Source organism: Carlito syrichta, unplaced genomic scaffold (assembly GCF_000164805.1).
Source record: "Carlito syrichta isolate Samal-C Ts95f unplaced genomic scaffold, Tarsius_syrichta-2.0.1 Scaffold316272, whole genome shotgun sequence".
NCBI lineage: Eukaryota > Metazoa > Chordata > Mammalia > Primates > Tarsiidae > Carlito > Carlito syrichta.
In genome coordinates, this window is record NW_007260368.1 from 214,211 (window position 1) to 358,389 (window position 144,179).

Below are 144,179 nucleotides of genomic sequence, written 5' to 3' on the forward strand. Positions count from 1 at the left end.
ATTTATTAATCTACCTGAAAACAAAAACATAAAAACGCAACCAAACAAAAACTGGAATTAAAACAGAACTTAAAAAAAAAAACAAAAACTTTTGATACATTTTTCAAATGAGTTTTTAATGCAATATTTTAAACCTCTCTGTATTGGAAATATACTTAATGTTGGCCAATTACGTATTTAGTTCAGTGAGTCACTACCTTAAACAGCAAAATATATAGTTTGTTCTTAAATATTAAGTAATTAATAGCCGGGCGTGGTAGTGAGCTCCTGTAGTTCCAGCTACTTGGAAGGCTGAGGGGGAAGGATCGCTGGAGCCCAGGAGGTCGAGACTGCGGTGGCTGGGAGCGTGCCACTGCACTCCAGTCTGGGCGGCAAAGTGAGACTCCAACTCAAAAAAAAAAAAAAAATTAATTAATACCATTTTTGTCTTTTATATTTTAAAATAACTAATGGCCCAATTCTTCCTCACTGACTGACTGAAACAGGAATATTTGAAAAAAGAAAAAAAAGGAACAAAAATGAATCCTCAATACAAATTTCATTTAGAACATATTTTAAAGACCCACTTAAAATTTCTCCTTTAATGTTACCTAATATCCCAATCATATATCTCATCTCAATTCTCTTACCAATCAAACTTTCACTAAATATTTTAACATCTGCTTTTATCCTAAGTGCTGTAAATGGCCACATGCATATAGTGGGGGAAAAGTTTTGATTTTTAAGGCATACTTTATTTTATGCCCAAAAAGATATATGATGTGTATGCAGAACAATCATTGAAATCACAGGTTATGTAATATTTTAAAATTAGAATATGATTTTTTTTGTAGGATTAAATGTGAATAGTATCAATTTTAGTACATGAACTTCTCAGTAACTGATCAGTTTATATAAATGAGCTGTGATCTGTAGAGTCTTGGAAAATAGGTAACTAGGAGAGCATCTTTAAGCAATCTTTCCTGTGCTTACCACAAAATGCCTTTATAGGCTTATTTTGGTTTTACATTTAGAATTTATTGTTTTACAATTTTCCTGAAGACCTTAAAAAAATTGTTCCTCTAGGGATATTGATAGACTGAATAAAATTCATGTTCTTTGCTTGAGTGTTTAAGCAAGCTGGGATATTAGAACACCATTTACTCATTTTTTTCCCCCAGATGAATGGAACAACATATCCTGCTTTCAATATTTTCTTCAAATGCAAAACAAAGACAAAACAAAATACTTTGAAAGTTTAAATCTTTAAATCTTTCAAACAACCCAATCACATTTACAGGAGTTTCCAAAATGAGATGATGGATAATGTCAGTGCCAGCACTATGTCATACAGCAACTTCCACATATTCTTTACTAGTTTGTAAATAATTTTTCCATTTCCCCCAAAGTTACAAAAGTTTCCACATTTTTCCTTAGCAAGCTGAAGCTTACTCTTCATTTGTCAATGTGCATAAAAGCTGTGTATAGCATAGCATGGCGTAAGCTAATTTTTAAGCAATAAATGGTTCGAGTCATCTATTTTGTCCTGAAATGCTATCTGTAGTTAACTGCATTGCTTATAAATGGTCATAGTAAATTCAGCATGAAAGAGAATATTACAGAAAAGACAGCAGCAGAAGCATTAGCATTATCTAATATTTATATGTTATCAACATAACACAGCAGTAAAAGGTTTAAATGCATATCAATGGGTACCATGTCTAAAAATTACTATAGTACCTATTTAGTGTATTGGATATTTTTCTTAAAGAGTGCTCGCTGTAACTAGAACAGCATAATACGTGATTTAGTACAGTTAATTCTTATTGATTAAATAATGTATTTATGTACTGAAGGAAGTGAAAGGAGACAGATATTTTTTGCTTCATCGTGATTCCAGATTTAACATTTAAGTGAAGATTCCAAAGGACCATGACATGTCATTGTTTAACTGAAATGGGCTTCAATATATTTGAAAGACAGTATGATTTGTATCTAAACAGCAAGGTGGCACCAGATACGTGTAATGCTACTGGCCTGTGACTCAGTTTGGAGCCAGAGTCCAAAATTGTGCCCCTCATTTCCAGTCATGGTGACTCTTCAGCTTCAGAGAGAATTGTCCATTTTATGGTTATCCTCTGCGAGTCATATATAAAGCAAAACAAAACAAAAAAAAAAACCGGCAATGCAATCGCTAAATACCTTTTTACAAGAGGTGCAAAAACAGTCATTTCTAACAATTAAACTGTCATTTACAGTAGATTGGGAATTTTTTTTGTACACCTGCAGAGACTCAGAAATGATGGGGGAAAATGCCCCAGGCAAATAGTCTCCAAGTGAATATTTACACAAGGTGAAATTAACTGTACCATAAACACCCAGAGAAAATAAACATTATCTTATGTTGTTATGAAATCAAATAGACATGATATAGCTTCATCATACTTAAAACCTGTAGGACCCCATCCCAAGCCTAAGTAAAAAGTAATCCCCAAATCCCTCTGCCCATTCACCCACTATCTTCCTGTTACACAGAATAAATGTTTAGCTCACTCCCACCCACCCTCAAATAAAGTGCGCAGTCCATGGCAGACCATAGAATAATGCAACAGGAAAACCCCCTTTTTGTGTATTATTATTTTAAAAATAAAATACGAACAACAAAAATAAAACAAGGATTGGAGAGAATTCAGCAATTCTCTGTATCTTGCAGGAAAAGGAAAAAGCATGAGTACGCCCTGCTCGACTGTCACTTTGTGTTAGTACACATAGCCTTCGTTGTAGGCATGGGGGTTGCAGCAGCCCCCTTCTGGCATGTAGGCCATGCTCTCATCAAAGTGAGACAGAGGCACTGTGTCCTCTTCGTTGATGTGACGTTCCATGTCTGTCTTCAGCAGCGGGCGCTGATTATCTGGAAAGGCCATGGAGAAAAGGGCTTCTGGATCACACACAAATTTGTAGACGTATCTCTCTCCAGCCACCTGATGATAACATGGAAGAGAAAAAAACCCATCCTCACCATCCCCAGATGGGGAAGGATAGGAAAGGAGAAAAGAAAAATTATGGCTTAATAGACCAGAAAGGATAGATAACAACACCCAAGAAAGCAAACAAGTAATGGCAGATATGCAGATAAAAAAAGAAAAAGAAAAGAAAAAAAAAAGTCCTCACTTTGTGGAATAAACCACAGTTCAATCAAGGGAAATGCAAAATGTTGACCCTGAGTAATAATTAATTCACTGGAGATAGCTAGAAAGCTCAGCAGCTTGTTTGAATACAAAGATAAACTTACATTGTTATTTTGAAAAGAAAAATCAATGGTTTAAAGCAGGTGCTTCATACTGAAATTTTTTTAAGGTAACATTTACATTTGTAAAACCCTGTATCTTTAAGGGTAGTGTTTCCTTAATATTACATTTCTGAAATGTCAGAAAAACTAAACTTTCAAACCTTTAAAGAAAGATGTTCTTTATTCCTAATAAGACTAGACTAGTGATTCACTGATTCACAGGGTAAACTGGTTCTTTTACTTTTTTGTGGCACTGTGTATTCTCACCTAAGGGGGAAAAAAAGATACATAGCCTTATTTAAATGAAATATGGATCAAGAGGACGGCGTCCTGGGCACATCACTTATAAAAATGAAGGCAAGATGCATTAGACAGAAGTTAAGGATGTATGCAAAGTGTCAAATTGAAGTAAGAGGTGTAAAAAAGTGAAAGGAATTTAGAACACAAAATGCATAGGGAGGAAATGAGAAAAAGAATTGTGACAACTGCTAGAAATAAAGGAGAAGCAGCATAATTTATAGGGAATGGAATACCACAAACTAAAATTCTGAAGAGTAATGCTCCCCTAGAAAATTATAAAGAGTTGAGTGAGACAAATATGCCTCCGGTTAATAGACAATACTGAAATACTCCCAACCCAGGGCTGTGGATAGACGAACTCAGCTCTTTGTATTCACTGTGATAGTAGCTTGATAGTAACTCTGTATGTGTGTGTAGAGTTCGGGGATTTTAGAAAGTTGAAAAACACTCAATACCTCCATGTTCCTGTGTATCTAAAAGGTGCTTGCCAGTTGACTTGTGATGTGGGGGAAGAGTGTGTTCATGGTTTCTAAAGTACCTTGAAGGACCTGGAAGAAAGGACCTACTGCTAAAGAGCACTGCTACTCTGCACTCAAATTCTGAACATTTTTTTTGGCTCTAAATTTAAGAGGAACCACTTTAGAGAATTCAAAATAATCTGAATACTCCCAGGTTTGAAAGAGTCAATACTTCACAGTTTTTGTGAAGTTGGATGAGTTTCTCAAACTGCCTCTTAATTCACTTTTTTTGGTATGAAACAGACAAGAGTGGTCCTTGGAAAGCCTATTGTGAGGTAGAGATGGAAGTTTCTAGCACAAGGCAAGTCAAACAGAGGAGTCTGGCATAAACTTTGTTACTTTAGTCCTTTGTACAATGGAAATAAAGTCCTTAAAGGTGAAATGATGACATAATAATACAAATTAAAATAGGCAATATCAGAGACAAAACTCAGATAATACAACCTAGTTTGCCTTTATCTTTTCCCAAAGTATTTTGAAAAATAAAATAAATGTCTTGGGCACCTGTGAGCACTTTATAACCTGCTGGGTGAGGCTGTGGAGGAAAAGATGTTTGTTTTAGGTACTGGACTTTTAAAAAAAATTTTTTGCCTGACTTGTTGCTATTGGCTATAATTAAAAATGATGTGATAAATGAATTTAAATGTAAAACACGGAATCAAGATTGCAAAATCTCTTAAGGATTCTGCCCATGCTCACGGTTTCCTTCTATTTTTCTTTTGAATAATCAATCATCTTTAGGACTCCTGCTACATTAAATAGACAATGTTAAAAGCTGCTGAGTTTAAAACAAGGGCTGATAACCAACCAAGGGAAACGATGTGTTCCATTAATAGTAATACAATTACAGTGTGAAAAAGGTTGCACATTAAGTATATCCAAATTAAAACATTAGATAGAAAAAAACCTGGAAATTTGCAGGGGAGAAGAATCAGAAGTAAACAAAGCTTTTGAGATATGCTTTCAATGACTGTATATTTAAATTATGTTTTATGTCTTAAAATTTTAGAAAATTTTGGAGACTAAATTATAATTTATAGAATAAGCAAAAAATGGTCTAAAATTATATCCTCCAGAAAGTAACCACTGTTAAAATATTGGTACATGTTTTTCTAGATATTTCTAAACTTTGAAATAGAAGTACACACGTGCATTGCCTCTAAGGTATAACATGCATTCCTCACCATTTTTCATTTCTTTCATATGCCCTAAAGTCAATGACCAGTTTTAAAATATTTTTTTCATGTTTAGAACCCCTTGGTTATTTTTATTTTATTCTCCAATCTTTTAACTAATTAATATTTTTAAACACATCACCTATGCCCACACAAATTTTAAGTCAATGAACATAAACATTTTCCCTGACATGTTGAAATATATAATTCTACATCATAGTTTCTTTAATAAAAAGAATGCCACAGTTTTTCTCTGAATGACTATGTTAAAATTTACTCAGCCATGAGAATGATACACATGTGGGAGGGGAAAGGCATTCTACAAAGAATATGAGTAGCTGGATGTGGTGTTACAAGCCTGCAGTCCCAGCTACACAGGAGGATGAAGCATGATCTCTTGAGCTCGGGAGTTCAAGGCCAGCCTGGGCAACATAGTTAAGATCCTCTTCTCTAAATACGTAAAAGTGAAAAAGAATGTGAGTGAAGCACTGGAGGAGTCACAGGTATGTCATAGAACAGCAAGCAGAACGTGAAGATGAGTAAATATGGCCGCACAAATTGTAAGGTGTCCTGATTGTAGTGCTAGTGTCAAGTACCAGTGTCAAGTATCACCGACTATAACTTTTGTGTGTTTGACCATTAAACGACCTGCTCTTTCTTATATCATAGCGACACCTCAAAAGGTCCATCATACATAGCATTTTATTTTCCTACATTAGCTGACAAATGAGTTGTAAACAGTTTCCTCTGGCACCTACAGCCCAATAGGGAAATGTGAGAAGCAATGTGTTTATCTATAGTCCAGCATTTATGTCTTCATTAGATAGCATTTTGCCATATTAATTTATTAAAATAAGGGGATACATAAATGGAACATATGATAAAAGGATACATAAACAAATGTGGAGGTGGTGATACTAGTAATAAGTTCAAACACATTTGAGAATACATTAGAGAGGGCATGCCATTCTGTGGATACCCTGTCAACCACTATGTCTAAAAGCTGAAATGCAATGAGGGGTCCTTTAAATAATGTTTAGCTCTATGTGAATGTTCCCTTTAATAAGTATAACAGTCAAGACACACGAGACAACTATGCTTTGGCTTACTCTAACTTCGGGATGAGGGACACATTAAGAACTACCTTGAACTGAGACTGTTATTATGCCAGGTACAATGCAAAGGATATCAAGTATGTAATTTCATTTACTAATCACAGCAACATTGATGAGGTAAGAGTATCATCATTTAGTAGGCCACGAATCTGTTCAAGGAGGTGATCCAGTGAGAAGCTGGTATGCAAACCTGAGTCATGACTGCATTATCTTTAACTACTGGGCAACACTGCCCAGGGAAGCTGCTAAGCACCTTCTCTGACAGCCGGACTGATGGACCCCCTGTATAATTAGGAAGATGACTGTGAAAATGAAGGAGTGGGATGTATGTAAAAAAACGTGGCTACGAATGGATATGGTGAGTGAGAGAAATGGAGGAATTAAAAATGACAGTAGGGTTAAGATGGAACAACAGGAGGAACAAGTAAGGAATTAGTAATTTTGAAGATGAAATTCCAAAAACAGGAAGCAACTGAAAATCTAACTTAGTCTTATCTTTTAAGGATCTCAGAAATTCTAACTTCTAAGCTGGCAAATTCTAGAGGACTGATTCCCTCTGTTTTAGGAAACTCAACATTGCTAGTTGCCTCTGTGTTATTGTTTCACCTAGTAACTCGTCCAGTTTTTCTCCATATAACTATGATGACATAAAAATATGCCATAATCTATAACATGTGGCTATGTTCACAAGCCTAAAATAAACAAAGGATACATAATACAACTATAATGTTCCCAATGGATAAGTCATAAATTTGGTTCACAGTCAAGGTAATTAGATTTGAATATACAAGCTAAGCTGAAGGGTGAGACAACAACGAATATCAAAATATTTTATATTTATTCATTACTTTCTTTAAAAATTGCATATTTTATTATAAATGAAATTCACTTTTAATCTCTACTCTTTTTTACAAAGTTACTTTCAATTATTATGGGAAGTTAATTTGAAATAAAATATATTGAACTTCATTTTACTAACCAAATAAGATCAAATATTCATTTTTAGTAAATGATTTGGGAGGTTAAACTGTCAGATGATAAAACCAGGCAATATTTCAGGCTAGAAAAAAAGGGCTTTTTTTTTTTTTTTTTTTTTTTTACAAATGAGAAAAAGAAATGCATACATATTTTAAGAATCAGAACAAGAAAAAAAAAAGAAGTTGGTCTAAGATCTGTTATTTTCATGGACTTTATAAACAAAATCATTTCAAATTTATATAATTATAGAAACTGTAGCAGAATAACAACTTCTGGAGACATAAAGATACAATATTAATATTGAAACAGGTTTTCTTTTCCCCTTTTACCATGTATAGCAAAGTAAGAACTTCCAGAAAGCATATTATTCTATATATAATATTATCACACATTTGTCTACAATGTCCATGAATCTATAAATAGAACTTCTAATACCAAAGCTTCTAATACCAAAACTGAGAGCTAAGCATTTGTTAAAATGAGTGAAAACCTTGCTTCAGCAATGCATGATATGAGGCTCTTAAAGGATGACGTGCTGATTAATGTGCAACATTTCAATGAATTTTAATGCTGTATTAGCTGCTCACCTTTTGCATAATTCCCTTCTCATAGTAATAGCGGAGTGAACGGCTAAGTTTATCATAGTTCATAGCTGGCCTGTTTTTCTGAATGCCCCAACGCCGGGCCACCTGCCACCGAAACAGAATTATATTGTTGTGTTAAACATTTACTTCTCAGAATATTTCATAAAAATTAGTTAAGTAATTAATTACTTCCCAACCCACCAAAATGTGTCCAAATCAAAGAAATAAGTAAAGTAGCCAAAGCTATGGTAATCTGAATTTCCTGTGTCCTGGTTTGCTTTTGAAACCGGGCGTGCAGTGATCATTCTGAAACATTACAATAGAATTCTTTGTCACTACTGTTTTGAATACAAAATTAAATGGAAATAAGGGAATGTGTTTACAACAGGAACAAACAGGCTGCAATTCACCAAAATGAGGCAAGTTTTCCACTCTGAGATATGCTGTCTGTTTTTCCTTCTTAGTTTTTCAGACAAAAAGTATAGATTAAAAGCAGCTTAGTAATCACATTGTAAAGGTGTTTTATTTTATAACAACCACAAAGAAAGAAAAAGGATACCCTACTCACTACTATATCAAAGCAGACAAGTGGCAATGTGTGTAGCAGAGGCAACAGAACACAAATGAATAAACTAAACTGCAAATAATTTTTATTGCCTGAAGCAGCATTAGTATAAAATTGTAGTCGATACTAAACTGGAGAATTAAGCATTCATTTAGAGAAAGAGTAATTGGATGCTAAAATTAGAAGTGGAAAAGGTCACCATGTATGTGTGCCCACAAACAAAAATTTCCAAAGCAGAATGTCTACTTTGTTGTTTAGTGAAAAAAAATGCAGTTGTTAATTGTGTGGCTTTGAAGAAGCAATGTATCTAAGTCAGAGTTCTTCAGCAGAGCTCTAAAAAAGCCTCCTTCCTCGATGTATACACATCCCTACCTCATTACCACCCCAGGCTCAACAGAACATTCTACAGACTGGAGTAGCCTGCTTTTGCTACTCCAGTTAATGTCACTCTCTCATTAATTTCCACTTTCTATGAGTCTGAGCAGAAACTGCAGCTACCACGCAAACTTAGGCAACCCTGGGAGAGCATTATCTAATAGGGTTAGTGTGTTCCTTCATTTCTATGAAACGCCAAGTTGTTGCTATGTCACATACTAAAATAGAATGCTTTTCCAAGAGCTCATTCTGTCTCTCTTCACTTTATTAGCAATAACCTTTCTCCAGGGTTGTTTTTTTCTTTTAAAAATATCAATCCTAGCTATTTTCTCTCTCACTAATTTGTACTCTCTGAATGAAGATACAATGTGCTTTAGTCACATGCATCAGTATGCTTTTTTAAGAGTAAAGAGATGTGGTGTAACACAAACAAGATTATATATCCAAGCAGGCAATCCTAGTGGCAGGTACATCTTAATTTTCCAAAGATAACTTAATTTTACTGTAAATGCTCTGAGCAACAGTGAAATGGGGGATGAGGGTGGCATAAGAAATGAAAGCATTTTCTAAAGTAAGTCTCTCAAAAAATCTAACAATGGTCATTAGTGAATCTTTAATAAACATAGCAGCTGAACAGCATGCAAACCTGGAGGGGATGTGAAAATAAATTATTAATATCTCCCTAAATGAAGTAGCAGTTTCTGAATATTTATTCATTTATAAATGATTCTTTTCTAGAAACTCACCAGGATGCACCTAGAAAATAAAATACAACAAACTTTAAGATGATGCTGTGGATGTCTCTGGGGAGAGAAATATGATTTTTTAAATGTCACAAATGTTGTTTTAACGCTTATGATGCCAGTTAATTATCAGGGCTATTTGCAGATATTTTAAAACAAGCAAACGTATTCTGAAAGTTGTTTTAGTGTCATATTCTTCATAACGTTGAGGGTAACGAAAGATAGCAATTTACCTATGAGAAGCAGACACAGTCAAAGCTTAAAGATGACAGATAACATAGTTTCCAGGTCAGTGAGACCATCCGCCAACTAAGAACGTCCCTTCGGTCTTCACATATGAACCACCCATTGCCATTATATCTAGCACCTCTCAGAGTCAAGGCATAATTTAACATGGAAAAGGGGAGAGATGGTGGGAATACTTCCAGTGACTTCCTCATAATACTTTTTTTTTTTTTTTTTTTTGAGTTGTAGTCTCACTCTGTCGCCCAGACTGGAGTGCAGTGGCCGCTCCCGGCCACCGCAGCCTCGACCTGCTGGGCTCCAGCGATCCTTCCACCTCAGCCTTCCAAGTAGCCAGAACTACAGGCATGCGCTACCACACCCGGCTGATTTTTTGATTTATTGTAGAGATGAGGTCTCGCTGCCCAGGCGGGTCTCGAACCCTCGGGCTCAGGCAATCCACTCACTTCAGCCTCCCAAAGGCGCGGGATTACAGGCTGAGCCACCGAGCCCGGCTTATAATACTTTTTCAAGTGAAAATTTAGGTTGTAAGTGAGGAGGTAAAAAGATGCCGGCACTATGACGTTCACTCTCACGGTCAAATAAATTAAAGAAGATAATGTTAGAGTTCAAGCATTATTCAACTTATCAACTTATTTTATTTCATTTTATTTTGGAGTCAAGGTCTCACTCTGTCACCCAGGCTGGAGCGCACTGGCACCATCATGGCTCACTGCCGCCTCAACCTCCGAGGCTCAGGTGATCCTTCTGCCTCAGCCTCCCAAGTAGCTGGGACTACAGGCATGAGTCACCACTCCCAGCTAATTTATTTTATTTTATTTTTTTGTAGAGTGGAAGTTTCCATGTTGCCTAGGCTAGTCTCTAATTACTGGGCTCACACAATCCTCCTACCTCAGCAGCCTCCCTAAGTGTTGGTCTTTCAACTTATTTTTAAAAATCGTGCTTGAATATGTAATCTAGACTCAGAAACTACAATCAGGGCCTGACTGTCAGACTTCCTGGTCACTCTGCCAGCTCAACAAGTTTGAATATCATCAAAAGATTTTGTTCTTTGGATGATTTACTATGTTAATAATTGTTTTCTGGAACAATTCCCTGGGATTCTTGGTTAATTATAAAGTAATATCTCATTATCTAAAAAAGAGAGATGTGAAGGATTATGTGTTTGCTAAAGTCATCCAAACACAATGAGCAGATAATCAGTACAGGTCTGAAATCTCACTCAATATTGTTTTAAATGGCAAGACAGAATATAAAGAAATAGAACTCATGAGTAAGTCCAACAAGATGGCTTCAGAGGCATCTTTCATGAGTTGTGATGACACCCGGGGACCTGCAAGACAGAAGTGTAACCACCCAGTCTAAGGAAATTTCATAAACCCTTTTCAAATTTAAACAAGACACCATAGTCATTGCCTGATGGAAGTAATTGCAACAGTGCACAATGCAGCGATCAGAAATGGGATGTTTCTCTTTGAACAAAAGACTTAGGAGACATTCAGTGCTTATTGCACAATTCCCATTGAGTTAGTTATTATTTGGAAATGGTCTACTGATTCTGAATTATCCAGCCCTTTTTTACTTTATGAGTCTGTTACAGAAAAGTTGTCTGTCAGTTTGTTGTATGGAACAGATGTAATTGTATTTCTTCCTTTCATTAAAAAAAAAAAAATCACAGAGACTCAGAATTTGATGGAACTTAATGGTTGTCTGGTCAAATCTCTTATTCTACTTATTCAAACTTGATCATCATAACCGTCAACAGTTGCTATGTAAAGAACTTAATAGCTTGCAAAATAATTTTTACTCTTCTGAGCAGCTCAAGAATTACTGACCTAATTCAGGAATGTTTCTCTCTTAACAAATATATGGCAAAAGTAAAAACAGAAAAGGGTGACCAAATTCTGTTTCTGCTCAGTTTATTTTAATCACAGGTGGAGGGAAATAACTGTTTAACTGATACAAATCCTTGTCGAAAATGCTCAGTTCCAACATGAACCAAAACTTGCAGTGATTATTAACATCTTCCATGAGGTGAAGAGCACATATTCCCATCATGTTAAAGGGGTTTTAAGTTACTTTGTAGTGTTTCTAGTTGCAATTTGTTAGCATCACATTTTTATGTTTCTTTCACTTTCATAATTTAAGTATATCCATGGAAAGATTCATCTTATTTGACAGCCAAATTAGGCTTTAGACACATCACAAAATTCAAACACCTAAACATTATCCCAGATAATGGGCACTTTCAAATTCTGATATTGAGCCGTGTGTGTGTGTGTGTGTGTGTGTGTATTCACTGTGGACCACAGAAAATACTGCAAAACTAACCTTTTAGTGCTATAAGAGTAGTGATATCAACTGAAGAAGACTTAATTGTGCTAGCCATATTCCTTTATTTCATGTTTTTAATACATGCTTGAGCCAGACAATGTCTTAAAGCTAATAAATTATGTAACTTTATCTCTGGACACCAAATTAAGACATCTTATCTGACTACAATGGAACATATGATTTAAGAAAAACAGAAAATTTAAGATGGAAGGCCCAGTAGACTAAGTGTGTATAAAACTACTCCCTTCTGGATTAAAAAAATTTCAACCTAACTGAATTATTCACTATTACAGAAGAATTTAGATTCTATACATAATATAATCAGTTGCAGATATGTTTGCTATAAACCTGCCATTACTTTCTTGGGTGGTATAAACTAAATCCAATTTTAATAGAAGCAGAGAAAGCATATCACATTTTGAAATAATAGTCACTTTTCCATGAAGGTTCAAAGTGCTATTGAAGAATTATACTATAGGAATAATAGCAATCTTAAGCCTAAAGCTAGTCCTGGGAAGAATAAAAATTGAACTAAGAGATTCTTCAGGGAAATACTCTACCATTTGTAGATGGGAGCGTGGGATGAAGAGGGTGGGTGTACAGTTAGTTGAAAATGTATTTCATTTATCCGTAGAGTATCATCTCCAACCAGAATCACCTCATTTTGGCAATTTCTTATGTACTATGGCAACATTTTAAATTTTGCCCCAGACATCCAATGGGGTATATACTGGTCAGCTTACTTGAAGCCTATGCCACTAACAATGAAAAGGAAACAATGTTTCTGCCAGGCCTTAGTCTCCTAAGAGACAATTAAAGACTGAGAATTTTCCACTGTGGCCCTTGCATGCCTTCAGCTCCCACAGCTACCCCTCCCCTATCTTCTCTTGAATATTACTTTGGTCCCTAAATGCTCCACTCCAACCCTCTTGACAAAATTCAGATTGTCCAAATAATGACTGCTAATTTGAAAGACTAATTCCTTCATCCTCCAAATTATCTGAACTTTAGCAGACATCCTTCCTCTCCTCTAAGGACCATAAAACCTCCTGCCTCCTTCCCCAATTTAGATGCTCCTTTAGAAACTTCTCAAGGTGGTCATTCTTGAATAAAGGTTTATGCTAATGATGATCTGGGTGATTTTTTTCAACATCAATTCTATAGGATGGTATTCAGTTGGGAGGGCCATGTAATATGTTAGTGATTTTAAATGTAAACATGTTTTTTCTTTGCATATTTCTAATTCAGAAAGTTTCCCTAAAGTTTCAATTTTTTAAAAAAAAGTCAATTGACTGGATAAAGAAAATGTGGTATGTATACACTATGGAATACTGTGCAACCCAGAAAAAGAATGAAATCATGTCTTTGGCAGCAACATGGATGGAGCTGGACTGACTCAGAAACAGAAAACCAAGCACTGCATGTTATTATTCACATATAGGAGTTAAATAGTCACAAAGATGGAAATAATAGACACTGAGGACACCAATAAGGGGAGAGGTGGGGAGGAGGATTAAGAATCAGCAATTACCTATGGGGTACAATGTTCACTATTTAAAGAATGGGTCATCTGAGACCCAATCTCACCACTACACAATACGTCCATGTAATGAACATGGCATGTGTACCCCCTGAATCTAAAAGAAAAATAAAAGTTTAGAATATTATATATCCTGAAGTAGGAGGTGCTTATATAAGTGTATTCAATATAAAGTTATTAAACTGTATAAGTTGATTTGTTTACTTTACTGTATGCCAGTTAGACCTAAATTTTTAAAAAGACAATAGAATTCTCAGCTCTTGACATAATGATACACCCCTGAATCTAAAATCAAAATGAAAAAAAAAAAAAAAAAAGAATTTAGTAGTACTGTTAGTTACAGGAAAAAAAAAAATCAATTTTAACACATTGCTCAAAGATATCAGTTTATTTTATAACATATCTGAATTTCCTAATTAAAGTCTACTAAACTAACCTCTTCAGGCTCAATCAGTTTAAATTCCATTCCTCGACCAGTCCAGGCAATGAAATGAGAATTTGAAGGATCATCAAGAAGAGCCACCAAAAACTGCCAGAGCTGAAGCGATCCCCGCCGCTGATATGTTGGTCCTTCCCGATACATCCCGGGCTCTTGTTTGATGTCCCCTAAAGCAAAAAAAAAAATTAAAGTCTCTATCATTAGCAATATTATGCTATTCATATGAAATTTACATTAAGCCAATCACTAGACCAAAACCACTTTACAGTTTTCTATGACATGTAATGTTACAATAAAATAGGGATTTAAAATTAGTTAAATGGACAAACAATTCTGTATATTAAAATAAAATACATCCTGTGTCAATATAAATGACACACCGATATCACTCACCAAAGGTTTGTATAATTATCTTTTTCAACTTATTTCTTTTAAAACCATAATAACTAGTCACACTTCTTTGTTTTATTGCTAATGCCACTATTCACTGCTCAAAGCAACACTGCAGAGGGGTCATCAGTTTTTAGCTCTGGACTTTTATTTGTACAAATTAAATTCTGCAAACAACCATTTGCAAAAAATACCTTATGGACCTGCACATGACAAACTATTGAAAATTTCAATGCAAATATTTCAAAGCAAATTTAATAGTATCTTAAGCTACAAGTTAAGTCATCTGCACATCAAATAAATTAGGAAAACCCTGTGGGTAATTCAGGGCTTACAGGATGACCCTTGTACCATCTTTCCTCCATACCATTATCTACAACAAATAAAAATTATGTGCAATTTTTCTTTATCTCTTATTTGCATTTTACTTACTTGAATTTCACTTGCCATTCTTTTCCTAAAAGTCCAATTTTACAGTGCATACAGCAGAACTTTCTGAAATGTATATTCTTTTTTTTTTTTGAGTTGGAGTCTAAACTCAGTCGCCCAGACTGGAGTGCAGTGGCCACTCCCAGCCACCGCAGCCTTGCCTACTGGGCTCCAGCGATCCTTCCGCCTCAGCCTTCCAAGTAGCCAGAATTACAGGCACGTGCTACCACGCCTGGCTGATTTTTTGATTTATTGTAGAGATGAGGTCTTGCTGCCCAGGTGGGTCTCGAACCCGCAGGCTCAGGCAATTTACTCACCTCAGTCTCCCAAAGGCGCAAGATTACAGGCTGAGCCACCGAGCCCGGCTGAAATGTATATTCTTAAACATAAAAGGTTTGTTTGTGTTACATGTATTTGCTTTTTATACACAGTGTAAAATCTGTTAAATAAATTACAGCAATAAAGGTGAAAGCGTTGCAATGTTTCACATATAAATTTGGTCAGCTATTTTGATTTTACAAAAAGAAAAAAAAATACTCAGTTTTAGGACTACTGATAATTTACCTCTATCTCTAGTCGACTATGTCAAAAATATGTGGAATTAGTCATATTGGGGGGTTGAATATTTATAACCAAATATATCATTGTTAATGCATAAATTACTCTTTGTCACTAAAGGAACAATTCAGACAATATATTCAAGCCAATTTAGTCACACTAAGTGTGTGTTATAAAACAGACCAAACCACAAGTTTTCTAAAACTTTTATACCTCTTAATTACAAAAACAGCAACACTTTTAAAACCTAAATCAAAATATTTAATTTTTGAGTCAATAGCTGTCAAAAATCATTATGTTGTTTTGGTCTTACCCTGATAATATAGAAGTGTATTTTCATATTGATTTCAATGACAGTTTTATTTATCTCAGTTTTCCCTTCTAAGGTTTACAATTTTTATTGGCATAACCGAGCAATTATGCAGATAGAGTGAAACACTGTTAAATTTTATAGTCTCTATATTGCTTCTGCCTATAAATGTGACTGATCACACTGACCATGTAAAATGAAAAACCAAACCCTCATTTTTCTTGTTCTCTATTGCTTATAAAATACATGACAAATACTATCTTCCAAATTTTTTTTCAGTATAAAATTGAAGAGTATTTAAAAGTTGAAGGGAATAAACAATCAAGTTGGCTACTTCCCTAAATATCAGTGTGTCTTTGGCCTGTCAGATTATATTGTAATTCTGTCCATAATTTTGAGATATTTTTCTTTCTTACAAATCCTTGTTAATTTTCAAGATTTCTGAATATAGGAAGCTCACCAAAAATCTATGAAACTGATGTAGGTCATTCCAAAAAGTAAAGGCTTCATACTTAGTCTCAAGAGAAAAAGTTGTATTTTAAAAATTGTGATGCTCTGCTAATGGTGTTAAATAGTACAGTTGATACCCCTGACAAACAAACAAAGCTTCAAACTAACATGCATTGTAGAATAGGACCAAGAAAGTGATCCCTAAAGGGATTTTATCTCTGTAACCTTGAGAGAATTTAGAAACTTAAAGGGAGGACAAGGAAGCAGATCTTCCCAACACTCACCATTCCTTCTGAGAAGTCTAACAATAGTGAAAAGCTTAAGAACACAAGGTAGTCTTCAAGCGACTAATTAGAGATTGAAAAGCAATCTGCACATGTACTTTGCTGTTTAAATAATGACAATTAAAAACTTCTGAGAGCTCCCAAGTCATTATAGTCATGATCCCCAAAGTTTGTGCAATCAGCTAATCAGAGAGTCCCTGCTCGTTTCCTGTTAAACAATCAAAGCAGGAAACAAGAAGACCACTCTGAAGAACCACTACATCAATGAACTGTTCACTTTTTTATCCAAGCTTCCTCAAGACGCCAACTTTTGCCACCTTTGTCCAAAAAAAAAAAAAAATCTAACTTGATACCCTTTCCTAACATCTGGGATGTTTTCATTGCAACAATGAGTGATATTAAAAAGGAAATGCTTTCCTAACTCCCTTTAAAGCAATTACAAAGTAATGCTACATTAGTAATGGACAGCTCTCCAGAAAAAAAAAAAAGAGGAACTAACAACTATCACTAACTAAATGGGCAGTTATGTCGTTTCTGTGTTCCATAATGCATCTTTTCATGAACAATAAAAGGAAGGAGGCTGCATTAGTCATCAGTGCATCCACAGTGGCATGCTTTCTGCTCTGCTTTGTTAATTACAGGATCAGCTTTCAATAAATCTCAAATAACAAGCTGCATGTACTCAGCAGGGCAATGGAAAGCCTTCTCTTACTCTACACAAAGCTCAGCAACAACAATGCTCTTCGGCTGTATCTCCAAAAATGGACTCTTTCATAAGAAAAAAAAAAGTTTCTTAATGGGAGACAGAAAGACAGCATTTGTAACGGGTCAAATTTTGCTGGAATTGCGTGTGAAGTAAATGATGGGCATAGAAATCTTCAAGTAGAGCTGTCCACCGTTTTCAGAAGGCAAAGGTAATCACTCTCTCTTAGGAAGATCAAAATTTGAAGCAAAGCGAAAAACTTACCATCGAATTTTTCTGGGACAACACAGGTGTCATCATAAAACTGCCTGGGGCCTTTTTCAAACATACAGCCTGTGGGGGCAAATGGAATACAATTATTCATGATCTATTAGAAGCTCACAAACACTCTAAATTATAACCATTAGCACAAACATTGTGGTAGGAAATGATTCTGTTACTTTTCAGCTCTCTGACCATGGACACACTATTTAACCTCTGTGCCTCAGTTTACTTATCTATAAAATGGGAATGACAGTAAAACTACCTACCATCTTAAATGGTAATAGAGATTAAATCCCTTGCAGAGATAAAATGATTTAATACATGCTAGTTTAGAGTGGTGCTTATCATACCAGTGACATATAAAATTATTTATATTATGACTAACCCAAACCGGAACTTATATAAATATTGGCAAGGACTTATAATGTATCATCTCCTTTTTCGTTTTCATCGAAGTTTCATTATTTAATGAAAAGAGAGTGAATTACTATTATTTACCTTGCATTACTACCTTGATGCTCTGAAACAGATTTATTTTACGTCTTTCATCAATAAATATTATGATAAGTTAACCTTTTCATCTTCAATAAACAAGACAGGAAAAAAAGAAGTTTCTCCCTTTTTTGTTGTAACATAAATGAGCCCACAGAAAATAATTCAAAATAAATCAACGGCTTTTCACAATCATTTCTCTTCCAAATAGCCTTACCTATGGACCTTATTCTAACTGTTGTTATATATGTTGTTAGAGATATTAGATAACATCTCATGGTTTCCTTTAAACTCCTTCTAATATCAATTACACAAAACAACCAATAGTCAGTCATTGCATCTTTTTTTACTAAAAAGTGTTTAAAGCAAGAACTAAGCACATATTTCCAGAAATTCTTTTATGAAGGTTATATCCAGATGAAATCATTTTAATCTGTTACTTTGCAAATATCAAAGTCCCTTAGAGTGAAGCTTTCCACCATGTTTACCACAAACACATCCGTGATTAAAAGAAACAAAACAAACAAAAAAAATCCCTCCTTCTCTACTCTTATGTGAAATCTCAATCTTAATAATTACTTGTTCAAAAATATAAAATCTAGGATGTTCAAAGGTGAAAAACCTTTAAATCCACTATGTTTTACTTCCAAATTATGACTAAGGTCTGTAAAAGCAAAACCAAATATTCCTTGAATATAGATTTCAGTTGAGTGCGGTAAGGTGGGCTGATCTATAAAGCATATGCTCTAGTTGAAAAGAATGTGGTTGTTGGCAAAAAAAAAAAAAAAGAACACAGAAAGCCACTTTTCAGTCATTTCTATGCATATGACTCATGTTAACAACCAAATACAAGATATCATGACCGGAAAAGCCTTCCTTTTACTTTAAAGAGATAGTTTTAAAACAATGGGTTAGGAAACATTTGGGAAAAGATCTTCTCCAAAGTATATAATGCTTAATTAAGTGACTTCCTATTTTGAATGTTGGATTATCCCAAAAGGTATTTACAAGGAATTTCAATGATAAAAACTTAACTTCTGTTCTGCTGGGATGAGCCAGGAAGCCTTCTTGCCTCATATAAATGGAGTGGCAGCTAGGCACTTCTGAAAGAGAAAACAGCATTGGTCAAAGAAGAGTCTGGAACTGAAACAGTGCTATTAATCAACGGACAGGGTGCAGACAGAAAAGTTTCAGAAACTGACAGGAGTTCCCATGAGGAGAACATATCAACATGTAATTAGCATTTCAGGCAGGGCCCACACAAGAAATGAAGATGAGAGTGTATCAGGGTGAATGCCGAATCACTTGAATGAGCATGCGAATGCAGTGTTGCCAAATAAACCTCATGAAATGTCAGCTCCAACGGCAACCCTGCATGAATGTGACAGTGTCCTTGAAACAGCAACACAAGTTAAAAATATGCGTCAGGATATTTTACAGAATAAATGTGTATATTCCATAGTATTTTATATATATAGCAAAAGCATTTAATAGCGATTGCATTTAAAATGTTAACATTTGGAGGCCAGGCACGATGACGCAAGCCTGTAATCCCAGCACCTTGGGAGATCAAGGTGAGAGGACTGCTTGAGCTCAAGGGATCGAGACCAGCCTGGGCAACTTGGTAAGACCTCGTCTTCACAGTAAAACAAAAAAATAAGTAGGGCGTGGTAACATGTGCCTGTAGTTCTAGTTACTTGGAAGGCTAAGATGGAAGGATCGCCTGAGCCTAGCATGTCAAGGCTGCGGTGGCCATGAGCAAAGCACTACACTCCAGCCTGGGTGACAGAGTGAGACTCCAACTCAGAAAATAAAAAAATAAGATAAAATGTTAACATTTGGTATATGTAAAAGCTTACAAGTTGAAAAAAGTGTAAAGCTTATTATTAAACATTTTATTATACCATGTCTTCTTTACATAAAGTATTCTGTAGTTTATAATTCTGGATCTGTAAGAGGCAGTGGTAGCCTTGCTTCCTCATATCAGCATTTATAATAGGGGTGCAATGTAGTCGATCTTTGGGGTTACCAAATAGTTAGCAATTCATTTTAGCCCAACTTTTTAACCACTGGTACTTCAAATTAATTTTTAATGTTGTTTTGATTTATTTTCAGGCATATGGTCCTTCAAAACAGCTGCGCCTGGAAAGGACAGTGTTAATAACTCTGCCATCAGCTAAGCAGCTGCTTGGAGGCAAGTATTTTGTTATGCCAATGTTGACACCCTGCCACAAAACACTTTTATTGACTGCTGCACACCTGGATTGCGGCTGTAAAAACAGCTGGCTGGCTCTGGAGGAGGTTAGAGAAAAACATATAGGCTAAATTCTATTACATATAAGTGTGACTAAATGCAGACCTTACTTCCCAGAGGGGAAGAAAATGAGGAAGAAAGGAAATACAAATATATCTGAGAAAGCCACTGTTCGAAGTAGAATGAACTCCTTATTAAAGTATTATGACAAATTACAAAATTAGCATAATCCTGGAAAACTAGACATTTGACATCAAATATAAGATTTGATGAAAATTTCACTAATGCATGCTGATTGAAATGGATGATTTCTTGTTATGATGAACTTTGTGATATTCTTCACAAATTCTATTAATCTATGATATATTTTTAAATATATTGGCTTAAAATTCATAATAAATTAATGACTTATATGGTAAGGTTAATGCCAGAATCTCTTATTAGATTTCTAAAGGCCCAACTTGCAATGTAAATTCTTTAAGAAAGAAAAAAAAAAAGACAATAAATGGCAATTTAGAAAAAGAAATACACAGGAATATAATTATTTTTGCCAATAATTGTTTTCCTGATCCTATTTGTTATATTAAATTTTAGAGTAAATAAAATTTACACCTAGCTGTTAAAATTGAGACATTTGGTTAGCAATGTTTAAATCCATTCTAGTCTTAAAATTGGTGTCCTTTATATGATCCAGAGATGACTGGATATGCCTAAGAGGAGTTTATTCCCATAAAGTAACTAAAGTCATGTTATACTAAAGTGATATCAGTTAATTTATGACTATCAGAGTGGGTCAGACTCTAATCAAATTGTAGAAACATTTCCAAAGTGATTATTCAATCAAATGACTAACATGGTTAATTAGGAGCCATAAACATTGCTCTGAAGTTCATCAAAGTAATGACTTGCCCAGAAAAAATTACTGCTAATTAAATTGCCTGCTGCTTTCATTTCTACCTTATCTAATAAAAAATCCAACCAATAAAGTTTGGCATTACATTTTAACTTTTGCTAAATGCCCAAAGAAGATCCAAACTAGCTCGGCCTCGGCGGCGACTTCAAAGGCAAATGTTTTGTGGCAGGGAATGAAGACATTGCATATACATTTACTTCTGTTTTTTTCATGAGTAAAATGAGTACAACATTCAACAACAATAACAAGCAGTAGTTGAACTTTTGCAAAAATGTTAAAATGACAGTATATTTACACTGTCATCCTATTATACACCCATGGGTTGCAATTTTAGGATAAGTAGGTCAGCACAATAGTTATAAACATGAGCCTTTTCATCTGTTAGCCCTGAGTTTGAATTTCTGTTCTGACATTTCATGGGAGTATGGCATTTTGTTAGTTATCTGACATCTCTGGTTCTCAACTTCCTCATTTGTAAAATGGGAATAATAATGACATCTGCCAGGCTTGGTGGCTCAGGCTGTAATCTCAGCATTTGGGGAGGCCGAGGCGAGTGGATTGCCTGAACCTGCAGGTTCGAAACCAGCCCGGGCAACTTGGGAGACCTCGTTTCTACAGTAAATCAAAAATTAGCCAGGCGTGGTAAGGCGTGCCTGCAGTTTCGGCTACTTGGAAGGCTGAGGTGGAAGGATCGCTGGGGCCCAGCCGGTCGACACTGGGGTGGCTGTGAGTGTGCCACTGCACTCCAATCTGGGTGATGGAGTGCAACTCCAACTCAAAAAATATTAATCATATCCTTAAAAGGGTTGTTAGGACCATATGGAGTAAGACACACGCAACATTTTGCACAGTGTCTGAACACAGTAAGAACTCAATATATGGCACTTATTATGAATAATGGAATCTATTTTTAAGTGATCTTCACAAGTAGTTAAGCTGAGTGAACTACAGTACATAAAACTAGATATCATTGTGTATCTAAATAAATTACATTTTAATCTTTATTTGCTATTCTTAAATCACATGAGATGGCTGATTTGTTACTTATTCATGTATTTATTCTGAAACATTTTTCAGAAATCTATCTGCTAATCTATGATATTTAACATACACTGATTTAAAATTCATTATAAATTTATAATTTAGATGATTTAAGCCAGAATCACCAGTAGATTTTTTTTTTTTTTGAGTTGGAGTCTCACTCTGTCGCCCAGACTGGAGTGCAGTGGCTGCTTCCGACCACCGCAGCCTCGACCTGCTGGGCTCCAGCGATCCTTCCGCCTCAGCCTTCCAAGTAGCTGGAATTACAGGCATGCGCTACCACGCCCGGCTGATTTTTTGATTTATTGCAGAGATGAGGTCTCGCTGCCTAGGCAGGTCTCGAACCCGTGGGCTCAGGCAATCCACTCACCTCAGCCTCCCAAAGGCGCAGGATTACAGGCTGAGACACCGAGCCTGGCTTCCAGTAGATTTTTTAACTACTTAGGGGTAACTTTTTTGAGCTTCTTTTTCCAATATTATCCCCTGATGTTAGGTCCTAGGTAATTCTGGCTTTAAAAGTTTTAAATTCAATCTAAAAATTGAATTATGTAAGTTTAATTTAGGACAAATAATTTTTATTTATTTCAAAACTTGTGGATCAAAGAACTCTATAACATGATGTTTGCACTGGCTAAATCAGCTCACAGAAATTAGACTGCCTATAATTTGTTACAGATGAGTTCATAGTGATGAAAGCTGATCTAATATACTGCAAAAATTCAAAGCAGCAAAGCACTGTTGTCATGTTAATGCATTGGCCAATGCAGTGGAAGTTAAGAAGAATAATAAACTAACACCCGTAGAACACGATTTGATTAGTCTTCACCTTTAGTAACATTACTAAAGTTCTCTTCAAATTAAGATATGCAGGCAAGGAACTTTTAAAAAAAATTTTAGAAAGGTTATCTTCTCTGTCTCTTGATTTGCATTTTCAAGCTGTGCTGGGAAACATAATACTGATTTGGGAAGCTTCACCAAGGGTTTGACCACAAAGTGCAGTTTTGAATTTGCACATTTAAATCTGCAGGGTGCTCTCTAATTTGCATATTTGCTGCTCATAGTATAGAATGGAGGTGTTCTTTGAGGGTATGGTTTGCCTAAACTTTCTAGGAGCTACACCAGGCCAGAGGAGAGAGAAAAGATTTGCCAGGATTGTCTGGGGTATCTCTACAGAGAATTGAAATTGCTTTGTTATCAAATAGTATGTAAGCTTGGAATTATTTCATATTATAAACTCTAAATGATTTAAATTCCTATAGCAATCATCAACATATAACTTAATTAAGCATTCAAATATCTCTTAGAATAAATGAGAGATTCCAATAAAATAGGAGTAAGTTTGATGTATTTTAATGTGGTTTTGTTTCACATAAGTGTACAGTACAACGATAGATTGACTATACACTTGACTACTTCCTTTGAAGGTGATGTGACAAGCACAAGCTTACGTGAAGTTGTGTGTTCTATAATGATGATTTCTAAAACTTTGCATATTAAATATCCAGAGCCAAAATGTGTATGTAAACATAGATCTGAAATTAGCATACTCAATAAAAAAATGTTTATGGTACTCAATGCACCCTTCAGAGCTTCAACTAGTTTTCTGAAAACATTAATCTGCTATCCAAAAAACATTGAGTTGTATTAAGAACTAATAACACCAATCTCTTTTAAGAAAGAGGAGTTTGTCAGAGTTTGCCAATGTTTTAGTAACTTAGTATTTCACTAATTTTTAAAAAAATAGTGTTTCTTCTCACTTCCTGTTAAGCTCACATTTATGTTTAAAGCCCAAAGGTTTTCTAAAGTACATAAATAACCTGAGCTTTACAAAGATGTATTTAAATGTAAATGCATCACATACATGCTACACTTTTAAGTTCCTTTTCCACTTGTCACATGAATACATTTACTGTAGTCAGTTGAGAAAACTATACTTTATAAAGTGCCCTAAAATGGATGTAACTGGGAATAAACTTTTTATACCCCTATGATCACTCTACTGAGTGTTTTGTTTGATCAACACTACTGAGTAGATTTGTAGAACAAATCTAAAAGTAATTCAATCCAATAATAAAACCCAGGATTAGTATATCTGAATTGATGTGAGAGAGAAAACAAGTGTGACGGCAAAAAAAGTCAAGTCAACCCATTTGTTGTCAGTCATGGACCTCCAAGTGACTATAGCGTCTTAGTTACTGAGCCTCATGTGCAGAAGGCAGGAAAGTGGGAGAACAGCTTAAATCTTGAGAAGGGAGTGATGAATTTAGTATTACCTCATTTACACTTAGATGGGATCTTTCTCCCTCAAGTTTTCAGTAAACTGTGAATATAAATAATTTAAAATCTACAGAGAGACTTATTTCACCATAGCTCAGATATTAATAGACTTTGAGTATGGAGCAATAATTATGTTAGTTTTTAGTTGGTTTCTATATGCTTGTAATAGAGTTTGCAAAATGTACAAAAAAAGTGTGGGGGGTAAATAAGTAAATAATGCAGTTATCCGAATCCAGATGCTTTTGAGACTTTAAGGCCACATGTATCAAAGACAGTATAGAATTTTACCCACACAATTAGAAAACTTCTTTTGTACACATTTGGGGTTTTTTTGGGACAGTATCCCACACAAATAATGACCCGCTCCAAACAGGATTAGCTTATATGATCTCGTGGGCTCACAGTTTTTCAAGTTTTACAAGCCCATGATGGTTTTATTAGGCTGATGTTAAAAATAAAGCTTAAGTGATAGGAAACATAAGCACAACTGTAACTTTGACTATTTATTAGATATGACTCTACTCTGACAATTAACAGAGGTTTTAAAAAAATATGAGACAGGATGCCATGAGCTGCCAAAATAGGCCACAAACATAATTCTGAAGAGGTAGTGGTTTGAATGTGGAACTTTCATTCTGAATTGTTCCCCTGCTGGGATCTAAACGATTGGGGAAAAAAGCAAAAAACAAAACAAAGCAAAGCAAAGCAAAAGAAAACAAAAAATGAACAGCTTTGTCCTCTCGCTTTCATGTCTCCTTGGATGACCACAATACTCAGATGATGTGTCCTATGTGCTTGAAATGTGAATAATACTAGTCAGAAGTCCAGCGTAACTGTTTCCCTGCGTCAGAGGAAGCATAACAGTAGAGCGTCTTGCTGGACTTGCACAAAGTGATTGCTGTAAGAGCAATCCTCTCATTTCATCTTATCCTCTACCCCCCTAAAATGTATTTTTAATTATTAGAAATAATAATGGCACCTTATTAAAGAACTAGCAATCTTTGAAGAAATATCTAGTCAAAATAAAGCCAATGGAAGTCCTTTATTATTGCCTGTACCCTTAACATGTGGCAGACACTCTATCAGGCATGTCATGTTTAATCCTTACAAAAACACTAAGTGATGAGAGTTAGGAGCCCTTTTAATAAATGAGGAATCTGAGGGCAAAAAAAGGTTACAAAATGTGCCCAGTGTGACACAAATATACATGGATATCAGGCCCAGGATTTAGTATGTTTCTAGTGTCAGACAAAGTGGTTGGTTTTACTTTTTTAATGCTAAGAATTAATAAAAAACAGATGAAGCAGTAGACGGTAGGGATCCACACACTAAAAAATAAGTTACAAGAGTGGAGAGTTCAAAAACACTTTTTGGAGTTAAAGAGCACATTTAAATAAATCATAATAACACATGCTAGTGGTTCTTTTGGTTTTGTTTTGCTTTTTGATTCTTTTTATATTTATCTTTGAAACATCTATATTTGTAAAGTTTTCCAGACTGCGTTAGAAACAACTAAATAGGCTGGGCTTGGTGGCTCAGCCTGTAATCCTAGCATTTTGGGAGGCCAAGGCGAGAAGATTGCCTGAGCCCAGGGGTTTGAGATCAGTCTGGACAACTTTGTGAGACCTTGTCTCTACAGTTAATCACACACACACACAAATAACTGGGCGTGGTGGCATGCGTCTGTAGTTCCAGCTACTTGGAAGGCTGAGGCAGAAGGATCGCCTAAGTCCAGTAGGTTGAGGATGCGGTGGCTGTGAGTGTGCCACCAGCCTGGGCAACAAGAGTGACACTCGAACTCAAACAAACAAACAAAAAAAGGAAACAACTAAATAGAAGCTATATACAAACACACACACACACACACCTACATACATACATGATAAAAATAATTATCTGTTTAATTTGATACAAATTCCTAGAAAATTATTTCAAGTTAATGATATCCTATATGAAAATATTTTATGAAATAAAATGTCTCCCTCTTCCTGGGACCTACTAAATAGCCACCTTACTTAAGTACAAAAATCATTTGAGTATAAAAAAATTCAAAAACTATATTCTAAACTTAAAAACAAACACTCATGTATATAAACATTTTTTAAACATACTGTAATTTTTCCTTCTTTTGTTCACATTCATGAAACACACAGACATAAAAAGACATCCAAACATGCATCTTTAAACTGTCTCATCTAATTTCAAATCTCAGTTCCATTTATAAAAACAGTTGTATGTTCATTTTACCCACGCAAAATAAGCAGTTCTAGGCCCAAGTGTCCTGGTTGTTTTATTTAAAATGTAACTAAAAACCCCACACTATAAAAGTATGCTCCACCCCCTTCTAATTCTCTTTTTCCAAGCTAGTACAACTCACAAGCAGATTATCCCTTCCCTCCCCCTTTCCTGCCTGTAAAATCCAAGTTAGACAAACACTGTGGGGCTGAAATGACATATTTGAATGGAATTCAGACCCACCAGTTCCTGTTTATGTTTCTGATTTGAGAATGTTGTCTTCTCATTCACTATACATTAGGAACACTGCAAGGCCATAAATAGTGTCAGGTTACATGCAAGCAGGACCAATGAGCATTAATCATTACTCCCAGTCAACTGGCAAAAGCAGCAGCTGATGGAACACTACACCCTTCAGCTCTGTATAAATGGACATTCCTGAGTGTGTGTGTGTGTGTGTGTGTGTGTGTGTGTGTGTGTGTGTGCACGTGCGTGTGTGTGTTTCCTTTCAGTCTCCATTTTATGAATGAAACTCCAGGCTCTATAGTGTCCATTCATGTAAGAGAAATGCTTACAGAGTTCTGTCCCTAGGGATCAATCAGTCATGGGCAAAACTGATATGATTGGCTTAAGACAGCCTTCAGCCTTCCATTACTGACTTAAAATGCAGTCTCTGTCCATTTGACCCATGTTAATGCATAAAGAGTAAATCCAGACTGAAGTCTCAATTCTCAAATCAAATCACTAGCCAATGCCACTTACTGTAACTGTAGATTTAGAGCATATTTAAGTATTTCTTAGAAAAACTGAGATAGTGGGCCAGAGTGCTGGTTTGGGATATTTGTAATATTAACTCAGAAACGAATGCAGAAAACCCATATGAGCATGCTAAGCAATAAAAAGCAAAGTCAAATTGTGAAGCCACTCTATGACCTCCATCATAATAACAAAATCAATTAGGAAGACACCCCTGTCACTTTTCACAACCGATGTACCTAAAAATCAGAAAGTAAGTGATCTCCTAATCTACAAGTCACTGGCTGAGCAAAAGAAAATTATCTTTGGATGTTAGGAAAACAGATAGGATGTTCACATTTTCTGAAAGATAAATAGCTAATTTTTTTTTTTTTTTGAGTTGGAGTCTCACTCTGTTGCCCAGACTGGAGTGCAGTGGCCGCTCCCGGCCACCGCAGCCTCGACCTGCTGGGCTCTGGCGATCCTTCTGCCTCCGCCTTCCAAGTAGCCAGAATTACAGTCATGAGCTACCACGTCCGGCTGATTTTTTTTTTTTTTTTTTTTGATTTATTGTAGAGATGAAGTCTCGCTGCCCAGGCAGGTCTCGAACCCATGAGCTCAGGCAACCCACTCACCTCAGCCTCCCAAAGGTGCGGGATTACAGGCTGAGCCACCAAGCCCGGCTAATAGCTAATTCTTTAAAGTTCCCAAGTGATTCTCCACCTGAATTTCTTTAATTATTTAATTATTTTTTATTTTTTATTTGAGTTGGAGCCTCACTCTTTCGCCCAGATTGGAGCGGCCACTGCAGCCTCGACCTGCTGGGCTCCGGCGATCCTTCCGCCTCAGCCTTCCAAGTAGCTGGAACTACAGGTGTGTGCTACCAGACCCGGCTAATTTTTTTTTTATTTATTGTAGAGATGAGGTCTTGCCAAGTTCCCCAGGCGGGTATCGAACCCGCGGGCTCAGGCAATTCACTCACCTCAGCCTCCCAAAGCGCGGGATTACAGGCTGAGCCACCGAGCCCGGCTTGAATTTCTTTAAACAATAGTTTTAGAATTAGGGAAAAATGAGCTGCCACATCTCAGGAGAAAATGTGACCATAAGCATAGGAAGTTTTGTACAGAATAGGGACAAGACTTTGCCTTTGAGAATGTGACCTACCAGGTTCAAAAAGCCAAAATCCATAGAAACATAATCATTGCTGCACTGGAAATTACTAAAGATAATAATACTTAAAAATATCTACAGTCTTTTTTTGAGAGGAAGCAATTTATGAGCAAGTATGGAACTAGTTTGGGAAGAGTCAGTTTTATACTAACGTTAAAAATATAATAGGCAGCCGGGCTCGGTGGCTCAGCCTGTAATCCTGCGCCTTTGGGAGGCTGAGGTGAGTGGATTGCTTGAGCCCGAGGGTTCGAGACCCGCCTGGGCAACGAGACCTCATCTCTACAATAAATCAAAAAATCAGCCGGGCGTGGTAGCGCATGCCTGTAATTCCGGCTACTTGGAAGGCTGAGGCGGAAGGATCATCGGAGCCCAGCAGGTCGAGGCTGCGGTGGCCGGGAACGGCCACTGCACTCCAGTCTGGGTGACAGTGTGAGACTCCAACTAAAAAAAAAATAAATAAATAAAATAAAATAAAATATATATATATAAAATAGGCTTTATCACTCATCTGCAACTTGGTCCTTCACTACAGAGGGAAGAAAACACTTTTTTTTTTTTAAATCAGTGACCTGAAGCCATGTAGGAAAAAGTTGCTGTCAACAGTCCCTATGTGTATCTCTAAATTATTGATCAAAGGATCATTACCATGCCTGTAAAAAGGAAGAGGAAACTTATTTTTTAAAAAGTCTTCAGTTTTAAGCCTGTGAAGGATTGTCTACTCTGGCATTATGACAATTTTTAACATTTAGTTTCCACTTTCTAGTGTCTGGTCAATAAGGTAATAGAGAATAAATGAAGTTATGGCCATATACTGGAGCACAAAATTGCAATTTTTCACACAGGCAGGTAGGAAAATTATTTACCATCCACCATTTAGAAAAAAAAAATGAAACAGAGTAAAATTATTGAAGAGTGAACCTATACTGAATTATTAATTCCTACTATACTTTTTTCAAAACTGTAAAAAATATCCAGAATTTTTAAAGAAAATGATTTCTTTAAGGTGGTGCAAAAAATATAAATAAAAATGATAAAATGAAGTTGAATACTTTCAAATATAATATTTCATATTTTTAAAAATGTTATTGGTGCCTAAATGCCATTTTTCAATATGTTCAAAGTCTGATGACCATAATACATGAAATACAACCTTATCATTATTAGGGACTGGATATAAAATTCATAATTGATTTGAGAAGCATATGCAGTATATACATATTGAAATAATATTTTGAGGTGTTAAGAGTTCTCAATATTGTGGTTTTCATAATTTTAGGCTTTCCACTAGAACTATATAAGAGAGAGGAAGGCATTGAGTAGACTGTAATGGCTGCTGGAAAGGGAAGAAGGTATGCATTGGTCAGAACTAGGTGACTCTTCCATACTTTCTAAGGGAATTTGAGGAAAGAAAAACTATTCCCCTTAGCTATTTAATTAGAATTCCAACTATAGTACAAATTTAAAAAATAAGTAAGAAAAATATCTCTTCAATGTGAACACATTGAATTGTAAGTGACGTTTGAATATCCACACAGCCTGGCACAGTGGCTCATGCTTGTAATTGCAGCTACTTAAGAGGCTAAGGCAGAAGGATCACTTGAGTCTAGTAGTTGGAGACCTGCCTGGGTGACAGAGTGAGACCTTGTCTCTTAAAATATACACAAAGAATGTTCAAGAGGGGTAAATTATTGATCGAGAGGCCTTCCATTTTGGAAATAATGAAGTCTGCCTGCTAATTTATGACAGGCCTGCAATGTTCAAAATAAATGATCAGTTTTTTTTACTTTCTACTTCCTGTGTTCCATCTGACTCTAATTAGCATTTTTCAACAGCTTCCTTGTGTTTCCTGGATATAATATTTTTGGATTTATGTGTGCCCCAATTGCTCATAAATGATGTAAGAAGCATGTATTAGAAAATATGTATGAGTTCAAATTCCCTAAAATACATCTCTCTGGTAAGTAAATAATAAGAAACTTTTTTAAACTAATAGATCCTGATGCCCCAATTTCTGGGATATTGTTATACTAGTAGTAGTAACAAATAAAATAGTAATAGTTTAGAAATAAAGCATGGGGTAAATTTAGTGTTATGAATTTTGTCATGTTTTTCTCTTTAGTTTTGTGCAAGTTTAGTCAGTTGATTGAGGTTCTGACAAATCATCTCCAAACACACAAAGTACTATTTATGTGTATTTCTATATGGATGCAGAGTATTGTTACCCAATGATTTCATTCTACAACTTTCACTTGAAACCATATTAGAAACTCTGCAAGGGAAAGCCCAAATGATGCCACCATGGGCAGCAACAGGAATTGTTTCATTGATTTCCCTACAATTTGATTAAGATGAGTATCCACCAATACAGAAAAACACGAACAATTACAACACAAAAATCTTCTCTAGCCATTTCTGGAGCCCAAGAGTGTTTAAATTTCTCGATTAAAGTGCCAGCTTGGGCCTATGTGAATACCAGATACATTTGTCAGCTCTGACAGATCAAAGTTAAACATAATCCAGTTTTAACATATTTAACAGGAGGTAAACATTTTTTCAGTATTTATTTTATCATTTCTCTGCCTACACATAACTTTTCTATGTGCTAAAGCAGATAATCATTCTCTAAATGTACAGGCTTTTGACTGGCTTTTGTCAAAGCCCCAAGGTGATAAAGGAATACATGAAGCCAGGCACCGTAGCTCATGCCTGTAATCCCAGCAATTTGGGAGGCGGGAGGTGAGAGGATTGCCTGAGCTCAGGGGTTTGACACTAGCCTGAGCAACATGGCGGGACCTCGTCTCTACAATAAATCAAAAAATTAGCCAGGTGTGGTGGCGCACGCCTGTGATTCCATCTACTTGGAAGACTCAAACAGAAGGATCACCTGATCCCAGCAGGTTGAGGCTGGAGTGGCCATGAGTATTCCACTGCACTCCAGCCTGGGTGACACAATAAGATTTCGACTCAAAAAAAAGAAAAGGAAGGAAGGAAGGAAGGAAGGAAGGAAGTAAGTAAGGAAGGAAGGAAGGAAGGAAGGAAGGAAGGAAATCTTGGACTTGGGAGGAGTTGCTGGGATGAAGAATGGGTGGATTTAAAATGAAGAATGGAAAAGGTGCACCTTATTCTTCGCAAACACCTTTCTTTATACCTGTTTTAGATACTGTAGCCCCTCATAAGCTGGCTTGTAAAAAAAAAAAAGATTTCAGCTGACAAAAGTCTGAAAACCACTTTTCAAGTTAAAGTGTAAGCCATTGAGCTGTGAAGGGTATTAAGAAAGAGTGAAGTCCAATAAGAAGGCTCAAACAGACTCTAAGTTTATGCAACCAAAGAATTTTAGAGTTGGATGGGTCATTAACATGCCACTTTTTCTTCTAATTATTTAGCCTTTTTCAGAAGAAATATTACAAAAGGTAACTTCTTGATAATCACAACTTTTAACAATGCATATAATTTTAAAAGAAAGTAGAATGCATCTTAAGTCCTTATGTCATTTGAGGTCCCAGATTTTTATACCTCACAGCAGTGAACACCCAACAATTAGAATAAAATGTGGGCACTGTCTACAGTGAAACATGTACTTCTCTCAAATGAGGAAAAGCACACCTGAAGTCTCAAAGCAGATGCTAGTACTGCCCTGGATCATGGAACCTTTAAAAACAAAACAAAAATACTTAGTCTAAAGAATCTATAATATATGCAATACATTGTAAAGTATTTCCCTTTTTTTCTGGACAATTACATAGAAAGAAAAACCATGAACTGTGCAATAAACTAAGCATTAGACAATCCCAATTTTAGTTTTGGCTGCTTCACAATCTATCTGTGTACTGATAATAAGTCACTTTACTTGGATGAGCTTCAGCTATTTATCTATAAAACTCGAGTGTGGAGAATGCATCTGGAATAGGCGATTGTAAAAAGCTTTCACGAGTCCAAAGATTTGTGATTCTATGAAACACCTATTTGTGTCAACTTCCCAATTTAAAATCATACTAATGACATCTGCCGCCAGATACATGTTGCACATCTCCGAACTGAAAGGAGACCTCAGCAGTAGCAACAGGAGTGGCTAAAAAACACAATAAAAAGATGCAAAATCCTTTTCTCCACCAAACACAAGATGTCAGCCTCTGAGCTTCTCTCTATTTTCACTTCCTCCTCTCCTCAAGCTCCAGAGTGCAGCGCTCTCGCCTTGATTTTCTTATTTCGGCCAACTTCCTCTTGCCCCTGAAAGTTCTTCTTTCCCCCCCTTCATTCCCAATTAGGTTAAACTGCTCTACCACACAGCTGGGATACATATTTAAAACTAACTGAAATAATAGTCTAGGCTTCAAGGATTAAAGACACCTTATTACTTATCAATGTATGACACCCCCCCCCACTGGCCAACTAACTCCTAGTGTAGCAGTTTTCGTACACTACAAAGTGCAAAGGAACACAGCATTAAGGGTGGGACTGCCAGCATTATGGGGGTCCCATAACAGGTTGGTCTGAGACACAAACTGATGGAAAGTCATTTAGGCATACAATGTGCGAGACGATTTTATCTTCCTTTACAGAGCATTCTTTTCACTTATAGGACCGATATAATTAATTTGGACATCTCTCTTGTTCAACTCCCAATGGGTTGATATATTTTAAAAAATATTGTGTATTCTGTTTGATTAGGAAAACAGCACATACACATTGTTAAACACAACACACGATGGACAAAATAGAAATCACCTATAATATCACCACTCATACATAGCCAGGGTATTTCTGCACTGGATCTAATTTTGCATAAGTTATGCTTTACATACTTTTAAAAAAAATTCAGTAGTCTCATTTTATTAAATATTTTTTAAAAATCTGACTTCTAATGAATGCATAACATTTCTTTTACAGGTAGCTATAATTTATTTTATTATTCACAATTGTATATTTATAATATTTTGCTATTTCTCTGTCTCTGTCAAACATGTACTGTGCATGTATCCTAACTTTTTATTAGGAAAAATTCCTGAGAATGAAGTCATCCTGTTAAAATATGTGATCAGGGTACTGATATTTTTTAAGTCAAATTTTAACTTTATGTGCCCACTATCCACCTAATAAATCTACCATATAATATTAAAAACATAAAATGAAACAAAACCAAGCAAAATGCCAACCAACACATACAAATCTAATAAAATATATTGCTATAGACATCTAAATTATCTGCCTCACTGGGTATTCTGAACTTTCAAGATCTCAAATAAGAGCATAAATTCAGAAAATAGCCAAGACTTTATGAAAATGGGATATCACATAAGGTACTCTGCATAAGACACGCTGAATGACGCACTCATGCATTTATAACCTGTTCTGTGTGGTCACTTGGCTATAAGAATAAAAAGGAAAAACATCATGCTAGACTTAGGAAAGTCAATCTACAAACAAAAACCCTGCGTATGCCTTTTTGTTCAGCATTATTAGGCTAGAGAAGAAGAGAAGGAAAGCAACAATAGATGTATTGGATCTGGTGCTTTAGAACTTAGTATCAAGATCCAATTATGATCCCACTTTAGATCTTTAAATCTCTTTTCCTTGGGCACACATCATCAAACTGACCCTAAATATCTATTTCTTATCTCCTCACTGTCTTCAGCTCCAATTTTTTCTCTTCTCCTGAATAAAAATTTCTACTCTTCTAACATAATATTTTGCATTCTTATCTTAAATATTCGGCAGTTAAAATTGCATTCCTGTAATTATAATTATAACTAATAGACCTTCCATTTCCCATGTCATAATTAATGTCAGGTTTTATTAGAGCACAATCATGTTGCCTTTTCCTTAACAAGGCTTATTTTATTTTCATAACACTTATGGTATATTTAATTAAGAAACAGAAAGTCCTAGAGGCCTACTGAAAGGATAATCTTTGGATCATAGATGCTGAGTTCTCCTTAGATAATTTTTTTTGCATTGTTTTGAAATCACATATAAACTATTTTCTAATGTGCTATTTGTTCAACATTCATCAACAGGTGAAAAAAGAAATCAGTGATAAATACATTAAGTTTCCTAAAAGGTTATTTAATGTGCTCTCAACAAAGATGAAAAAACTAATAACAAAACAAAATATCTAGAGATTATACTTGTTGATTACAATGCATAACAAATACAGATGTGCCAACTTAATTGCAGCAATTTGGTGGCCTGTAAAATACATTTTAATACCCACAGATTAATTTTTCATAGGCTCTGGTTACACTGTTACTACATTTCTTTTAAACCCTATTCAAAAGATACAATTTTACTACTTAAGTATTTAAGCAAAACAACTATCCAATTGGCAATATTGAAATTAGAATTCAAAGTTGTGGTGTACAACTTTGGCTACTTAAAATATAATTTAGAGGGGAGAAAATGACGAAAATTAACAACTGCTCAAATATTAAACAAATATTTTACAAGTCATTTGCAAGATATAAGGTACATTTACAAAACAGATGCCCAAATATAACCTTCAACAAAGGATGCTGGACTATGCTTTTAAGGCTTATTAGTGACTAAATCTGTGCTTGTGAGGGTGAGACAGTGACTGACTTCAACATCCATATTATGATTATGTTTGGTAATAATGCAATTTGCTCTCATGAGAATCTTTAAATCACTTTTTAATTGGGTTCACATCTCCTCAAGAAAAGTTATATATCCTCAATACCATGCTACATATAATTGTATATGTAATACAAATGTAGGGAGAATATATACATAGAGCAAATCACAGAATCAGTAAGAATTTCAGTGTTACTATTTTGGGTATCATAAATATAAACACATTTTTAGAAGGCCCAAAATCTTTTTAAGTGACAATTTAAACAAGTCCTTTTGAATGACTATTTGAGCTAGTTTATATGGTTTCCATACAAAGTTTCTTTTTTTATATGAAGTTTCTTGAAATTATGAGGAATTTCTTAAAAAGTTGCAAAGTAAAATGGGGTTTGGGGAATAAGGTTTATTTCAGTTAGCAGGATTTGAAATGTACAGAGAGATGTATCCTACTTATAATGAAAGTCCATGACAGTATAGAGTTTGTAATTATAAACATCAATGGACAAATATAAAAGATTCTAAACTGAAACTACAGTGGGACATTTTGAGATAGTCCCCAAATTATAAGTTCTGGGACAAGAATTCAAAAAAGACCCTCATACCAAATGTTTATATTTTTAAAATCATAAATCAAACAAATGAACTGATAAATGCATTATCTCTTCTCCATCTTTGAAAACATACCTAGCAACCTGGCAGCTTGGTCCAATTTAGCAGTTGAGGAAATCTCTAACAATAGATATGAAAGAGGATGATGCACAGAGAGCTGGTATCCAGTCTCCAGAACCTAGCCCACCTCTTTTCCTGCCTCTATTCCTATTCTTCAATCCAACGTTGTGCCACACTGTGGGGACCTCACACACACTTGTGGGCACATTTCAGTTCCTTCCTTATCCCCTCACAAAGCTGCCCTTAGACACCTTTGGACCTAGGGCTAGAACAAGAGCAGTGTGCCTGCCTGCAATGAACTTTCTCAGGCCCTGGAAGTAGAGTCAAGGCTAACTGAAAAGAGAATGTATGGATCTTAGGGAGCTGGTGTGCTTTCTAGAAGCTGAAGCATGCCTTGGGGTGGTCAATTCCCATAGTCCTTTGAACTTCTTGCCCAATGAGGAAGAGTGCAGTCAAAAAATGACCAGAGAGAGACTTCTTAAGTAGGGATTTCTCCTGGTAAGTTTTAAGGGTAGTTCACAATACAGCAGCTAATTTTATGCAAGTTGGAAACTCAACACCTGGAGATAGTTTTCTTTACTCAAGTAGACCGATATAAAAACTCAGCAGAGTTATTACCACAGAAGCAAGAGTTCCTTCATAAATAATGTCCAAAACTTTATGTTCAGGTAAGAGGAAATAACACCATTTTTAAAAAGATGGGTGTCCACAACCATCTATTGACCACAGATACAATAATGTTTATGATAATATTTTGCAGGTCATAGTGCCCTTCTTATAAACATGGGTTTTATTTCATACATCTTTTCAAAATACCAAAGACATATGAAAGACACATGCCCTGCTTTTGTAGATTATAGCAGGAAAAACTCAAAGATGAGTTAAGCAATTCTTTCGGTGTCAAGGTTCAATTGCTGTCGAGGAGAGTGGTAATATTTGGAAAATATTTTAAACCCTCTCTCTCTCTCTTTTTTTTTTTAAGGAAATATCTCTCTCTGCTTAGTGTACTGCTTTCTAGCTCACTGAGACAAAGTTAAGCTCTATGAACAAACTGAATCTGCAGTTTGCCAAGAATACATAAGTATTCTTACTTCTGAACCCTTGGAATCTTTGCCGTCAATAATTTTTTTAATGTTATAAGCAATACGAGTTCAGAAGAATGGTACTTTCTGTAAACATTGTTATTAAATGGCACTACAGTAGCAAAACAGGAAGAAAAAAAAAGAACAGAATCAAAAAAAAGAAAAAGTAAAACATTTCCCTCTTGGGAGGAGAGTGTGCATAAATCTATAAGGTACACTTTTCTCTGAACTTGTTTTATTTCCAGATGCTATTTCAACCATCACTTCATGCCAAAATGATATGATAGTCCAACTCTTTCCCTATAGATAAAGTTTCAATGAAGGGATAAAATCAGAAAGGAGCTACCCAGTCTGACACCAAAACAAACCAAAGTGACAAGGGGAGTGAATAGAGCCTCCTTGAATATAATTTCGTCAAAGCACGAGCCTACCTGAGTCATATGCAAAATCTCTGGGTTCCTGTTTAATCATCAGAGGAGGGGGAAAGCTTTGGCTGACGGCACCGCCAACCATGGTGCTGTGCTCATACACTGGGTCGTGGTACTCCTGCTTAAAACCTTGTGGTGGAAAGGGAATGTTTGGCTCAGACATCTGGCGTTGGTACATAGGACGTCCTTCCCTTGGCATTGTCGGCAAAGGAGGAAAGGAATTGCAGGGTTCAGAAAGCTGGCGGCGAAATCTAGGGAATAAGAGAGTACGTTTCAGATGATATTGCAATATGGAATATTCTTTCAAACACTGCCACGATTTTTCACTGCTAAGTGACTGAACATGACACCAAGTGATTCCAAGTGTAAATCTTTAACTAACATTAGATTTTTCTTCTTTCCTGGGTTAGTAGCACTATGCTTTTTAAATCAAATCATGCCTTGTGTTCCCCTTCTAGTCAGTCCCTTGCCAGTTGGCCATTGCAGTACATGAATTCAAGCGCATGTCTTTGAACAGAGCGAGGAGAACAATACATTATTTTGGGGAATAGATGCAGATATATATTATCTATCTATCTATCTATCTATTCTCTATCTACCTACCCTAAAGGCTAAAAATGTCTAGTTCTAATTCAATTGGGATCATTTATATAACTTCCATTATGATAAGGGCCTCAAATAATTACATGGAAGAAAAAAAGGGAAAATAGAATCTAATCTCACATTGCATTCTCTGTCTCTTAATTATGTTACCAAACTAATCACAAACAAAAAACCCAATCAACTAAACACCTACTCATTGGTTTTCCTTCCATTACCATCCATTACTGAAAAAACAAAGTGGAATGACTCTTTTCTCAAATCAAAAAGTCTTTTAAAATTCCTCAACAATGTCCTAAATTATCATTGTGTTCTAGTAAGAAGTAAAACCAGAGATTGCAGGGACTCAAATTCAAGGTGTTTTAAAAGGATCACCTCTTTACTGTCAAACAGCATCACAGACTACATTGGTTTGCAGTCACTTCAAACAAAATATCAGGTTGTTAACAATAAGCATGCACATACAGCTGACCTCCAAAGATGGAACTAACATATATGTGTTGCATAGATTTGGGGCAAGTTGTGCTCTGAGCTCCCAAGGAAGTTCTGAGGACTTGGCAGAAGGCTGAAAGTGAGTCCTAGGTTTCTTTGTTCTTGACTCCTGGGTAATGATTGGCTGATCACATAATTGTTCTGTTCTGTGTTTCTCATCCATAATATCATTGACCCACCACAAAGATGCAGATTAATTAAAGATTTAAAAGTGCTCTAAAAATGCCCCAGGAGTGCTTAAAAATAACCCATAAAACATTTCTATGGGTAAATCTAAGCCTATTAACCCCACCCCCACACTAAAAGCATTCCTGTGACTTTAATTTGGAAAGTTAGCATTTAATTTCGGTAATGTTAAATGAAAATAAGGTAAAAGCTAAAGAATGGCAAAGCAATTGCTTTAGCATTTCTAAGAACATTCCATCCTGTGATTTAACTTGAGGCTCACTGGCGGTCATAGAAAGCACTGAAATTCCACCTACACCTGCAGAAAATAAACTTAGAAATCCGAATATTGCAAAACTGTTAGGCTGACTGGCAGTGCATTCATTTCCCTTCCCTTGCTTATTTCATTAGCCAAAAAAAGAAACAGAAATTATCATTAAGAACTGTCAAGGAGTGAATCAGAAAATTGTAACTTGAAGTTAAAATAAGAAACGGGCTCACTTGCGAAGCCTTAAAAGGAAGTTAATAACACTGGCACTGAAAGCTTTGTAAGGAATCAAGTCGTTTGTTTTTACGAGTCAACCTGATTCCAGTGGGTGGCTGCTGGGGAACATGTATACATCAAACACACACACTTCCCGGGAAACTGCAAGGTGTTGGTGCCATTCTGGTGAACCACTGATGGATGGTGAAGAAAACGAATTCAAGAAGCTTCTGAAAGAGAGTTAATGGGTAAGGAGAGCGTGCTGATGAACTCTTAGATAAAGAAAGACAGGGTCTGCGTGGTAGAAGTGCTGGGAAAAAGAGCCAGGGTTCCTGCACAGTGGGTTCAGGAAAAAATGCCAAAGGGCTGGCCCGAGGAGCAGAATGAGACTGAGGGAAGGAAGCAGGGGGCTGGCCAGTTGGCCATAAAGCATTCCCAGAGTGAAGTGGGAGCCTGGGCTAGAGGGGGTGTTCTGGGGAAAAGATCTGTTCCCAGAGCAGAATTGCCATTTATATCTGAGGGATTGTCATTTGTTGGCCAGAGCCCTCTAAGAAATCCTCCTCAGAAACATACGGCTTCGGAGATTTTCCTGGGATTGGCCAGCTGGTACTGTCCTCAAAACTCAGTCGGGGGCCAGTGGGAAAAGACCCTGAACTTCCCTCTTGGAGTTCCGGGCCGGCTGTTCTCAGTCTCAAATATTTGACTTCAAGTGGAGAAACTAAAATGGATTTGGCGAAAACATTTCAAGTTAGGTCACCTAAAAACAGGCACACTGCTTATTCAGCAGTCACCTTCCCTGAGAAAAAAAGTCAACTACACAATCTAGAATTCCGGCACTCAGTTGTCAAGGACTCTGGGAAGGCACCAGAAGAGACAAAATAAAACTTGTTGTTTTTGTTCAAACTCTTTCTTTTAGCCCTGCACAATGTGCATCTGTTTAATGGCCCACCCTGCAATAAGAATTCTTTCATCTGTATTTACAAAACTGTTTACACAGATGCACATACCATTACACTCTGACACAGTCTCAAGTCTATGGAGTAAGAAGGGAATGATCATAGGAGGCCTTTAATAACTGAAATACAAGAGAACTTAGTGATGGAAACAAAGGTAGAAAAGATACGGCTTAGGATCACATTGGGAAGAATGCTTTCATGTTATGCCTTTATAGCAAAATGAGTTACTGAATTTGAGATAGAGTCCCATGAAAAAAACTATAAAAAGCAGATTTGAGCACTCCCTTATTTTCAGAAAGTTGCCAGTGGCACCTCTTCTGCTTTTCTCTGTTGATCTAGAAGATTCCTTTGGCTGAGTTATTTTTACAATGGTGTGTCAGAGCCAGTTTTCACTGGCTTATTGTTATATTTGCAGGAAGTTTTTGAGCCAATTGTTAAACGCAGCCATTTTAAAGAATTAAATCCTATAGCTTCACAATCATAAAATATATTAAAAACAAAGGCAAGAAAAAACACAGAACTCATCAGTTCCTAATTATTTTCCTGCCTGTCACTAACTATGTGTTGAGGTTGTGTGTGTCTACTGTATCCGCATGACTATATCACATAGTATGTTATTAGACATCTTTCCAACTCCACACTCAGGGATGTCACCATGAGAGCTCATAGCAGACCATGGGGACAGTATTTACATCATGGACTCAGCAAATCTTTTTTGTTTTTCTCCCATTCAGTCTGTTGTTAAGCACTTACTAGCACACCACTGCTTACACAGAAGCACAAGGTAGAAGGGAGAAAGAGGGAAGGATGATGAAGATAACCAACCTATGTTTTAAATTGTATGTTAAGACAGACTCTCTCAGAACCTCTGAAGGTCTTCCTATGTTTTATTTATATATGAGTTTCTTTATTTCTAGGAGGCAAGAATCACTCACCACAGCATTCAGCCCCATTCTACGCGCTGGTTCATGTCTTGCCCCTTTTTAAATTAATACTAATTCAGTCTCCATCTCTTTAACGGTATATTCTCAGTGTCCAGGGGCACACATCTACTGACAAGAAGTGTCATCACTTGGAAAGGATGTAAATAGTTTTTTGGGGTTTTTTTTTGAGTTGAAGTCTTACTCTGTCGCCCAGACTGGAGTGCAGTGGCACATTGCCGGCCACTGCAGCCTTGACCTGCTGGGCTCCGGCGATCCTTTAGCCTCAACCTTCCAAGTAGCTGGAACTACAGGCACGCGCTACCACACCCAGCTAAATTTTTGGATTTATTGTAGAGATGAGGTCTTACCAAGTTACCCAGGCAGGTCTCGAACCCACGGGCTCAGGCAATCCACTCACCTCAGCCTCCCAAAGCGCGGGATTACAGGCTGAGCCACTGAGCCCGGCAGTAAATAGTTTTAATCAAATAAGTTATATCTGCAAAACTGGGTGCAGCTAAACCATTCACTATAAGGTAAAGAACCTAATTCCATAAGCCACCTACTAAAATTAGTCTCCTAACTTTACAGAACAAGTACACACATATGCTCATAAAAATGGGATGATCTGATTTAAAGTTTAAGTGAAGCAATTTAATTCAAGCAAAGCGAAAGAGAAATGTTCAAATGTCAGTAGATAGATTAATTTTCCATTTTAGCAACCAATTTAAATGTTTATAAAAGGAATGTTTATAAGTGACCTTCTCCACAATTTATTTATAAGTATAGACTGAGCAAGCTCTTTCTAAAAATATTTTGCACAGATGTGCAAAATTAATGGGCTCACCTGAAGTCCACTACAGGTCTTCAGAACTGATCAGAGGGATTTCTTCCAAGAATGCTAAAGGCAGTTTTTAAAGAAACTGTGATCTGCAGATTACCTGTGGTCCATGGGGTAGCTGCTGTCTGGAATGGGCTGTGATGGAGGGAGGGGAGCTGGGAAGGCCCGGTCAGGTTTTGGAGTATGAGTTGAGTTTGGAGAGGCATGATGGAGTGGAGACACTGGAGTGCTGGATGGCGTGGGGGGGTTGGAGGGCCTCATTCCCACTTGTGGCTTCTGATCATAGGCACTATCCAAGAGACAAAAGGAAAGAGAATGTTCAATTATTTGGAGAAATTAAAAAATTCAATCAAAAGGAAGAAAAAAATATTGTAGGCTTAAGTCAAAAGGAAGTTAAAACTTTATGTGGTTTTTAAAAAATTCTAGAACATGTAAACTTTGAGATCACCACACCCTTAACCAGAAAATAGGATACATATAACAAAACCTTGAAACGGCACAAATATAAAATGTGTTTTGTTTGTTTGTTTTGAGTCGGGATCTTACTCTGTTGCTCAAGCTGGAATGCAGTGGCATGATCAAGGTAGCCTTCTAGGCTCAGGTGATAATTCCACCTCAGCCTTCTAAGTAGCGGGGACTACAGGCATGTGCCACCATGCCTAGCTAAGTTTTTAATTCTTTGTAGAGACAAGGTTTCACTATGTTTCCCAGGCTGGTCTCAAACTCCTGGGCTCAAGCCATCCTCCCACCTGGCCTCCCAAAGTGCTGGAATTATGGGTGTGAATCATTGCACCTGGCCTAAAACACATATTTTTAATACATATGCAAACAATTTAGTATAAGAAAAATCACTGTCCAAAAAAGCAATGGCATTTTTTTCCCCATGAATTCTTGATATATGTTTTTAAGAAAGTTTGATAGATCTTTCCCAAATCATTAAGTAGTTCTAATATTCTAACTCTTATATTAGTATAAAGATTTTAAAACTATCATCAGCTTAATAAGATGGAGACTATATCTGGCTTGCATTTATTAGTTGTGGAATTTTAAGATGGTAGTACTTTTCCTTTGTTTTTATTTTATTATATTAAACAAATGATGCTTGGCATTGACTTCCTCACATAGGATAATGAAGATTAAGGAGGTAAATTTAAATGTCTCTGATTTTTTAAACTTTCTTGGAGAATGACCACAAAATAATGTTATTAAGAATAAAATTCTATTGTAGTCTAACTTCTAAACACTCACAATTACAAAAGAATAAAATGAGTTTGCCTGATTTTATATTATGAATTTAAATTGCTTTCCTATCTGTAGCATTCAGGAATGTGATTTAACTTAATTTTGTAAATCTATAATATACTAAACTAAAACCAAATTTTACTTAAATTTCTGAACACAGGACAATTGCTAGGTTAAAATGCTGTGCTTCCTTTTCAAATAAAAAGCATTCATCAATACACATTTTTTCTTTTAAAAAAATTGGAGGCACAACTCCTCAACAAGGGTAACTGCACAATGAATATTTGTATACCTAACCCTGAATTGTACCCCACAATTTTAAAATAATTTAAAAGTTATAAAAAAGATTACTTTTTGAAATGACTTGTGTAATAATTTATCCTGCTACTCCATCAATACAACAGAATTCTATACCAAGTGCAGAAATACTTTACAGGAGTCAAGGGGTATGTGCCCACCCTTACTTTAACGCAAAATCAAATCAACGGTATTCATAGAAAGAACCACATACTTGGTTCTACCTATGATCTTGATCAATGCCTCTGAATAAAATCCCACTTTGTGTATGAAACGGTTCAACTAACTCATTCCCCTGAATGAAGAAAAAAGATACTGTCCTATTACTACTTTTCTCCAATGAAATGTTGTAATAAATTATATTGTTTGCATAGAGATGGAAGTACCAGAATTTACTGCATATACCATATATCACTGTGAGACTTATTGGTTTTCAAAAAGAAACTCAAAATCTTCAGGTAATTCCTCCACTGCTAATTTATGGATATCAGACATGGCACATAAAACAATGGTGACTTCATAATCACAGTTCTGATCATTGTTGAAATGGTATGACAATTCTATATCTAACTGGCCCATTGATTAGAAATTCCTCAATATGTTAAAGGATTATGCTGTGGATACACAGCCCTCATAAGGAGAAAATGCAAAAATAAAACCAAACTATAAAATAAAGCTCAGATTGATCAATACTGTCTTATCTGAACTCAGTGTGTTTTAATAGCTAGCTTCTACATGAAATCTTTCTTTATAAAAGCTTTGCAGTTTCAATTGAGCTGGCTCATAATTTCAGGCTCTGGTGAACCTCTTAGAAAAGCAAATATAAAAGACAAGTTTGCAAGAACAAATAGTAATAGAATATCTAAGCACTGGCCAGCTGCTGTGATGGCACAAATCTAAGTTTCTGGAATCTTACACATCTTGGATTTAAAGAATATATGTAGCAATCGGATGAAGAAATAGAAGACCCTTTTGGATCATAATGTGCTATGAATCTGAATTGATATAACTTATAAAACAGTGCAAATACTTGTAATCATTTTTATAAGTTTCCAAACTAACTCCATTTAAGAACCAAGTTTCTACTGCAATTGAGAGTACTAATATTCAATAGATAGTGCCAACTTTTTTCTTTATGCAATTAAAGGCCAATATGAAAAGCAGCAGCATGCAATTTATTGTGAAGGGTTTTTAATGAACATATATGTTATCAAATTCTCTAACAAATGAACAATGTACTTTTACTGCACCACCCTTTTATCATCAGAACAACTGGCTTTTTAATAGATAATAGCCTCTGCTAAGCCTTATGAAATTCTAGTTTTATTGCAATTGTCCACGAACTTATCTTATAGATCATCTACAAAGCCTATCAGATAACTAATGCACTGCTTAGACCTGCCAAATGTTTCATTTTTTTTCTACAAACTCTCTACCTAAAGTGCATAATGCATTCATTCTAATGGGAACTTTCAAAAGCTGCTTGTGCCAAACAAGACCCCTATTTTCAATCCCAAGATGTATCACTTCAGTAGAAAAGTTACTGCTGATATGGATGAAAATTATTGCTTCAAAATGAATTTAAAGTGTGTAATGGTAAACGGTTCTTTAGAGGTCTGCTAAACGCATTACCTAATTTGCTTTTTACATACTAAAGATGTAACTCATAAAATAGGACTTGAAACTCTTTTATGTTATTCTGGAATTTTTGTTTCAATGAGAACCACCACCCTATATACATGCATCTGGTTGCTTTACCTGACATTGTACAGGCACTTTTCTCCATAGCTGAATTTAAAGGGCTGTTCTTGACTGCAGGCAGAGCCGAGTTCTGAACATGGACTGTGGGGTTCTTTCTTGATTTTCAGTGGTAAGCCATGAAAAGCCACTAGAAAACAAAACAAAAATACCCATAAAAATTAAATGCAGCTAGAAATTTATTATGTAAATCTGTTCTATCTCGCTCATTAAATTGTCATTAACATTTCACATTAAATTACATAGGTAATAAATATCACATTTAATACATTTCAGTGGCAGAAAAGGTTCTGGAGAATCACTGTACCCTCCTTTTCTGCTTTTACTACATAACACAATGCATGCTTGAATTTTCTCTTGTTACTTAAAGTAAAGTAAATCATGTGTCATTTGCTTAGCTGATAAGAACAATGCTAGAAGCTCAGATTTGAGAAAGCAAATTTTGAAAATATTTCAAAAAGAACTGCCATGACTAAAGCAGAAAAGATACGAATCATTATCCAAGAATCAGTAGAAGACTAGAATATATTTTAAGCATGATTGAAAGAAAAATATACCAAAAACATCAATAGTGGTTTGGTGAAATGACAACTGGACTGTGACAAAGGGAATCCAGTCTGGAGGTGACTATGATGCTTTGGGCAAAAAACTCAATGTCTTTGAGGTCAGTGCCTATCTATCACATAGAGATTAGAGTGCCTGCCTACCTACTTACCAGAATTGTGAAGATGAAATGTGAGGGATATGTGGAAGATGTTTGTCACATGTAATCCACCACAAAACAATTATTCTAATATCAAGTGATGTTTTCAACTTTGTTCGGTGACTTAGTGTATGAAGATGCTTATGTTTGTTTATTGTTAATAAAATGCAAAGGTTATATTATAAAATATGAAGACTAGAAGAAGTATGAATGGGAGATTCATAGTTTTAAAACCAATAAATAACATCCTGTACACTTATATTTTTCTATATGAAACTAAAAAAAATACATATTAGAGATCCTATTAGAATAATCAAAGTTTCGCCGGGCTCGGTGGCTCAGCCTGTAATCCCGCGCCTTTGGGAGGCTGAGGTGAGTGGATTGCCCAAGCCCGTGGATTCGAGACTCTCCTGGGCAGGCGAGACCTCATCTCTACAATAAATCAAAAAATTAGCTGGGCGTGGTAGCGCGCGCCTGTAGTTCCAGCTACGTGGAAAGCTGAGGCGGAAGGATCACCGGAGCCCAGCAGGTCAAGGCTGCAGTGGCCGGGAGCGGCCACTGCACTCCAGTCTGGGTGACAGAGTGAGACTCCAACTCAAAAAAAGAATAATCAAAGTTTCAGCAGAAGTGGGACAGTCATTTAAAAAATGGGAAACATAGGCATAAGAATAGACGTTGTTTTTATGTACAATGCCCACAAATTATTCCTCAAGGAATAAGCATAAAGAAGGCACACATTCTGGAGATTTATTCTAAATCCTAAAAATACTGGAATTAAAATACAATATGGTAAGTCTGCATTCTATAATGGAAGATGTGACAAGAGAAATTTTTTATGATGCTATACACCTTGATTATGCCATCACAGCATTATAAACTTCTATTAGCTTGAATGCCATATATAATCTTAATAAAAAATTAGATATCATGAACTACCAAGTTTCAAGAAAATAATATTTGCTTGCATATTCACATAATTTTGACAGAAGTATTCAATGGCACTCAAGTCCTATCTGAAATATCTGAGAAAACACATTTCCCAAATAAGCAAATTTTGCTTAAATTAGTGATCTAAAAAACTTAATAATTTTACTTAAATTAATGATCTAAAAAACTTGATAAATAATAATAATAGCTACTGGTCTATTTCAAAGTATTTTCTTTTCTTTTTTTTTTTTTTTGAGTTGGAGTCTCACTCTGTTGCCCAGACTGGAGTGCAGTGGTCGCTCCTGGCCACCGCAGCCTCGACCTGCTGGGCTCCGGCGATCCTTCCGTCTCAGCCTTCCAAGTAGCCGGAATTACAGGCATGCGCTACCACATCCGGCTGATTTTTTTATTTATTGTAGAGATGAGGTCTCGCTGCCCAGGCGGGTCTTGAACCCGCGGGCTCAGGCAATCCACTCACCTCAGCCTCCTAAAGGCGTGGGATTACAGGCTGAGCCACCGAGCCCGGCTCAAAGTATTTTCTTAGTGTAATGTGTAATGTGTATGCTTACACATACACACGTGCTTAATATGCCTAGTCAAAGAGTAATATGCTTATTCTGTAAGAAATTTGTCACTCAGTATATACTTGTGTGCTCTGTGTATGAGTATACTCCACCTTAGAATAACAAACACTGAATGACACATCCTTGTAATACATTAACCAGACGTTTGCTGATTTTTTATACAAATAGTTTTCAAATATTTATTATACATTTGCATCTTTAATACCCAAATGTGTATTCACAAGTTTTAGTACCTTGGATTAAGTATTGGGTTTTACATTTTCCTGAGAAAAAGCAGTAGTAACATACAGAATTCAATTTAAGTAACAAATCATACTATACCTGAGAAATCAGATCAAGTGTATATGAATACAAATTGATAAGACCTCTATAGCTAATAAATATGCAGTATGATGTGGTTTATCATATTTATAAAAATGTCAAGCATATTAGAGGTTATAATGTTTAATAATATTACTATATTTTAAGTATTGAGAATGACAAAGTAGGAGAAGATTTGTGAACAGAATACAAAAAGCACTAACCATAATGAAAAATAAAAATCTACAAATTAGGCTTCATTGATATGAAGAGCTTCCATTTTTTAAAAGACTCAATTAAAAGAATGCGAAGTAAGCTACAAGCTATAAGAAGATGCTTGCAATAGAAGGATCTGATTAAAAACTCATATTTAACATAATAGGAACTGCTACAAATCAATAAGACAAGTGGCCCATTTAGAGATGGGTAAAAGACTTGAACAGGCAGGTAGTTCAGAAAAGATGATATTCAAATAACAAAACAGACTACAACAACAACAAAAACATATGAAAGGATATTCAAAATCATTATTCATGAGAAAATTACAAATAAAACCACATGAGATCATCACTATATACCTGCTGAAATGACTAAGCTGCAAAAGATTGACACTGCTAAGTTTTGGTGAAGACATAAAACAATGGGAATTTTACACATGTTGCTGAGAGTATCAATTAGCTATAACCACTTTGGAAAACATCTTAGCAATATTCACTAAGGCAACATAAATCTACCCTATGAACCATTAATTATGCCTATAGGTATATATTCAATACAAGGGAGCATATATGTTCACCTAAAGTCATGTGTGAGAATGTTCAAAGAAGTTTTCTTTTTTTTTTTTTTGAGTTGGAATCTCTCTCTGTCACCCAGCCTGGAGTGCAATGGCTGCTCCCGGCCACCGCAGCCTCGACCTGCTGGGCTCCGGCGAGCCTTCCGCCTCAGTTTTCCAAGTAGCCGGAACTACAGGCGCACACTACCATGCCCAGCTCATTTTGATTTATTGTAGAGATGAGGTCTCACCAAGTTGCCCAGGTGGGTCTCGAACCCGCGGGCTCAGGCAATCCACTCACCTCGGCCTCCCAAAGGCGCGGGATTACAGGCTGAGCCACCGAGCCCGGCTTTCAAAGAAGTTTTTTATTTATGACAGCAAACACTGGAAAAACTCAAGTATTCACTAACAAGAGAATAGATAAATAAATCACAGAGCATTCATACAATGGAATGAATATTATGCAGAAATAACAAGGGATGGATTACCTACCCACGATACATGCAAAAACATAGGTGGTCTCACCGATGTGAAGTTGAATAAAAGAAGCCATACACAAACAATATCCAGCATATGAATTTTAAGAACAGAACGAACTCAAGTAAGAGTGAAAGAATCCCCTTCTGTTGGTGGATGGGAGTGTTATTGATGGGGAAGGGTCATTCATAAACTACTAAAGTGCTAGCAACATTTTTTATATTGCTTTGGGTTGTGGTCATATGGATATACATATATGTTGAATTCATCAAGCTGCACACAAGATTTTTTTACATAATAATAAATGTGTACCTCAACAAAAAGGACAAAAAATCTGAGGGACATCAATTAAAGCTATACAAATTAAGATATTTGAACATGTGTGGCCTCCTGGTTCAGCTGAGACATCCGAAAATGAGCTTCAGCTTCAGAGAAGAAATTATTCCAGATGGGTAGGGAACAAAGTGAATGAGGAATGGCAAGTCTGGGGTGCCACCAGGAATGGTCACTAGCATACCAATAGCCTCCTATCAAAATGTCCATTAGCATTGACCTAGAAGCAAAAGACATCTATGGATGGACATGCTGTTTGGAGTTTCACTGCCTTCAGACTGGGCCAATGAGCTTCCTGAACTGACCTTAGAAGAAAAGGCATATCTTAATCAGGCTGCTGTAACAAAAGTACAAAATAGGCTGCCCAGACAAAAATAGATGGTTTATAAACAAAAGAAATATATTGCTCACTGTTCTGGAGGCTGGGAAATCCAACGTCAAGGCACCAGCTGGACCAGCCCTCAGGGCTGACTTCCTGTTTCATAGATGGCCATCATCTCGCTTCAGTATCACAGGGTAGAAGGTGCACGGGAGCTCTCTGGGGTCCCTTTAATAAGGTCACTAATCCAATTTATGAGGGATTAGTCTACCCTCATGATCTAAGCACTTCCCAAAGTCTCCATCTCCAAATACCATCACATTGGGAATTAGGTTTCAACACTTGAATTTTTTGGTCGGTGGGGGGACCACAAACATTCAGTCTGTTGCAGGGTATATGAATTCTCAGTGGTAACAGAGAACAAGTTGATCCATAAATACAGGATCCCTGAACCTAGCCCACCATCAAATTACCCAGAAAGCTTTTGAAAAAACACAGATCCTATTATAAAAACACAGATCTTATACCCAGATCCTATTTTTATAAGTTGAACTGTGTCCACTCAAAATTCATATGTTGACGTTTTGGTACTAGTTCCTCAGCATATGACCTTATTTGGAAGATTTGTTAAGATGGGGTCATTAAGATGGGCACTAATCCAGTATGTCTGATGTCCTTATAAAAAAGGGAAATTTGAATATAGAGACATGTACACAGGGAGAAAGTCATGTGAAGATGAAGACAGAGATAAGGGTGAAGCTTCCACAAGCCAAGGAAACCGAGATTACCAGGAAACCCCCAGAAGCTAGAAGAGAAGCATGGAATAAACTCTCTCTCACAGCCCTCAGAACTCTGCTGATACCTTCATCTTGGATTTCTAGCTTCCAGAAGTGTGAGACAATAAATTCTGATTTATAAGCCACCCAGTTTGTGGTACTTTGCTATGGCAGCCCAAGCAAACTACTGTATCCCTCCCAGAAATTCTGATTCAAATAGGTCCAGTTCTTGAAACATCTTTTTTTTTTTTTTTTTTTGTCAAAGCCTCACTCTGTTGCCTAGGCTGGAGTGGAGTGGCATGCTCACAGCCACCCTAGCGTCAACCTGCTGGACTCAGGCGATCCTTCCACCTCAGCCTCCCAAGTAGCCAGAACTATAGGCATGCACCACCACACCCGGCTAAGTTTTGGATTTGTTGTAGAGACGAGGTCTTGCCAAGTTGCCCAGTCTGGTCTCAAACTCCTGGGCTCAGGCAATCCTCTTGCCTTGGCCTCCCAAAGTGCTGGGATTACAGCCTTGAGCCACAGTGCCTAGCCTCGAAACATCTTTAAAAAATTTTTTTAATCAATGTTTTCCTCTTCCTCAGACGCCAACACTCAAGGATGCTTGGAAGTCCTCCGACTTCAAGCAGTTTTGGGTTTCTCCTATAATATGTCTATAACATGTTCGACATGTGTGGGCTTCTTAATCACTACGGGCCCTTGAAACTGATTTTTGTTTTTTTTTATAATCATAAGCCAAATAAGTAATCCAATGAATTCAAGTTGGCAAGAAATTTTTTTTTTGAATTGCTGCATGTAAGAAAAAAAAGAATAAGCCAAGCTAAAGAACTTCAACTTTTTGCACAAGAACCACGGGATACATTATTTTCCTCATTTTAACTTTCCTGCTTTCTGGAGATTCTATGTCACACAAAAAATTAGTTCTCTTCTTTACTCTTAAATGAGATGGTGTAGAGACTCCCATCAGAGACAGCTGAGTTGAAAACATGTCGGGGATTTCATCACAGGCCTAAGAACGAGTCTGCTAACAGGCGGTTTTCCAGTTCATTGGCACGGGCACAAGCGAAAGCAGCACATTCATTTTCCGCAATTTGCTTTACCTTCCCACATGGAGTTGGTGCATGTAAAAGGCTGTTAAGTACTAAATTATTCCTTATCAAATCACCATCATCTGGAGTCATGATCAACACTAATTAAATTACTTTCGCTGAACACGGCTCCAGCCTGCTGCCGGGACTGCTAGGTACATTTCATTTCACTTACAGTCCTGTCCTTGCTGGGTCTAGAACAGAGAGCGATAGGCATCTGCATTGTTTGAGTTTTAATTAAAGTGAATCTTTCCTTCTTCAAGTGAATCATATCAAGTGAGTTCACTCCTTCATTTCATTTGTAAAGTGATGGCTCAAAATGATATTATATCTTTATCCCTGAATTCAGTTCAGATAACTTATCTATAAAATCTGCAGTCTTTCCTAGGCATTCCTTAAACATGTTTTCCATGAAAACTTTTATGATTCACAACTCCTCTGGACAATCAGATTTTGGGGAGGAAAGGCAGAAAGAACACTCAAGAGATGTGCCTTGCATATTTTCCTTGATGAAAGCTTGACCTTTAAAACCACATCTTAAGGCTGACTAACGATGACTGAGTTCTTCTAATGGTTAAATTTAAGAGCTACAAAATACCAGGACTTTAAAAAAATGCAGTTTCAAAATAAACTCAACCACTTTTTAATTCAAAAGTGTATTTGAGGTTATGGGACTCATCATTTGTTAAATTAGTAACTGTTTTCATTTTAGAACTATGAACTATAACACATTATCTTGCTTCCACTTTTTTTTTCCACCAACTTTTTAGAAAGGGATAACAATGGTGGGGGGGGGGACACAACATCAATAAGGGTACCAGATCTCAAATCAGGCAAAGTGGGCACCAAAGGGAGGCCCAAACATATTTAAAATAAATTTTTAAAAAATTTAAAAAAAGAAAGGGAGCACAATCTTGTCATCATCATTCTACTAGAACATAGAAATGTCCTTAGCTTTCCAAGAGCAGCAATACTGGCATACAACCACGTCTTTGGTTGAGAGTAGATACATAATATAAAATCACATATAAACACCTGAAATATATACGGATCCGGGCTCGGTGGCTCAGCCTGTAATCCCACTCCTTTGGGAGGCTGAGGTGAGTGGATTGCCTGAGCCCGCAGGTTCGAGACCCGCCTGGGCAGCGAGACCTCATCTCTACAATAAATCAAAAAATCAGCTAGGAGTGATAGCGCATGCCTGTAGTTCCGGCTACTCGGAAGGCTGAGGCGGAAGGATCGCCGGAGCCCAGCAGGTCGAGGCTGTGGTGGCCGGGAGCGGCCACTGCACTCCAGTCTGGGCGACAGAGTGAGACTCTGATTCAAAAAAAAAAGAAAAACAAAAAACAACAACAACAAAACAAAACAAACAAACAAACAAAAAATATATATATATATACAGAAATAATGAATTTAAAATTTTCTCATGAGAATAATCTCCCAAACAATCATGAATTGGTACACTATCTGTATCCTTACATTGAAAACAGACCATATTTGCAATAATTGACTGGTTAATGTTAGTCCAGAGAATGAAAAATACAATCTATGAATCATATTTTTTGTCTATATTTCTATAGTGAAGATGATGATATTTAAGAAAGATAATATGTTTAACTTTAGGTGCCCACTTAATAGACTCTGGTTGAGTTTGGATCCCAATAGAGAACACTAGCAAAAATGCTTTTTTAAAAACCCTCAAGTTTACATGATATTTTATAATTTTCAAAGAATCATCCTATATTCTAGTTGGTGCTCATCATTCAAGACAAGAACATATTCATTCCCACTTTTCAGACTTTTTGTGAAAAGTCATAAAGAAGCTAGGCATCATACCAAACTATAGATCTAACGCTAGATTGTAACAAGTTAAGAATTAGAGCCCTGGGCTTTTAATTGCAACTCTTGAACCTTAGAGCATATAATTCAAATTTATTTATATGTACATGCATGAGCACCACTATAACATTAAATGTGATCTTTCTTTATCCACTCATTTCTTCAGTGATTAAATCATTAATTCATTTATCTACTCTGCCCCAGATACTTTTGTCAGATACTGACATGAGGGAGAAAACATGGAGCTGTGGGATGAATATAAACAGTAATACACAATAAAGCTCACAGAAGTCCAATTAAAGCTCTATTTAGCATTTTACAAAATTCCCTAGTAAAGATACTAGCCAGTATTCATTAAGTTTAATTCATGTGTGTGCAGTAGATGTTTCTGTATACATGACCTTAGTAATATATTCTTGGCACTTGTAGCTAAACGAAAACACTTCTCAGAACATTTGTATTGGCTTTCAGGCATTCTACCTTCTTTCAATTTATTACCATGACCAAAGGCATTTAAAAATTCACACCACTCATATTCCACTGAAGGAAAAATGTAGCCATCCAACATCTGAAGCTTCTCCTACACGCTGATAACCAAAAATGCCACAAGTGATGGAAAGGGCTCCTTCTATATGTAGACAGTGAGTGTAAATACAATGATAAGTGTCTGTGGCGCTGACCTTTCACTTGGCTTTCCTCCCAACTCTACTCGTAAGAGTGAAATAGAGTAGCAATTTCTGTGAATACAAAACAATTACCCTGAGGAGAAAAACACATCACATTTTTAATTCTTCTCTAAATTCAACCATGTATTTGCATCAAATCTATAGCTAGAAATACAGCGCCTTGATGAATCTCTTTATTTGAAGTGAAGATTTCTGGTCTGTTTAAAAATATTGTTCTAGAATAGTCTTCTGTATACTGTTCCAGAACAAGGGTTGGCAAACTACAACCCATGGGCCAAATCAGGCCTCCCGCTTATTTCTGTAAATGAAATTTTAGTAGAACACTCTCCCACTCCATCTAGGTATAGTTTAGGGCTACTTTGAGCTGCAATGTCAACATAGAGTACTTGTGACAGAAACCATGACCTGCAAAGCCTGAAATATTTGCCATCTCACCCTTTACAAAGAAAAGTTCATGGATTCTTGTTCTAGAATATGGTCTATAATAAAAAAAAAAAAGGGAAAACACAAAAGTGGCTGAATAGAACAGTGATACTCGCTAGTGTCAGGGGACAGCTAAATGAGTCAACAAAGGACACTAAATTTTAATCTCTTAGCCCTTTGTTTACTCTGACTCTCAAAACCAATAGTGTGCAGTCCTGTGTAGCCAGTTTTACAGGGATACACACCAACAAGTTGATTTTGTTCTTAAATGACACAAAATTGAGACTCTAAAAAACTACAAATTTATATGCTTTAAGAAATTTCACGGCATTTACCTATACCAGGGTGATACATAACATGGAGAATTTTTTGTACCTGTTTAAAAAATATAAGTGAGAAAGTCAAAACAAATCATGCTGTGGACACCAAAGGGCTTGTAAAAAAAAATTCACTTGGCTGTAGCAGTGATTTACACACACACACACACACACACACACACACACCTCTAAAAGGGGGAAAAAGTAAGTGGTGTACATAAATTAGATTATTTAAGACCAGATACAAGCATGGCATGAAAAATGCATGTGGCCTTTTATACAAATATATGTAGTTAGCAGTTCACTCAGTAGATGAAAAGCATTCACTTTAAGTTAATATCACATCAATTTCAGGTGATAAATGGATGACGATGACCTCAATTAGTGCTCAATTAAGTTCCGGAAGCAAAGGAGAAGGCCTGTGTACAAACAAAGACAATAGTGTCACATGCTTGGTAAATCCATCTTCCAAGACGCACAGAAAAGCAGAAGGCACTTCAGCTGCATTTGGCCTCTGGAAGATTCTTTTCCAGCACATTTACTTCTTCCAAGCACTCCCCATCTCCACTGTGTACATACACCACACACACACACACACACACACACACACACACACACACACACACACACACCAGCATCCATTACTAAAGGGCCTAATCTCAGCCATCAGCAGAGTGCCTTTATGGGACCATTAAACCATTTCTCTTGTTTACAGTGCCTGAAGAAAGGTGTGAATTATGTCTGTGACAAAGCCAGCGATAACATTTCTAAACTGCTATCAAAATGCAAACTGAAACACACTTATGGACAGAGACCCTGATTTGAGTTTTCGTGATTTTACATTATTTGTACCATCTGGAAACACATTCACCTATAATATTTCCAAGACAGGAATTTAGACCATAGTGTAGTCAGTTGATGTTTATTTTTTTCTTAAATAATATTTTTTCAGTAAAGCGGCTATAAAAAAAAAAAGATGCCTCAAAGTTTTGAAAGGAATGGTATCGGTCTGTAGAGATCTCATACCTAGTTTGTCCCTGGAGTTATTTTGGCAACACTAAGATGTCATTTTGTACTAATGACAAGGGTAAAGGAAGATAGACTCACCCTTGTCAGGAACCTTAGAATTTTTTTTTATTGAGGCAGACATTAGACTTGACCAAGTTTTGGGGTTGAGTCAGTGTTTTGTTTTGTTTTTCTTCTTTTTAGCTTCAGAAACCTTTGTACTAAGAAATCATAAAAGGAAGTCCAATGTGTAAAACAGATAAGAGGAATAGCTCTTTTGGGGGAAGGCAAACAGTCATCAATATACCCCCAACTTGCTCTCTGAAGTAGATTTTTAGCACTTGCTAAAGGAACTTCTTTGGCTGTTTAAAATCCAGCACTGAGTCTCACAAGAAAGACTAATTTATCAGAAAAACAATAACAGCCTTTTTTTGGGAGGGGCAGCAGGGTGGGTGGGATCCCAAACTTGTAACAGTGACTGCAGAGATTTCTGAGTGACCTTGCCAGGAGTGTACCTGAATGAAGGAGGGGATATGGTTTTTAAGTCTGAAAGGTGTCCCTGGACCTTACACCCCCATCCAGTATCAGGTGTCTACAGACTAGGAAACTGATGCTAGGACAGAGCTGAGATCAGAAGCCAGGATTCCTCCCAGTCTACAGAGCGGAACCTTCTGATGAATGCTGTGGCCTCATAAGGCAGGTACTTCTCAACAGTAGACTTTAAAATGCAGCTTTCTCTACACTACAGAACACCATCAGAACATTTTAACAGACAGAATAGAATAGATAAGGATTCTGGGACTGGGTCCATCTTTTGTCTCTTTGAAGAATAGTGTAGATATCAAGGTGCATCCAACTCTCACTCATTGAATGGTCACTTTCCCCCAGCCATGATGATCTCAATCAGAGGTTGCCAACAATCAGTTGGGTTCATAGAGTGGTTGCAAATAATTTCAGATAGCTGTGATCATTTAAGAATCAGCTTCAAAATCTTTTTCTGGTTTAAATATCCAAACTTCCACCTTCTCTAGGGAAAAACAAAACAAAACAACAACAACAACAACAACAACAACAACATCCAGCAACACTGGGTGCACTTTCCAGCTTGAAAACCAGGTCAGCAGTTGGCTGAAACCATTATCACCTGCCCCGTTGACCAGGACCTATTGTGCTTTCCTATTTGCCATAGTCCCCACTGTCCCCATCACTCCACTCCTCTCATCATTTGCACTCAAATCACTTCCCTCACTTGTCGGGGCTTGGCATATGGGTATCTGACACAGGGCTGAGAAATCATCAGTGACTGTATCCATATGTGGATGTGATCTCTCTCTCTCTCTTTCTCTCTCTCTCTCTCTCTCTCTCTCTCTCTCTCTCACACACACACACACACACACACACACACACACACACACACACACACACACCACCTCGAATCAGCAAAAATAAATATTAAAAAACTCATGTTACACTCATGGCTTAGATACTCAAGTACTCATTTTCAGGCAATAAGGCATCATGGTCAAACTAGCAGGTGCTTAAATCTTTCCAGTTCCAAATCCACTGCACTTACTAGCTGTAAGATGGAGCAATCCACTTAGCCTCTCTGTGCTTCAGTTTTCTCATCTATAAATTGAGATGATCATAGCACCTGCTTGTGGAGCTGATGAGAGAAGCGAGACAGTTTGTGAAAGTGTATAATGAGTCCTTACTAATGTTAGCTGTTGGTGTTGTTATTATTCAAACCCAGAATCATCAGGCATTACATCTAGAAGAAAATCTGTCAATCACCCTATCCTGTCACATGAAAGCAGAGTGGTTACAAACATGGGACTGAATCTTGGCTTTGTCACTTACTAACTAAAGGAACACTGGTGAGCTTGGTAACCTCTGTGTTATCCAGTTTCCCCCTTTATAACCTGGGGGTTATCACAGAATTTCTTCATGGAATCTGTGTATGAATTTAATGGTATAACACATATAAGAACTTCTTAGAATAGAAAAAGACATGTGGTAAGCACTAAGTAAATTTTTTAAATGACTGTTACTAGTCAACCATTTCCTTATACAGAAGATAAATTTGACTCAAGAAGGTAAAGTGACTTGTGGAAACAGTTTCTGGTCATCAGATGTCACTTCACTACTTTTTCTATTTCATTTTATTTCTAGTTTCTCTTCATATCAGCCAACTATTCACTAAGAGCAAAAACTGAACATGGAGAAAACCCATTAGGACATGGTATCCTGACAGAAGGGAAAAGCAAACAGTGTGGCCTGGTAAAAGGAGCACTGAATTAGGAGTGAAGTCATCTGAACTTTGTTTCCACCCCTAACTAGTTGTCTGACCATAGGCAAACTGTGCAACCTATCTGCGCTTCCATTTCTAATCCACAAAATGAAGGCATTAGATCAAGTAAGCTTTCTTCTAAAGTGCAATGGGTATAAGTACTTGTTTGTTGATGTAAGAGAAGGAAAAAAATGGTAAAGATTTGATACAAGAATGACAAGGAATAACATTCTGAGACTGTTTATTAATAAGGGCACAGAATTCTACACACCTCAATGCCCCAGTAATAACTGAGGTCATTTCTGCATTTTAGCAGGGAGTGTAACTGACATTCATAATCATGACCCTTAATCCTCAGGAAAAAAACAAAATCAGGTATCAAAACTATATTTAATAAGGGAGAATATGCAGTGCACATTAGAAGGAGGTACCTGCAATGTGGTTAACATTTTAAAACATTCAATGCTTTAAAATTTGATGACATGAACCACCTACTTTCCAGTTGATACGGGGAAGTAAAATGTTATTATATTAATAAAACAAAAAGCAGAATCAAAAGGCAAAGCTATATTCCTAATTTGAAAAGCATCACTAATTGAAAAATAAAAAGACCAAGTGCAAAATGTACAGAATGTGTTGATTCATTCCTCTAAATATGAAAGCCTAAATATCATATAATGGTGTTCTAACAGTAGCAGTACTAAATGACCCTTGTCTTCTCTTTTATAATTGCCAGAAGAAAGTGCCCTGGGAGGAAACTGGTTCTTCCATCTGGGAAAGGATAAGAACAAGGAAAGCAAGGCCTAATGTAGGAACAATCCAAATCTAATCAGTTTTGCATTTTGCATTGGCTTCAAATCAGATCTTCCTACCCCTACTGGTCCAGTAGATGGAAAGCAGCACGACACTGTTTTTCTGGAAACAGATTTTGTACGGTGAGCCCAAACACACAGTACTTCATATCCAACTGGCAGGAATAAAACCTGAACAAGCTGCAGCGATTTGAGAAACAGATCTCATAAATTGAAATGAAGTGCCTGAATCATGATGCCCATCCAAACCCATACCTCTCAAAATGAGCTATACTTAATAAATTCCCTAATGATAACCTTCATGAATGTAGAAAACATCTCTTCAAAGTGAGAAACTCTCTCACTTTGCTATAATATGGATACTCTTTAAGCCCTAGAAAGTTCCAAAATAAAGATTGCTTCTCTGCCTAGTAATTTCTTTCAAATAATGGGCAGCACGTATTTGCAAAAGATCGCGCAGTATCTGTTATTATTCCTTGCTGAGTAAGGGCTGGAAGATCCCAACACTTCCTGGTGTTTCTCAGTCCGGCATGGTGTTCTCAGGAATGTTACAGCAGATGGGCCTGCAGACACCAAAGGTGCTCTGTCCTGGCTACTGAGTGACCATGAAAACAGGTTCTTCCCACAAGAAGAACGTATTATGGTGGGCTTCCTTCTACTCGGCATCCACTGCCTCTTTCAGCACTCCAGAACAAATCCCAGAGTGCCACGCTCTGTAGATAATCAGTATAGATCTCTAGTAACTAGTTCAGAACAAAGTAGTAAATATATTCCTTGAAACCCAGTGCTACGGATCAGAAAGCAGACCATAAAAAAACAGTAAACACAGATGGTAGCATCTAAAGATATCTTATTTAAAAGTAATAACCAATAAATGGAAGTGTTCATTTCCCTTTTTTTATTAAGTCCAGACACAGATGCTCCAATCTAAAATTGTACATTAATTACTTTGAGTATGGGCTATAGTCATATACAAAACAAATTTAAGATAATTTGCATTGCCACAGAAGACCAAACACTACTATGCCTGTCATCCCTTTGAAATAATAATTATTAAAAAGGAGTTTCTAAGATTTGTAAGTTTTACTCACTAAGAACATTAGTCAAATACATACATTATCTTATTTTATTTTATTTTTTGAGTCAGAGTCTCACTCTGTCACCCAGACTGGAGTGCAGTGACACACTCACTGCCACCGCAGCCTCGACCTGCTGAGCTCAGGTGATCCTCCCGTCTCAGCCTTTCAAGTAGCTGGAATCAGAGGCGTGCAACACCACACCCAGCTAATTTTATGATTTATTGTAAAGACAAGGTCTCGCCATGTTGCTTAGACTGGTCTCGAACCCCTGAGCTCAGGCAATCCTCTCACCTCCCGCGGCTCAAAGTGTTGGGATTACAGGCGTGAGCATCATGCCCAGCTAAATACATACATTATTATACAATAAAATATAACTATTTTCTCCAGCATTATTTTAAAAGCAATAAAATAAGTAATTAGTGATGCAAATACTAGCTTAAGCCAATTTATTACTACAGTCTGCAGAACTAGAGTAGCATAATTCAAAATTAGAATTCACTTCATGGCCAGGCTCAGTGACTCAGCCTGTAATCCCAGTGCTTTGGGAGGCTGAAGTGTGGTGAGTAGATTGCCTGAGCCCACGGGTTCGAGACCCACCTGGGCAACTTGGCGAGACCCCTCATCTCTACAATAAGTCAAAAATTAGCCGGGCGTGGTAGTGCACACCTGTAGATCCAACTACTTGGAAGGCTGAGGCAGAAGGATCGCTGGAGCCCAGCAGGTAGAGGCTGCAGTGGCCAGGAGCGTGCCACTGCACTCCAGTCTGGGTGACAGAGTGAGACTCCAACTCAGAAAAAAAAAAAAAAAAGAATTCACTTCATATACATTATGTCTACAATCTAGACAACTTCAAATAAGCCCAGAGGTAAGAGCTAAGGTACAAGGCCCACAAAGAAGAGAAGGTCACCACTGAGACAACTAAAACTCCCAATCTGTACACCACACTCATGAGTCCAGTGGTATTTTATTATGGGTGCATTTCTTCAAATGTTTGTGCATTACTTGCTTTAATATTTACACCCTGGAAAGGATCTTTCCATTTCAGTTTGATGATCTCATACAGCTTGAAAAATTGTTTTCTTTTGACTTATTAAATCCTTATTTTGATTAACAATTTCACATACTACTCTTCCAGCCTATATGTGAAAAGAGCCTATAATTTGCATGATCTTAAATTGACCACTTTAGCACCAAAATAATATGCTGTACAAGTAGGAAGCAACCTTCAAATGGCTGGAGCACACCTGCAGCATTCTTATGTCACCCTACTAAAGACATGATTGAGATCAATTCAGACATCACTAGTCACTTGGCTCCTTGTTCAAAATAACCCCATTGGTAGACAATCAGAGCTGAAAATATGTTCTGAATACCAGAGCTAGGAAAGTTTGCCCAAAAAAGAAAGCCAGCTGGCTAGGGCCAAAAAAAGTACCTTTCAGTATATGCCAATAAAACTTTACAGCCTGCCAAAATAACAAAGATAGAGTAATTACAAAGGAAACTTTGCAATTTTCCTGACAATAAACACCTTCTTAAAAAGAAATTATCTGTCACCTGGCCTCAATTGTTACAGCTGTTAATACTAGCTGGGGTAAATCTTGCAAACACAATTTATTTAAACCAAGTACTAATTTGGCATAACATTTTTATAATTTATGCCCCAAAATAAAATTGGGAATGCTCTTTAAAAATCTCTTGTAATACTTAATTCAATGTATATTAAAGGGGGTTCCATAAGGAATCACCACTCTTACAGAAAAGCTTCTACCCAAAATATTTTATTCATCTTGATAATTTTCATTTAACTCTATCAGATTAAGAACTTCCCAAAAGAAAAAAAAGGTGTATGAGATACAAAAGTGAAGACTGTGATGGGAGAGACGGGAGGTGTCCCAGTTTTAACCAATCCAAGCCCTTTTGTCACTTCTTAACAATAAATATTAGCTTAAAAACATTAACAGCACAGTAGCGACATCAGAGCAATGAACTATAAGTCTCTACTAACACAAACTCAGCCATCACCAATAAAACACACAGCAAAGAAGCCAAACTCTGATAAGAAAAACCAAGCAAGAAAGTCTTGGAGAGACTTAGCCATTGTCATGAAATACGGTAAAGAGACACCATGCAAGATGCATATATAAAGAACTAATCTTTACTTTGCGGGTATTGTAGGAACCAAACACACAGACTTCATTTGAATACAGACATTTTCATAGCTAAAGGATATAATCCCACGAAAACTATTATTGGAATGAGGAATTTCAGATTTATATAAGCATATTATAAATCATTTTGTGATTTATTGACATACTCTTTCCCCCCCTAAAAAAACAAATCTCTACTTTTTCACTGGAATCTAACTGGGAGTTAGGAATCACAAATGGACCAAGCCAAATTATGGTATTTCCTAAGGAGATTAAGAGATTACTCTTGTCCACCTGCACAGTCTTTAGAATGAACAGGTACTGAGAGGTACTCTAATCGTCAATATACAGCTTGTTGAAACTGATTGCAATACCCTTCCTGCAGGCAATTTATACTGACATATTTATACAAAGTTATGATTATATTTGCCTTAGTTGATATGAAATAGTGATAAATGGCTGTTACAATAGTTAAAAATATAAAATCAAGTATTATACAACTATTCATTAATTACATACACCTAAGAAATCTAAGAAATGTCCTTAATTTTTACCACATTCATATTAATCCAGAAGGATTTCTTAAATGTGTAGAAAACTATCCTAAAATTTTTATAATGGTTTATAGAGTTGTTGATATAACCTTCTGGCTGCTAGCTCAAATAATTTTTATTTCTTTTTTATCAGCTCTAGAGTCATTCTATGATACTATTCCACACATGCATCCTTGAGGTTACATGACAGAAGAAAACTCCACAAAATAAGATCATTTGGATCCTTCAGGAACTAAGCCTTGTGGATGGGAACCAAGATATCTCACTTGTTACTAAATTTGACTCTATAGCAATAGTGTCATGGCAACATTCCAATGTATATTTTTTACTTTGACTTGCTAACTGCAAATAAGAGGAAATTAGATTACCACATTAAGTATAAAATGTCGAACATAACTAGGTAGCAGTGGTGTACAGGTGTTATTGGAAACAAAATCGCAGCACAGAGGCAATAATATTTGAACATTACAAATCTTTTTACTTCTGTCTCGAGCAGAACATTTTGCAGTAATATCAAAATACATATTGAATCATACTAATTCTGGCATAATGCAAGTCTATGTTACTCATAATATATAGAGATACTACATAGAGAATAAATTCTGCATTTGACTTTATTTTCACATAAATTTCACTTAAATACATATTAGCTATTAATCCCTGTAGATTTTTTAAATTTTTTAAAGACCAGAAGGAAAATTGTTAAATGTTAAAAAAAAAACTAAGATGAGATTATTAGGGAGGTACATATCTTTTTAAATGAGGTGGTATATTTAAACACTCAAGTATTCAAGCATGTTTAACTGCCTTTTTTTAAACTGTCAAAACTATATTTGCTACTCTGTCAACCTAACACAACTATTTAATAAATTTAACTTTTTGAGACCCTTAGAGTTTAGCATTATGCCCCTTCAAATGAACAAATATTATAATGCCTGCTCTAGATCACAGATTAATTATAGGGGTAACTATTTTTCTGTAACTTGGTGATCAAAGAGGATGACAGACAATGACAGCAAATAGCATTGCTGTGCACCAAAACAATACAATGGAGGGGGCACATATGTAAAATGTTTCTTTTGTATATTTTTCTCTTATTTTATTCTCTGAATTATAATCTAATTCTTTAGAACACTGAACTCTGCCAAAGCGTCTGCTGTAACTCCAGGTGTAAGGTGCATCAAATAGTGTAGCCAGCTGATATATTAAGAAGCTTCTATTAGCATTTAAACACACAAAGAAGACTTATACAGTCCTCCTTTGTAATTGATAGTTCCAAGAAACTATAAAAATATGAAGATGAAAGAGCGCTCTGCTCCCCCTCCAAGGGTACAAACAGAAAAGATGAGCTTTGGAGAAACACATGGATACCACCTGCAAAACAATCGCTTGATCACAAACATGATAGGCATGGTTTGCATTCTCCTCCTTGCCCCTTTGAAGTAAACAGGAGCTTTGTAAATTGAGGGTGTGCATAGGGATAAAAGTTAAGTCAAATAAAGCCTGATTCTCCTCTTCTTCTACAATGCAGGCATAAATTCTTGGCCAGTGCATGCTTCTTTGAATCATGACATCAGATTCCACTGACATAATTATAACATCTCTGATACATAATGCATTATTTAGCATGTATCTGTTTTAAATATGGGTAAATACAAGGATGCCTATATGCTAAAATCATTGACAAACAGTATATTATACCCCTTTGTATTTTCTGTTTTACTTTCTCCTCCCCAATAACATGGTATCTAATTTCATCCTTAGAAATTTCCAGGCTGGTTCATTTGTTCTTCAGATAAATCTCAAATATATCTGATTGACTTTTGCTAATTCACAAAATTTGACTTTGACTTATCAGACCATCCCTGCTGCTATCTAATGCACATGTCTACATTCAAATATGGCACCCATGCTCTCTGCAGGACATGTAAGGATCCTTCCTATTTTAGAGCAATTAACATCTGGTCTTCATTTGACCTCATAAGCCCTTTCTTCATCACCAGGTAAATCATGGAAATTTGGAAAAGTCAACTGATGCATGGTAAGCAAAGATACAGTGAAAATTTGATATCAAGGAAGATCATTCCACTTCTGTCACTACTTGGTCAGTAATTATTTGTCACTTTGGACAAACTGGCCTCTGAAAACGCTAGTTTTGACACACAGCTCTGTCCGAGAGACAGTGTGGCATGGTGGTTAAGAGTGTAAACTATGGGCTGGGCATGGTGGCTCAAGCCTATGGTCCTAGCACTTTGGGAGGCCGAGGCGAGAGGATTGCCTGAGCTCAGGGGTTCAAGACCAGCCTAGGCAACTTGATGAGATCTCGTCTCTACAATAAATAATAAAAATAATAAAAATTAACTAGGCGTGGCAGTATGCACCTGCAGTTCCAGCTACTTGGAAGACTGAAGTGGAAGGATTGCTTGAGCCCAGCAGGTCAAGGCTGCCATGGCTGTAAGTGTGCCACTGCACTGCAGCCTGGATGACAGAGTGAGATTCCAACTCAAAAAAAAAAAAAAAAAAAGAGTGTAAACTCTGGAGCCAGATCTACAACTTGGTTGTTGTGCGACCTAAAACAGTCCATCTACTACTCTGTGTCCCAATTTCTCACCCGAAAAAAGGAGATAATAATAGTTCCAACTAAATAAAGATGTTTTGAAGATTGGCTATATTAAGGTATATATGCGTATAAAGTGCTTAGAAGATTTGGCACACAGTGAGTATTATGCAAGTAGTAGCTATTGTTATCCATCAAATAATAGATACTGGGTGAATAATCTCTAGGTTCCTGTCACTTCTAATATTTCATGAGTCTAGGTTTCTAGTTTCAGATCCTACTTCATTGTCTTCATGAGGCCTTTCTCAACTATTCCAATCTGTGTTGGTCTCTTACCAAAATAACAACAATAATAATAAAAAAATACTATAGAATTTAGTGTCTGTAAGAACCATTCATTTAATTTGTATTCAGGTGCTATTAAAAAAAATAGTTGGCCGGGCACTGAGGAACACAACTGTAATCCCAGCACTTTGGGAGGCCAAGGCGAGAGAATTGCCAGAACCCGCATGTTCAAAACTGGACTGGGCAACATGGCAAGACCTCGTCTCTTCAATAAATCAAAAAATTAGGCGGGCATGGTGGTGCATTCCTGTAGTTCCAGGTGCTTCAAAGGCTGAGGTGGAAGGATCGCCTGAGCCCAGCAGGTGGAGGCTGCAGTAGCTGTGAGCGTGCCACTGCATTCCAGTCTGGGAGACAGAGGGAGACTCCAACTCAAAAAAGACAAATAAGAAATAAAAATAGTATTGGCGTTAATCATTATCAATTCCCTATTTTATTTTCATTACACATCTATGGCACTCTTACTCTCTCCAGTTCCTTTGGAAGATGACAAAACGAAGCACTAGATTAAGTGACTTATTGAAGTCACTCAGCTACAAAGTGGAATATAGGACATTCAGATCCAGAGTCTGCACCCCCAGCCACTATGTCTTAGTATCACTCTACTGTACCTTAGCAATTTCCAGCATAAGCTTCCCCTTCCTCCAAACTTCCCAGGATGCTTCCTGAAGGCAGGAATCGTGTTTTTCACATACTTGTATGCAAAAGAATTGTATTCCCTATAAATAGATACTTAAGTATTTGTGTGTCTCTATCTTGGCATTATAACTATACAAGTAAGCCATATACTTTCTAAAATGGAATGACTTTCCAATTAAAACCATGGCTTCAAAATAGTTTGTTCTCTAGAACAAATTTGGAGCCATGAACAGATTATTTTTCTTTTTTTTTTTTTTTTTTTTTTTTTGAGTTGGAGTCTCACTCTGTCGCCCAGACTGGAGTGCAGTGGCCGCTCCCGGCCACCGCAGCCTCGACCTGCTGGGCTCCGGCGATCCTTCCGCCTCAGCCTTCCAAGTAGCTGGAATTACAGGCATGCGCTACCACGCCCGGCTGATTTTTTGATTTATTGTAGAGATGAGGTCTCGCTGCCCAGGCGGGTCTCGAACCCGCGGGCTCAGGCAATCCAAGATTATTTTTCTTAAAGGACATACTCAGAACACTGAGAACAGACAAGCTAACACATGAACTAGAGAATGTACAGGGTCTTCCACAAATACATAATGTATCTGCTGCTATACCCATACTATTTCTTCCTTTTGAGTTAGCAGTGGAGCACAATTGAGAGAAGGCTGATATTCACTTTTTGGAAACCAATCTATAAAGAATGATTACATCTGTCTAGGGAAGACATACTACCAGCATGCGGTGGCAGGAATGACATCATAAACCAAACTCTGATTGCTGGAATAATCAAATGCAATCTTTTAAAATTCTTTTTAACTGTATTCTTGACATTACTATTCTGAATCTTCATTACTACTACTGTACCTTGTTGAAGTCCTCTGGCCTCAAAATAGCACATAAATCAGGTAGAAATTGATACTGTCTTATTTTCACAGAGCTAGCGAGTTACTGCATACTCACCTATAAGCCAAATCCCTGACATGAGTATCTCATTTAATCCTTACATCAACCCATTTATTTTCCCCCTTTTCTTACGTGGCCTAAGGAAGTTTGGTAATTAGTTCAAAATCACAAAAGTGGCAACTTTTAGGACCACTATTTAAACTTAGAAGTGTCCTGCAAAGTTCATATGTTGCCTTGTGAGCTTATAACTACTTCTGGATCGTTATTTCAGTGCCGAATAGTCCTCTGGATGCCAGTAATTGCCTTTTGGGAAGGGAACAATTATCATCTATTTTTCTTATATTTAGCATGCAGAATCCAATTGATAATACTCTTAAATCCTCATTTTTGTTGTTGTTGTTAGTTTTGGGGGAAACTAAAAATGTAAGAATCTCTCATCATACAAGAATGATTACTTTAACACTTGTGAAGGACTTTGGGTCAAACACATCTGGTCCTACAGAAGCCCAGCCATTGCCTAATTGATTCATTGGAGAAATAGCTATTATATAAGGGTGATCTTTGGTCATTCACGATTTAAGCAGTCAATTACTTTTAAATGGTCTTCAAGAGGGCCACATCTAAAGATAAATTTCACTTCATTGCAAGGAGTGTTATAGCAAGGGTCCTGTGGATTCATTTTTATTATTTAAATAGAGATGATCATAAAATTAGCACTCTTCTAATATAGTTCTCATCTTGATTATTGCTATTTAACTAGTAAAATTTTTTCTTCAGGCTGAGTGAATACTATAATTATTATTGCTTTGCATTGTAAAGGTTGCCTCTTAATTGAAAAATCAACACTTTTTTCCCTCTCAATGAATACATCAACTTCAAAATCAACAAAAACACTGAAGATGCAAGCAATTTTGCTAGACCCACAAATTAGGGTGTCTTTGATCAACCAGAATTCATAACCCATAATCTTAAACATAAGATGCTAACTAATCATATAAGTGGGCCTGTATTATAAGTATCAGAATCTTTCCAGCTCAAAGTTTTGTTTATGAATTCCTACAGTCAGACAGACAGTAGGTTTAAACAAACAACACTTTTGAGATTTTTTCTGATAGTTTCACTATAGATATACAGTGAACTACTTAGTGTGATCAACAGTAAAATAGTTCTAACTATGTTGTTACGTGAAGTATAGTCATAGGAGAGTAGGTGTGATGAACATGAAAGCAAAAACAAAAACAACACAGAAAAGTAGGCCTATCAGAAATAAATGCTCTTATAATACATTATTATATAAATGGTGTGTGTATACATTTCATATTCCTGTATATTTTTGCTTAGATAGAAGAGAAGCTTATATAGTGCTTTCTATATGTCAAATACATTACTTACATATTTCATATAAACATATACAATGTTAAACAAACATACACACACACACACTAATTTAATACTCAAGTCATCCTGGGGGATAATATTAGTATCCCCTTTGTATGAAGGAGGAAACTGAGGCATAATGATGTTAAGTTGCTTGTACAAGGTCACACACCTAGTAAATGGAAGAGATATGAATTCAAGTGGCCTAGGTCCAGTGTCCTTCTCTGACACAGTACACTGTACTCAGTCCCCTGATAAATCTTACCATGTTTATATTATATGGTTTTAGTGTCTACAACATCAATACTCATTGTAGCATGAATTAAAAAGTGGTAGCCAACAAAATGACAAATGTACTCTTCAATTAATTTCAGCAAGTATTAGCAAATGTTTCTGGCCTCATTATACATTGCCAAAGATTAAACAATGTCCAAACTCAAATTTTAAAATTCTCTTTGGGAAGCATCATTGTTTTGCTAAGCAAAGGTTCAGGATTCCTGAAGTTGAAAACCTATTTACACAGAGCACTTGACCACACCTCTACAATTCAAAGCATGAGAATGAAGATTTCCATAGAGTCACAAGGAATCTAGGAACTGTCTACTCCACCCTTGCTTTCCATATATGCACTATTTTTGCATTACACTATATATTAGAGGAATTCTATAAATAATAAAAAACATTTTGATATATTTTCCATTTTTTTATTACTTTATATGAGCTTACAAATTTATGTATCTATAATATGCATGTGCCAATAATACTTATTATATGTATTTTATTCACCTGCATAGTCATAGCAATTCAATGAATGACAAGTTAGCACATTTTACTGGAATGTGTACAAGAGAAAATGTTACGAGATGGGTCTTGGTTCTGCCAGTGAATGCCTATCAGATTTGGGAGTCACACTAAGCCTGTATGAGCCTTGTCCACTCTGCCTTCATCCCAGGGTCATGATGAGAAGAAAATGAGACGTGAGATGTGAAAATGGTCTATGAACTCAGAAATGCCAAACAAATATAAAAGATTGGTGTGACTGCTAGTATTGTATTTATCCTTCAGTCAACAGTGATCTAGCACGATGCCTAGTGCTATGAATGTTTGTGGGCTTGACTTTTTTTCACTATGAAAAAAAAAAATAAACCATGGGGAATCTAACCCAAAGGACAAGTTGCATTTTACCAAAATAAAGATACCAAATCTTTAAGAGTCTAAAATTGCTATACACTTGGCAATATAATGAATATGACAATAAGAACATATTTTTTCCCCAGTTTTGTAATCACAGCATTAATGTCTGTTTACTCTGTTTACTGTTATTGAAATTTTACATTAGGACTTTTGGAGGCATTTTAATGTCAATCTTAGTCCCCCCAGAGTATACATATAGAGAGAGTATGTGTGTGTGTGTGTGTGTGTGTGTGTGTGTGTGTGTGTGTGTGTGTGTGTGTGTAGAGAGAGAGAGAGAAAGAGAGAGGTTTACTGACGATTAGAATTAGATAAAACATTTAAGAACGTATATTTTACATACAATTTAGGTGTTTTTTGTATTAGGTGTGCTTATACATATATCGCACACACATAAATGCATATGTCTACCTCTACCCTCTACATAACACTTCTACATAGGAGAGTAAGTCTATAAATTCCATAAGCACATTGTCTGAACCTTCTGAAACTGCTGTTTAAAAGCCAAGGACCTAAATTTCCACTTTGATCAATGGGACAGCTTTATCACAAGATGGGATGATTGAAGCTTATTGATTAGCTGATAACCTTCTAATGCACCAGCCTTTAATCTGTAATAAAACCACGAATGAAAATAGAGCTTTCAGAAAGGAAAATAGGTTTTGATTATCCTGGAATAAAGCAAGAATGTGGAACCTCTGGAAGGCAAAAAACATCCAGAAAAACAGAGCAATGTCATCCAGTTACTTGGCCTTCCCTACAGACCCGTGAGTTGAGACAACCGCATCACCTGACACGCTGGCACCAGCGCCAAGGACTAGCAAGTCAAATCAAATCAACATAATAAGGCTGTTGTATCCATGAGGATGGAGAAAAACAACCTCAAACAGCAGTAAAAGTTCACTTCACAGCATGACCGCCATTTCAAAGGGAAAGCTAACACTACTGAGAGGTTTGCTTCAGTACAACCCATAGATCTTGAGGGGAGTGAACCATTTTTAACCTAGTCGTGTGGCCTTGATAGTATTTGACAGAACTTTTGCTGACAACTCTGTAGCTGAAAGGAATTCTAAGAAAAGCATCTTATAGTTTAGGACTGAATATCAGTACTGAAAAGTTGAGAGGGAAAAGAAGAAAAAGGGGGATATATATGTCTTTCTAATCAAGATATATCCAGAATCTTGTACTGGTTTATAGATCTTGGTCCTATTTAATAGGACAATCTAAATAATAGTAAACTGAGAATTATGTGTAAGTACACTAACATTGATAAAATAGATATACAAAACCTGGCATAAAGATGTATTCAATTGTATTTATTCCTTCATCCAACAAATATACATCTATGCTAGTAAGGTAAGTTTTAAAATACCTTTTTTAACAAGAAAATGGGTGAGAAACGATTTCTTATTTCAGTGTCACAAATATAGAGAATTTGATAAACAAAAAAGTAAGCCACTAATAAATGAAAAGATCTAGGTTATTTGCTATTTTCTCAACACACAACTAAGGGCATAGAATCTTTCTTTTAAAATCATAAAGAGTCCAGTGACCTTCTTGGATTTCAGTTTATCATCTTCAACTTAAAGGTGTTGATATCATTAATCTACAATGTCTTTTCAAAGCTGCAACTTTGGAATTTCTAAGACTATTTACTATTACGTTAAGTATTTCATGAATACAACTAATACTACTAGTACTTATACTAATACCTCTGCTGTTGTTGCTTCTACTACTGCTGCCTCCAATGCCCATAGGGGTATGCCATGTCTGAATTTCTTGGTGTCAAAACCTGCGCATAAACCACACGTAAATACACGGGGTTTTCACAAACACCTCTCAAATTTTGAGTAAATAAAAGAAAATCTTTGAGGCATAGAAATGCAAGCTGTATTACTGCTTTGTTAAACTCTGGTGTGTTCACGTGGCTCTTTGAGCTATGGCTGCCATGTTTCTTGGCTTTGGCCCCCTCCCCTACCTTGGGGAAGTGAATTCTCTCTCTCCTCTCTCTCTCTCTCTCATTTACTTTCTAAATGAACTTTGTTTGAAAACTTAAAAAAAAAAGAAAAGAAATGCAAGCCTTGTAGCCTAGACCAGGATTAGAACAGTTCCCAAACACTATGTCCTCCCATCTTGTTTTCCCACAGCTACTAGCTACAATGAGATCACACAACATCTTTCTTGGGACCACCTCTATTAGATGGTTCTCTTGGTCTCTTACTCTATCATACCTTGATGAAAGAAATTTTCAAATACTAATGTCCTACAGGATGAAGGTTTTTTTATTAGCCAATTAGAATTTTTTCAGAGTAGAAACAATTGTGAAACTTTTACAAGGTTGTCAGGGAAGGAAGCTCTAAACAGATGAAACAACTGTGAGCTGGACATCTGAGTGGTATAATTTCAGGCATCACATGCCTTTGTTATTTGATTATTTTATGCCCTGAGTTTCTCTTTATGTAAAATGGGAAAAATATCAAGTTTTTTCAGAGTATTTGTCCTGAGTAGAGATTACTGAGAAATGTACTATGAGATAGGAGTATCAAATAATATTTATTACAGAGCCCTATTCTGATAACTGAGATTTGGTGCTAATGTTACATAAATGCAAACGACTTTCCAATATCTCTCAAAGAAAAATGAAACAGAGAAAAATAAAAACATATTTGCATTCCACTTCAAACAATTTGAGCCACCTGTGTATGGATATGTTAAAAAAAATTCTAAAGACTCAAAAAGCTATTCTTTCAATTCAATTCAATATTCAATGACTATCTACAATGTGTGAATCATGCAAACGAGTAGGACATGATCCATCCTCTACAAGCCAATCAAAATACGACTTAAAATTAGGATGTAAATAAAGCATTATTGGCACATAATCATAATTTTGACTAACATAAACAAGGTAAAAGTGACATCTGAATTAAATTTTGAAGAACAAATATGATCTCAACAAGTAGAGCACAACAATACTCTGTATATAGTAATCACTAAAATTAGAGTATACAATTTTTAAAAAGTTATTGGAAAATCTTCTTAGTACCCTATCACAGAAATGTTAGTATAGGCCAAAGAGGTATGACACAGACACTGATAGTCATCATCCACTGGGAAATACAGTGGCCTCACCATTGAACAGAGTGCATTTTGTGGAAATAAATATAAAATTAAACAAAATCCAAGCACATTTCCTTCAGAATATAATAGATCAGAGTCTGAATACACAATGATTATGCACAGACACTGATTCTCAGGAAATTTCACATCACTCAACAAAGATAAATACAACTTCATTCATCAGTTATGCAATAAATACAGAAGATTCATGATAGCAAAGATATTCTTCTGGCTTATCCACCACTGTATCATCAGTGCCTACATTAGAGCCTGACATGCGATGGGGCTCAAAGCATATTTGTTGAATGAATAAACTTCTAGAGTCTTACAAACCTACTTAACATTGGTACAGACTTCAACTGTACAGACATACACACTTATTAAAGAAATAAATGAGCCGGGCTTGGTGGCTCAGCCTGTAATACCGCGCCTTTGGGAGGTTGAGGTGAGTGGATTGCCTGAGCCCGTGGGTTCGAGACCCACCTGGGCAGCGAGACCTCATCTCTACAATAAAAAAAAAAAAAAAAACCAGCCGGGCATGGTAGCACATGCCTGTAATTCCAGCTACTTCGAAGGCTGAGGTGGAAGGATCGCTGGAGCCCAGCAGGTCGAGGCTGCGGTGGCCGGGAGCGGCCACTGCACTCCAGTCTGGGCAACAGAGTGAGACTCTAACTCAAAAAAAAAAAAAGAAAGAAAGAAATGAAAATTTCACAAGTAAAATAAAAATTGTTACACTCTTAGGGTTCATTATTCACATGTAAAATCATAAAATAAAGATAACAGGTATGCATCTCATTTGTAAGAATGCAATAAGTCCAATTTTGCAAACGGAAACATGAATGCAAGATTCTGCTATAATAGATAAATAAAGGAGGCACCATAATTCAAACTTCTTCAACAGGATCTAAAAATCAGTCATAACAAGACTGTAAAGCCAACAACTAGGAATAAACATGAAACAGATCTCTATATATTTAGCAATGTCACAGCAAAACACACACACACACACACACACACACATTTTGCCAAACTCTAGATTTAAATCAGATTTTAAAAATTGCATACAAAACAAAACAATTGCACCAAAGCACTATTTTTTTTATCTTAAGGCTTAATCAGGTATTGTATAAACAAGATTTGTAATCTAGTTATTCCTGATATTGTCAGTAACGGAGTTCTTGAGTTAACATCGGCCTTATCTACTGTCAAATGCAAGTAGTGCCGTTGAGGTATAATTTATTAGATTCAAAAAGGCAATAGCAAACCAACATTTGTTTGAGTAGTATACGACATAAACTCATTAGGAGAAAGTTCAATAACAGACAGAAGCAAATATGCATTGAGCATCTTAAAGAGATGCTTATTACTAATAAAATGAAAAAACATGATACAAATAAAAACCCATAACAGTCACTAAGCCTACAATTATGACATAAAGGTCCACATGTACTAGTTTAGCTCAGATTATTTCTTCTTTTTATCTGATTTCATGAAATTTACATATTCTATGAAATGATGGGCCCACAAATATATTTATATCATGGCTGCATTGGCCTTAGTTTCAAATGCTAATAAATGATGTGTTAATTTTTTTGCATATCATGATATATAAAAGTATGTGTGTATATTAAAAATATTAGAACAAAAAGTATAATAGTTGGTTCTGCAAATGATTTCCTACCCTCATTCTTTACCTTGATTTTTCCAATGAATGTTATTTGTCTCTTATCCCTAATAAATCCAGTCACTGCATAACAATATAATTGTCAAATATGCAGTAATCTCAACCAAAGAAAGCATAGATCACTTCTCTCAAAACAATTTGCTACTAATTATAGCCAAGGTGAGTAGAAAGTATTTGTTGATATACTTCTTCTGAGCATGTTTCAGGAGTCAGTTTCTACATAGCATCATAATAGGAGCAAAATTAAGGAGGATACATAAAGTAGGAAAGAAAAAGCTGAAGACTTGGGTTGAAATACATCCTTTCAGACCAGGCACAGTGGCTCAGTCTGTAGTGCCAGCTCTTTGGGAGGCCAAAGCGAGAGGATTACCTGAGCCTGAGCCCAGGAGTTCAAGACCAGCCTGGGTAATTGGCGAGACCTCGTATCTACGATAAATCACAAAAACTAGCCAGGTGTGGTGGCGTGCGTCTATGTTTCTATAGTTCCAGCTACTTGGAAGGCTGAGGCGGAAGGATGGCCGAAGCCCAGCAGGTAGAGGGAGCGGTGGCCCTGAGCGTGCCACTGCACTCCAGCCTGGATGACAACAGTGAGACTTCAACTCAAAAGAGAAAGAAAGAAAGAAATATATCCTTTTAGCTTCCAGCTATAATAGAACAATGAGCCCCAGTTTTGTAGAGTTTTTAATTTTGCTTTGGTTTTTATTTCGAATTAAGTCTGACCTATGTACCTTAACAATTTCTGGGAAGTTATCAAAAACAAAATTTTTTGAGAGATGGAAGCTACTTTCCACTGGATTTTTATTTTCTTTTGAAAAAAAAAATGTATTCCTTATGAAACAAGAACCAAGTCAAAAGTTTTACCATACTGTAAGTGTGATTGTTGGGCTCTAAACTGTAACAGATCTAGGACATATGCACACCAGTGGAAGAGTAGAGCATCTAATGACAATAATTATTACTGGGCACATCTGGAACAGGGCAGGGTCATCAATGCCTTGGTTCTCGCAAGTTTACATTAGAAAGCGTCACAATTTACTAGTTATGCTTCTAAACTAGAAGTGATTCTAATCTGACAGAAATCTACAATCAGCAATGACTTTCTCATAACTAAGGACAGGGAAAAATAAATAAAGAATCAACTTTGGAATTAGAAAATAATATAACTTTAGCAAAGATAATAAAAAATAAGAATCTATTTAAAATAGCATTTTTATGTAGCCTTCATTTTTTGATTCCTGAGTCTATCTAAATAAAAAATGACAATGAATTACTTACATAAATTTTTTTCAGAAGCTGATTGTCTCTATTACATGATAAGTGACATCTGTATATGAATAGCAAGGTCCATCTTACAACTTAATTGCAAAAAAGACTGTCTTTACTTTACAATCAAGTACATGACAGGATGAGCAAAATGTCTAACTTTGTGTTCCATGGGAGTTCTAAAGTAAAATCAACTAACAGCTCTTTGGAGACTCAGGAGCCCAGTTCTAGACCTACATACAATGTCAAACTCTCACAGGACAGAAAGCCTGAAGCTGCATTTGCATAAGCTTCTCAAATGATTCTTATATATGCCCAGGTCTAAATAAGATTGGACTCAAGTAGAATTACACAGCTGATTACTGGCAGTAAAATAATTAAAACCTATCCAAAATGATGATCTGTCTTCATGGAGCAACAGGTAACATCTAAAACTGATTTGAAAAAAAGAAGTTGCAATACAAGCATATTATATTTAGTGCATGGAACAACTAAAAGGGGAGAAAAGGTTGCCTGTAGAGAGTAGGACTATGATATGTAGAGTTGCGGGGACAGGAAAAAATTGTATTTGTGTTTTTTCTCTATGAATATTTGATTTTAACAAAATATTTAAACTGTTAAAAAAAGCAAAAAGGACAACAAAAAATGTACACAAAGGAAACTTAGAACTATCAAAAGCTAGCTGATGCTAAGCTCTGAGGAACACTACCCTAGGTGAAACGCCATGCAACTATTTATCCTTTAAATGTACAGTAGGAGTCTGACTACAGTGACATACTTAAATATGCCAATATGCCTCAAAAAATTTTTTTAAATGAAAACAAAACACAAAAACAAACATTTTTTTTTTTTTAATCCCAGAAATGCAATCTCTCTTTGAGTATGTGCTTTCTTTCTGGTAAAAACAGTAAGAGGAATGAAAGAAGATAACATCTTCCTGACCAATCCTATAAGAAAACTGAATCAGGCAACAAAATTTCAAAATTAGCAATAAAAAAAGTAAACATTTTAAAGTACTCACTGTATGTGCAGAAATAAAATGCAGGAAAGTAACTTAGTAGAAAGGCAGAAAATTAAGAGAACAAATAAATGGAACCTTCTGATCCTAGACAAGTACACGTTCACACAAAATAAATTATTCGGTAGAGGTCTGAAATGTCTGATTTCAGTTTCTTTAAGAAGCAGATTTGTAACAGTAATCTTTAAAAAAGTCTAAATTTTCCACTTCATGGCAAAAATAAAGAAGAAACAAAGTCAAGATACTATTATTAAAAATATTTCATTTTAATTTACATAAAGAAAATGTCACCCATGTAATAGTGGTCTTAAACAGCTGAGTCTTCACACATGATTTATCTTGATTATTTTTGGATGGTCTACTAGTATCATATTGTGACTATTTGGTAACATATATAAGTTTGCAAAAGATTTACTTCCATATATATTAGAAAAGAGTCAAGGTTATTATTATTTCTTTAATAACATCATTCTAATTCATTTGCATTCCAGTGTGTCTTCCTGAGTGTAACAGAAAAGAACAGAGTCACAAAGGTCTATCCTGTTGGGAATTTTGCATAACCATGGGTATCCTCCTGGGAGTATTCTAGAACAATGTGGAATGTAAATGTGACCATCATCTATCATGTGAATCACTATAAGAAATAAAAAAATATGGAAATGCACTAATGTAACCAAATGGAAACAAAGTAGTTATAAAAATAATTCATAACTTTGTTATGAAGAACAAAATGAAAGGTAGTAGATTTTGAGATTAATGATATAATGAGACTTAAAGTACATAACTTAAAAATATAATACTACTGATGTAATTCAATTTAAAGTACATGATTACAAAAATTTAGTTTATATACTATATATAATCGGTATCTACTTCAGAAAGATAAGGTTCATCTATGTTTGAAATGTTATTTCTCTTTTTCTGAAGAGATATACTTCTTCTGGACTAAAGCACATCCTGAAGTAATTTTATTTTTTTCTAGCAGAGTGTCTGAGTTATGAAAATACTTATTGCTAAGAAACAGTTTGTTAGAACCGTGTAATTGTTTCTCTTAGCCTTCATTCATTTCCTGGCATTGACTTGTATGAAGTTGTTAGTTTTTACTTTAATGTCTATAGTTAGTACCCTTCAAAGTTAGTACCCATCAAAGATTTGCTAACTATAACATAAAATAATTGAATTCCAGATTTACAATAGAAATATTTTGTAAATAAAAATAAAGAATGCCCAGAAAATTTTTTTAGAAAGTCCCTAAGTGTTATGGCTTAGTCTCATTTTCACAATCTTTGATGTTCTGTTCTCTTTTCGTCTATATATATTTAAACATATTAGTCAAATGTATGTTCTATAACCCAATGTTAAAAAAAATTGCAATTCATTCTCCAAACTTTATTTATCAAAAGAGTAAAGTAATCAAAGCAAAGCAGATGCATCTTATTTCATTGAGGTATGTAAGGAAATCTGATTATTCGCGTTGAAAAAAAAATAGCTTGAGAGTTTATAGACGGACCGCACAGGAGGATGGAGTTTCTTTCAATGTCTACAGATAGGATCCCTCTGTCCTTTCTGAGCATCTCCAGACAAATGAAAATCAGACATTTGTAAAAGGCATTTTGGAGATCATATAGCCTATCAATTTCAATATTTGATAAGCTTCTACACCCAGAAATGCTCCATAGAGTCTAATCTAAATACTTCAGTCCTCTTTATAAATCATTTCCCTCTTGTTCTCCCTTCAGTGAAGACTGAAATTAGCTGGTCACCTTGATTTGAACAACAACCCCTCATGCTGTCAAAATGAAAACTATAAGTGCACCACCACTTTCTTTTTATTAGGCTATTTTTATCTTGATTTTTAGGTCTCTTTTTATAATTAGGTGGTTTGTACACATGGCCCAAAGCCATATTTGTTAAACTGTAAATATTCACTCATTTAAGTAAAATAAAACTTCACCACTCTGAAAATATTTTATTAAACTTTCATGGTTTCAGGAAGTTTTCCCTAAGTGAAATTATATGTGTCATTCCAAGGCAGGATCATATGTTACTACCTTACAAAGGGAATTAAGACTCTGAAGAAGCTTAGGAGGAAATAAGCACCAAGAAGGTGATCATGAACGCTATGACAATTTTTCTTATTGTGCTACTTATAATATGCAAGGCATGCTGAATGTGACCTGCATCTTGGATCCTCAAGAAGTTCACAATCTTATCAAAGAAACACACAAATCTAAAACACTATAATATAATAAATACACTATAGAAGATGCTGTATAGTACGTAAGGGCGGCAAGAAAAGGCTGAGAAAGACTTCAGATGAAGCCTAACCTGAAAAGGAAATAGAAGGTTCACTATATCACAAAGCAAAATTGAAAACTTTTAAAGTATAATGATAGTGTGTGAGGGCAAAAAGGCACCCAACAGCTCAATGTGACTGGAGAACTGAAAACTCGGAAGGGTTAAAATGAAAAAAATGAGAAAAGACATAGTGCTGGAATAGCAAGAGTTAAAACTGAAAAGGAAGACAAGAATAATTTTCTGAACAGCTAAAGAATTAGGACTTTGTCCTGCAGGAAGTGGAAGGAGAACATTAACAAGGCCAGATAGCGTGTGTTAAGGCCACTGCAAAGGGTGGCCTGGAAGGAGAGAAAATCAAAGGCAATGAAAAAAAGCAACCAAAAGAATGATTGAGAAGTTCAGTCAAGGCAGAACGCGGTGTGAACCGATGTAGGGAATTAAGGACGAAGGAGGAGCCATGAAATTAAGATACTTTTAAAAGGTAGGATTAACAATTTGGTTAGCAATTGGAGGTTTATGGTAAAGCACTGAGGTTTCTGAGTCCAAATATCAGGATTTCAGCTTGGATGGGGATACCATTAACTTAGAAAGGCAACAGAGGTAAAAGAGCAGTGTCAGGAAAAATAATGATTTCTACATTGCATTTGCTGAGTGTGAAATGTGTGGAGGCACTGAAGATTGAGGCTGGTGTATAAGTGGTGTTTATGCAGATACACAGCTGAGAGCTGAGGGAATGAGACCAAAGGTGTTATCTTTTTCTAATTTGCACAGTCCCTATTGGTGGATCAAGTAAAGTATTCCATCTGTCAGTTGCTGAAGATATCAATGCATGAGACATCACTATTCAAAACTGCTAGCCAATACAGTAGCCAATAGCCACACATGCCTACATTTAAAATAACCAAAATTAAATCAAGTTTAAAATGTATTTCTTCAGTCTCATTATTTATGTTTCATGTGCTCAATGGCCAGTGTGGTCAGTGGCCACTATATGGGGCAATACAGAGTAGATCATTTCCATCAACCCAGAAAGTTTTATGGGAGAGTGGTAGCATGAAGCATGCAAAGAGGAAAAGTTTGGAGACAGAATCCCAGCAAAGAAGAGATATACAAAGAGGTTAAGAAGACTAGAGTGAGAAGGAGTGATCAAAAGAGTAAAAAGAGAAAGGAAAAAAATCACACCAGTGTGACCAAGAGAACAGAATTCAAAGAGTCTAAATTCTCAAGAATAAGAAAAGATGAAAAGAGGTCAAATATGAAAACGAGTATAATTATCACTGGGTAGTTTGTTTTATTCTGACAATTGGTGTAGTATTGGAATTACCAACTTCTTCAGATGTAAAATGACTCAAGGAGATGCATTCTTTCACTCAGATGTTGAGTATGGCTTTTAGAAAGAAGAATTCAAGTGCCTCATAGGAAGGAAAGTGATTGAATTAGGACTGTTCTCTTCCCACACTTTAATAAAGGAGAGGCCTTGCCTTGGCCATTGTCCTTAGCAATTGTCCTTCTGGGAGTATTTCTAAGGGTCACTAATTAAGGTCTATATCATTGTTGAATAGGTTTCTTGAAGGCATATGTCAAATGCCTGTATTCAGACATCCAATAGCATCCTAATTGTCTTCTCAGTTCAGAAATAAAGCTGACAGAACAGTGGTTACCAGGAACTAGTGACAGGGGGACAGGTCATTATTGTTTTATGGGTACAGTGTTTCAGTTTGAGATGATAAAAAAGTTCTGGAGATGAACAGTGGTGATGGTTGTACAGCAACATGAATGTACTTAATGCCACTGAATTGTGCACTTAAAAATAGTTAAAATGGCAAATGTTATGGTATATATGTTTTACCACGATAATTTTTTAAACAAGCTGCATTATGTATTTTTAAACAAGCTGTTTTACGTAACATGGGAAAGAATCTGGAAGAAACCTGTCACAACCCTCGATACCTGAGAAATTTAAAATACCAAACATAAAGTTTCAAGTATTGCCTGTATACATCTGTCACTTGAAGTAATGTAGGTTTTGTATTAGACTTATAATATTAAGGTGTGAAAATATGGGTTTGAAAAGCTGTAAGGTATCAAGCATCTCTTGTTACTGTTGATATTGCCTCCTCTCACACTATCAATGGTCTGAAAAAATGAAACAAACTAGTTTTAAATATAGCTAATAGAACAAAAATGCATTAGCCAGTTTCATAATCAAGATGGCCTTGCCTTGATACCCTTTTTCCTTACTATTTGCTCCTCAAGTCAACAGCTGCTGTTAGCTGGTAGAATGGCAAAGTAGTAAACCCCGAAGCAACCTTGTTTGTATGGGCAAACAGCTCACCCTGCGATTACAGAGGATAAGTATCCCACAGATAGCTCCTCATATATCCTCCGACAGTCAAACCTTGGAGCAAGGCTCAGGAAACAGAACACAGAAGGGACCCTAAGAGAAGCCAGTGGCTACTTTCATTCGTGTCACTGCAACCAGGAAGCAGAAAATTTCAGGCTATTAATTAAATCAAAGCAGGTGACAGTTCAAGAATGTAAAATAGTACAAAAAGCCAGTGAATGTTTGGTCCAGAATCTTTTAACAGTTATATAACAACTAATCTCATATGAATTTTAACGCTCACTACCTCCCATCAGCATCCAGACTTCTCTTTGTGAACATGTTTGGCAAACTGGAAGTAAACGCTTGCACATTCCTAGATCACACCCTGTTTTCTCTCTAAGGATATTTACAAAATGTGAAGAACAGGACCATCTTCGGACCAAATCAGTCTTCCTTGCCTACTACCTGGAGCTCTGCTTGGATATATAGAAAACAAGGATTCTGCTCAAAATACCAGGATTCTGCTGATGTCACAACCTGACAAATCAAATCACATCATGCCTGTAAGCTAAAAAGGCACTGGCACAATGCAAGAACAGGCACTAGAAGTGGAAACCAACCAGAGAGAAAGAAGGAAACAAGAACGACAAATACAAGAGATGAGTCATACTATACTTACAACTTTCAGCCTGATAGTCTGGCACAAACTGCTCATCATTGTCAGGTACCTGAGCTGAGGAAGAAAAAAAAATTTTTTAAAAAATTAAGAGAAAAACTGCCAGGGCATAAGGAATGTCAAGCAAAATCTGTCAAGTACGATCTTTTTAGGCTGAGATCAAAACTGTGATTATTTGCCAATGAGCTCCTACTTAAAATAGTATTGACAGCACTACTTAGGAGGGAAAACAGAAGGGGATCACTGATATCAACTAGGAAACACATATGTGTCAGAAACATGACAATGGCAGGCGTAGTCCCTCTGAGTTTCACTTGGCAGATGGAAATAAAAGAGATGTAAAACAAAAGGAGTTACGGGATTTCTATTTCCTGAAGTTTTTCGTTTTGTTTTGTTTTGTTTTGTTTTCCCTCAAGAATGGAGTAAAAGGTATTTCAATTCACTCACTGCCAGTGCTTAAGCAGATCATCTAAATTTACCATACAGTTATTTAAATGATGAGTAGTTCTCACATACACCACTATGCTGTGTTAGAAATATCTGCTTTTGGTATGTTCCATCGCATGCGAAATACACCATAATTCAAAATGTATGCTCTAACCTTGGCCTAAGTATGCTACAGAGATTTTAAAATGAAAGAAGTGTCCTGATTTGAATCCTATATGATATAGGACTACATTTCAATGATTATATTCATACTCATAAAAATAATAAACAATAAAACAAATACAATCTTCTCATGCAAAGTATTTTCCTGGCGACAATTCAGCACTAATGAAAAGAATATCACTGTCTCATCAGTCCCAATGTCAAATGACTTTCCTATTTTTAGTAAAGAAAAAATACTGAATGGCAAAGAAGTAATGTACTCAGCAACCATCAAAACACAAGTGCAGTTTTTCACTTCTAAATGTTTCCATCACAGTTGCTTTAGACATTGAAATAACCTATTCCAAATGGACAGAACATTACTAAAATAAACTTCACAAACACACACAAATATACACACACATGCACATACATAATGTAGCAGTTAGCTTACTTTTAATTCAGTAAAAATATAATGGATTATCATACTAATTAACTTTAGTTATGAACTGATTAGTAGTATTACTTTATTGCATTATGTAATACTGAAACTTTTCTATCCATACAAGTCATATTAAAACTGATGTCAATTAATTCTTTGAAATGAGCCTATTCTGTATGAGGAATGCTTATTAAAATAAAAAGTCTCTGTTAAAAATGTTTCATGTTGGTAATTAAATGAGTTAAGAAAAAACCTATATAAAAAACAATTCAACATTTAAAAATTCTATATAAAAAAGGAATACAACATCCAAATTTATGCTTATTTTTACTAGTTTATCTAATGGCATCTTTTTAAAAAGAGAAATATTTCATTGAAAAAAAATTTATATTATTAAAAGCATAACTATCCAAGAATAGTCTTGCCTACTATAAAAATACTTGCAGCTTAACATTTGGCTGTTTTCTTACAATTTTCTTTTGGACTCCATGATTTATCCTTATTAAAGACCCACTCTATTTCTGCCACTAAATGAAATCAAACAAATTAAAAACTTTTCAAGTTATAAGTGATGCCTAGTTGGTCAGCCTATACTGGAAGAATCTTTTTATTTTCATATTCCACTAATATCTGACACTGTGGGCAACAACTCTAAAGTCTATGAACGTCACAGTTCTATGACATGCTAACTGTCTAACTTTGGGTAATGTAACAAACCTCTTTGAACTGCATTTACTCATAAGCTTAATACTGATAATGCAAGTTTTGGGGTCAGAATTAAATGAAATAGTCTAAACACAATGCCAGCTGCTCAGGAAATGATACTTATTTTCTTCTTCCTAGTTTTCCCACCCACTTTAGTCTTTCAAGACACATGCAGAAAAGTACTTCAATCATTACAGTGCCCAATTTGTACTTCTAATGATTTCTGCCAGAGAGGAAAGAAAAAAACCTAGCTAAAACATGTACATTACCATTCCCTTAGCTATTAACACAACAGATTTTCTGACATTGCAATAAAATTTTTTTCATAGATTCAAAATTATGAATTTAAAGAGAATACTTTAAAATAAGTACTCACACCAAAAAATTACTAGTGTTTTTAATAGATATTTAATACATAATAGCAAGTAAACAGAATCAAATCCTGCCTCTTTTGGCCATGATATCCACATGTTTGCGTTTCCTCTAAATTAACAGCTAAAACGATGTAACTATTATGATGCAAAAGTATCAACCACAACAATTACTGTGACTTTAAAAAGCCAACATTTACAATAATCTAATAAAAATGCAATATCTCTTTACAGGAATAGTTAAGAATAGCTGGTGAGTAACAAAAGCTATATGTTTATAACTAAAAATGCTGGTATGAATGTCCTAGGGGCCTAATTTTTTTTTGTAGTATCATAAGACAAATTTGCAACCTCATAATATATGTCACTTCCAGAGTAGCATAAAAATCACTGATGAGTGTATGGTGTGTGTTGGGATAAGTATGAGGAATAAAAGGCAAAATTTTAAGAGTGAAAGAATCTAGAAGTCATATCTCACAAATATACAGGAAATAGCTGCACACCAACAATTTGTAACAAGTAAGAATAAGAATTGCCATTTCAGGTCTAACTCCTTAACATACTGAATAAATACTTCACACTTATGCCTGAACATATTACAGAATTTTAACAAAAAACATATGACTCACATTTTCACAGAAGCTAATCTTAAGAAACTGAACAGACCAAATGAAGCAGCACGCTACTTAAATAGACAAAAGTTTAAGTATACCTCTAATTTCAAGTTAGAGTAAAAGGAAAGCAGTTAACTAAAAACACAAGTTGGATCCAGGCAAGGAAAATATGACAAAGTATTGCCACACTTGTATCATACTTTTTTTTTTCTTCAATTCAGGGGAATTCTGTGAAGGAGCAAACTACAGCTGCCTAAAAATTTATAGCAAATCATACCAACTCCAAAGGTGAAAATTAACAATGGAGGTCAACCCAAAGAAGGAAATGTTTATTTCACTACTATTATAAATTATGCTTGAAATTATCACCTTTGGGAATGAAAATGTTTCCCCACACTCTGTAATTATAGAGGAAGGGGAAGAGGAAGAAAGGAGAAAGGAGAAAGTATATACCAAAAGACCAATAAAAAGCTTTCAAGAAGATTAAGCATGTGGATTTTATTGGTAATAGCTGGAGTGGCTCTGTCAGTTCATTGCACGTTAATAGACAAGTTGCCATCAAGTCTCTGGATTTCAGCTTTAAAAGGGCACTTCTGCACTCTCAGCTATTTGCTTTACCTAGATTATTATCCAAAGTTGTTTTTTCTATTTTCACTCTTTTTACTGCACAGCAATACATATCATGAGAAAGAAATTCACAGAAATATTAATCATGACCTGCACATCACAGATTCATTAGCCCTCATATTTAATTTTAATATCCTTTCTTAACTAACAAGCATCACGGGGGGGGGGTTGGGTGGGCAATTTTAACTATAGCTTGCCGTTATTATGTGTTTTAACTTTCAAATGAAATAATCATCATTACTTAGGAAAAGGTAAGCCTTTAAAAGTTTTCCAAGGTAGGCTGCAGGCATGCAAAAATACCTTTATTCTTACACACTGGGTGCTTGTTAGGTTTTCTTCTAAAGCTAGGGAAAAAGTGGAAAAATTACAAATAAAACAAATGTCAAGTATAAAAGGGGTTAATATTTAATTAAAACCAGTTCTATCCACTGTAACAATGACCTGGAGCCAAACAAGGCAGAAGATGTATGACTCACTCTTTCTGCCCGTGAATGAGACAGCTGATCTCCTCAGCAATTCCTCAAGACAAGGAGGCAGAACTGGAGTTCTGCCTCCATTCACAAAAACACAGTCCAGCATGAGCCATGTGGCCCAACCACAATCTTTTCATGTCACACCCTTCCAGAGAGCTAAAGCAAGTAAACTTGAACTTGAAATATAAACACACCGATTTTATTGCTCTGTCTCAGAGCTCAGATCTATTAAAGGAACACATTGGAATAAATGACAAGTTTACAAAGTTAAATGCATATACAAACTCATATATATATATATCCCATGCTGCTTTAAAGGGTAAGTTGTTACAGAAATTTGCATGTCCAAAACTAAGGGAGGAGGGAAAGAGGAACAGAAGAAAGAGTGGAAAGAAGAAAGAAAAAAGAAACACTATTAAAGAAATGACTTATATTTCTTGTCTAGTTTTCCATTTTTTATCATAAGAATATTGTTGATTATTGTTGAACTTTGCAGCATTTCTCTTTGAATCAAAGGGTTAGAAACAATTTCTCTGAAAAATTTTGAAATTTTGTCTTAAATAAAACAAGAAAAAAAAAATCAGCCTTCTCACAGTGGCATTCTATTTAATCCTAAAATGTAGCTACTGGCGATGGAACAAAATAATCACGAGTCCACTAAGCCTAGTTTTATACCATATCTGCTTTCAACATTAAAATGACTGTACCAAAGTAAAAGCATTAATTAATGTAGAAGTACATACATCGTTAAACAGACACAAAAAAAGGAGACTATTTCCCCATGCCTTAAATACATGATAAAGACATTCTGTCTATAGACTCCAAAAGAAAGAAAACAGTAAAGTTTTAGTTGTCTTGTGTCTCAAATCAGCTTCAATCCTTATAACTGACCAGCAATGAAAACTTAAGGGAATCTCACAGCAACTAGCTGTTGTCTCTAGCAAAATACTTTTTCTAATGCTACAGAGGTCTGACTCTCTTATTATTATTATTTTTTAATTATAAGATTATACACAAGTTAAAGGGAACAAAGTTATACTATAAAGGGCAAGACATTTCCTATAACTGAACAAGAAAAGCTCAGCAATATTCCACTTATTATGACCCTCTGGAAAAATTACACTATACTACACCAAATTCAATTTTTCTATTAAATTTTTTTTCAATTTTAAAAAAAGGATGAAAAATTGTTCACACAATTCCAATGAATATTTAGAAATAAAATATACTAACTCTAACTGCTATCTTTAACTCAAGTTCAAAAGAGAAGTATTTATTTCATATTTTAGAGTCTTTCCTGGTATAACAAAGAGTGGGGTGGTAGCCACCTCCCAACATATACACATGGAATAACTGTTGTTCAATTCTAAGACATTGTACAGACTTCTGTCATTTAATACTTAATTCTTGATTCCTGTTTTTTGTGAACTACATCAAATAATGTAGTTTCTAAAGGCTTTATTCCTTACGGTACCACATGGGGGGTAAAATTCATGAGAACGTATCCAATTTTATGTTCCACTTAAAAAAGATATAGTAGAATATTTGAAAAATAAGAATGAGTGTATTATGACTACTGTGTATTGTGGATGCCATTATACATGGTAATAATAGCACATATTATTTAAAAGATAACAAAAATGATTTTGAATATAAATTCAGCATCAATTCTTAAGGCGAACTGAGAAGAAAATAATGACAGTATCCACTTTTAAGTCAACTTGACTGTTACTGGAAAGTCACATAAAACCAAAAGGAAAAAGAAATGGTATTTGCATGAGTTAATAACCTTGGGTGTAGAAAGCTTGCTCTTGGAGATAAACCTTTGACTTGAAATGTGGTGGCGGCATTAAACTTGACTTAGACCATTAAAAAGCATTTACTCTCATGATAGAGAATCACTGTTGACTTTTTTCTTAATATTACTGACTAAAGGGAACCTGAAAAAAAAAGTCTAATCCCCACAACAAAGTAAAGTCCATAGAGTAACTATATACTTACAAGAGATCTATACTGAAAAGTAGTTTCTCTTTGTGTTAGTAGGTAAGCTTTAGTAAATAAATTTAGAAGAATGCAATTCTTTCTTAACTCTATTTTTCTCATCTTTCTATTCCTGTCCCCCCATTTCTCCCCCCCCCACAAGACTCCATTTTAACTATGACTTTTAGGTTGTTAAGAATAATACATTACCATGATACTGATAGGATTGCTATTTGAACTCATTATTTCATAGAAAAAAATAATTGCAATTGCTTTCCGTTAGTAGTGATCTAATTCAAAAGACAAAGATTCAATAAAAAATTGTACATAGTAAAATTATAATATAAAGTAGCTAAGGTAAAATTTTAAATTGGCATATTCTCTGATTTTTTTTTTTATTTTAACTGCTACTGTGGTCATTGAAAACATGAGCTTTTCAATTTCCTTCAGAATAAGATGATTTTTTAAAACTGGGGTACAGATGCTGACCCCCAAAAAAACTTTAAATTGCACGTTAGTAGTTGGAAAGTGATGTTAATGTAGTTATATTCTTCACAAACATATTTTAGATTCCTGTATGGAAAATAATTTTTGGGGAAAATGCAAGTGTGTTTTTAGAGAGGATTTTAATGAATTGTTCCATCCTCCTCTCAAATAGTCCTGCTGTATCTATACATACTTCTCCTTAGAGATAAAACACATTTCATAATCCACAATAATTCACCCACAACTAATCCATATGTTGCACTTTGTGTCAAATTTATAAAAATTCTTACAGCAAAAAATAAATTAAACATGCTAAAATACATATATTTTCCCCAGTACTTGGGGACTTTTATAATTTTTAAAAAATCATCTTATGACACATTACAACTAACTTGGCTCTCATGTCTAAGAAGATTTTTAGACCTGTTTAACTTCCCAGTGGGATTCTAACTCATGGGAGAAACTTGGGTAATTGCCAATGATCTTTTTTAAAAGGGTCAAGATGTCTTAAAATTCCATGGTCACTTTCTTGGCTATGAGCATTATGAAAAGAAATATATAAACGGTCCAGAGTCTGCCAATTTGGCAATGTTTTAATTTCTGGATGTCCAGAAGGACATAAATGGACAAATCTCGCTACAAATAAACTGGGGTAATTTGAGGATCTCTTTTTAGCTAATATTATTCAAGACATGGGATAAGTCAAGTCAAAATGTTAGTGCAAAATAATACATTAAATTTCTAAAAACAAAAATGAATGTGAAGTCTTGCTACAAGTAGCAAAAAAAATCTTTTCTCACCATTAGGTTTTTAAACATCACATTAACAACTTTTTGTTTACATCATGATTAGCTAAATTAAAGTAAGCTATTTTGAAAATGTTTAAATTGTTCTAAAATGCAAACTTATCCACAGTTTGTAAATAGTAGCCCACCTGGGTATTCAGTAAAACACTCATGATTAATTCTTGAACTTACTTAAGCTTATGAATTCTTTTCTAAGTAAAAGTCCATGTTCCTCCAAATGCATAGGTCACTTTCTAGGTTTATTTTATGTAAAGCTAAATCGTCAGATTTGATTTACAGGTACATTAATAATCCCCGGTAAAACTATTCCCTGCAGAGTTTTAAAAGATAAACTTGGATAAAATATTCAAATCACTTATCCGAGTTACAAGACACAAAACAAGTCAAAAGTAAAAAAAAAAAAAAAAAAAAAAAAAACTGAAACTGATTATAAAATAGTAAGAATCTGTCACAGATTCCACATTTTACAATTCCAGAAACAGAGTTACTATGCACATTCAAAAATCTGCCAGCAAGTGTACTGACTTGGAATCAATGAGATTTAAACATCTTAAGAAAATCTTCCAGAACAATTAAAATAGATATTTTAAGTTATTTTGGATAAGCAAATAAATTCCCCTCTAAATGTAATATCCTTACAACCTTCAACTTTGCAAAACTAATAGATAAAAGTTAATACATGAGCCTCGGTGCAAATTTTCCAAAAAAAAGTTATGTTTGAATATATGGCTTATGTTGCAATAATAAGTAATCTATTACAATGTTTCATTTACAGAGACAAGCAAAATGACCTTTAAATATAACCAAAACTTTCATTAATACTCACCTTTCATTAACATACAAATACAATCACCCGTTCAAAGGACTACTAGGAAAGCTATTTAACTTAAAAGATTGATAAAGATTGAAAAAGCTCTTTGGAGAACTAGAATATCAGCAAAACAAAGAAACTTGTTTTACATGCTAACAGCAACTTGATCAACTGCATTCAAGACCACCAGATAGAACACATCAGTGTGCCTCAAAGTAGCTCCAGCAACACCTGGCTTCCTTTTAAAGAGACCCTCTCTCTCCTTTTAACCGCCTCAAAAATGTGTTCTGAAAGTTGCATGTTTCCCATATAATGGGAACACACAAATAACACAGTTATCCTCAAGGCTTATCTATAATTTTCCCTTTGCGTTTCCCACAAAACACATCATAAAATTAGTATTTCATGTCTTTATGCAAATCCAAAAGAAAAATTTCAAATTATGAATGCAAACAAAAGTCCCTCAATATTAGGCATTTATGAAGTTCTGTAAAGCTTGACTGAAGCAATATCTCATTGTTCTCATAAATAAAGTTGCACACAGTAAAAGATATAATAGATTGTACCACAACATTTTATGAAGAAATAATCCAAAATAAAATGAATCCCTTTAAATATCTCCTTACTGTATTCAAATAAATCCTAATAAAAGTGACAAAATAGCAAAGGTCAATTTTAACAAATATCACATAAATATTAACACAGAAAAAAACATTTTTAAAATCCTCAAATTTCCCAAAGATTTATTTTAAACCCATAGATTTCCTAAGTATCTGATACACACCTAACGTTCTGTGTTGTGAACAAGGTGGAAAGAAGACGCTTGCACTTAAATCTTGAAGCATCCCGTCCTGATGAACCCAGAGAAACTAATTTCTGCCATCAGAGAAGTCCTCCACCAGAACACCAAATAATGATATGCGCTGCTCTAAAGGAAACAGCAAGCCAGCCGGGTTCTGGCTCTAGGAGGTCTCTGGAGGTACAATAATATAAACCTGATCAATTGCAATTAAAATCTGAACAGAGGCTTAGAACTTGAAGTCTTGGTGCATTAGTTCTTGCCAAAAGCAGATGTGATTGTGAGCTGGAAGCAATTTCTCCTGGTAATTTGTGATGACACTGGGTAGTGCAGCCCCAGAGTCCCCAAAGACAAACTCATCAGAGGCTCTAATGTATGCATGACACATGAGGTGGCTCTTTTAGAGCTCAATTAATTGGGCTGAACATTAAGACAGCAAGTTCAGGACTTTTTTCCCCCCTTCTAGAGTTGCTTCACCACCCGCCCCTTAAAAGCAATTTTTGCCTTACCTTCTGCAAGCCATGTTTCCTGTAACTGACTTAGATCTTGAAAGAGTTCTAAAAAACAAGCCAAAGACATAAACATGAGACATGCAAATCTTTAGTCTTCCTTAAGTGCAAATGTGTGTCATAAAATTGTTATTAAATATAGTTCAATTTGCAGCATTAAACAACATTCATAACTTAAATATCTCAATAATCTTGCCTGCCTTTGATGCCTATTAAGCAATACTTGAAGAAATTCTTTTTTGTCAACTAAATCATAAGTCAATCATCTTTTCTATTTCCTTTTAAACAAACGGCTTAAGAAATAAGCTCAGGGAACCAAGCAATACAAATACATCAAGAGTGACAAAAAGGCTGAGGTGAAGGTGTGTCTAGTCACTAAAATCTTTCTGAAACATAATCAACTCTCACTAAAATAGTAGCAGGGGAAAGATTTAAAAGACTGAAAAGCATTTTGTTTAAATTTTCTGAATCTTATATAAAATGTAACAACAGTACATGGTTTAATTCTCAAAGTACTATGTTTTCAAGTTTAATGCCTCAAAACTAAAAGGAACTACTTTAAAACAAGTTTTTAGGAGAAAATATCTACATGGACAGATTTACGAAAAAGTAAAAAACAGATAATCCTTTGGCACCAGGTTATCACCATGTCCAAAACTGTGTACTGTCATGTTTAGGATGGAGGGAGGTGTCCAGGAAGTATTAAGATTTGAGGAAGTTTCAGAATTCAGTTTATCTAATTAAAAGTGCAAACTGAACTTTAATAATTAAGTCTAAACATATTAAGTTTATAATGAATGCCCACATGTGTCTAATGTAATTTATAATATATTGACTTCCCACTAACAGTTCATAAAAAGAATCTGCAACTTAATTTCCCAAGTAGTATTATAATTATTAATTAGGCCTTAAGTATGATTCAGTGAACACTTTAAGGCCTATAAGCAAGACATTATGACCTCACAATGTAGTCATCAAAATAACCCTTGAAAATTTTGATAATAGTACATGGTATTAGTGTAAAGGGGATGGAAAAATCAATCATTAATCTTGTTTAACTTGCAATAAAGTAGAAAGAAAAAAATAAGTCGTGTACATAGCTGCTGAATTTGTCCCACTATATTAGATATTTGTAAATCGTTATCTTAGTGTGTGGATTAGTTATATGCCATATGAACATGGGCATTTAAACACAAAAGAATGATTAAAAGAAGGATGTCACTGTTAAGGCTTTGTTTCCTTCTTTCATTAGTTTGTGACAGGATCTTAAAATATTCTCCAATGCAAAGTGTCACATTATGTAAATTGCTCCAAGTCAAAGTCTTGGTAAATTCAATAATTCAGAGTTTATTATTTTTAAGGTAAGATTGAAGTGCTCCTCTTCTTTAAGAGGATGGAAAGTGTAGCGAAAGAATGGGGATTCAGCCCAAAATCAAACCTCACCTTCTGAATCATGAGCCAGATCTCTGTTAATGAATTTTCTTTTCCTGACATTTGTTGGTTTCTCGTTACAATTTCTCCCACGCTGACTCTACAAAGGGAAAAATAAAATCCTTTAAAAGAATGTAAACCTCAGATGTCCACACACAAACACACACACACACACACACACACACAAAACAGAACACATGCATACATAATATAAGTCTGCTGGATCCTCTCTCTGGATAGAAAAATAAAAGTCCATAATATCAGTTCTAATACTCATCTTCTGCATTTATTTGACAGTGAAAGCTTATGCTGAGAACTCAACACCAGAGAGTTCTCCCCAGTGCCGATCCTAACAAACACACTATTTAATCAATCATATATTCATGGTATCTCAGCATCAAAACAACATTAAGCAATTACACTTAAAGTTGTTTTTAGGTTGGATCAACCCTAAATTAAAACACAGTGAATTTTATTCTCTCTCAGTCCCCCCCCAAAGCAAAAAGAGTGGAGAAATGAAAAAAGAGAGAGAGAAAATAAGGGGGAGGGAAGAAACAAACACCCCATATAAACAAAAAGTGTCAGCATTTGTCTCAACTTCATTCTTTTCAATGTGGCAGACAAACCCAGCCAAAAACTTTGAGTGCAGCAGCTGCTGCTGCCCTGCACCTCCTCTTCCACTCATCTTGGGCACTTTAACCAGAAAAAAGGGTCTTAAAAACAAAACTATGCCTTATCCAAATCACTGAAAGGTAAGCTCATTTTGAAGATTGGGCTTCTAGAGGCAGAGTCGCCCTACAGTGGCAACAAAGCAGATAAGTATCTGCAATCCCAACCCCCGTGCCCCTCCCTCCTCCCTCTCTCCCTCTCCCCACCCCCGTCGGAGTCAAGTTTATAAACAGCAACTTTCAAACTGATCACTCACATTGGTGACCATGTAAGGCACTTGCTGGTCATAAAATCCATCCATGCTGCTGCTCTTCGCAAATCTCAGCTCAGTGTTTTATATTTTGAGCATTTAGCTGGAGATTTCCTCGGGATCTGGACTTCTATCAACCTAGAGGGGAACAAGATGGCTTTTAGGCTTTAAAAAAAAATCATGAATGAAGCGCTTGAATTTGCATAGCTAATTACCCTCCGACAGTCCCATTCACAAAAATAACCCTCCCCTACACCGCCTCCTTCACCTGGATCCAAAGAGAGCCAAAAGAGTTCACAATTTACATATTTTCGGTAGTAGCAAAAATCCGAACAAGAGGCGATGTATTTATTTACACTCTCGAGGTTTCCCTGCGCGGTCGGTGTACCCCGGGCAGCTCGGATTCGCAAACGTGTGCAAAACTAGCAATGGCGTTCAACGAGACTTGCTTTGCACCTAACGGGACTGAAGAGACGGAGACACCTCTTTCATAAGGATAGTTTTGGCGACCCACAACCATGCAATTATCTGGAGAGACATAAAAAGTTGTTGAAAAGACCCACCTGAAGGCCACGCTGGGCGAACGGCTGCAAAAAATTCCCTCCAAATTTAATAAAAACATTAATTATTGCCCGGCACTTCCCCCTTGGAAGCCGAAAGCGCCTCTGACAGAGCTCAATTCGGTGGTTTTTCCTCTACTTCTCCTCCAGGGGCCTCCAATCCAAACTGATGGATCGCTGCCTCCCATTGGCTCCGCGTCTCTTTCACAAGATCAGATTTCGGGCTGTCAATCAGGCGGCTCTCGGCCCCTGCCCGCTGGTCTCCCGAGCCCCTCGGCCCCGGAGAGTGCTTAACTGGCCCGCGCCGGGTCCCCAGGCTGGAAACGCCACCGCGGAAACCTACTTCCTCCCTGACCCGCGGCGTATTGTTTAGGCGCTTGGGGATGCCGCAGCCGTGTGCATCGAGTCGCCGGGTCGCCTGAGCGGTGTGCTTGGTCCACTTTGGGGCTGATTCCCTTAAAGCGCTGCTGTGCGGCGCATGTATCGACTCCGAGGCGCGATCCACAAACCTCGCATCTCCTTATCTCCCAACCCCCCAAGATGTCCAGCCATTCTCCCCCGACCAGGAACCCACCTCGTTCCCCGTTTCCCTTCCCATTCTGCCTTTGGCCCAAGTTGCTGTCCCAGGTTTCAACACCCACCATGATGGTGTATCAAAACATTGTTTACCAGTGGTTCTCAACTAAAATTAGATCTGGGACAGAAACATAAAGACTGCGGAGAAAACACCTAGGAGAAGCAGAGGAACTGCTGATGAGGGGAGGTTGTGTGGCAGGACCGCAGTGCAAGCCAGGGAGAAAGTATTAACTGCGTCCCCACGTGTGCCTTGGAGAGAGGCGCTCCCAGTCCACGGCGGAGGTGGGGAGGAGGAGGCAGGGGATGGGATGGCTCGGATATCCCAGGGACCCACACGTTTCCTGAGCTTTTGTTATGTATACACGGAGGCGGAGGGTGTCACTTACTGTATTTGACGCTTCCACTTCCTCTCGAGCTTTTAAACAACCAGAGCCCGGGGTTGAGGACGCTCGGATTTCAAGGACAATAGCGAGGATGTTAAGAAGTGAGGGCTACAGCTCTGAAGCCACTTGCCCAGACACTCCCATGGGAGTCGGAACAGGGAGGCGTCCCTTTAAGAAGCCACGGTCCCGCAGGGGCCAGGAGGCCGCGGGGATGGGATCCGGGACTCAAGGGTGGTAAAATTCACTTGTGATCCTGGTGGCGACCAGAGCCAGAGACCAAAGGACGTTTCCGGCAGCTGTTCTGCCCGTTGGGAGACGTGCTGCAGTTCTTAATTTCTATTTGAAAGTTTCTTTCCTTAAATGGAACGTTATGGGGCACATTAAAATGGAGTGTGAGCGCACAACATTCCACTCCACTCCGGATCCTTGGAAGAGAGGAGAGATCTCTGTCAAAAAAACAAAAACACAACACTTTTTACTGGGGACACAGCCAGTAGGAATGGACAGCAAGAACACACTCCGTGCATTTCACATTTCTTGAAACTAGTGAATCAGACCGTTCACAACGCGCTCACCTAACGCCTTTTTAGCGGGAACTGCATTTTAACCTGGGCCTTGGAGGGTGTGCCTCTAGGCTGGAGCAGTGAAGCTCTTGGGTCCTTTCTGAGGGTGCAGACAGGGGCCCAGTAAAAAGCGTGTCCCACCCCTGTGTCCTCCTGGAATAACTCAGCCCCTGTAATCTGAGCAACAGTTTCCAAAGACCTTCTCCGCAGCCAGAGCCGGACGAGTATCCAGGGTAACCGCGAGGGGGCGGAGCTTCGGGTTAGGTCCCCGCGAGGTTCTCCTCGCAGCCAATCACGAACCGTATCTTCCCAGCCCACTGTTGTTTACTGCTGACCCCTCAGCGCTCAGCTAGGAGATTGGCTGCTTCAGAGAAGGGGGAGGAGTCCCGCCCGCCCCCGCAGCCACCTTTCGGCTCCATTCACAAAATTCCGGCCTTTCTGGGTCACGTGAATGGGGGCGTGGAGGGGCAGGGGAAATGACACAACAAAGGCCCAAGTTTCCCAAACCACAAAACTTTTTTTCTGCTTCGCTGCCTCCTCTTTGTCCCGTCCCCGAAACAAACACTAAAAGAGGAAAAGGAGCTTGGGGTCTGGGAGTAACAGCAAGAGAGGGGAGAAAAGTACAAAATTAAAGGAAGGCTCAACATGGGCAATAATTCCGGGGTGTACTTCCTACGAGAAAAGCTGCGCAAGAAGAGAGGGGAAAAAAATGAAAATGGGAAGGAAGACTTAAAGGAACGACTAGAAGTTTTCCTTGCTGCTTCGTAAAGTTCTTGCTTTTGGAAGTGCAAACTGTACGATTGCAGATGGATTTCATTTTTCTCACTTAACGTTCTGTAATTTTCATGTCTACTTTTGATCTATCCCACAGTGTCTTGTTAGCTTTTTAAGACTTCTTTGAAGAATGTTGCAGGTTTTCTCTGGCTGACAGTTTTCGTCTTCGTTTCTCAAATCCTCTTCCTCCCAGGTCCCCCTGTGCCCCCGCCCTCCTCCCTCCTCGGTGTGGACTCCTCCTGCACTGCGCGGCGATGAGCCTCCCATTTCACTCGAACTAGCGTGGGGATGGGGGTGCTTCATATTTCCCCTTTTTGGATTCTTTCAACGAGCTCGTGTCTTTTAACAACTTGATCATCACAGTTATTGAAAGTGATGTTCTTGAGTGAATAAGCAGCTAGTCTCTTGAGAGTTGTTTTGCTGAAATGGCATGAAATGTGGAGATTGACGTGTCCCTCTTGAGTGTGAGCGATTGAGCCGTGCCCTTTTCTTTCTCCCACTTTCTCGTCTGTCCTTTCTCTTCATTGATACTTACTGAGACACTGTCCCTTCTGTCCTTTCTGTGCCTTTATACTCAGGGAGACACTAGCTCCTAGTTTAGCAGCTGTGTCTTCTATGCTTGGCACTGGGAAAAACCCATAGTCCCAGTAGATGAAGACCAGTGGAAGGGCTGAAAATTTGTTTTTCAGAAAATGTACAGTAATGAAATATATCTGCAGAGACAGTTGTTGTATCTACAAGAGAGGAACGTACAAAGTTGCACAAAGTTTCCACTGCTTTCTGAGAATGTCTCTTAAAAATCAGTTTAGTAAATGCCAGTCCTTCTTGAATGGAAAATTTAATTTTGGCAGGAGTTCAGGCATAGAATGGCAGAGCAGAGGCCAAGAGGTTTTGACATTTATTTACTTGTATTTTGAAATCCCATTTGGATTTTGAAATAAGCGCTTTTGAGAGAAAATTTCCCCCTCCCCAAAAGTCCATTTTTGAGTTTGGAAAGTTCTTAACCTGAGCATAAAACTACTTAAATCTTTATAATCCCTTTGCTGTTATTTAATAAAGTAAAATAGTATTCGTTAATGACTTTTCTGCAGTTAACTTATTATGGCATTATGCTGAAAATGCATGTTGTTAAAGAAAGTGAATTTCTAAAAGCAGTTAAAAAAGGAAACAAACTAAAATGGTGCTGCTTGTTTTAAATGGTTACTGTGATTAAAATCAAATGAGATTTACTCAAAATTGGGTAGGTTATTAAGTAAAACAGTAACTTTTATAATTTGTTTTATTAAAATACTTTGTAAGGCAAATTGTTAAGTGCCTAGTTTGCACAGTGCTACATCAAATAGATAAGAAAAACAAGACGATTTCATGACAAAATTGGCAAAGGAAATGAGTAAGTGAAAATAATTCCAAAGGAAAACACAGAACCCTAACAGAATGGCAAAAGCTAGTTAGTGGCTTTAGTGAACTCTCACTGGGAAGAGAAGCAGAAATTTGGGGGAAGGGTGGTGGCTAGAAGGAGGTAAGAAGGGTATCAAGGAAACTGACACTGTAGACATTCCCTCTCCCATTCCCAACACTAGCATTGTTAGCTGGTGAATATCTGTAAACTACTTCAAGGAGAGGAAACAGAAACAGCTCATAGACATGTGATAAAAAATATATATATATATAATATATGCATATTTTATATGTATATAAACTGCACTAAAAATCAGGACATTCAACTGCACACTTAAAAATAAAGAGCATTTTTAACTCATCAAATTGAAAGAAAGTTTCTAATATCCAGAGATTTAGATTTTAGGATAGGGGCACTCATGTATATTACTGGTAGGATTGTGACTTTTAAACCTTTTTGAAGTAAGTTTACAATATCTTCTGGGCCCCAAAATGTAAAATATCTTTAGATGCTAAAATTAGACTCAATAATCCTCATTTGGGAAATTTACCCTACAAAAATAAAAGCAGTAGCGCATAAAAGCATTTAATACAGTATTATAATAGAGAGAAAAATATGGAAGCAAGATAAAAAAATCACTAAAAAGGAAATGAATTTAACAAAGTATAATACTCTCATACTTTGGAATTCAATCAGGGTTATGTCGCTGTTCAAAAGAATGCTATATACTTAATTCTCAAATTTCAAATTGTATAAGAAACTCCTTGTTAAATCAGATTTCTGCGTAGATCCACAGTTTCTAATCAAGTAGGCCTGACTTGGGGTGCAGGAAACATCACATGGAAATTATGTTGCAGAAGGTTTTGTCACAGTTGGTCTATTGACGTTTCTGAGCTAGGTTCTTTACAAGAAGTCCAGAGGAGGCCTGCAGTGTGTGCTAATGCAGACATGTTTTGCTTGCCCCACATGTTGACCCTCATAGAAAATTCATTGTCAATGTCTAAAATTCAGATTACACATAAAAATCCAGACTTTCATTGTTGCTTGAAAAATCAGAGAATATGATCATACTGAACCCAAGTTCCCACCAAAATAACTGTCAACAACTGAAGCTGATGTAAAGAAGTTGTACAAAGGATCATAGGATCTCAATTTTGCCACTCCCAACCCTTGTTTCCCTTGTTTATGTTACCAACCTTACCTCCATAATGATTTGCATATCAACCATAATTAACATGTGTCATAGCATGTTAAGTGAAAAAAAGCAGGAGACAGAATGCACAGTATCATATTCCCTGTTTTTGTTCAAAGGAAAACAAAATAGTATACATAAAGGTGAATGTATATACACTTAAATATGTACACATTCTCAACCTTTGCTTATAATTGTTGCTCTTTAAGGTGTATATTTTATTGTTAATCACATTTCTCCCATTATTTTTAATTTAAAAGTTATATATCTGTGTATGGCTGCAGTCCTTAGGAGGGTCAAAAACCATCTTAACATCTAAGAACCATCCATCTAAGAACCAATTTTTAACACTTGGGGGCAATATCAATCCCATTGAGGATTATGAGATTTACCTATATATTTTTCTTTTTATGCATACAATATTTACCTATAAATATTGAATGTTTTCTGAACAAAATAAGTGATGTGAAAGGATACACATTCATCTTTTATTGTAAGTTACATTTGCCTCTAGTAGGTTGGATTGAAAATGAGAAGTGAATGATAATGATTTATTTTCTAATACTTAATATGGTTTATTATAACATGCACGTTTCATAATATTTTTTTTCTCAATCCACTAAGAAGAGGGACAAGTTAGTAGTTTAAATTAGTGTTGGTTTTGCAAAGACAACAGAAATTTGTATAGAACAGCAGTATATCTAGGTAGTCATGGGTCTTAATTTCTGAATGATACATGAAGTTGGGAATAACTAACAAGCAAGAACAAAACAAGAACTTTCTACCATCCTTTAGAAATAGGATCACTTTTCTTTTAGGATGAGTTTGGTGACTTTAAAATTAAACAGTAAAACATCAACAAACTTCACCCATCTCCACCTCCTGTAGCTATTTTCTGGACAAGAGTGGGAGATACAGGTGTGGTTGCTATGGTTTCTTCAAAGGTAAAAGACAAAGACAAAAAAAGATTCCAAGATTTCATTTTAAAAGAGAATTTCATACTCCTGAGTTACAAATTGACTTAGAAGAATTGAAAGCACTAACAGTAAAGTTAACCTTTTATATGTATTAAACATTAGAAGGAATGATATTTCTAGACAGTATTCCCAAAGTACCTCCTCTGTAAAGTCTTTCTGGAATAGATTTATTTTCCCTGGCTCCTAACTCCAAAGTAACATTAGGGAAATTTCCTCTTGTGGACTTTCGAAACTGACATTTCTCCATAGCTCTAAATTCTGTATAACTATTTATTACTACCTTTTCATTTTGATAAATTTGTTTAGGTTCTTGTATTCTTAGGCACTGCCACATACAAGCATTAAGGATTGTTTTTGGATGAATGAATCAAAGAATGAATAGCAAGTTTTTGAACTGCCCTCCACACAAATATAAACTAATTTTATATATTAACCTAAGCAATGTTTGTAGACAATGACTGTTCTGAAAGCAAGAAACAAAAGTGACTAGACAACTGAACAGGGCTGAATACCTGAGTGCAAATAAATTTTAGTTTAAAATCATTTTTGTTCTTGAGAGTAGATCTCAAATGTTCCTCACCACACCTGCCCCCCAAAAAAGTAGCTATGTGAGGTGATGAATATGTTAATTTACTCGATTGTGATAATCACAATGTATATGTACAGTCATGAATAACTTAATGATGGGCATATTTTCTGAAAAAAAAATGCATGTTAGGCGATTTTGCCTTTGTGTGAACATCATAAGGTGTGCTTACACAAACCTAGATGATATAATTTGTAACACCTTTGCTAGATGGTAGAGCCTATTGCTTCTAGGCTAGAACCATGTATAGCATTTTACTGTACTGGATACTGTAGGCAGTATCTAAATATGTAGCATGTCTAAACATAGAAAATGTACAGTAAAAATGCGATATAAAAGAGACTCAGTGGTACATGTGCAGAGAATACATACCATGAATGGAGTTTGCAGAACTGGAATTGACCCTGTGTGAGTTAGTGAGTGTGTTTAGTGAATGTGAAGGTCTGGGGTATTACTGGACACTGCTGTAGACTTTATGAATAATGTACACTTAGCTACACTAAGTTCTTTTGTTTACATTTTCTTTCTTCAGTAGTAAAGTAAATTCAGCTTACTGTAACTGTTTTACTTTATAAACTTTTTTTTTTTTTTTAATTTTTGGGCTTTCATAATAATACTTAGCTTAACACCCAAACACGTGTACAGCTGTACAAAAGTATTTTATTACTTTATATCCTTATTCTACAAGCTTTGTCTATTTTTAATTTTTTTGTTTTTTACTTTTTAAACGTTTTTCTTAAAATTTAGACACAAACACACACAGTAGCCTAGGCTTTCACAGGGTCACGATCATCAATATCACTGAGTTCCACCTCCACATTTTGTCCCACAGGGAGGTCATCAGAGCAGTAGCATGCATGGCACTGTCATCTCCTATGATAACAGTGCCTTCTTCTGGAACACCACCTGAAGGACCTGTCAGAGGCTATTTTATGGTACATTTTTGTTCTGTTAATATGTAAAAGGAAAATAAAATAACGATGAAAAGTGTAACATCGTAAATATGTAAACCATTAACATAGTCATTCATCATTAAGTATTGTATGCTGCACATAATTGTATGTGCTCTGCTTAGATACAACTGACAGCACAGTAGGTTAGTTTACACCAGCATCATGAGTGAGTAATGCTGGTGTAAGCAAACCATAAACATGTCAATGATGCTTGGCTCTATGATGGTACACCCACTAGGCAGTAGGAATGTTTCGGCTCCATTATAATCTTATGGGACCACTGTTACATATGCAGTCTGTTGTCAACTGAAAGTTTGTTATGCAGTTCATGAGTGTATATCAAACACCACATCATATACCTTAAAGACAATCTTTGTCAGTTGTGCCTCAATCAAGTTGGAAAAGAGAAAGAAAAAAGTTTGTTCTTAAAATCATTGTAGAAATAAAGTTAAAAGCTGCACTGAACTAAATATATTTCTCTAATGTGTAGATTTATTTCTTCTGTTTTGGCAGAGAAACACTTTGTGATTTCTGAGGATGTGATATTTATGTGACCAAAGGAAAGTATCTGAGGTACATAATTTAGAGTCATAACTTGCTCTAATGCAATCTTTCTTTCTCTTTTTTTTAACTTATAAAGAGTTTGAACTAGATGCCCCTGTGTTCCCTTATAAATGAAATCCCCTGATTTTCTTATTTTTAATCACTGGTTATGTTGAGCTCACTGATCAGTGTAGTGGAAAGAGGATTTGGCATCAATGATGGATTTGAGTGTAGGCTCCAATGACCAAACTACTTCATCTCTCTGAGTCTCAGTTTCCATATCTTTATAATGGGTACACAACCTATTTTCCAAAATTGCTCTCAGGAGAAAAGGAGACAATGTATTTAAACTGCCTAGCAGGGTTAGTACTCTATACAATCTGCCATTCTCATTAGCAAAACTTATTTCTATTAAATGACAAAAAACTTTTCTTCTCTAGGTTGGCCTGATGTGTTTGAGATCTACCCATATGACCTTCTCAATGGCTTTTAGGACTGTCCTTTACACCTGGGAACAGCCTGATATCCTGACTATGTTTTTAAAATTTTTCTAACTTCCCATCCATGCAGAGGCCAATTCTTGGTTTCCAATACTCACCTTGCTCAGATAGGGGATTGACACATTAGCAGAATACTCTCCCTAGTATCTAATGGTCAGCTGACTTGATGCCTGTCATAGCATACCAATTATACTGTAGTTGAGATTTTCTTACTGATTTCAAAATTCTGGCACAACAGGAGAAATAGTCTCAAGAACATAAAACATAACAGTGGTCCAAAACCAAGCAGTTTCTGAAAAGGGGGCGAAAAATGACTTCATGTCTATTACTTCCTTAAACCCTAGAAAGTATTCCCTGAATGAGGGTCACCAATGACATTTAAGTCAGTTTCTTGATATTTGAAGAACAATGTGTCTTTGAACTTTGTAATAGTGATTTCACTTCTTTGTGATCTTCCTGAATTCCCTTTCATATTTAAAGTGTTCCTTTTGTCCTGAATTTCTTCTCAAGTTTAAAAATAGCCATTTGACTATAGGCATTTCATGTGAGCACATCAAAGAAAGCTACAAATCTTCTTTGTATCTGTATGACATACTCTAAATAAAATTCAGATTTTTGTTCTTGATTCACTGTTATTTTGTAAAGCCAAATTACTCCTTATATCTATTGTGCTGTATTGCATCAATGCTGGCTGGTATATCAAATATATTTGGAAACAAATGATCCACCCAAAAATAAGTTATTTATGAATGAAGCAAGATTCTTACCTTTGTTAGGAAAAATTTGTACATGACATTCTTAACAACATGTGCGTCAAAAAAAGAAGGCAGCATTTTTAGAAAGGTATTCAGGAAGCAGAATCCCATTGCTTCAAGTACATGTATGGATGGGACCTAAAAATAATCTTTGCATTTAGAGTTGAAAAAAAGATATTCTTTTCTATACGTACACATTGTCACACCTACTCCTTCTAAAATCTACTCAGAATTCTTAAAATAATAAGTGTTGTCAGTTAAAATAGAGGAAAAGGCCATGACATTTATTATAAATACCTCTTGCTACTTGACTCATTCCTGATGTCATGGGGGATATCAGTGCTTGGATTCTGAATTCAGTCTTAGAACAGGAAGAGGCATCAGAAGCTTGTCTAGTTTGCTAACAATGCTATAACTACTCTTCTTTTCCAACACGCAGAGCCATACTCAGTAAGAGCTTGTCAATTCTTACTTAAATCTTCAATATGTTATCACTGTCCAAGAGCACTTTAAATGATTATTTCTCAAACTATCTGCAATGAATGACCTTAATGTGTTAGCTACCTGCCACTGAGTTTCAAGCCATCCAAAAATGTAGGATCTTAAGTTAATCCACATTTTAATCTCAAAGTTTCTGTGACTCAGGAATCTAGGTGCAATTTAGTTGGGTGTTTCTGGCTCCTGGTTTCTCCTGAGGTAGGAGTCAAGCTGTTGAGTGGGGCTGCAGTCAGTTACCTGGGGCTGGGAAATCTGCTTCCAAGCTCACTCATGCTGTAGTTGGCAGATCTCGGTTCCTTGATGACTGTTGGCCAGATACTCTTCCAATTTTTACCATGTGAGTTTCTCTGTAAGACTGCTGACAACATGGCCTCCCCAATATGAGGAAGCCAAGAGAGAGAATTCAAGATGGAATCTCTAGTCTTAGATCACATCATCTAGGAAGTGACTTACCATCACTTCCACCGTATGGTATTCATCACTTAGACCAATCTTCATGCAAAGTGAGAAAAGGACAACACAGGTGTGAATACTAGGAGGTGAGCTCCTTGGTGGTCATGTTGGAAGCTGACTAAAGAACTTTTTTCCTTTTAAAATGTTCAATTCATCACAGAATGAGCAAATTTATTTGCTGTCCTTGTTTATGCAAGACTGCTTCCACAATTAGACCTAAAATTACAGGAGAATGGGAATTTTATCTTATTCATGATTGTATTCCATCATTTAGCAGAGTGGTTGTCACATAGTAGATATCCAGTAATAATTGGTTGATGGAATTAATTAATAAGCACACTATTTTTTCTTTTTTTTAAAATCGAAGTCTCACTCAGAAGATTCATTCAGGTCATCTTTCTGCTTCAGCATTCCAAGTGACTAGAACTACAGGTGCCCACCACCATGCCCAGCTGATTTTTTTTTTTTTTTTAATTTATTGCAGAGATGATGTCTCTCCAAGTTGCCCAGGCTGGTCTCGAACCCAGTCTTCTCATCTCTGCCTCCCAAAGTGCTGGGATTACAGGCATGAGCCACCATGTCTGACAGCACACTCTATTTTTAAAACTGCTAAAACAAAGGAAATCCAGAAATTCGAGTTACAATATAGATAGGGACTTAATATCCTGGGACCAGAATGTGTTTAGTTACAACTGAACAAAATCTTTAATGCTAAAGTTTAAACTTGTTTTCTCACATTAAATCCCCTATTCAGTGTTCATCATCTGCCATGTGCAGGCATTGTGTCATATTAGGAAAGCACAGATAATATAGCATTGTCCCCACCAAATCAAGAGCATTTACTAAAAGTAGATTAAAATCACTGAAAAGCATCTCTTCAGAAAAACTTTCCGTGATCTCCCTCATGTTTCCTCTGATAAAGAAAAGTCACAAAGCCCCAAATGGAGCCACTCATGCTACGTTTCCACATCACCAGTTGAAACCTAAATTATTTACTTGTAAGATTTGATATCCAAGACTTCAGGAGAGAAAATGGGTGCCATGACTCACACCTGTAATCCCAGTACTTTGGGAAGCCAAGGCAAGATGCTTGCTTGAGGCCAGGAGTTTGAGACTAGCTTGGGCAACATAGCGAGACCTCATCTCTTAAAAAAAAAAATCAGGAGAGAGAAGATAGCCGACCTTATTAAACCAACAAGTTTTGCTCACATTTCTGCAAGTAGAGTAACATTGAACTACCAACTGCTATTTGTTCCCTTTTCCTGCTTTCCTTCCCTTTTTTCTGCCTGTAAAACTCATCCACTAGAGTTAGCTTATCAGACCTCCTTTCTACTTTGTAGATAGGATGCTGCCTGATTCATGAATTACTAAAAAAAGGCCAGTTAGATCTTTGAAACTCAATTTGTTGAAACTTTATTCTTTGATACCCCTAATCTAGTCAGTCACTAACATATTAATCTGTTTTATTTTAGTCACAGGACTTGGCCTGTTCAAAGCAAGATGGAATCTATTACTCTTTTCTATAAATCCTATCTCAGATCATCCATGACAAGGTGTAAAATTTTGCTTTGTTTCATTTATACTTTCATTTAAGGTCTTACCTCTCAACATTTTGATTGTTGTTTTGTGTTTACTCTGAGTCTTCTTCCATCTCTTTAATTTTTTTATTTATTTATGTTTTTTAAGCTGTGACCCACAATATGAACACATGCTTCTTGTGTTTGTTCAGTATTCTTCCTTTATAATTTACATTACCTGACTTAGTTTAGAACTCGGTGACATCAATGGGAGTTTTGCATAAATAAGGCCTGCAAATGAATCTGTTCAAATTAAATGGAAATTAAAGAGGCATCTTCAAGGACATTTGTTCTAAAAATTGATCTGCTTTGCAATTAGCCTCATGTTAAATTATTTTTCAGAATTCATGGAAATAGCAGGTAGCCCATTAGCCCAAGATGAGTAAATAAACCATTTCCTTGGAACTTATAAAAATTTTGATGGGAGAAGTATTTTAAAAAACAGAATTTTGTTTGTTAATTTTTAATTGTTCATTTGTAAAATGTGAGGAATGGTGAACATTTATTGGAGTTCTGCTCTATGTGAGACTGTGAACTAGACACTACATGTACTGCATAAATTCTCTCCAGTAGGATCTCTAGAATAGCTCTGCCACAGACAGCATCTAGTGTTCATTTTATAGTAATGGAAACGGATGCTCAAAATCATGAAAGAATTCTCCCAAACTCAATGGGACCAGTCAGTGGAGAAAAAGAGCCCCTCCAGACTATGAACAACTGGTTGTTGGATAATTACTCAGGTCTGGTTTCAAGCCCATTCTTATGTGCAATCTGGATACCTGTGGTTACACAATAAACAGGACACAGTTTCCCAAAGTATGTTTTGAGGGAAGGATACTGTCCTGGAATGTGAATAAATATTATCTGGAAATTAAAAGCGAAAAGTTGCCAGGTTAAGTTTGAAAATTTGAGGAATGCTGGACTGGACATAATTAAGTTAATTTTACTTTTATTTGCTTATTTATTTACTTAATTGATTTTAAACAAAATTAAACAAACAAACAAAACCTTCTGTCACTTATAGGAAACTTCAATGTGAGGGGGACCAAAAAACAACTGTCATTTATTTATTAACAACTGTGTATTTATTCTTACATGTTTAAACTTCAACCACCTTCACTCCATTTGATGCAATACACCTATCAAGATGCTTTTTTCCCACTGTTCAAAACAGTTTTTGAACTTGTCAATTTTGATGCCTTTCAGTGGTTCTGCTGTTTTATTTCACCTTTTCCACATTGACAAAACGTTGCCCTTTGAAGATGTTTTTCCTTTCTTTTTTTTTTTTTTTTTGAGTTGGAGTCTCACTCTGTCGCCCAGACTGGACTGCAGTGGCCGCTCCTGGCCACCGCAGCCTCGGCCTGCTGGGCTCCGGCGATCCTTCCGCCTCAGCCTTCCAAGTAGCCAGAATTACAGGCGCACACTACCACGCCTGGCTGATTTTTTAATTTTATTGTAGAGATGAGGTCTCGCCTGCTCAGGCGGGTCTCAAACCCGCGGGCTCAGGCAATCCACTCACCTCAGCCTCCCAAAGGCACGGGATTACAGGCTGAACCCCCGAGCCCGGCTTGAAGATGTTTTTCATCCAGAGAAACAAAGTCGCTCAGGGAAAGATCAGTGAATAGGGTGGGTGGGGCAGGGGGACTATGCTGTTTTTGGTCAAAAACTAATGAACACTCAAGTGTGCTCATAAATCATCCATCATGAAAAGGGCAAATGTGTTGAAAGTATCTCAAAAAAAGTCACTGAAGTCAAATACACCCTCTCACAACAACATTAGCTGGTACACTGATGCTGATGGGTTCCTAGTACACTTACCTAGTAGGGGAAGCCGATACTACAGAGGGCCCGCCCTCCAAAAAGTAATTTTGGTTTTTTGGGGAGCTCCTCCTTGTATACTGATGTTCTCTATGAATTAGATCTTAGTGTATGTGTTTTGGTGGAGCGGTTGCTGCTAAGAGTTGGGGAAGGAAGGGATGTTGGAGAGAGATAACCCTAAACTTTTTAAATGTAATTGATCATTTCTTTTCTTTTGGTAGGGCATCTTGTAGGACTGATGCTCTATGGATTTTGTGAAATACTTGTGTGGATTATATGAGTAAAAACAAAAAGGCAATTGTGAGGAAGCTTACTTTTAAGGACTGTTAAGTAGATTGATACAATCATGTGGGCATAAAAGATATTCTTTTCTAAGAAAAGGTTATCATAAGAAGAGTAGTAAATTGGTATCAATGAATATTATCTGAAACAATTGCTGGAAGCATATCTCTTTCTCTTAGCCTTTTGTTCCACCTCTATTTTTTTTTTTCCTGTGGTACCCTAAATCTCAATCTATTAGGCACCTACAGCCTTGATGAGTCACTTAGGAAAATGAAGAGTGAATTCTCACTTAGAATTATACCAAAAACTTTTTGTAGAGATTTGATTTTTTTTAATTAATATTTCTGTATTTAGGGGGTACAAGTGCAGGTTTACATTGCTTATATTGTGCTGGAATTTGATGGTTCTTGAATGGCTCATCATTTTGCTCAAATTTTGCATTGATAAAATTTCAACAACAAAAATATCTAAGTATTTAAAGGTCAACATTAAGCTAATAGCATTTTATTTTACCAGCTAAGAACACAAACAACAACTATTGTACAATATGGTGACTATACCTAATAATAGTATATTGCATTTCTGAAAAATGCAGAGTAGATTTTAAAAATTCTCACCACAACACGATAACTATGTGAGGTAGTATATATGTGAGTTAACTCTATTTAGCCATCCCATAATGGATATATAGTTCAAGATATCATGTTCTACATATATTTATGTATATATACTTTTGTTTGTCAAATTGAAAAAAGAACAACAAAAAGAAATGAGAGGGAGGATTACTTACTTTTGACTATCAAATTATTTTATGAAAGAAGAACACATTTGTTAAACAAAATGTATCTAGGAGGCCATTGATTTGGACTGAGCTCCTGCACGAGGCCCAACAGACCAACCCAAATGGATTTACTCAGACTGACGTTCCAGGTCACCAAGCCAACACTAAGTTGTTTATTTGCCTGCAGTGAAACTGAGAAAGAGAGAGAGAGAGAGAGAGAGAGAGAGAGAGAGAATACCCGAGAGAGAGAGAGAGAGAGAAAGAGAATACCCAAATCTCCAACAAATTAGTTTTAGCTAGCATGATAAGGAAGTTCCCTCTGCTTTATAGAAAAAAATAATCACTTAGAAATGACCAGTCTGCTTTTGTTCTCTGTTTCTGCTTTCGTCAGTCCTTTTCTGTCTATAAAATCAACCTCCTCCACCAGGCTCAGAGGCTCAGCCTGTAATCCCAGCACTTTGGGAGGCCGAGGTGAGTGGATTGCTCGAATCCACGGGTTTGAGACCAGCCCGGGCAACTAGATGAGACCTCGCCTCTACAATAAATCAAAAATTAACCAGATATGGTAGCACGCACCTGTAGTTCCAGCTACTTAGAAGGCTGAGGCAGAAGGATCGTCTGGAACCCAGCAGGTTGACGCCAGGGTGGCCGTTCACGTGCCACTGCACTCCAGCCTGGGGGATGGATGAGACTTCTACTCAAAACAACGACGACAACAAAAAAAAACCCAACCTCCTCTGCTGGGCTCGTCAGAACACTCCTTCTGTTTTAAGGAATGAGGCATTGTCGAATTCTAGAATGGCAAATAAAAGCCAATGAATATCTTTAAACTAAAATTATTTCCATTTTTCCTTTTGATGCATTTTAACAAAAGATAATTTAAAATAAGGTACAAAGTATACATATAAATTGAAATTTATGAATTGAAATATATAAATTGAAACTTATAACTTCCTAACACCCATGTCAGTGTTACGCGTGTATATGTATTCCACGTTGCCTCACGCTTGCAAAAAAATTTTTCCGTATAGTCATTTGACTGTGGACCAGAATTGGGACACTACTATTTAACCTGAATTCCCAAAGCTAAGTACCAGCCCATAATCTCGTATTTGAAAGCCTTGTTATTTTTCACAGTTTGGAAAATAAATACAGACTTCAGTATTCTGTGTATTGTATAATACTCAAAGAATATGGGACAGCATTCTGTAATCTAATATAGTAATATTTCTGCATTAAATAGGAATATTCACAAAAATTGAATGTAGATTATTAAAAGGTTTAATGTTGGTTTACATTAGTATGCATGACCATAATTATTTTTTGATGTTTGTTATCCCTCTTGCCCCTGTCCTTCCAAAAACTCTGGCTCCTTTATCTGACCTAGTAAAAAAATTAATTTTCAGTCCTGTGACTCATGAAATTGACCTTAGATCTGTGTTATTGGGTCTATAAGCACTTTCCTTTATGATTCTTAGTATGATACTTAGCAGGATGGGTGATATTTGCATGGAATGCAAGATGCTGATTAATAGGTAAATTATTGAGGAAAATTATTTTCACAAATACCTTTAAAAATGACTGCAAATTTGGCACAGTGATTAAGAACATGGCTGCATATTGACTTTCATGGGCTCTGGGTACTTTTTTCTTAATTGGGGAGACTGTAGTGGCCTCCTGGTTTTCCCTTGATCTGAAATGTGCAAATACATATAGAATTTGAAAACTAAGGCAATTCTATAATATAAATACAAACTCTTTATCATTTGAAAATTATCTTCTCATTAATTTCCACAAACACAAATCCTTTCTTAATGTTGTAATGTGTACAATCAATTTCGACATTACCAAAAAAGAAAAAAGAAGAAAAATGAGGAAGTAGGAGAGAAATGTTAGGCACATATTTCAATTACATTGGCTGTATATATCATTGATTCTAAAGAAGAACCTTAAATAAATTATTAGTACAAAAATGGATAAGGTAACATTTATTGGAAGCCAATCCTAAATATCTTTTAGGTTCTGAGACAAAGGTACAAGTAAGGACCCCTAGGCCATATTTCTGCATAACAAAAAAATTGTGAATTAAGCTAACCCACAGATAGCAAAAGTCTTCATTCCAAGACTGGCCACCTGCTAGAGGCCAAAGCAACTGGAGTTTGGCAGCCCATGAGTCTGAGCTATGGCTGGGCAGGACAGGATGGAAACTGACTTCAGGTGGTGGCGGGGTCTGCCTCAAGCCAGGATGGGAACTGGCCCAGTCCAATTACTCAGGGAGTTAGGCAGGCAGTTTTCTATCTTCCTCCTCTCACTGTTTCTTCTCGGGATCTCTACATGGATCTGAGCATCTACCAAAACTAGACCAGCCAAGGAGAAATGAGAAAGTAGTTATCTGGTAAACTCAGTCTGTTTGGTTCCATCTCTCGGGTGATTGAGTATTGCACATTTTAAGCAAACCCTCCGTTCTCCCTTTCTCCCTGTGTTTTTTTTCAGAACAGAAGCTGTGCTTTTGTTCTCTTCACCATGCACTCCTGGAATTTCAAATCTAGTTCTCTGGCTTATGGATCTCCTCTTCCACAGTTCCCTCTTTTTAAATTCTCATTTACTCAATAGGGTATCAAACATTAAAAAGAAAAACAAACAAACAAAAAACCACTTTCTTAGTGACTGAAAATTTAAAAAACAAAAACATAAAAGCATTGTCGGACCAGGCACAGTGGCTCAAGCCTATAATCCTAGTACTTTGGGAGGCTGAGTTGAGAGGATTGCCTGAGCCGAGGGACTCCAGAGCAGCCTGGGCAAATTGATGAGCCCTTGTCTCTACAATAAATAAAGAAAAATTAGCTGGGCATGGTGGCACACGCCTGTAGCTCCAGTTACTTGGAAGACTGGCAGAAGGATCACCTGAGCCCAGCAGGTCAAAGCTGTGATGGCCATGAGTGTGTCACTGCACTCCAACCTGAATGACAGAGTGAGACTCCAACTCAAAAAAAAAAAAAGCATTGTCTTTTTGTTTCTATATACATGACATGTGGGGCCTTATAAAGCACTGAGTTTCTCTTGTCCCATCTAAGGGCAGAACTGCTTAGCGGCATCATAATTCTCTCCCTGTCTTCTCTATTTTCCCACATTTTTAAGAATGAGAAAGGGTGGGATGTACACATAGATTTGGTTTTTATAATCTCATCCTAATGACTGGCTTGTGTTCAACAGAAGTCTTGTGTTCAACAGAAGTCTCTATTTTATCAAAGTGCCATGTCTTTAATGAAAGAATTACAAAGAAGGGAAATTTGTATGCCTTATTTGGCAAAATGAATACAATTTATAGAATTTAAGAAGCGGTTGCTAATATTGTCAGGAGGGGGTTTATATACTATTAAAAACGATTTGCTTCCCGACGAAGTCATCTATACAGGCTTAATTTTCGAGTCTATAAAAGAAAAGAAAGAGCTAAGAATTTTAAAACAAGAATTTTTAAAAGGCACTTTAGGATAAGTCTATGTGTACCTATATAAACATATGAGTGTAAATAGGTGTTTTAAATAAAGAGAGGAAGGAAGAGAAACCATTCAGGGTGTATTTGTCTGTTTATAAAAAGTTTTCCTACAGTTTGGCTGCTTAGCTTACTTTCCATAGATTAAGGGAACTAAAGATATACGTTCTTTGGTGTTTAGATATAACAATTTTATGGACAAGTCAACAAAATTTCAATAAGGCTGCATCCCCCCCATGGTATTGTTGGGGCTCAAAACACAATGCTCCAAAATATGTTGACTTAGCATGTTGAGTCTTTAAACTGAAGGACAGTGACAAAGCCTCAGAGGCACAGTCTTCCTGATCTCCTGTCTCCTGTCTCCCACCTCTCTCTTCTGAAGCAAGTTAGTGACATTAGAATTGTTCTTCCAAAGGCAGGTCATAGTAAGTACAACCACTCCCGCCCCCAAACAAGTCTAAAACCTAGAAAGATCTCCCTTCCCCCTAAAGATCTCTGTTCTGGAGGAGTACTTGGGATGAAGAAATGCTACACAAAGAGGCCAAGAAGATTCTGAACAGACAGACATTGTTGAGTTCCTCCGCTCAGTCTATTACCATCAGGTCATAACCTTTTGTCCAATCACATTTCTACACACTTGCTCCTTCTTTATGAAATCTAAACATGAAAATAGTTTTCCCTGGATATTTGGGTCTTTATTTGTGAAGTCGCCCACGTTGGGTAAAACTTGGTTAAATAAATTTGTTATTTTTTCCTCTTGTTAATCTATCTTTTGTTAAATGAATGTCAGCCATGACACTTAGGATGGGTGAGAAAAGGTGTCACTGCCCCTAAAGTATTTTTAACTTTGTATTAATTATTTATTTTATTATTTATTTAGAGATTTTAAGATAATTAAGTTTACTGGCCAAATATCCTTGCACTTCAGTAAGTACAAAATGTGAACAGAAAGGCTAATGGTGAGAATCAATCTATCTGACATTAATTGTAGTATCTATTTTATTTGAATGAACAATAAATAGTATAAGAGTCTTTGTGTTTATGACTTAATAGTACCTACTCCATTATTCTGGGAAACTCAGTGATATCTTCTGCATTGGTTTCCTGAACTATAAAATAGAATTAATAACTTTCTCTGGTTTCTAGTCCAAAAGCAAGCATGTGGCAAGTCCAAATATTTGCAGTTCAAATGCATGCCTTCATTTTAGTCTCATTAAAGTATTACCAACAGTTCTCATTGATAAATGCTAATGTGCAAAGATATGTATGCATTTTGTGGTTTTACAGTGATTAGACTAATTTCCAGCAAATATTTCAGAACTTAAATTCAAAGAATGCTGGTGCTTTGAAATTCTGGGTCTCTACTCAGCAGCCAGCACATGTCTAATAGATGCCCCTAGAAAAGGGCATTAAAAAAATCATAAATGAGACAAATGCACATACTTTGTTTTTAGTGAATTGTGTACAAATAGAGACTGAAGGATGGTGCTTAATTCAAAGATGCTGCCATTGGCTAAAACATTTTGAGTTCTCACCCTTTGTAGCTGGCATCAATTCTGGCAGGATATTATTGTTGAATAATTTTAATATAAGAGTATTTGAGTGCATATATTTTTTGAAACAACTTAAACCTTTTGGAGGGCATCTACTGAAAAAAACGAGGTAGATAATGTTGCCTTCCTTCAATACTGATGTGAGTTTAGTTACATTGAGTATCTGTTGTGTATGTTACTCAAGACTCTGAAGACAATAATAAGAAATAATAAGGAATAAGAGATGAGACTCCAACCCATTATATATATTGAAGCCCATTTCTTCTTGAATGTAGATTGTATCAGCCAAAGGGATTTTTGCTAAATCCTTCAAGGACAACCTCCCTAGAAGTCTCATATATGTGATGGATTGGAGTCTCACTCTGTCACCCAGACTGGAGGGCAGTGGCACGCTCATGGCCACCACAGTCTCAACCTCCTGGCCTCAGGCGATCCTGCCACCTCTGCCTTCCAAGTAGCTGGAACCACAGGTATGTGCCACCATGCCTGGCTAATTTTTTGATTTATTGTAGAGACGAGGTTCCACCAAGTTGCCCAGGCTGGTCTTGAACCCTGAATGCAGGCAATCCTCTTGCTTCTGCCTTCCAAAGTTCTGGGATTATAGGCATGAGCCACTGCACTCAGCCAGCAATATTTCTTTTACATGAATGACAGTGAAGATAAAATTTCTTCAGTGTGTGGTGGCTGACACCTGTAATCTTAGCACTTAGCGAGACTGAGATGGGAAGACTGCCTTGACGCTAGAAGCTTGAGACCAGATTGGTCTCAAAAGACAATCCCCCCCCGCAAAAAAGCAATTTCAAGTTGGTCGAAGCCTTAGAATCTCCCATTACAATCTTTTTAATTTCCAAATGATACACTGAGAGTCAGAGGAGTTAATTAATTTAACCAAGTTCACTATGTTAAGATCTTGGAACTAGAGTCAGTATACTTCACATACAGTACCCGTATTTGAATGGTGACAAATTCACTGGGTTCTCTCTCAAAATAACTAAGCTTTGTAGAAGCAAATCTCCCAACTGTGTAGTGATATACACAGATAAGTGCTAAAGAATGCTCTATATATTTTTTTAATTTTAGGTTTCATCGCCTGAGTTAGTAAAAATAAATTTAAGAGTTTTAAATTTTCCATGCATTGAAAAACTTTAAAGAATTTTTACTTACAATAATCCATTTTAACAGACTATAACACTAATTTTATTCTATTGAAATATATATGTTTACTCAAGGTATATAGTTTGAACTTTGCTTTTTGATGTTTACAGCAGAGGAAAATAATTTTAATTTTATTATTCAGAATTATGTTTATAATTCATTTTCAAAGGACATTTTTATTGCTTAGTACTTGCAGCCATTATAATTTTTAGACCCTAAATTCACTGGCAAGAAATGTCATATTATCTTTATGTCATTAAATCAAATTGACTCTTACTCCAAGCTGCATCTTGTTTGGCTGTTAAGACAGTCAACCTTGGTTACTTTGGCGACATCCATCTACCTCTTTGGGACCACTTGGGAATCCAGTATTTTCACAAAATGATTGGAAAATGAGGGAAGGCCTCAGTTCCTCAGGCAAGCATGACTATGATAAAACATTCAATATCCAAGCCCACTTCTTCTTGAATGTAGATTGTATCAGCCAAAGGGATTTTTGCTAAATCCTTCAAGGACAGCCTCCCTAGAAGTCTCATATCTCAACTAACTTCCTCCCTTCATTCTTCCATATCCTGGGGTTTCAGCAAGGACTAAGTCTTAGCACTCAGCCCTATTAATCATGAACTCGGTAGACCTACATCACCTTCCTACTCAAAGCCAACTTCTTTCTCTTCTTCAATGCTTTGGCCCCTGTACTTTGCCATTTCCTCTCTTCCTCCAAACTTCAGCTTTATCCCTCAATAAACCAAAGATTTTAAAAATAAAAGTTAGGAAGAAATTTTATCAAGTAACAACAAAAAGGAAAAAAGAAAACCACACAAACAAACAAATCCTGGCTATTTTTTGGAATGAAGAAGAAGAGAAATATGGATGAAAAAATGCAAATACATCTTTTTCTCTCTGATTCTTTTATAGCAGTTAAAGCCAAAAATAATTGATATCTCAATAAATTGTCCTGTCACATTCTCTATCCTTAGGACGATTATGAATATACTTTGCATTTTGTTCATTATAAATATTGATATAAACAAATAATAGTTAAACACAAGTCTCTACTATGACAATACCCCAGCCTCATAGTGTTAGAGGGAACACTGGGGATGATAAAGCACTAATTATTCATTTTATAGGAAATTAAATTAAGAATTGAAGTGAGACAATCTCATTCTGACCATCACATACTTTGTTACCTGGTAAAGTTGGTATTAATGACCAATAAAGCATTCTTTGTATTAGAAAAATTCAAAGTCTTTCTTAATGAAATAGTTACAAATGACCCTGATGAAAGCTGAAGACTTTTTTAAAGAACCAATTTAGCCGGGCTCGGTAGCTCAGCCTGTAATCCCTCGCCTTCGGAGGCTGAGGTAAGCGTATTGCCTGAGTCTGCCCGTTCGAGACCTGCCTGGGCAACTTGGTGAGACCTCATTTCTACAATAAATAAAAAAAAAAATAGCTGGATGTGGTAGCGCGCGCCTATAGTTCCAGCTATTTGGAAGGCTGAGGCAGAAGGATCACCGGAGCCCAGCAGGTCGAGGCCACGGTGGCCGGGAGCGGCCACTGCACTCCAGTCTGGGCGACAGAGTGAGACTCCAACTCAAAAAAAAAAAAAAAAAGAACCAATGTTATCAAATTTGGCAATAGTATTTTGCACATAGCTGTTGCCTTGATCCAAATCCTAGTTAAAGCAATTAATAAAACATTGAGTAATTAGTTATAAATAAACAACTTAGTTTCATTGAAAATTGTTTCAAATTACTCCTCCTACTTCTCCGCCTCACCTTATAGAAAACAGCAGGCAATCAAAATGTTTAAACAAAATATAAATATGTTTTTGTGCAACTTTTAAAGTGATGTAAAGTTTGAATATGAGGGCCCATTTTATAGGATCTTCCTTACCCATTTTCTACTTGTGATGAAGAGATTTGGGGTGAATAACACACATAATGTGTTACCTTCTTCAAAATTCCTGGAAAAAATAGAATTACCAGTTATTAAACTGAATGCGGCAAAGAAAAACAAAATGTAGTTAGAAACACTTTGATATGAAAAGTATTGTTTCAGTCCATTTTGCTATAAAAATTACCAAAAGCTGGATAAAGCAAGAGGTTTATTTGTTTCTTGATTCTGGATGGCTGGAAAATTCAAGATTGGAATCACCCTCTGGTGGTGACCTCAGGATGCTTTCACTCATGGTGGAAGGGAAGGGGAGCTGGTGTGTGCAGAGATCACATGGCTAGAGAGGAAGCAAAAGACAGCAGGGAGATGTCAGGCTCTTTTGAACAAGCTGATATAAAAGGAACTAATAGAGTGAGACTTTACTCAACCCCACCCCAGGGCATTCATTTATTTATGATAGATCAGTCCCCAAGGCCTACAAACCTCCCACTAGACCCCATCTCCAATGTTGAAGATCAAATTTCAACATTAGATTTGGTGAGGATAAGCAAATCATATTCATACTATAGCATTTATTATAGAACTAGGCTAAGGTTTTTTGATAGCCAATCCAAACAGATGTAAAATAGCAGAGATAATACAGTAATTACTCTTTAAATTTTCATACAATAGTACATTTTAGTCAATTTTTTAGCTTAAATTTTCAACTTCAAGCTTTCAGGTATGAATATTATACAACAGTTACTAGTTGCGTGTTAATTTAGAAAATTCAGTTAATTAAGTTCTAACTTCTCTTTGTAAATTAGAGTTTTTGAACACTATTCCATCTCACATAAGAAAAATCTTCAAAATAATTTAAGAGTTTGACCATCACAGTATTATTAACAAAGAGTATAGCTAAATGTGTAATGATAGATCTGTATTAAGTATAATGGCAAAGTAGTAAATTTTCTAAAATAAACGTATTGGCCTAGCAAATTATTCTTATATGTAATATTTTGCTTATAGACAATTATGCAGGGAAACAAAGATTTGGTTAAATTACTAAATGTCGATTTATTGTGTACTGATGTCATTTTCACATGGAAAATCACTTGCAATGTGTAAAATATTCTGCATGTATTCATATAAACATGAAGATTCCTTTAAGAAAGGCTTTGCTGAAACTGATTTTAAGCAAAATGCAAGAGTCAACCAAGGTAATTGATTTAAAAAATCAAATCTTAAGAAATCTTCTCATGAATTTATCATTGAAGACTAAAATTTGCACTTTTTCATTCTTCTTGGTACAAACAGAAAATTCAAATCTATTAATATTTTAAAATATAGTTTTACTTTTTTACATTGCTAGCATGCATGGAATCAGTATAATTTCTCACACTATATATATATGTTTTCCAATTTCACATTTCTAAATAGGCATAGTGGCTCATTCCTATAATCCTTGCACTTTGGAAGTCTGAGGCAGGAGAATCACTTGAGATCAGGAGCTCAAAGTTGCAGTGAGCTATATAATCACGCCACTGCACTCCAGTTTAGATGACAGAGTGAGATCCTGCCTCTAAAAAAAGTAAATAAATACATTTCTATACAGTTAATTTTCACTGATTTTCCTATGAGTTGCACTATGCTACAAGGGTAACTATCATCTTTAGGAGTGAACTGCTTGACACCCGTGTTCACATTTTAAATACTAAATATAAATGTATGGATAATAAAAAGTAATTATAGAAACACGTGGCTGGTAGATCACTGTTCTCGTCCCATCTTTCCCATGTGCCCACCGTACCTTGCCACGTGACTTTGGAGTTCCTTCTTCTAGAAGCAGTGATGTTGGACTTGACCAAATTATTTCTTTTGGCCAATAAAATGGGGACAAAAACGATGAGGGTTCAGTGGCATACCGAGGAAAAAAGAAGACTCCAGGCAGTAGCTGCCTCTTTAGCTTGGCCCCCAGAAATAACACACTTGAATAAAACTTTATCCCACCAGCAAGTCTTTAGCTAAGTTCCCTGACATGCAACCTGAAACAGAACCCATTGTAGTTAGGCTGAGCCATAGTCAAAAGTCTCTTAAGCACAAGGATACATGCTTCTTGTAAAGCACTGGAATTTTGTGATTGTTAATTCTACAGCATTATTGTTGCAATTGAAAAAGTAAAAAACATACTAACTCATGATGAAATTCATGTATAAATCCATTTGAACAGAGAATTTGTCCAAAATACTTCTGGCCCCAGTGTCATTCTTAGCACTATGGTTTGAGCAAGTGATTGTGATTCTCAGATATATTAAATGAAAAGATAGTGTTAGATGGGGAGACATTATAATTTCAGCAACGCAAGAGCACTTTTTCATTTTAGGAGTAATTTAAAGTGACCAAAGATAAATATTTCATATGTTGAATATCTTCAGAGAATCATTTTTGCAAACTACATGTTACTATCATTTAATCATTCAGTGGTTACTTTAGAACAACCATCCTGAGTTCAGAATAAAACCAAGCACCATGAGGGATCTTAGGATGAAGAAGTGATGTCTTCTTCACCTGTATGAAATTAATAACCCAATGGAGTCATATCAATTCTAAAAATAATTTTAAAAACTAAGGGTTATAAGAGTATTACAAACTAAGGGCTTACAATGGTCATCTCTTCCAGCTGGAGAGATTAGAAAAAACTCTTAGGAAGATTTGGGTAATAGTCTTGAAATTTTAATGAGGATAAGAATCTCCTGGGGTTCTTGTGAAAAATACAGATTTCTGGATTTCAACCTTAGAAATCTTGAAACAGTAGATGTTGTGACAGATCCAGGAATCTATATTTTAATAAGCACCTCACATGATGAGGAAGCAGGAGGTCTGCAAATCACTGTTTGACACTGGTTGGAGACCATAATAATAACAGTAAAAGGAAACATTTATTGCCCATTTCCTGTGTACCTTGGTTAAGTACATGCATACATGATCTCATTTTATCCTCATGGTGAGCCTAAGAAATGACTAGTAATATGTTCTCTGACATACTGAACATCTAGAATTGAAGGGGTTCGGCAGCACTTTGAAAGTCATAGAGATATTAAATGATGAATTGAGGATATGAACCAAAGACAGTCCAACTTCAGAACTTGCATTGGAGAAGTTCATGATATTAAAGATTGTCGCTTTTGTCTTTCCTCTTGTACTTTCTTTTTTTTCAAAAGTTTCAACTGATTGGGACCAGTGCCACATTTAACAAGATTGCCTGATTAAATTTACTCCAGTAAAAAATTTCATTCCTAAGTAGAGAAAGACCAGCTGGAACATAATCAGTCATCATAGTGGGATGCCCTAGATATGAAGATGCCCATCCTACCAAGAATAATACATATGCACATAGCAGTAATTCCAAAATAAATATAGAAAATTTCTACAGCATGTGTTATTATAACCATTTAAGCAAAAACACAAGAACTTTAAAGTGGGACATTATCATAGCCTTGAAAAATTTTTTTCTCCCTGTCTTAAAATTGACATCTCAAAATAAATTCATGATCCTGAAACCTAAGCATTAATTGTCTAAAGGAATGTCCCACAATAAAACATGATAAAAGTCAGACTTAATTTATTCTTCTTAACTATCTCTTGGCCCAAATTACTATATCTTGTTAGATTGAAGGGCCACTCATTTACCTACATTTCCTATGATAATGGAAACAGTAGTACTTATGTTTCTTCAAGAGAAGAAAATGAGGTAGAATATGTTATGAGTCATATTCAAAGTCCAATCAACCCATCACAGATGTTAATTCTCCTCACTAAGAAATAGGCTCAAAAAGAGAATCATTAGCAGATATTTTCTTCCTAAAACTTAGAAAGAAATTTTTTTTTAATTTCCATGAGTTGGAGTTGCAATTAATATTTGTCATCAGTTGTAATTTTCCAGACTTGAATCCAGTGCTCTTCATTGTGATCTTATTTGTTCATGAAGATGGTGACTGAGGAAAAGACGGTGGTAGTATATTGTCACTTTGAACTGATAAAGAGCTTTAATTTACTTTGATATCAATGATGGGTTTTTTTCCTTTTAGTGGTGTTTCCCTTTGCTTCCAGAAGTACAGATGACAGTGTTAGAAAAAGTTTCTTTTAATTTCATTCTTTCTATTTGTCAAGTTCTTATTATTTTTCTAGGCCTTATAAAGATGACTTTTGTTCAGAGCTTATTCATAATTAACTGTTTCCCAGATACTATGCTAAACAATATGCAGGCCACCAGCCGACACTGGCTTCTCTGCTTTCCTTCCCATTATTTTTAAGAAATTTATTAACCCTAGAAGAATTAGGGAAAATTAAAAAGCCTACTAGAAACAATGAACAGAAAGTTTGATATCTGATAAAAAAAATGTATTTGGAAAAAAATCATATGCAGGAGTTGCAGAATTTTTAAAACTTATTTTAAAGAATCATTCATCACATGTACTGGACATTTGGCCCCAACAGAAGGGACATTGGATAATTTTTCAAGTTTCGTTCCACATATGTCCTCTGGTCTACATTTCACTACATGCTTTTTGATTGTCTGATAATGTGGAGACAGCCTGGAAGCTTTGTAGGGGAATGGAAACCTGAGAACAGAAGTCAAAATTATTATTTACTTCAGATATGATTATTGATTGGAAAACCAAATAAAATAAAAGGAAACAGCTTAAAACTAATGTATAAATGCATGAAAGTGAACAAATACATCAATACCAATAACATCCTTCAAATAACCCCAAAAATAGTTTGAAAATAAAATGATCCTAGTCCTAATAATGACAACAAAATAACCAGTATTAAATGAAAAAAACTATACAAAATTTGCATTTTTTTAATAAAACAAGATTGCACAAATGGAGCACATGAGAATACTCAATATGACAAAGATGTTGATTTATTCCAAGGGAACTATACATTTAGCACAACTTCACTCAATATTCCAATTAGATTTTTCTTATAAAAATGAACAAGTAAGAAAATCTCCCAAAATTCTGTCTTAAGAAGAGTATTTGAGGTATAATTTTTAATGTATTTTACACCATTATTAATGAATACAATGCGGTGTAGGGACAATAGGTCACAAGCAGCTAGTTGAAATAGACATAGAACTGAATGCATAATAACTCAAAATATAATAAGGTACTTCTTGACTTGTAAGGAACATCATTAAATATTTGGTGTTGGAATCATTGGCTAATCATTTAGAAAATATACATCAATAGTTTCCATTCTCACAATACTATTTTGCTATTCTATTTTTAAAAAATTGAAAAAAATAGTTGCTAACATCAGTTGGTTGAAAAATTTGAGCAAATAATTTGGCATTTTTTGGTTTGTTTGTTTGTTTTGGTAGAGACAGGTTTTGGTTATGTTGCCCAGACTGATCTGGAACTCCTGGCCTAAAGCGATCCTCTCACCTCTGCATCAAAAAATTTAAAACACAAACAGATAGCAAAAAAATTCAGTTTGTAAGAATTTATATTAAGAAAAATATTGGAAAAGTGTAAACCCATCTTTAGGCATATGACTTTAGTATATTTTTTAATAAGAATAACAAGAACTAATGACTAATAGTTGAAAGTTTGATAAATTATGTTAAATTATGCAGCAGAATATTATGCAACCTTCTAGAATGATGACTCGAATGTTTATTCAATCTTATTTATTCAATGTACCATTTTCATACGGATAAAAAATACAATTTTAAAATACTTACAAATACACATATCTTGAAGGAAATATATAGAAATTCTACTAGTAGTTATCTCTCTTAGTTGTAAGAACATTTATTTCCCTTTTTAAATTTTACTTAAGTGAATTTCTTATTTTCAAACATAAATATGATCTTCTTTCAAAATTAAACGGGAACAAGAAATATTATTTTTTATCCTAAAAAATGAAACAGATGAAAAATTAAAAAAATAAATATTTCTCAATGCAAGCTAAAATTTCATTGCCACCTTAATGGACTTGCATCCACATTAATCTTGTGACAGTGAACTTCCTGGTTATTGGCAGCAGGACTCATTCAGTGAGCTGAAAAGGTCATTCAGTATTTTAGGGGAACTCAGAGGAAGTGGGGTCATGTAATGTGAAGGATCTTAGGATATTCTATTAACTATAAAATATCTATTGTTTCCATGAAAGTTAGGCAACACCTTCACACAAGACAAACAAAGGTAATGTTCTTAAAAACCTCAGTATACAATATCCTCTCCAGTCTCTTCCAAATTTAGCTCTCTTTAGTCATAAGAACAAAAGGGCAAGTGGAACTTTCTCTGATGTCTATCACATCACAGGCCTTAACTCTCTTTGGTAGTCCATGGAGTGTCACCTGGACCTGCCATGCCATGCATTTCAAATCTTAGATCATCTTGATCATAGAGTGACAAGCATGTGTAAGAATTCCACAGCCAGTATGTCTGGATTGATTTGCATCAGGAGCATTTGTGCAATCTTGAATACTCTGAGTATCAGTTTACTCATTTTCAGACGGGGGGGAACTGTACTTTACATGAATTTTTAAATTTTTAAATGTTAGCTTGAGTTTTCTTAGTAAACATTGCGCTGCTTAAACCAAGTCCATACAAACACAGCTGAGGCTGGTCTAAAGTTCTCCACTTTATTGATCTCTGGGGGCTTTCAGGATAAACTTTAAGCTCCTTAGCTTTGCATAAAAAGACTCATCTTTGATCTGACCTAGTATTTCCTCATCTGTTTCTTCAGACTTCTTAGGCTGCTTTCAGTTCTTCATGCACAGCACACTCAACTCAGTGCCCTTGCACTTTATTATCCTTCTACCTAAATTCCATCCAACTCTACTACTTTCCTGAATAGAGTTCAGAATTCAAGCACTTGAGTAACCCAGGAAACATTCCCAGCTCCCACCTTAGTCAAAGCTGGATTCCCTTTCTAGATTTTTCCCAGACCACCATACGTATTACTCTCTTAGCACTGAACAAACTATATGGTAGTTGAACATTTGTCTCTCTACACGAAAATGCAGTCTATTTGAAGACAAGCATATTGTCTAATATTCTAAGTTTCTAGCACATTCCTGTGTCCCAAATAAATGTTAATGAATTATTTGCATTTCTGTCACTTTCCACCTGGCAATGATGAACAAATTCACAAACCTTAAGTGTGGCAAATTTTCTAGTGCTTGTAATAATTATAGGTCCTTATATCAATGTAATAGCACCAATGACCAACTACATGTCACTTAATTACATTATTTCTTCTAGACCAACTATTTTTGTTGTTCTACATATTACACAATTGTAAAGCATGAAGGATTTGGAATTTTTTTTTATAATGGGCATCTTATTTTCATGTTTGCCTTTGTCTCTTTGCTCTCCAGTATGCTGTTTATTAAAATGTACTGAACCCAAAATGAAGAGATCCCACTTGTAAGTAATATGAATAACCCATTAACTAGATACATTGCTTTGAATATTTAAGAATTGGCTGCTTAATGCTGCTACAACTCCTTTTATTAAGATCAAATATTTATAGTATAAGAAATTGCTTTAAGCTCCTATTGGTAAAGAAATTACCCAGTCGTTTAAGTTTAAACTCCAAAATGAAGACCCTTAAACAATTCTCTACTTTAGTTAGGACTAAATTAATTGAGCTTTTTTTTTTTTTTAATATTCACAGGAGTATTCCTATTTGGTCGGAATACCCTACCAAATCGTTTAAAGAAACAAAAAGAGGAACATGTAACTAAAACATAAAATATGATTTTATTTTAATCCAGTAGCATAACTTGAGTCTAGGAATCTTTTTCAATGTCACAACAGTTCATTTCCTTGCCTAGTCCCCAATGTTAGATCATGTCTTCCCCAACATCTCATCACAATCTCAAAGACCTATATGAGAAGGTCTAACTCTGTTAAGAGCTTCTCATCACATTCATTCAGGACTACTCTGCCAGAATCATCAGGATATGTTTATTAAAAATGTAAATTCCTTGGGATACCAAACTTACCAAATCATTTTCTGAATATTATGAGCAGAGAATCTTGACTTTTTCACCAGTTCTCCAGGTGGTTATTACTCACACTAGAATCTGAGAACTATTGCTACAGATGGGGAAAAATGCTATGTAGTGCTGCATAATTGTGGAAAAATTATCAAAAATGAAAAATAATATCAGTTGCACAAACCGTGAATCATGAGTAAGTGAATCATGATTTCACTTGTTCTTCAGCAACAACAAAAATCACAAATATTTCATTAATATATCAAAAAATGCAGCAAGAGAGAGAAGCCTTATTTTTTTAAAAATAGATTTATTGCTTTCTCATCAGATTGTGCTCCTGGTTGCATTTTTTTTCCCACTCAACGCTCAGGGTAGAATTCAAAAAATCTGTTCTTTTAGCTTAAAAAATAATTATGACAGACTAGTTTCTTCCTTGAAATTAGTGCTTTTTTTCATGAAATGACTTCCTACTTCCAACTTTCGCTTTATTTTCTGGCAACTATTTATATTCTTTAAACGAATTATCAGCATGCAAACCTCCTGTTATTTTTCCCATCTAAAAATCCTCTCTCGACCTCGCTTATTTCTCAAGCTACCACTTGTTTCCTCCTCTTTTCTTTGCTGCAATATTCCATCAAAGATGTGCCTATACATACATTTTAGAATTTTTCTCTACCCAGTCTTTCTTCAATTCACCCTGTGTCTTCACCAGAATGCTGTTATCAAGGCCACCATGACTTCCATGTTGCTACAACTAATGGTCCTTTCTCAATTTTTATTGGCTATGACCTGTCAGAGGCATTTGACAAAACAGTTGTATTTCAACACAGCTTATGGAAGCAGTTTTTGATCTGGGCTTTTAGGACGCTGCACTTTTCTAGTTTTATTTCTTTATAAGTCTGCTTCCCCCTCTGGTTCCCTCTTATAGGTACTCCTCAGCTCCCTGGCCAATTCATTTTAGGGTGATTCCTGGTTTGGTTCCTTGATCACTTCTCTTTCTGTTGATACATAGCTGTAGAGTGTCTTATCCAGACTCAAGACTTCACATGCCACTTATGTTCTGAATATTCCTAAATTTGTATTTGCAATTTGGACCTCTCTTCTGATACTTGACTCACACCTTCAGTTGAGGACTTCCCTTGGATGTCTCATAGGTATATTAAATGGTACAAGCCCCAAACTGAGCTCCTTATAGCTGTCACCGCCAGACCGACTTCTCTCATGGCTTTCCCCATCTCTATAGATGGTAAGTTCGTCTTGTCAGATATGTTTTGTTTTGACTTTTTTTTTTCTTTCTCAAACCTTACCTCTACCCCATCAGTAAACTCTCTTGGCTCTTTCGAATATATAAATATATTCAAATCTGACCACTTTTCACCACCTCAACATCTTCTACTTGAGTTCAGGCCACCATCATCTCTCACTTGAGCTAGGAAAATAACCTCTTAACTATTCCTCATGCTTCTGCCTTTGTTCCCATAAAATCATGCCTAATTCCACAGCAACACTAATCCCTTTAAAATGTAAGTTATCACTTCTCTTCCTAAAACCTTCCATTGGTTTTCCACCTTACCCAGAGAGCTGAAAAGTCATCCAATGGCCTGTAAGATTTTAAATAGCATATGAGTCATGTATGACTGCGTAAAATCTTGCCCCCAAATGTCACAGCTTAAAACAACAAACATTTATATATCGCAGTTTTTGTGGATCAGGAATCTGGAAGTAACTTAGCTGGTTCCTCTGACGCAGGGTTTCCTACAATGTGTCAGCTGAGGCTGTTGTCTCACGTGAAGAACCCACTTATGGAAGATCCACTTCCAGTATCACTCATGTGGTGTTGGCAGGTCTCAGTTCTCTGTTGGCTGTTGGATAGAGGCCTCCTTCTGTTCTCGCCATGGGCCTTTCCTTAGATAAGCTCACAACATGGCAGCTGGCTTCCATCAGAGAGTGAGCGAGGAAGTGTGAGAAGGTGATCAAAATTGGAACTGGTGTCTTTTTGTATCCTAATCTTAGAAGTGACATCCCATGGTTTTTGCTTTACTCTCTTCATTAGAAGCAAGTCACTAGGCCCAACCAACACTCAAAATGTGGGTGTTAAACAGGAGCATGGGTACCAGGAGTGGGTTACATTAGGGGTCAGCTTAATAGCTGCCCGCCAAATAAACTACACCCCACCCATTGCATATCTGACTTTATGTCTGGCAACTTGCTCCTTGATCACTCTGCTTCAATTACACTAGTTCCTTTGTGATTCCATGTGTGAGTCATACCCTTTCATGCCATTTGGGCTAGACATGTGAAGCGAATTTTGATTTTTAAAGGTTACATCCAAGTCCTAAGAAGTTATCTGAAGCTACTAGGATGGTGGTGATCTCATATCAACCTCACAGGAGTTCATTGTCCTAAAGTAGCATGTTTAGAGTCTTGTTGCTGGGAGTGGGCTCTGTAATGCATTACTGTGAATTTCTAGCTTAAGGCATGGTGAACAGTATCTCAGGAGTCATATGGATCTGGTCTTGGCCAGTGACAATTCTATAAACAGGAAGGAGCTGAATCTCAACTATGCCAGAGCTCATTTACTGGTGAAGACAAGAATTTCATTGTGGCTACAATGCTTAGAATGATCAGGGGAGAAATACTGTGTAAAATGTCAAAGTACAAAATCAGATGAAAACCAAAACATACTATATACCTAAATATTAAAGAAGAAGGAGTAGGAGGAGGAGGAGAAACCAAAACTACTATACAAGTTAACCAGGTTGAGCTTCCCAGGAACTTGAAGCAGAGACTACAGACAACCCAAAAACGTTTCATAAGTAAAGTACAAAACTTAGGATGAAAGGATATGGGTAAAAATTAACATTATTATAGAAGAAAGACTAACAATATGATCTTAAATTGCAATTGTAAAGAAAATGTACACCAATAATCTGTTCTGATAGAACGTTTTTAAAAATATAAAAAACAAAAGCTATTATTAGAACTCCAATTTGATAAATAAATCAATAAATGGGAAAAAAACTATTTTGGTAACATGTTTTTGCTATACTATATCTTTCTTTAGTACCTCCTTATACAGGTTGATTATGTTAGTATACACTCCTTCAAACAAAGATCAGGCTTTGTGGGTTTCCCATGAACTTTATCCATACTTTAAGAATGTTAAATACTCAATTTTGACTCAGCAAACAGTGACAGGATCTTCAAAAACAGCACTACATTTTTCTGACCATTATATTATACACAGGTAAATGGATTTTTTAAAAGGACTGACTTTATTGAAATATTTCTTCTCCATTAATTCACTATCTTTCACAGAATATTTATAGCTTATTTAATATAAAATGTTTTCTACTTATCAACATAACTTTTGAGTATTATATTTACTAGTGCAAATATCAAATGCTAAGAAAGAATATTTTAAAAGAAGTAATTGCACTATGTCATTAAAAAGTCCAGACCTTAAAAAAAATTCTTATTCCATAAAAATTTTGCTGCAAATTAGATTACTAAGGCAAACATTCCCAATTGCTGTGTAGTGCACAAAGAGTAAGGTTTTTAATATCATGTATTAATAGGAAGGGGCCATAGTTCTGATTAAATTCATCTTATACTAGCTAATCATATTCTGAGTTCTCTTTACCCAATGTTGTTTACCTAACATTTCAAAATTAAATAGAAAGAGATGCATCCAAATCTATGCTATACATTTGAAATTGATAGTGTATATTTGGTGTAAAGGGATACAATTTATAGTCCTGGATGACAATTTTATGTAACAAGGCATGAGAATGTAAAATTCCATTCAAATTCCTTTCTTATCACTATTCATGAAAACAGCATTTCTCAGCTGGGAAAGCTAACAGTGATATTACATGGTGACATTATTTCAGAAGAGTTGTCTACGATGCAGAATATCTAATTTTTTCACACATGAGTAAGGACTATGTAAAATTTAGCATTAATTTGCATTCTATATGCAATATTTTAAAGGGCAAGGTTAAGTATTTTTTTGAAATATTATAATAACCTAAAATTAATTTAAAAACAAGACTTTAATATTTATGGACCTCTTTTCTTCCAAGTCTTTTCCAATAGCTCTGCCAAAAAGAATAGTATATCTTGATATACTAAAGATACAAACACTATTATTGCTGCTTTAGAAAAAAGGAAACTGGAGCATGGAATTGCATAAATGATTTTTCTAAGGCTATCTAAATAAAGTGTAGAAGCATAGGAATCATAATATAGCCACAGCTTTAATACTCCTCATTTTAGTGTTTGATATTTTTCTTTAAAATATTAAAACCAGTGGAACAGCCTAATAACATCATGTGCAAGGGAAAAAGCTGCTAACTGCACTGTTTTCACAACCTTATAGAATCACAGCTAATGCAAGATCATGCAATTTAATCCCCTGACTTTATGGACAAGGAAACTTACATTTAGAGGGATTGTGACTTGCCCAAGGCCATGGAGTATGTTAACAGACTAGACATAAGCCCAGATGTCCTTATTACTTGTACAGTGCTGTGTCCAGCATGATTCAAGTTAAACATTTAATAAGCTTACCAGATGCATTCATCTTTTATGTAGTTAGGTTAATTATATGAAGAGTTTTGCTACAGAAGAGTCTTTAATATGTTTCAAATATAAACTGCACTTGAGGCGTTGTTCTTTCTCACCTTTTATACTTAAGAGGCAACCTAATTTTAAAAATCTTTTTTACTTAATTCGGAAGATAAGATGTTTGCTACTCTTTCTTCACCTCTGTTTCATCACTTCATTTACCAAAGTGTCACTAACTCTTATATTTCTGCAGTTTAATCATCTAAAGCACGGGTCAACAAAGTGTTTTTGTTAAACTTGAGTTAGTAGATGCTTTAGTAGATGCTTGAGTTAGTAGATTAGTTAATCGTTTATGATGTAACTACCAGTGTTTAAAGCACTAAAGTAGTCATAGACAAGATGTGAACAAATGCAGGTGGCAGCTTTCTGATAGAACTTCCTTTACAAAAGACAGGTGATCAGCCTGTGGGCTTGGGTTTGTCAACCCTACTCTAAAGCATGGTGATTGCAGAATTAAGAACCAAGAAGATGACATGCGGTGGTATTTCAGTGCAGGAGTATTACATTTTTGCAATAAAATCACCATCAAAGTCTGAAGCTCCAATTTTTCTAAGTGATGAATATAGACTTGCTGAATTGGCATACCTTTTTAAAAATAAAAGTTATCTTTATCCTTTCTGAGATTTCTTTTTTTGTAAAGTTATCTTTAGTGTTATCACTGGCATCATTTTTTTATGGCAGAGACAACCAAAGAATTAAACAATATAGTGAGTTTAAATAGCACATTATATTCTTAATTTAAACAAAAAGTTTTCAAAACCTTTATTTCTCACACCCATGGGTCTTATCTCTTACCTCTGGATCTTGAGACACCCTATAAAATGTCAATGCAATAACTTTTAAAAGTATAAACCCACAGAGTTGTAGAAAACAGGAAGAAAGACATTGATGGACCAGAATTCTCAGCACACTTTTGGAAGGTGAAAAGGAGGAGTGATGGTGACTCAGATTAGTGGAGGAGGCTAACCAGGGAGTGCTGCAGAGGAGGGCATGAAGGAGATAAGGGCCAATTCACACTGCAAACTGCGATATTTCAGGGAGATTCAGAACTTGAAGGCACCAGCTAACAAGGAAGTTAAGATATGCATGGGATATGGGAATGAAAGTAGGAATATTAGGTTAAAGGTGCATCTAAAATGTGTAGTTGCATTCTTCACCCACCAAGATCCTCACTCTTTTGCATTCTCCAACCCATCAATACCTCCATGTCAGTAGCGTTCAGAAATTTACTCTAGAAAAACTCAGCCAAAGGAAGCTCAGGGCACAGGACCACACAGCCTGATAGGGAGCAGGAGAGAGGCCTGGAACAGAAAGCAAGGAGATCAAGTCACAATCCGCACAATAAATCGAGATATATGAGATCCTCTAGGCTTCTTTTCCTCTTTTGTTCCTAGAACATCAGTCATAAAGCCATTTATCTTGAGAAATGCATGGCTCTGGAAAAAAAACAGAGACCACTATACATTGACACATGAGTGTCTCAATTATCCCACTTTAAGTTTCTAAACTTTCCTCTTTCTGTCTTTCCCTTTTTTCAGTCTTTTTCTTTCCCTCACTCCCTGCCCACAGTTTCCATCAGCTTCTCAGCACTTTATTATTAGAGATGATTTGTCAGCTAAGGATCACCAATTGTTGTAAGAAATTCTACAACATGAAGAAAAAAGACACCAAATAAAAATTGTAAAGCAAAAGTACAAACTCCCAAAACAGGAACCTAGAGAAAATAGACCTATCAGTGGAAATAGAAGAAAATATACCTTTAATGTCATCAGAGAGATGAAAATATTTATTATATCTCTGAAATGCAAGCAGAAAGCATTAAGAAACAATGACAGAATAAAGTAAAATCTCTTAAAAGTAAAAATATGATGGTGAATATAAATCATGAGTAGGAAAGTAAAAGGAGAAAATCCCATAAATTAGAGCAAAGAGACAAAGAAGTGAAAAATAAAATAAAAATAAACTTAGAGGACTGATTCCGAATGGCCAACATCCAACAAATAGTTTCCAGAGAGACAAGAGATAACAGTAAGGAGTAAATTATCAAAAAGGCAATAAAATTTTTTAAGCAATTATTTATAAATAAAATTGTGAAGCATCTTTAGAATATTATAATATTTTCTAGTCTATAGTATTTTTATGCCGAGGGAATGGTTTTAGCATAGATTAAAAAATGTGATACTATGAAATTTTGAACAAGTTTAAAACCTTGACAATGGAAGTAAATTGTGTATAAAGTAGGAAAGGCTAATTTTGATTTCTTCTGCTTTAGCTGGATTACAAACGGGAATACTGTATTCTGTGCCAGGTGCAATGCTTTCAAAGGGATGGAAACTCTTTACAAGATGGGGGTAATGGGCAATGAGAAATCTGATCTATCAGTTATTTACTGCTGGGTAACAAAACATACCAAAACTCTGTGACTTCAGACAACAACCATTTTATTCACCCATGATTCTGAGGGTCAGCAATTTGAGCTTGGTTCAGTCAAGCAGTTCTTCTAGCCTCATCTAAGGTCATTCACGTAACTGCAGTTACCTGGTGGTTAGAATGGGGCTGGATGCCTTCTTTAAATGGCTAAAGATGGTTGATGGCTGACTGCTGAGTTAATGGCTGACTGCTGAGCCTCTACAAAGAGGCTAGCCTAGTCTTCATCATATGAACGTCTCAGGTTCCAAGAAAATAAGAGTGGAAGTGGCAAGGCTTCTTAAGGATTATGCTTGAAACTCCTATAACATGACTTCTGCTGTATTCTATTGACTGAAGCAGGCCACAAGGCCAACCCAGAATAAAAGTCATAGAGCAACCGTATTCTCCTTATCTTGTAACATGTTGTGTATGCATTCACAGATGGAAAGAATTTGCGACTATTATTTGCAATCTACTATATTTACCCCAAACCATGCCACATGAAGCATAGATGAGAAAATAAGCCTGCAATATAGTACAGGAGCTATGGTAACTCTACTTTTGTAATATGGATACTACTTTTTTACGGACACTATACATCAGATAAAATATGCAGATGGACGTTTCAGAGAGCCAATTTCTGCCCAGTACCGGAAAGAATCCTTTAAAAACTGTGAAATGTTGTTTCACGAGAAGGCTTTAGGTTTATGTTGGACCATGATTTGTTTAGCATATGGCAGACGGGATTTGAGTATGGAAGGACACTAGGCTAGATGGGTTTTAGTATCTCTTCCAATACTGGATCTCTATGAGTCTTTGCGATTTGTAGAGAGTATACCAAGTCAGTGGTCAGGATTAGATAGTATGTTTGGAAATGACTTGTAAATAAATATCTCATATCAGTTGTGAGTTTGCAAACAGGGAGAAAAAGAGAGGAGAAACAGAAACTGGGGTGCTACGGAGACTCCAGGCAGGCAGAAAAAGCAGTACCAAACAAAGGAATAGCATAGGAAAGAAACAAATTCAGAATCACTGATTTAACATAGTATGTCATCTCAGCATTTATCTCTGCATGTAAAATTTTGAGTTGCATTCAGAATATCTATTTCACCTTATTCCTCTCTGATACATAAATCTTTTTCATCTGAAATTCCTATTTGTGAAGTTATTACTTGGTTTCAGAGTTATTCAGGCTCAAATGGCTCTCTCCCCTCAGAGTTTTCCATTTATAATAGCATCCTAACTAGTATATCTTTCCTGGGAGGATAAATTACTACAGCTGTGGGTTTAAAATCTATGGTTACCTTCCAACCTCCTGCATTTTTAACTGAGTTTATATTCAGGCTCTTCAGAGAGAAATATGACTAAACAAACAAGAGAATGTTGCATTACCTAATCCAATCGTACATTAGTGGCAGGATAAAGACAAACTCTAGGCCCAATATGCAAGATAGACAATTTCCTGGAGACTGGTATCTCCCACTTCTCTATTTCACTTTGACCTGGAACTGAGTTTAGTATGACAATGGTGAAAGTTACTGATAAAGAGCCATCCACAGTTTTTTGAATCCTTCCCTATTCATATCACAACTGGACTTCTGTATTACAAATTTAGTAGATGAAAGACCACAGGAGGAATAAAAACAAAATTGTCAGTAAAAAGTTAGTTATAATAAAGCATTTTTCAAATAGAATCATGCAGCCTACAGGTAAATCAGGTCAATCTAAAAAGGTAATTTTAGTATGAGCTGGAGAAATTATGAGAAAACAAGGCCAGCCTGGGTGGGCTTTCTCCCACAATCAGACTTAGAATAGAATGTAGCTTCAACATGACTTTGTCATTTCACTGAGTCATGTTAAGAGAGAAGGAGGGGATTGCTGATGCTTCGGAAGATGGTGGGGCTTGGTCTCGTGCATTCCTCAGGCTTAACTCAACCATAACCTGACAATGTGTAAGGGTGCCCGCCTATCTGTTTTCTTATCTGAAAATTTCCTAGCTGGCATAATTGTCAACTTACTTCCTTGAGGAATTTCTGGTAATTCAGTCTGTTCTAATATACCCATTACTAATATTATTATTAATATGTTCTCTAAACTAGATTATCTAAGGCATTCATATTTTCCTTCAAAATTCTACTAGATTGTTATGATGACAAACTTTGGGGCAAACTTTTGCAGTGTCCTTTTTTTCCTAGTTTTCTAAATAATATTCTTTTTTTTTTTTTTTTACTTTAATCAATTAATTAATTTTTTGAGTTGGAGTCTTACTTTGCCGCCCAGTCTGAAGAGCAGTGGCACGCTGACTGCCACCCCAGAGTCGACCTGCTGGGCTCAGGCAATCCTCCCACCTCAGCCTTCCAAATAGCCGGAACTACAGGCACAGGCTACCACAACCTGCTAATTTTTGATTTATTGTAGAGACAAGGTTGTACCAAGTTGCCCAGCCTGGTCTCGAACCCACTTGCCTCCGCCTCCCCAATTGCTGGGATTACAAGCTAAGCCACCGGGCCCAGCCCTAAATAATACTCTAATTTGGATGTATACCAGAGTTGACAAAAAAAGTGTATACATTTTAAGAAAGAAAAGAAAAAAAGGATTAAAATTGTAATACTCAATATACACTGAGAGCAAAAGACGAATACAAGTCATGTTTGACTTCTGCAAATACAAGAGGTGCTCAGAGTGGTTACTATCAGCATCCAGACACTAATGATGGTGAACTACTGCAGGACTTGTTATAAGAGGCCTCCTGGATCTTCCCTTGTGCATGTCACACACAGGACCACACGTCTCAAACTTATCACAAACGCATGCAATTGTTAGGCGTATTATTGGTTCTGTTGCATATTCACGCCTCCATTGTCGTTGTACTTCCATAACGTTCTTGAATTTCAAATATCACTTCAAAATAGTTTTGTGCTGCTTGAACAACTGTGCTTTTGCCATTTTCTTTGACTGTCCTGCCTGTTGCATGGTGACTTTAGCATTCATTTGATTAACACCATCTTCTGAGTGAACATCATACAACACATTGCTACTGTAATTTAATTCAACTTTGAAAAGTAGTACATAGATAACATCTTAAAATGTGTTCACATTTTTTGGGCACCCCCATATATATATAATATATGCACATGCATATAATTATTTTAATTTTTTTTCATTTTGTGGGGTTTTGAAAAATCAAAAGAGGTCTTTTGGGATTCTTTGTGCAGCCTTCCTGGTTGGTTGGTATTTGTCCTCAGTTTCCAACAGTCAAAATGTCCAGCATTTTATATTCACAAAATAGAAAACAATTTAAAGTAAAATGATCACATTTCAGTAACTCCAGCACCTAATTTGTGTGTCATTTTCTAACAGTTAAGCAATACATGCTTCAAATACTTACTGCACATTTCTCAGAATCAACAAGAATATCCCTCACTTACTTGAGATGTCACTAGCTATTATTTTTGTTGGTCTATTTTTTTTTATGTTACTACTGGTGAACGACAACCCTTATTTACAACAAATTTGGGGACAATCTGCCGAGTAAGAAGTGAAAATTCACTACACTCTTCTGCTAAGCTCAAGTCTTAAAGATAATCATTGTTAACTATTTAATGCCTACCAGAAATTTTTAATGCTGATCAGAATTTTAATGCCTACCAGAATTTTAATGCCTACCAGAATCTTTCAACTCCCCACCTCATTCTTTTCTTGCATCGTGCCATATAATTTGATTTTGATAATTAATATCATTGACATTGTTCTGGATCAACACAAATAGGCTTATCTCATTTTTAAAAGCTGCAGAATATTCCTGTATTTTATCTAATGATTTCTTTACTAATAGACATATAGAGTGCATTTTTGTTTTTTCTCTTGCAATACTGCAGGAAAAATGCACACACACACACAGAGGCACAAATCTAGACTACTTTTTACTATGAAACATAATTCTATAACTAGGATTGTTGAATAATAAAAAAAAACTACCTGTCCAAAAAAACCTCAAAAACTAATCAATTTTTACTCTTATCCACAATTCTTCAGAATATTTTTTCTCCAATAATCTATGTCAAAATATTTAAAAATTTTAGAACTCTGATGGCCAAAATAATATCTAATTGATATTTATTTAATATTTAGTGAAAGTAACCATTGTTACATATTTATTTGTCATTTGTTAGTTTTGTAACTTGACTGTTCTTATCCTTTGCCCATTTTGGTATTGTTTATCTTTTTTGTATTGATTGATTGGTAGACAAAAATCTTGCAACTATATTTATATTTGTACCTTGACAGTAGGTCTGTTGTATTTTTTGCAAATATTTGCAACCTGAAAATAAGTACTTTTCACTTATTTTTCTTATGAAAGAGACCTGAATGTTGCTGCCTAATCACACCTCCTACTTGTCCCCTATTCTGTAGAAATAATTGTTGTCTTGAAATTTATTTTTTTCTCATTCATTTATGTTTTTAAAATATAGCTTTATATATCTTCGTTTCATATCTTCCCTTCAAAATTCCACATTGTAAGATGGAGTATCTGATTGGTTCTACTTCTACCTTGGTCTCCACTGACTTCTGGAGCAATCCCAAAGGTCAAAGGTGACAGCACATCTAGAATATTTCTCACTGCTGGAGCACTTGAGAGTGAATTGAAGTTTTCTGACAAGAAGACACCATTGTCATGACATTGGCAGCTTTACTGAGAGATGTTTACTTATCCAATATGAAGGGTATTCTAAGTACAATGTATACTAGACATATTTTAGTTTTTGTAGTATGAGGGGGGAACCCCTCCCCATTCACCTAATCTCACCCCGAGTGAAATTTTTCTCTCTTTCTTTTTTTTTTTTTTTTTGGGTGAGAAAAATCCTTAGGGGAATGTTTTGCTGATGTGAAAGAGGTGAAACAAAAAATGGCAGAAGCACTAAAAAGCATTAAAACTGACAAACTCAAAAATTGTTTTGAGTAGTGAAACAATTGTTTTCATAGGTGTATTGCATCAGATGGAGAGAACTTTGAAGGTGGATGAAATTGAAAGATTTAAGAATAAATAGATTTTTTTACAAACTAACTCTGGCTGTTTTGGGATCCTTCTTGTACATTAGGGGAGATCTGCTGAACTCTGTCATGAAGTAAATATTTCAATTTCATAACGGCAATCAATTATAAACACTGCATTTGCAGTGCTTTCCTTTTATATACACAAAATTCTTATCCTTTTAAAAGTTTAAGACCTTCATATTTTGGTGTGAGATTACTGCCAAAATGTAAGTTTTAAAATTTAATTAAATTTAATTCTGAACTGACAAATAATATTTACCATATTAATTGTATGTATGTGATACTTTATATATACATACTTTATATAATGATTAAATCAAGCTAATTAACATATTCATCACCTCATATACTATTTTTGGTGACACAAGTATTTCAAAATTGAATTGTCTTTGCAATTTTGAAATATGCTTTACATTATTATTAACTATAGTCACTATGCTGTGTCATAGATTTCAAAAACTCATGCCTTTGGTCTAACAAAAGCCTTTTGCCCTTTGACCATCATCTTCTCAATCTCCCCCATCCCTACTCCAGCTCTTAGTAGAACCACTGTTCTACTCTCTGCTTCTTGGAACTCGAATGATCTAGAGACTATATTTGAATGAGATCATGCAGTTTATCTTTCTATGTCTTGTTTATTTCACTTAGCATAATGTCCTCTAGGTTCACCCATGTTGTCACAGATGATAACATTTACACCTTTTCTAAGTCTGAATAGTATTCCACCATATACATATATAAAATTTATTTATTCATTCATCTGTTGAGAAAGACTTAGTGTGATTTCCTCTTGGCTACCGTCAATCATTCTGCAATGAACTTAGAAGTACAGATATCTCTTCAACACACTGACTTCATTTACTTTGGATAAATACACACTAGTTGGATTGCTGGATCAGTAGTTCCATTCTTAATTTTTTGAGGAACTTCCACACTGTTTTGCATAATAATGGAACATACTAATTTACCTTTCCATTAACAGTGTACAGAGTGACTTTTTTTCCACATCCTTGCCAACACCTACTTATAATCTTTTTGATGATTGCCTTTTTATTTAGATGTGAAGTAATAGCTTATGAACATAATTTGCATTTCTCTTATGATCAGTGATATTGAGCATTTTTATATACCTATTGGTCATTTGTATGTTTTCTTTTGAGATATGCCTATTCACATTCTTTGCCCATTTTTAAATTGGGTTGTTATGGTTTTGCTATTGAGTTGTTTCAATTTCTCAAAATTTTAGATACTAATACTTTTTCATATGTAGAGTTTGGAAATATTTTCTCCTAGCCCACAGGTTACCTTTTTACCCTGTTAATTTTTCCTTTGCTTTTTAGGTTAATGCAGTTCTGTTTGTCTGTTTTTGTTTTGTTGCCTGCACTTGTAGGATCAACAAAATGTAACTGTGGCTCCTTAACAAAAAATGGAACCTAGAAATAAAGGAAGTTATATTAATTTTGCAAGGAGGTCAAATAATGTAATTTCTAAGGTAATGCCATTATGCTTGTTATTTATAGCTATTTATTTAATGGCTATAGCAGTAGATTGAAAATTAGGGCATATTACTTCACTTAGTTATGAATAGAGACTAATAATTTTGACCTATGAAAAGAGAGATTGTGAGAATTAAGTAATGTATTTAGAGGAATTTAGGAATAAAATAAAAGTTGAAATGATGGTACTGTAAAAGTTTAGTCATAGTCTAGTATTTCCTGAATCATTTTACCAGATGACTGCTTGATTGTGAACTCCCTAGGGACAACAATCAAATTCTTGTCACTTATTATCCCTAAAAATTGTGGCAAATGTTCAATGATTGTGTATTTGATAGAAAGAAAGTGGCCCTGTGGGAAAAATAGAAATGGAATTACAATACAAAATATACTGAAAATGAGACTAATAAAACCATAATTGTAAAGGTGAACTGACATAGAAACTGAACATGAATGTGCACACAAAGGAAGAAGAATTTTAAAAATAGAACTCCAACTCAAAAAAAAAAAAAAATTAAAAATGGAGGTCATAACCAGCCTGGCCCAGGAAACAGGCACACTCACAAGGATTTGGTCAGCACTTAGACTCTGCCACCATAGGCAACTGTCAATCTGCCTTCTGTGCTTGTGCCAGTCAGTCACTCTCTGATTCTTTGAAACCATGTAGATTCTACAAGAGTCCAAGGAATGTTTCTCTTTCCTGGTTTTGAGTCTTTAAATCATAGTGGCTTGATATTTGACATAGGGTTGTTGACAGCCTAAATGGATTTTTTATAATAGTGTAGCTTAGATAAATCTTTCTTTTGTTGTAGGGGAGCCAAAAATGTTTTTATGGCTAACACTAGCTTAATAAGCAGTCAGGGCTTTTTTAAAAAAAATGCAACCATTTAATTTTTAATATGGATTGGTTCCTTTTGGTAATTAAAAACAAACATTTTGTAAAGTTTCCAAAGTATTAATCAAAATAATGTAAGATTTTGTACATCAGGATTTAGATATGTTTTAAACTCTTCTGAGATGGAATCATAAAGTAAAGTTAAAACAGATTGAAATCAGGTCTTTTATTGCCTATGCTCTATGTAGACCCAAGGTCATATATAAAGTTCAACAAGGGCCATATTAAATTTCAACAGAGTCTAAAGTTTACTTGGGGTAATACATATCTAAATGTTTATGTCACTATACTAATATGTAGCACCAGGAAATTAAAAACAAACAAACAATAAAACTATATTCACCTTGGTTAAGTGACCCTCAAGGTTTTTGCCGCTAGTCGAGTTAGACTAACGATGACTCAAATCTCTTCTACTTTTCTCATTAGTAGCAGTGCCAATATGCTGCTATTAAGTCAGGATAACAATGTAGCTAGATCATTTTGGCTATTAGAAGTAAAAGTTCTCTGCTTTAGTCAGAGACCAAATAAAAGAGTCTAAGAGGAGAGTTTTACTTCCTTTTGTGTGCCTAGAAGTCTATGCCTCTAGGAAGCATTTAGACATCAGAATTATCAATTATAATGACTTCAAAAGTCTTGAAATCATTATGTTTTGTGCACTTCTATATTTTTACTCACATCTATTATTTCTGTACTGCCAGTGTTGTTTCAGAATTTTTTAGTTATTATAGTCTTAGCCATGTTAGTAATTATACCAATAAAATAAAAATCAAATATGTTGTTTCATATTGGTTTGGAATAAAGTCAACATGTTAATATTCTTAATATTGAACATCCTGTTTTACTGTTTCATGAATATCTGATTTTTTCAAAATCTAAGTCTAATTATTAAATGTGGATTCTATCATGCCATCCTGACAGCTCTTTTGCTTTAATCAGAATCTTGGATCACTAGATATTAAGAATGACCAGATATATTGACTATTTCAATTTCATTCTTTCTAAAGGTTGCATTGAGGCTGTGATAAATTTCTTCATTTTAAACTTAATTTTTTAATAAGTAAAGCTAGTTTAATAATATGAAATGATGATCAATGAAATGACGAGCTTTTGTGAAGTTAGTTTAAAAAACTGAATTAAAAAAGAACATTCCTTCTGCTCAAAGACAAGCCATCATCATTAGTTTTTAGAGACCTGGTAGGTTCCAAGTGCCAATAGTTTGGTTTGCATCACATTTAGAAGTTTGAAGCACTTTGAAGTAATGTGAAAGTATATGTGGAGATGGAGTTTGAACTGAAACTTGAACTGCTGTATAGATCTGTCTGCTTCCTCCTGATTGTTAGTTTTTTCATGTATTTTTGCAGTACTGTGAAGGTGAAGATCACCAGACTCTCATTTTCTTTATGTTGATGGAGCCACTGAAAGCCCCATACCACCACAAAGTCAGGAAATGCAAAGTGTGGTCACTTTCCACAACCTATTATGAAATAAAATTGCTTAGTATTCTTGCGTTATGTGAGGTTTCAGTTATTGATCTGAAGCATACATCATCAACAAGCAAATAAGTGAATGTGGTCCTCTTTACCTCTTTATTTTCTATAAAGAATTAGCCTGATATTATATTCCACCACAAACTTTTCTCTGCTCCAAAACGATTAATGTAGGCATGATACAGAAAGCAACAATTAATGTGTTTTTTATTATTGTGTATTATTAATGCATAATTTATTTTTGTGATGAGATTCTAGAATTACTGTTTTTTTTTCTTGTTTTTTAAAGCTGAGCTGTAGTTCAGTGTTTGGGAAATACAAGTATAAACATTAAGAAGTGCTTCAACTGAAATACATTTTGCTGAATTTTTGACCTTTGGAGTATAAAGTAAAAAGTTTACAGATATCATTGATCTGTAATGGTTTTCAATTATTGAATGACCAAAGGATAGACTTAGACTTTGCTAATTAATGCTACTTTCCAAGTAAAAATGTATAGGCTAAGGCAAGCTTCTATTTAAAATAAACTTTCCCCACAGTGTGAGGTACATCTGTTTCTTAAACTTTTGATGTTTTCCAAAGAAAAAACCTTCATTATTTTCCTCTGAAATGATCTGTCTCCTTTGGGTCTGTAAGATAAGACTATTAAGAGACTCAACAATTTCTCTAAGGCCTCCCAAGGCCCATAATACAAAGACTATAGGATTTAAACTTATTCTTTGATTTAACATCACTCTACACCTTAAAAAAAAATCTAATCCAAACCAAAAACTAAGCCCTGCCCTGACTGCAAAAAAAAATTCTGTAATTACAATGCAGTTGTTGAGCATTCAGAAATTGGAACCAGATAAACTTGAGTTTGACACTCAGCTTTCCTGTATTTTCTTGGAGAAAATATTTATTTTTCTGTTTCAAATCCCTATATAAAATTCTAGGCAATGATTGTGTTAACTTTACAAGATTCTTGCAAAGATCCTATGGTATAATCTGCTTAGCAGAGCACCTAACACTAAGGAGATAGTGATTGTCAGGCAAATGCTTGATGGCTCTTGCTTTTTTCTACTGTTCTGGGCTGAATTTTGTCCCTATAAGATTCATATGTTGAAGCCCTAATCTCAGTATCTCAGATTGTGGCTGTACTTGAAGATAGAGCCTTTAAAGAAGAAATTAGGTAATATACATGGGCCCTAATGCACCTTGATTGGTGCATTGTCTGTATAAGAAGAGGCAATTATGATGCAGGCATTGTGTGCACAGAGGAAGGACCATGTGAGGTCACAACAAGAAGAGAGTCATCTCCAAGCAAAGGAGAGAGATTTCAGAAGTCAGCACTGGCAACTTGATTTCTAGCCTTAGAAAACGAATACATCTATCCAAGATGATTTTTTCTTCTTGTTTGGGAATAGACTTAATGCACTGAATTATGTTGGCCTTATGACTATGCTACGCCATGATCATAGCATCTATAGCAGTCACAGTGACTCACCCAGGCCCCCAAAAGAGTGTTAGTCAGAGTCCTTCTGTAGGCTTCTTCTGCTGAAGGATGTGGGATGGTTCTCTAATTCTTTACTTAAGAGTGTGGTCGTGGAGCACACACCCAGTGATGCAGGGATAAACCTGAGAAAGTGTGAAAGGTACTCAAAGAGAAGCAAAAATGAGGGACAAAGAGGGAGATTCCCAAAGGAGCCCTTAGTTTCAGCAATGCTCTTTAATACTGTGAACTTCCCTCCAAAAAGTTTTGATTTAACTTGGGCTGCTGTCCCTTTTAGCTAAAAGAATCCTGACTACTCTTTAGTTTTATCGTAAAACTGAACATTTAGTACCGTGACACAAAGGCATTCTTGCATCTACAGAGCTGATGTTAAGGGTTGATTTGTGTGCCCCCTCCTCCTTAAAAAGTGATATGTTGAAGTCCTAACTCATAGTACCTTAGAAAGAGCCTCTAATCCAATATGACTGGTGTTCTTGTCATAAGACGGCCATGTGAAGATGCAGAGAGATACGTAGGCAGTATGCTATGTAAAGATGGGGGCAAAGACTGGAGTGATGCATTCACAAACTAAAGGATGCCGATGAGAGATGGCAGACCACCGGAAGCTAAGAAGATATATGGAAGAATTCCTTACAGATTTAGAGGAAACATGGTCATGTCGACATGTGGTTTCCAATTTGAAGCTTCCTGAACTGTGAGACAATACATTTCTATTGTTTTAAGCTTCCTGGTTTGTGGTAAATTGTTGCAGAAATCCAGGAAACTACTACAGCATGTGAGAAAGGGTTTAAAATTAATGACAAAAAATGTGGCACATATACATGATGGAATATTATGCAGCCATAAAGAACAAAATCATGGACTTTGCAGCAAGCTGGGTAGAGTTGGAGATCATCATACTTAGTGATCTATCACAGAAACAAAGAACTGAATACCACATGTTCTCACTCATAAGTGGGCCCTGAACACTAGTCACATTAGAACAAGTGCAGGATCTGCAGTCACTAGGCACTTCCAGAGGAAGAAGGCAGGGAAAGGGGTCACATAACAACACAAATGGTACCTGGTCATAAATTAGGGGAAGTGAGGGTCAGTTGGAGGTCCAAACCTCACCTGCATGCAGCCTACTTGTAGTAGTTAACTCTTACTTGTACCCCACATTTCTATAATAAAATAAAATAAAAAAGATTCATGGCACTCTATATCTTTTGAGATCCCACGTCTTGAGTAAGATCATCCTTCTCGATCTCTTCTAGTCATTATTTGCTTTTCTCATGTTTTAAATGCAACTGTATTAGTGTTTTAACCTGTTTCCACAACTAGGTGGTCAATGTTTTTGGATCGAGATCTATGTCTTTTAGCTCCCCAATACCCAGTACAGCAAATCAAATAATCTACATCATGTTATTGTTATCATAATCATACTGTCATCATCATCATTATCACAATCATTAACACAATTAATATAGCTAATTTTTTTTATCATAGGAGCTAAACAAGGCACCTTTCATATATTATATTATTTCATCTCACAAGACTCATGCTAAATAGATAATAATCTATTCAGAGAAAATGCAGCTGTTGCTGAAAGAGAAGTTTGACAAGTACATTTCCATAGTTCCCACAGTTGATAGGAAAGGAGGATTAAATACAATTCAAAGGCTCTCCAAAGTCAAAGTCTTGAAAATAACATGATTGTTATTCGTAAATCTTTTCCAATTTTGCAACTGTTAAACATTCTACAATCTGACCCATGCTCTGAGTCACCTAAAATGATGCCCTTATACTTTTGGAGGCTATCTTATACTATTCTCATAATTAGATTAGTAATACTAATATCTCTCATTCTCATCCACTCATTTTACCCAATCTGTTGGT

The 144,179-nt window shown here is 35.9% G+C and overlaps 1 protein-coding gene across 4 annotated transcripts; it reads right to left on the reverse strand.

Moving 5' to 3' along the window:
• Positions 1-995: 995 nt before the first annotated feature.
• Positions 996-94,517, reverse strand: ETV1 (ETS variant 1). 4 transcript variants are annotated; one of them, XM_021706977.1, is made up of 14 exons: positions 94,136-94,517; positions 93,841-94,037; positions 93,579-93,710; positions 92,666-92,753; positions 91,223-91,270; positions 82,015-82,068; positions 45,202-45,331; positions 42,005-42,193; positions 37,450-37,697; positions 19,094-19,160; positions 17,566-17,636; positions 14,175-14,344; positions 7,942-8,043; positions 996-2,960 (listed from the first exon to the last, which is right to left on the reverse strand). In XM_021706977.1, the coding sequence occupies exons 3-14, from the start codon at positions 93,621-93,623 to the stop codon at positions 2,739-2,741; spliced, it is 1,434 nt and encodes a 477-aa protein (XP_021562652.1). In that variant the 5' UTR covers positions 93,624-93,710; positions 93,841-94,037; positions 94,136-94,517; the 3' UTR covers positions 996-2,738. The 4 variants fall into 4 exon arrangements, with proteins under 4 accessions (XP_021562652.1, XP_021562653.1, XP_021562655.1 ...); XM_021706978.1 differs by lacking the exons at positions 91,223-91,270; positions 92,666-92,753; positions 93,579-93,710; positions 93,841-94,037; positions 94,136-94,517 and adding an exon at positions 90,699-91,097; XM_021706980.1 differs by lacking the exons at positions 42,005-42,193; positions 91,223-91,270; positions 92,666-92,753; ... (1 more) ...; positions 93,841-94,037; positions 94,136-94,517 and adding an exon at positions 90,699-91,077.
• Positions 94,518-144,179: the final 49,662 nt, after the last annotated feature.

Coding starts and splice junctions, on each gene's coding strand:
- ETV1 (XM_021706977.1), bottom strand. CDS start 93,623: ATGGATGGATTTTATGACCAGCAAGTGCCTTACATGGTCACCAAT. Junction 17,637..19,093: donor GCTCATCCCAGCAGAACAGA/AGTTAAGTTTTT, acceptor ATTTGCCCCCAC/AGGCTGTATGTTTGAAAAAG. Junction 8,044..14,174: donor AACTGATTGAGCCTGAAGAG/GTTAGTTTAGTA, acceptor TTTCGGTGGCAG/GTGGCCCGGCGTTGGGGCAT.